The sequence below is a fragment of the Callorhinchus milii genome, unplaced genomic scaffold (genome assembly GCF_018977255.1).
Source record: "Callorhinchus milii isolate IMCB2004 unplaced genomic scaffold, IMCB_Cmil_1.0 Scaffold8, whole genome shotgun sequence".
Classification (NCBI taxonomy): domain Eukaryota; kingdom Metazoa; phylum Chordata; class Chondrichthyes; order Chimaeriformes; family Callorhinchidae; genus Callorhinchus; species Callorhinchus milii.
Genome location: NW_024704749.1, coordinates 13,129,330 through 13,245,070, shown reverse-complemented (window position 1 = coordinate 13,245,070; position 115,741 = coordinate 13,129,330). Strand labels below are relative to the sequence as shown.

Here is a 115,741-nt window from a genome sequence, read left to right as displayed (position 1 = left end):
GAGTGCGTTTTTGACTCATTGAGAAACTTACTTTTCTTGCAACCAGAATCCCCTCCGCCCGCCCGCCCGCCATTACACAAATGTTCTGAACAACAACAACTTGCATTTATACAGTGCCCTTCAGGCAGGGCAGTGTCTCAGAGCTTAACAATGGTGGAGCCTAACTCCAAGCCGGGAGAATGAGGAGTTGACTGTAAACACGGTCAAAGAGGAAGGTCTTCAGTCATGATCTAAAAGAGGGGCGAGAGGGGGCAAGGCAGAGGGATTGAGTGAGAGTGTTCCAAAGTGGCTGAAAGCGTGGCCGCCGATGGTGGAGCGGAGAGGACGAGGGACTAGGCCGGAACATTGATAAACAGGATCTTGTATTGATGCTGCGGTCGTTGGTTGGGACGTGATTTAACTGGACTCCTCTTGGCACTTGTACTAGTTGTTTGGACGTTACATAAAGCTGACATGTGGCAATGATTTGGCTGAGGTGAAGGTGCCGGCATGAAAGAAGCAGCTGCAGGCAATTCAAAGCAAGTGCTGCTGGGTTGCTGTTTCACTCGGGCTCTGCTACAGCTAAAGAGAGGCTGAGCGATGGGCCCGAGCATGCTGCAGAGAGGTGGGTTTAGGTTAACCCCTTCCTTCCCACGGCCCAATCCCCCACCTCAGTGCTGAGCCCATGGTCATGGAGGGGAGTAGGGGGAGGGGCGAGGAGGGCAATGAGTCGGGCAATTTATTTTAGCACGGATGCCAGCTCATCCATTCATGGGCCAAAGTTGGTCTTGGGTCCACAGGGCGCCCACCTTATAAATAAGGGGGCAACCTTGTTGAGAATATTACTATTGTGACTTGACTGCTTGTTACCTGCCGTTACTTCCTGAATCCACTTATTAAATTCTTTCTTTTTAAAAAAATATATTTTGCATTAAAAAATGCCGCCGTCTCCAACCAGGCTGGAAACATCAAAAGCACGAAGTGGAACGTGCGGGCGGGTGAAATATTCCATCTCTCTTTCTCTTTTTTTACGACTCTGATAATTGGACGCCCAGCCTCAAAGCAGACCTGCTCCCAGACGCCAATAAATTCTGGTTACGGCAGAACAGTCTGAGGAACTGCAGATGTGTGTGTCCTTGTGTTGAGAATCACCTGGGCTTTGCTTTGCCTCCGAATACAGGAACAGGAGGAGGCCATCCAACCCCTCAAGCCTGTTCTGCCATTCTATTAGATCATGGGTGATCTGTACATCAACTCCAATTATCTATATCCCTTGATATCCTGGACTCACAATAATCTATCCACCAGTCTTGAAAACTTGAATGGATCCAGCATCCACAGCTTTGTGGAAAAAATGCTTCCTGGTTTCACACCTAATTGGCCTAGCTCTAATGTAAAGATCAAGCCCCTTGTTCTGGATTCCCTGACTAGAGTTTCATCTGAACAGCGAGCGCTAAGTAGCGTAACCAGACAGCGAACCACTTCATCCATCATTGCTCTCTCTCTTTCTCTTCGAATGCACTTCCGCATCACAAAAGATCTGTTGGCTTCCGCCTGTGTCAGCACCTCGGGTACCATGCCTTCACGGAAGACAATAGATCACTTTATTAGATCTTCACGACTGAATCTTGAAGACGAATGAACCAGCGAATCGGAGAATCCTTGCTTCGAACAATAAATTTGACTGAGGCACGTCCACGATAGCAGAACAATAAAGATAGAGAGAGAGACACTGCTGTTTGCTCTTGTGCTGAGCGATAACAAGTCATCTTTAGCCCTCCGGTCGGTCCTCTTCTCAATCTCGCTCCCGCTCCTGGTGACGTATCTGAAGGTCAAATACTGAACCAAAGAGCAGGAGCTGAGTGTTAGTGTGGAAGGTTATATATGCGTTTGAGAATGTAAACTCAAAACCATAATTTCAGATACATTGAGGCAGCCAGACAAGAGGGCATGGGATCAGGGCTGCAAAGGGCCAATTTCAAGCAGACACCAGGAAGCAGACATTGTGCAGACAAAGCTGTGACTGTAGTAGCCTCTGAATCCCAATGTTCTCCAGGGGCTGTAACAATACTGCCCTTTAACGTGACTCTATTAACCCGAGATGAGATGTGTGTGAGCATACGCGGCACAGACAGTCCTGACCGCCCTCCACAGTGCACGCTGCTGAGATGATGTAGGCATGATAATTGACAATGGAGCTACACTATAACATGTACATCTATGGAAAACAGGTACCGGGAGACGGCAGAGGGAGAGGGGGATGGAGATGGAACAGGTTAGCGTAAGCACAGTCAAAGAAGTCTTCAGTCATGATCTAAAAGTGGGGAAAGAGGAGGGGCAAGGCACAGGGACTGAAGGACAGAGTTGCAAAGATTCGGAGCGAAGGGGCTGAAAGCGCGGCTTCCTTCTTGACACTCTGCTCGATGTGTGTGTGTCATATAACTGAACTTCTGCAAATTCCGATTCTGCCACATATCTGCTCCCACTCTCCAGTTCGAATGAAAGAGGGCTGCAGAGGGCTGTCTGCTGCTAGAGCACACAAACACTGTAAGGTCAACCAGGTACAAATTCCTGGCATTTAGCTCTTTCCCCCAGCGTTTGTTTAGTGTTGCATTATGTTACACAACGCCAGTCACACAGAAAAATGTCACAAGGTACAGCTGGCTGGCATGTTTCAGGCCAATGATTTGCTTGATCATTTCCCTGACGTCATTGTTTGTGTACAACACTGTGTAATCCTTGCCTTACTCCACGCCCCACATGTGGAAACATATCTTTGCAACCTATACAATACTCTCTCTACCACAGTCGAGGCTGTTGTGTTTATCCCATAAAATACAGTCACTACACTTTACAGAATATTCTGTGAAGCGCTTTGAGATGCCTCAATAATGTGATGAGGCACAATATCATGTGCAAGGATTATTATTATTAAACTTTCCCCCTCCCCCAATATACGCACACACTTACATAATGAAACAGGCTTAATTTACAGACTAATCATTTTAAGCAACAGTGAGCATAAAAGTATGTAGGTGACCTGAGCAAATCAACAACTTCCTGACTTAAGATCACAAGATCGGACTGGATGAAGAAGGCCCTTTGGACCATCTGATCTCATCCCTACAGCACACACCCCCTAACATTCCCCCATCACAGCTTCAAGCTTTGTAATGTCCTGGCCTCAACCACCCTTCCTGGCAATCCTCTTCCAGTGGTTGATTGGGGGACAATGGGGTGGCGTTCTGTGGGGAAAAGAGTCAACTTTCCCTGGAAACACTTTCAGCTTTTACACTTTGATTTACAGTATAAAAACGTTTATGCAAGAGTGAAAACTTCTATCAAAATTAATAAGCTTGGTGCTTGATACGAGTGAGTGCAAGATGAAATCAGATCAATTATATATATCCCGGGTCAAAACACTGGAGATGACAAGCATCAGATCTAGTGATGACTTTCATTAGAGGTCACCACTGGGTTAGAGCCAAGTAACTGCTGATAGCAACTTCACAGATTGTTGAATGATGGTATTAACGCTACATTCACCGATCAGGACATACCATGCCTGTGTTAGGGATGGTTCTGACAGTGTCCGATTGTTTCCTAGGCCTACACTGAACATTACAGTACTGTGTTAATTTCAAATTCCTGTTTCTTGTATACTGCTGTATGTAAATTCCCTGCCCGTACTCTCCGTTCCTCTGGCTCCGGTCTGCTCCACGTCCCCCGCCCCAACCGCCCTACCATCGGTGGTCGGGCCTTCAGCCTCTCAGCCCCGAGGCTCTGGAACTCCATCCCCCAGTGCCTTCGCCGCTTCCTCCCTTTCCTCCTTCAAGGCCGGTCTCAAAACCTTTCTCTTTGACCGTGCCTCCCCTCTCGACTCTCTTCCCCCTCCTCGCTCCCTCCCTTCCCTCCCCTCACCCTGACCATTTCCCCCCTCCTCGCTCCCTCCCTTCCCTCCCCTCACCCTGACCATTTCCCCCCTGCTCGGGTCATGACCCAAATGTGCAGCGCCTTGGGACGTCCTCCTGACGTGAAAGGCGCTTTATAAATGGAATCTTGTTGTTGTTGTTGTTGTTGTTGCTACTAAAGGTTGCCTACAAAATAAGCAGTCACTACACTTTACTGTAAACTCCTGTGAAGCGCTTTGAGACGTCCTCCTGACATGAAAGGCTCTGAAACAAATGCAAGGAAGAAGAATAAAGCCGCCACCACATCCTGTTGGGTGACTGATATGGGGCGCTGTTCCTCAATGGCATTTCAGATACCACTCCAACCTCGTCAGTTAAACACAGAATTAAATCATTTCTGGATTCAGCCTGGCAGGAAATTTGCTTTGAACAGTTGGAGTGCTAGGGATTTATCTAAATACAGATGAGAGAGCGATCGAGAGAGAGAGGACTGTGGTTATTAATCTTGTGTGAAGATTTCACACAGATATTCCCAGTCGCTGCCCTGGGCATTAGCAAGACAAAAGCCAGCAACATTGTCAGCTATACAGCACTGGCCAAACAGCAATGCAAAAAACACAACAGCCACAGCCCTCTATGACCTGCGGCAGCCTAGCTATATCATAAACACATTAAGATTCTCAGCACAAAAGGGCATTCGGCCTTCGCATCCGAGCTGCTGCTCGCTGGATTATTACTCTTTATTAATCCCAATTTCCAGCTCTCTCCCCAAATCCCTTATTAATAATCTTTGCATTTGGTTATAGCAGTCGTATTATGTCATTGAGACGTCTCAAAGCGTTTCACGCAACATACTGTAAAGAATTGATTGTGTATTTTTGTGGGTGAAATGCAGCAGCCAGTTGCGCACAGCAGTACCTCACACACAGCCATGGAGCGAGTGACCAATTTTATTTGGGGGATTATTGGCTGGGACACTGTGAGAGAGAAACTCCCTTCTCTTTTCCAATAGTGCCATGGGAACTCTAACATCCATCTGAACAGGCAGACGGGACCTCGGTTTAACATCTCATCAGGATGATCAGAGGCTGATGTAAACCTTTGTGACTGGCCGCAGAGTCTGGGGCAGGATGGCAATGACTTTCAATCACAAGTTGGATTTTGGGAGAAGTGAAAGGAAAGAGCTGTACACACGCTGTTTCTCCCTATTCCACCACCATCTGTGACCGCAATCTAGGATCCAGCATTGATAGCCAGTCGCAATAATGAATTCCACACCCCCAGTGACTCTTGAGTCTCTCCACCACTTCCCCTTTCAATAACAACCTCAAACAGAGCTAGGCACGGGGCAAGGGGCCATTGTATTTATAGAATGCTGAGCGTGCGTTCTGTGGCACTCCATGTGAATCCTGATTTATAAACCAATTATTACAAAGGATTAGATCATTTTACAGAAATTGCAGAAAGTGCTGTATCTATGTCAGCCGTCCTCTGACAGGGATGTGGTTCCAAGACCAAGTGCTCAGCGGAGCCATTTAGCTTGTTGGCCAGACACTAATGTTGGATTAATCGTGATACATTTGCTCCCGGTCAATTCTTCACAGCCCAAGTAGCAGATTCCCTCAGGTTAGAAGTCACCAATAAAAAAAAATTCAACTGGAAAGTCTTTGTTTTATTTACACAGCGCCTTTCACATTGAATACAGTCCGAGCATTTTAAGGTCGGGAAGTCAGACAGAGAGCAGTTGGAGGGAAAGTGACCATACGTGTGGTTGACAAGGTAGGTTTTATGGTAAATAATAATAATTCTTGCATTTTATATAGCACCTTATGTCGTTGAGACATCTCAAATCACTTCACAAGAATACTGCAAAGTGCAGTGACTATATTTTGTGGGCAAAACGCGGCAGCTAATTGCACACAGCAGTGTCCCACAAACGGTCATGGATTGAATGACCATCATTTTTTTTGATATTTAAAGGGAAAGAGAGGCATCTTGGCACTTTGTTACTTCTGGCTCCATCGACAGTGAGAAGAATTCACATTCACTCTCTCCTGTACATAAGAAACTCAAGGACGTTTAAATGAAACAAAAAAAACTTTATTTTTGATTCAGCCCCTTTCACGTGGGGAAGACATCTCAAAGCGCTTTAGGGGATTTTACTGAAAGGTGTAGTGAATAGTGACTATATTTTTAGGCAAAGGCCGTAGCAAATTTACGCACAATGTCCACACAAACAAAAGAAACAATTTTATCGGTGGGGGGTGGGGGGGGGGGGAGGGGAGTCTTAGCCAGAAAACTCTCTCAATGACCCTGAGATTGGATGAGTGGATATTCTGCAAGGATAAGATCAAATGGACCCAAGAGAAAATCTTGTGACTTCAGTGGGTTTTTATTACACACAGGATCTTACCAGCATCCCATATGATTTTGGGACTAAGCTATTGGTCAGTCGAACCTACAACAACTTCACTTATAATAGCACCTCTCATAAGAACATAAGAATTTGCTGTCAAAAGAAGACCAAGGTCCATCCAGTTCGCGTTCCACTATCCTGGCAGTCACTTGATATTTTGTGTCCCAAACTATACACTGTATCCCAAGATATTATTTCGTAACAGAAATCTGTTCTTGAAAGAATCAACACTTTCGACACAACAAGACCTTGCGTTTATATAAGGTCATTCACGTGGGGAAGTGCCTCTCACACAGGATAACAGAAACCAAAACCAGCTGATTCATCCAACTTCGAAAAAGATTCCTTTGACACGTCTGTGTCAGCACAGAACACTTCCAATTCCCAGGGGTGTGTGATAAGAAAGCAGAGCTCACCTCCACCCACTGATTTACATTACCATCCATATTGTTCTTATTTCTTGCTCACTTTGAGATAAAAATTACAAGATTGTGTTCGGCAATAGACAGTTTTATTTGGCTCTTGCTTCCTCTCTGCCTGAGGGTTCAGGTTTTCATTTTCACAAAAGATGATTTAAGCCAGTTTGTGTTGCTGAGATGTCAGGAGTCTAAACACAGTGATTGCACTGGGATCTCGAGCTCAAGATACCTTTGGAATCAGCTGTTCTTTCAACGCAGTTGCCGTCCAATAGCATTCCTTTAGGTAATGCTGTCAATTCTTTACCTTCAGTGCCTGGACAGAATGGACTCAAAACAAAACCTAATTGCCATTGAGCAGTGCCTGCAGGTGAACAGTTAGAGAACCCCCTTTAAATGGCACCATCCAACGTGAGAAGTCCAACAATCCCCCAGATTAAAAATACTGGTCGTTCATTTCATGGCTGTTTAAGGGACATTGTTGGAGGTGCCAACATGGAGGGGCTTCACCGAGCTCCTGGCACTGGCTGTTACAGCTGCTGCTGCCCTGTCACTGTTATTCATGTAAACCTTCCCATAGTGGTGTGCAACCGGCCAAATGTTTACATACAAATACACACAGTCTTGTGCAAATCTGTACACCTCTGTTACAGGATATTAATAGTCAAAATTAATGCTGTGCAGTAACTGGCTCACTCTCGCCTCCAAGACAGAATGTTGTTGGTTCAAGCTCCACTTCAGGACTTTGAGCTCACAGTCTAGGCTGAGGTTCCAGTGCAGTGCTGGGGTGGGGGGGGGCGAGAGGGAGTGCTGCATTGTCGGAGGTGCTGTCGTTCGGATGAGCCGTTAAACCGAGCTCCTGCCTGCGGCTGTTCAGGTGAATGATAGAAATCCTGCAGCACTATTCAGAAAGAGAAGGGAGTTTCTCTCTGATTGCCGATACAAAAGGTGCCATAGGGACGTAAACAGCTGTCGACTTTCTGAAAAATAAATCACTGAAGGCAAATGTGCCACAAACGACTGCGATCCACACACTGATGAAAGTCTCACTGACCACACTGATTACACTCTTGTTGTGCAGACAGAACCCAGGGCCAAACCCTCGAGTGTAAAATATTATGTTTCTAAGGACTATTTTTCTACTTTTAGCTTCTCGCTTTCTGCCAAATCCTTTGGCCGTAGATCAGAGGGAGCTCTCGGATGCAAAATATTGTGGCTGCGTTGTTTTAGTGTGTTTCTCTCCCCACTCCCCAAACCCCGAGAGACTCAGTAAACAGCACTAAGAAAACAAATCATGGCAGATGTGAGCGAGCCTTGCAATGCTACTGCTCCACACGCCAGGACACTATGGATACCTCATTTGCCAAACGCTACAGATAGACTTGAACTTTCTCAACTCGCTTCAGTTGCAAAAATAAATGGCACAGGCAGCCACACTCGTAGGCAAGGTCACGGTGTTGCCCTTTGGGTAGTTACAAACCCCCATAACAAGCTGCCGCCATGCATTGCCCTGCAGCATTACCATTGAACGTTTACCACCCCTGGTACTGGGGGCACTTCAGCCCATTACCCAGGGCCCAGCTTGCCTCAGTGACAGCAAGCAATCTCTCCTCTGAGACAACATTAGGTTCAAGCCCCCACCCCCAAGTCTGGGCTTTGAGCTCACAGTCCAGGCTGACACTCTATTGCAACATTGGGGGTGCGCTGCCATATCAGGAGGTTCTATCCTTTGGATGAGTTGTTAATCCGATGACCCGTCTTGCCTGTTTAGGTGGATGTCAAAGATTCCGTGGAGCTAATCAAAAAGACAAGGGAGTTTCTCTCTCTCTCTCCCAGTGTCCTGGCCAAATAAAGTTGATTGCTCATTCCACGATTGTTTGTGGAACACTGCTACGTGCAAACTGTCCACTGCATTTCATCCACAAAACACAGTCACTGCACTTCACAGTATATTGATTACAGAATTTGCCTATTGATTTCCATCCTATATCTCCATCATTCAGAACATCAGCATCAGCTGTCGAAAGATCTTTGAGATCTAACGAGAGCAATCTTTTGCCCATTGGCCTTTACAAAGGGAAATCCCATTGATCTTGACGGTTTAAGATGCTCTCACTCCGAGAGAGCTCTAGCCACCACCCTAACACAGAGACACAATGTGAGGTTACACTGGCTACAGAAATCAGCCACGTTACATTTCCAAGCTCTTCAAATTTAATTGCGACAATCTAAGGCCTGGAATTCCACACATTCTCAGTTAAAAATAAGATTCTTAAATCCACCCTCTCAATCGAAGTTGATTTTCCACATTTCTTGTTAACATTGTTTGATGCAGAGAGTATTTGTAAGACATATGTAGCAACCAACAAACTCACAGCGAAGCCTGACAGCAAAACTAAGAAGGGAAAATGTTGGTCATAATATTAAAACTAGTAGGCCATTTAGGAATGAAATCGGGAGGTATTTTTTCACACAAAGGATGTGGAATTCTGGAACTCTCTCCCCCCAAAAGGCTGTGGATGCTGGATCAACTTCAAGATCTTCTCACTCGTTTTCAAATTCCTTCATGCCCTTGCACCTCCTTACCTATCTGATTTGTTTACCCCCATTCCACTATCCGCTGCCTCCGCTCAGCCGGCTCCGGCCTCCTGTTTGTCCCTCGCCCCCTCTGCTCCACCATCGGTGGCCGTGCTTTCAGCTGTTACACCCCGAACTTCTAGAACTTCCTCCCTTAATCCCTCCGCCTTGCCCCGACCCTCTCAACTTTCAAATCCCGCCTAAAGACGTTCCTTTTTGATCGTGCTTAAAGTCACCCCCCACCTCTCTCTCCCCCTGGCTCAAGGTCAGATTCCACCACTGTCAAGCGCTCCAGGACGTTACTTTGCGTGAGTGGTGGTATATAATTGCTAATTGTTATTGTTTGTTGTGGATCCATTCAAATTTTCAAGACTAAGGTGGATAGATGTTTGTTAGGTCAGGGTATCAAGAGATATAGAGAAAGGTAATTGAAGTTGAGGTAAGATCAGCCATGATCTAATAGAATGGCAGAACAGGCTTGAGGTACTGAATGGTCTCCTCCTGTTCCTATGTTGGTCTTAAATGAGGTCACGTGATGGTTTCAGCACATTACCACAAGATTGTGCTGGATGAAGAAGATCCTTTGGCCCAACCGATCTTCTCCCTCTAGAACAGATCTTATTCCCCCATCACATGCTTCTTAATGGAGTCCCAGATTCCTGGCCTCTATCACCCTTCCTGGAAACCCTGTTCTTGACCAGATGACCATATGATCACACCAGTCTGGTTCTCTTGCACAAGCAGGTTTCAGTGTTTGAGGAAAGACCTTGAGGTTTATTGACATACGGTCCACGTGAGAGGCCGATATGTACATTATTTCATTTGAACCTAATTCCGGCCCCTTCACCTCACCAGCTGCGTGAACAGATGGCGATTCTGAGCTCTGGAGATTTAAGCAAAGAAGCTGTAAATCAATAACAGGGCAATTTGTCGACACTGCACTTAGAAAAACATACATTTTCCATTCAGTTAACCCCTCCACTGTAGCTTAATAACTATACAATACGCACATTTCCCTACCTTGCCAGCCTTGTCCCTACAGCATTGTGAGCTGTCTAGGTTACTTACCCTCTTCACATACTGCATGTCTTTGCCCAGTTAGCTGGCTTGCCAGTACATTTTTCTACCATTAAAAGGTGTCTTTGCAAAAGACTCTTAAAGGGAATAAGTTCTACTTTGTTAATGCCCAGCTGCCCTAAGGATAACCGAGAACAAAACAACTCATAGTCCAGGTGTCAGCCCGGTTCAGACAATAGCATTCACAACTCTATGTGAGAAGATTGTGAGCTCAAGCCCAACGTTAGGACTTTGAACTCACAGTATGGCCCAGCGCTGCTGTCGTGCTGTTGAGACGTTGAGACCGAGCTCCCGCCTACCCGTTGGGTGTGAAATGTTGAGGCAAAATGATCTGTGAGGGAATTTGGGGGGCCTGAAGTGTGGCAAGTGGAAAAGGGCCTTCACTTGCCTCAGTGAGCAGAATAAAATAACAATCAAATAAGAAAAAAGGACCCAATCGGGACACAACTGGATTGGCATTAGCATTAAACATGATCTTATGCCTTGCAATGCGAATACTGTAGCATGTATCTTCGCTGCAAACAAAAGATTTGACTTTGTCCCATTGGAACCCCAGCCTGTGTCGCCAAGGTATTCCCCTTTATTAACACAAGACTGGATAAATATTGTGCGGGACCAAAGCCTTGTTAATTGGTATATTTGTCAGCAGGCACATAATTACACTCGGCACTGCCAGGCATTTTTACCTACCACCACTAACACAGAGAGTGGAATGCCACCCCACGCACTTATCTTCAGCCTGATGGAGATGCTCGTGTGAAAGATGGATTGACAGAGTTGGCAGGCGAACAGTTGGCGTTTGTCAGAAATAGAGCAAAGTGTCAAGCTGTGGATTTACTGGAGGTCACTGCACTCTGGATTATCTCTGCGATAGCAAAGTGTTGCCTGCAGTACACCCACCAGCTGTGGGGATCAGTTCAGAAGTGCAATCGGCCCATGTTTCGCAAAGACTTATCACTTGGCACATTAATTTTCACAAAATACAGTCACTCCACTTTACAGTATATTCTGTAATGCACTTTGAGACGTCTCAACGACCTGATGAGGTGCTATATCAAATGCAAGGATTATTATTATTATTATTATTCTGCCTCAGAAATTAAGATTGAGGCACAGTTAGTGCTGACATGTGGAATAAAAGACTATTTCCAGAGCAGTGGAAAACATGCTCTCCTTTCCTGTTGGTCACATTGAGAGGAATGAGCACAACACAACCTCCGACACCACTTTGTACTTGACTCATGCTGTACCCCTGACCTTCAACTACTTAAGAATCACCCGCAACCTTACAGCACAGAAACAGGTCAATCGTCCCAAACGGTGCATGCTGCTGTTTATACCCAAGAACCTCAGCCCCTCCTAATCCCCTCTCCTACACCCCTCCACTTCCTTTCTCCTTCAGGCTCGTATCGTTACCTTTTCAATGCGCTGATCTCTGTGTGAAGAAGTTCTTCCTAAACTCCCTAAACTAGCGATGATAAAGCATGGAACAAGATACAATGCAACACAAAATTGCAGTGATGTCCTCCCTACATGAAAGGCGCTTTACAAATGTAATTTTGTATTGCATTGTATCTCATTCCATGCTGTACCTCGTTCGGGATGTCCTGAGCAGTCAGGGATTAGGACAAGTGGAGGGGGGGAGGGGGGGTCAAGGGAGGGGAGGGGGTGATCAAGGGAGGATGGAGGTCAGGGAGGGTGGGCCTAGGAAGGTGGCCAATGGTACGGTCGATGAGGAAGGTCTTGAGGCGTGCCTTGAAGAGAGAGCGAGGCAAAGGGAAGGGAATGTGAAATGGAGTTGGGGGAAAAGATAGGCCAAAGAGAAAAACAGCAAATATGAGGTAAACACAAAAGGAAGAGGGGCTCTCTTGAGCTTTTAAAACTGATCCCTCACTCTGTTTCTTCCCATAAATGCAGTGAGCTTAAAGCATAATGTGAGCGCAGTTGCAGATGGAACAATCCTATGAATAGTTGAGGCTTAAGTTGCTGCGAGAGTATGTGTCACACATTGCCAGCTCGCTCCAATAACACAGCGCTGAGGAACAGCACTACTAACATTGTCAGACATCTGTTGACTCATTTATTGCTGTACTCTCTGGAACTGATCGTGTTCTTGAACCACTGGATAATGAGGAATCTTGGCTCGTTCACAATGAAAACCATACACTGGAAATCCAACTCTTTCTTCTCCGTACGCTGCACGCTTTCATCTGTCCAGAGACATGAAGCCTCACGGCTTGGCAATAGCCACAACAGCCTGCTCACAACACAGAGCTGTGTTTATACCTTTTCAGCTATTTCCCCCACACACTGAATTAACCCTGAATGAACCTTTAACCCACTTCTTTTACCTGCCTCACTCGGCTCAGCTAACACAGGCCGGCTGTGCAGCCTCCTGACCTCCATGGCAACTTTGGTGGCTGAGCCTTCAGTTACTAAGAACCCAACTCTCCCCTGCCATGCCTCCGCCCTGGCCCCTCTTTACATAAAATATATGCTGCAGTTCACATTTTTACAGCACCTTTCACATCAGGAAAGGTACCCGAGCTGGGAGTGGAACCCGAAGTGGGTGGGAAGGGGGTAATGTGACCGAAAGGGTGGTCAAAGAGGTAATCCCTGAACGAGGTGGAGGGAGAGTGCGAAGTGAAGCAAACCTCTGATCTCCCTTTCCCCCCTCGCTCAGTGTCCGAGCACTGGGCCTATGAAGCGTCCGAGACATGAAATGGTGCTGTGTAAACACAAGCTGTTATCGAATTAGGATAGCAACGTCAATGAAAGAACTGCAAAACGGATGGTACGAGACTGATTCTGAAGATGATTGAATTATCTATGAGTCTGACATGAGCTGAGAGAGGGGTTCACAGTCAGGATTACACGTCTGTCCCTTGAGCCTGAAGAGCAATATAAGTGAATGCTATATATAGTTCATGTGGATTACAGTAGCCAGAAATCTCAGCCTTGGGAATACCGAAGCTCCCCCTCAGTATGTACATGGCCTGTTAACAGCTAAAGTCTTCAACAGCTTCACAGGATTCTTTGGTTCTGTCACCCTTATTGCTGCCTGTCCCTGTAAGCGTGCAAGTGATCACATGCAGGCTAGCGTAGGCATCAGCCTGGCTGCTCCGTGGGTGGTGCTCCCACCTATGGGGCAGAAAGTTGTGGGTTCAAACCCCACTTGAGGACTTTGAGCCCCGAGTCTAGGCGGATGTTTGGAGCTGAGGTCAGAAAGGATCATCACACAGAGGGTTGTCAAGCTGTGGAACGCTCTGCCCCACAGAGTTGTAGAGGTGGATTCAATATTTGTTTTGGTCTGACACATGTGGAAACCAATCACCATTGCTTAAGAGTATCCAAACCCAACTGAGATTTCCATGCATACCACCTGCAGATGGCAATCCCAGAAACAGATTGTTTTACCGTGGGAATGTTTGCTCTGTTTACATGAGCTCCCTTGTTGCTTGGTTCCTAACATCAAATAGATCCCATTGTGTTGGTGGGTGGGAACACAAGAAAAAGAGGAGGCCATTCAGCCCACTGAGCCTGCTCTGCCAGTTTAAATTGGATCACGGCAGATCTTTCAATCCCCGCCTTTTCTCAATCTCCACAGAACAGGTGAAGATGAGTCAGCCTTGAACCACACATCTGAACGACAATTTTAACTCAATGCACTGATGAAGAGAAACTAGCTTAAAGAGAAAGGCACCTGGGCCTAGAATTCGGCTTTAACAGTTTTTAAAAGAAACTTAAATTTAAAAAAAGCTTCAAAATTAAGGCTATATTTAAATTCGACTCGTTCTGGATGCTCTGAAATGTTATGTTCTTTTGAGTAAATCTCACCTCGAGTGGAGTCTGTGGCTCTCACAAGAATGAATAAGAAGGTGTTTTTAGGGGTGGGAGAGCTGTTAGTCTAACATCAGACAGTATAATAATCCTTGCATTTGATTTAGCGCCTTATCACATCTTCTAGACGTCTCAAAGAGCTTCACAGAATATACTGTAAAGTGAATTGACTGTATATTTTGTGGGCGAACAGCATTTTGGCCAAATGTTACAATTGTGTTTTTCACTTTAGCAGCCAGTGACAATTTTTATCCCTATCGTGGAGTTGAAGCAAAAATGTAAATTGGAACATTACAGGGTTTCTGGAATATGTAACAGGTTAAGATATTGAAATTTGCCCAGCCGAACTGATATGCAAATGTTTGTGAAGTCACGCAAGGTTTTCTTCAGGAAGATTGCCGCGATGTGTTGCCCTTCGGCAAATGTTCCCAGAGTCACTGGGAAAGTAATTAGAACATGCACTGTCATGATACTAAACAGTGAATACTGTGAAATGCTTTGAGGTACCGTCCCAACATGAAATGTGCTGTAGCAAATGTTAGATGATTACTGTAATGGAACAGGCAACCCTGGCTTATTCTAATTGTTAACCAGAGATTCCTGCTGGGATGTCTGCACTTGCGGAATCAAGCGAGGAGGACAGACATGTGCAGCATAGAGAAGGTTACTCGGTCCATCACGCCTCTGCTGGCTCTGTGAGATCTGTCACTGGCCAACACAACCCTTTGTTGGCATTCACCTGGTTTGGAAGTAACATATCACCATTAAACGCCCGTTGGCAAATGTTCTCAAGAGTTACTGGGAAACTAGAATAACAGAAAATGCACAGCCACTGTACTTTACAGCGAATACTGTGAGGTGCAAAGCAGTTAAGGTTTGAAATAAGGTAACAAAAAGATATTTTTGCAAAGTTGCAAAGATATTTGAGGACGAGATTCACCAGCCTGCTTGCCAGTACTTGTGGGCAAGCTGCATTTCAAAGCTTTCTCTTGCCGTTTCTCCCTTTTCTCCTGGTGGTGGGGAAGGGCTTGATGTGATGAGAGATTTGGGGTCATTGACCTCTTTGAAGAAGTAACTTCACAGTTCTCACCAGCTGGAATGGGTGTCCGCATACATCCACCCAATCGTCTTTGATGAGTGGGATGCTGCAGATGATGGATCCTTCTAAATATATCTGTGTCTGGCTTTGCCTGGTCTCGGGGGGCGGGGGCACTAAACAGCATGGAAAGGGACTTCCCTCCCCACCCAGGACAGCCTTCCTTCCTTCCCTCCGATAACCAGCCAAAGCTGGAAAAAGTGACCCTGTGGGAAAGGCAAACTGCACGTGGCTGGGGTGAAACGAGACTGTGGTGTTGTCGGTTACACCCGGCCCTCTTCCCTGCTGTGTTGTGGCTTTTTTATATAAAACAGTCTTTCCGAGAAGTCTTTGCAATGCACTGCGACCATTTCAGCCCATTGCATAAGTTGGTTTGATTGTTGGTTTTGGGACATACCCCAACAGGTATGTATGTGGTTGATGAACAGTTGCAGAAAACAAAAGCTATTGTTCTTTTTTTATTTAGGACCTTCAACCCACCCTCTTAGATGGGTTACAAAATTATTATATTGCGTGGAGGGCTTCCTTTCTCATCCCCCAGCCCCCAATCCCTGAAAATCAGGGATGCAAATATTATGCATTTATTCCCACAGGAATTGTCCACTCACAGTGCACAGAGGGATCTTCATTTGCCAACTCTATCTCCAGCATCTCATCAGAGTCTATTTCAGGAAAAGTAGGAAATGTTGTTACAGTTCTTTGAAAGGAAATCTGTTTCCGCGCTTTAAAATGAATGCACATTCGTGTTGTTTTTCCATTCTGAAGATATGAAATTAATCCATGCTGATGGTGGGGGGTTTGGGGGTAGAAGAGACGGGGAAATTATATTTAATTACCAAGGATGAACGTTTTGGTGTGTAAATGCTTGCTGGATTGATGTGCTACTTTTTGGGGTTAATTTACATTCAATATCCGAGCGGCAAGTGAACATTCATTAACCTGGTTCATCAAACAAATACACAAGTGAAAAGATGCCTTGCGCAAAAAAATCTAAAAATCGCAGTACTGCATGAAAAGCCTCCGTGAATCTCAGGATTGGGGGCGGGGGGGGGGGGGGGGGGGCGAGTCAGTGAAGAAAAGGCAACGGAATTTTTGAAGATGAAATCATTGGAGGCTATCTATCTCAACGAATGACACAGAAATCAATCTGACCGGCATGACTATCAGGAGAATTGGCTGCCGCGTTTCACTCACAAAATACACAGTCACTTCACTTTACAATATATTTCGTAAAGCGCTTTGAGACACCACAACGATATGATAAGGCGCTATGTATTAATTTAATATAATATATCAATATATTAATAGTGGAAGGTAATATCTGCCTCACGCTCTAACCCAACACACGCTGAAGTATCCAGCAAGAAGCTTTGGTGAGAATGTCACCCAACACTGGGATTCAAGCATGAGAAGTACACCTTAAATGTTACCTGCAGTTAACAGAGATAGAACATTACAAAAGATCTGCAAGGTGTCCTCTGGGATTATAGCTCCAATACAGCTCAGACTGATCGGATGAAAGTGTCCTTTGTCTGACAGGTATGTTGACCAAGTTGCTATCAGACAGCTGTGTAAGGCATTTTATCATAACATTACTGCGTAGAAGGAGGTCATTTGGCCCATTAAGTCTATGACCCTGCCAGCTCTTCCACTGGAATTATGCAATGCCAATTCCCATACACAATCCTCGAAATTGACAGGCACAGGCCATTACGAAAGTCGGAAATGTTCTATTTCCCAAAACTAGTAGGCAGATAAGATGAATCACGTTAAAAGAAATCCAAATACTACCCAGAGAATTAATATGACCTCCCTTCTGCACCAGACAGTATTAGGGGTATGGCAGCCCAGGGATTATATTCTGTTGTTTGGAGAATCAGATAAGAGGAATTCTGAGTCTCGTTGCCAACATCACAGTTTCTTTAGTTACTGTAAACGTCCTGCAGTAAAGACACAATCATTTCTTCTAGGATTTAGTAAACATAATATAAATTTACAACACACTGGGTCATTTTTTAAAACTCATTCAATTTGCTTGTAAATCATGCCACTGTAAATGGCAGAGGAATGCAGCATCAATAGGATCAGGAAATATAATAATCCTTGAATTTGATATAAAGCCTTATCATGTCAATTGGACAGCTCAAAGTGCTTTGAGCTCAAAGTCCAGACGTGGGACTTAAACCCACAACCTTCTGACTCAGATGCATGAGTGCTTCCAACTGGAGTAATTGGAGTTTAGGCTCAGATCAGACATGATCTTATAGAATGGATATAGAACAGACTCGAGGGGCTGAATGACCTACTACTGTTCCTATCTGAGCCAGGCTGATACATGCAGAGCTCCCTCTGGCAATGAGGTCCGGAACAGAATGGTAGGTGGGAAAAATTCCACTCGGGTCTAGATTTACAATATTTATGTAGCATTTCAGAGCATTCAGAATTGAGCAACGGTGGAATTCAGCTTTAACTTTGAGGTCATTTTTGTGTAATTCTTAAAAGAAAAAAAAGCTTCAAAATTAAGACCATATATAAGAACCTGCCAAATTTTGGATGATCTGAAATGTTACATAAGCAGAGTAAATCTAGACCCGGATGAAATTTTCATCCATTGCTCTCTGGGGAAATAATGTAATGTCTTTCTTCTTACTTTTTTAAAAAAAAACACTTTTGCTTTTTAAAATATCTAACATATAAAACTGTATGCCTTCCCCAAGGTCGTTAGAAAGGCATGGGTTGCACTGAATTCATGCCAATTCCTGAGTAAATGGTACTTGTTCAAATCTGGAGACCAGATATATTGCGTTACCCCCAAACAGAAACATCTTCTTACCATTTTAGACTTTTAAAGAACATGTTTATACTCAGCATACTTCTGCAGTATATGTGCCTGATGTCATCTCAGGTGACCATCTTACAGATCGAAGCAGAGTCCTGACAATGAAGAATGGTGTGTGTGGGGTGGGGGGTATCAGAGGTTTGCCTCTATGGGGGGGCGGGTGGGGGAGGTATCAGAGGTGTACCTCTGTGGAGAGGTGGGGGAGGTATCAGAGATGTGCCTCTGTGCCAAAGTATGACATGGCATTGTGGATATCAAAAGAAATGCATGATATTGCAGATGTAAACAAAGGCAGAGGAATCTACGCACACAACAGAAGCCTGACACTGAGTTAGGTAAAAGACAGCAATTGTATGACTCACAAGAACAGAACGACACAAGAAGCAGAAAGCTTCAATGGATTTAGGAGGAAACTCGCAGCACCCAATAATTAGTAGTGAACTTAAGAGTTTTTCCACCATTCTGCACAATCGTCAATCTTAAAAGAAAATCATCTCACAGGCTAAGACTTTGTGGAATTTTGGGGTGTTATTGGTGTCAATAATCCCTCCTCTTAAAACATACATTCTGTTGCACCTGTGTACAGTAATTCAAAACATCAGAGCAGTTTAAGGACAGTCTGGTAACAGTCTCTGTACAAACTTCAGTCGCAGGTTAGTACCCACTCAACACGGACACTTGGGCTCAGCTTTGCCAGCATTGGGCTGACTGCTGTTGGGGAACAACAACAAGTTACATCACGTCAGGACATTCCAAAGGCGCTGACCAGAGATGCCCAACACCTTGCACTATACCTCACACTACACCCACTTCACACTACAACACAACAAAATTACATTTGTATAGTTCCTTTCATGTTGGGAAGGACGTCCCAAGGCGCTGGACAGTCAGCGTTTCAGACCCAAGCTGAAGGTCGGGATTGGGGAGGGTGGAGGGCAGGGGGGAAAGCAGTGTGATCGAAAGCACAGTCGAAGAGGAGGGTCTTGAAGGAGGCAAGGAAGGGGCGAGGTGGAGGGACTGCGGATGGAGTTCCAGAGGGTGGGGGCAGAGTGGCATAAGGCCCGCCTGCCAACATTGGGACAAGAGTACTGTACATAGGACTCTCCTGGTCAACAATCCCCTGATTAAAAAATAAATTGGTCATTCACTTGATGTGTGTTTGTTGTCCTGGGGTTCAACACTGTGAGCAAATCGTCTGCCGCATTCACCTACAAATACACAGTCTCTACAGTGAACAGTAAAACCCTGTGGCACTCTATGATGTGTTTTAACGACATGATGAGGCGCTGTACTAAATGCAAGAAAAATATCAAATGAAAAATGCAAGCGAGAGTGACAGCTAAAGAAGGAGTGAATAAGAGAACGGAGTCTGTGGGAACCAAACCAAATAATTCATGCGCTTTACTCTTGTCAGTTCCCATTGTTGTGAGCAGATCGCCTGCGGTGTGAGAGTGAGGGAGAGAGTGAGTGGTGAGTGAGAGAGTGACTGAGAGAGTGAGTGCCTGAGCTGGAGATCTAAATGTACAGTATCGACAGTGCCATTCATGTTACTCTATCCTATCGATTGCGTGTTTACGGTTACATTACGAGGACACAGTGTAGGTTTACAAACGAATTAAATTAAAATGATCAGCTGTTTCAGACGAGACGCCTGTGACCAAAGCCAAGTCTCAGGGCCATCACTGCGGAGTCGGGGTTTGTTGAGTGGCTTTTACACCGCCTCAATGTCACCGATCTTCAGATAATCCCCAAACCTGATGTCCAGACATCAAACAGTCACCAGCACCTGGTGGGAGACACAGAGAGCTCCCACCCTCACCTCACCGTCAGCCTAACCTCACCCTCACCTCACCCTCAGCCTCCCCTCACCCACCCCTCACCCACAGCCTCCCCTCACCCTCAGCCTCCCCTCACCCTCCCCTCACCCTCCCTCACCCACAGCCTCCCCTCACCCTCAGCCTCCCCTCACCCTCCCCTCACCCTCCCCTCACCCACAGCCTCCCCTCACCCTCAGCCTCCCCTCACCCTCAGCCTCCCCTCCCCTCACCTGCTACTCCTGCCCTTCGCGGGCCCACAGGGCGGAGTGTCCCGGTAGTGGCGGCTGCGGTTCCGGGCGTAGAGGCGAGTGGCTGTGCGGCTGTCGTGACCGAGACGCTGGCGCTGGCGCTGGCGTGTGTAGTGACTGTGAGCCCCGGCCCCGGCCCCAGCAAAGCCCAGCCCAGTGTCATCGCCACCAGCGGCAACATGTCCGCTCCGACTGTCGCCCTTTGTACCGATTCTCGGGGAGTGGCGGCAGCTCAGCGCTGCCCTGTGTTACAGGTGCCGCCCCCCCCCCGCAGCCGCATCCCGGGCTCTGAGCCGCTCCGCACCGCTCCCGCACTGCCGACTCGCTCCGCCTCCGCTCCGCTCTCACACTGAACCGGGAACCCGCACGCGATCAGCGCCGCCCCCCCCGCCCCGAGCCTCTGCCTATCACAGTCTCCCCCCCCCCCAGCCCTGAGCCCTGAGCCAACCCCCTGATTGCCGCCCCCCCGACAGTCTGTCACCCCAAACAGCCCGTGGCTGCTGTGACCCCCCCAGTCCTGGGCAGGTTTCACAGTTTGATTGGGATATGATATAAAAACAGTCAGTGGCTGTTGTCGGGTTTGTTGTGAACCCTTTGTTTTTCGTTAAAGAAAACAGATCTATGTTTTACTTTTGGTTTGAACCCCATATTGTGTATATATATATTTATACATAAAACACACGTCAAATCTCCAAATGTTCCCGTCAGTTCCGCTGAATCCCGACACCCACTCGGTTTGCCGGAGATTTCACTTCCATCAGATCTCAACCAAAAAAGCTTCACAATTAAAAAAAGCCATGAAGGTAATTGTGCGGAAGTGAGTGAGTGAGTGAGGGAGGGAGGGAGTGTGTGTGTGAGAGAGTGTGTGTGTGAGAGAGTGAGTGTGAGGGAATGAGTGTGTGAGAGTGTGTGTGAGTGAGTGTGTGAGTGTGTGTGTGAGAGTGTGAGTGTGTGTATGAGTGAGGGAGTGTGTGTGAGAGAGTGTGTGTGTGTGTGAGTGAGTGTGTGAGAGTGTGAGTGTGTGTGTGAGTGTGTGTATGAGTGAGTGAGTGTGTGTGAGTGAGTGTGTGAGAGTGTGAGGTGTGTGTGTGAGGTGTGTGTGTGTGAGTGAGTGTGTGTGAGTGTGTGAGAGTGTGTGTGTGAGTGAGTGAGTGTATATAATGTGGGGATTGGGTGTTGTTCGGCTCTGGGCTTTGGGGTTTGATTATCCCAAAGAGGATGTGTTGTGTTTGTGAATCACATTTCGGTGACTGTCGTTTTCCACAAATCACAACGCGCGACATCTCTCTGCGGCCACAGACATGAGATCATGTGGAACAAGTGCATATCCCCCCCCCCCCCACACACACACATCCTCCCCCAAACACCCCCCAACACACACATCCTCCCCCTAAAGCCCCCAAAGCCCCCCCACACATCCTACCCCACCCCCCAAACACCCCCCACCCCCCAAACACCCCCCCCCCCACACACACATCCCCCCCAACACACATCCTCCCCCAACCCCAACCCCCCCAAAGACCCCCCCACACATCCTACCCCCACCCCCCAAACACCCCCCCACCCCCCAAACAACCCCCACCCCCCCCAAACACCCCCCCACCCCCCAAACACCCCCCCCACACACACACACAGCCTCCCCCCAACCCCCCCCAAACACCCCCCAACCCCCACCCCCCCCGCAAACACTCCCCCCCCCCACACACACACATATCCTCCCCCCAAACCCCTCCCAACCCGTGTTTGCCGGTGTCCATTTACATCGCAATTACAGATCAAACGAAATTGGAGAGAATATTCTGTATAAAAATGTGTGTGTGTGTGGGGGGGGGTATTGGGGGAGGATGTGTGGGGGGGGGTGTTGGGGGGATGTACGTGTTGGGGGAGGATGTGTGTGTGTGGGGGGGGGGGGGTGGGGAGTGGTGGGGAGTGGGGGGGGGTGTGGGGGGGGGTTGTGGGGGGGGGTGTGGGGGGGGTGGGGAGTGGGGGGGGTGTGTGTGTGGGGGGGGGGGGGGGGGGGAGTGGGGGTGTGTGTGGGGGGTGGGGAGGGGGGGTATGTGGGGAGTGGGGGTGTGTGTGTGGGGGGGTTGTGGGGGGGGGGGGGTGTGTGTGGGGGGGGGGGTGTGTGTGGGGGGGGGGGTGGGGTGTGTGTGGGGGGGGGAGTGGGGGTGTGTGTGTGGGGGGGGGGAGTGGGGGGGGGTGTGTGTGGGGGGGGGGAGTGGGGGGGGTGTGGGGGGGGGGGTGGGGTGTGTGTGTGGGGGGGGGGAGTGGGGTGGTGTGTGTGGGGGGGGGGAGTGGGGTGTGTGTGTGTGGGGGGGGGAGTGGGGGGTGTGTGTGTGGGGAGGGGGGGGGGGGGGGGGGGGGTGGGGTGTGTGTGGGGGGGGGGTGGGGGGGTGTGTGTGTGGGGGGGGGGAGTGGGGGTGTGTGTGTGTGGGGAGGGGGGGAGTGGGGGGGGGTGTGTGGGGGGGGGAGTGGGGTGTGTGTGTGGGGGGGGGGAGTGGGGGTGTGTGTGTGTGGGGAGGGGGGGAGTGGGGGGGTGTGTGTGGGGAGGGGGAGGGGGGTGGGGTGTGTGTGGGGGGGGGGGAGTGGGGGTGTGTGTGTGTGTGTGGGGGGGGGGGGGGGGGGGAGTCATTTGGGAACAATGACTGAACTTCTGACGTGAATAAGACAAATCGTAATAAATAGGAGCGCATTCAGCCGCCTCTGCCCTCCATCCCTTTGCCCACATTGTTGGTCTTTAAATTTAAATGTCTACATAATTTAAGCAACATTTTGGTGAACGAGTTGAGCTACAAAAATAAATGTATTAAATCTTGGATTGCTGCTGTCTGGGTATGTAAAATTTTAATATTTTTCAAGCATTAAAATTAATAGTGCTCCAGCCCGCTCTCATGGACATCAGATGTTAGTTTTTATTATTATTATTGTTTATTGTTTTATCAATTGTGAAGACAATGTCGCTGAGATAGAAGTGAAATCCTGCCGCACTGTATCGCCCCCTGCATGAAACTCATCTCATGGGCAGCACAGTATGTGAAATGATGCTACTGCATATATCCACTTTGGGTACCTGATCCTTTCAGATAACTGTGTAAAGCTGTATTCCAAATTATGACTAAATTTAAGAATTCTCCACATTTCTGTGTATTCTTATATTTTGAAACCAAATATTCTCACACAGGCTAAGGTGAGGAGAGCTTAAATTATGGTTCAGACATAACCATTCCTTAACAAAAATATATTGCTTTCCTATTCTGACATTTGCACTTTAGTCAGGAAATTTTCAAGCAAACAAACCTCAGATCATTAAGTGAGACACTGTGAATAGGAGATCATTATATTCAATTTTTAAAAATTGAGGTTTGGATATGCAAAGCAAAATTATTTTGATCTTGCCATTATTAAATGGCGATCAAATACTTTTTTCATCATGATCAAAATATCATTTCGCATTTACTACTTTCCTTTCATGGCATGAAAAGGACTAAACCCAAGAAATATTAGGTTACTATTCTCAACTGCCCGCGTACTCTGAAGATCAGCTCATGGAGTTTTCCTCTTTCAGTATCTATCTGCTTTTCATTGCACATTTTTCATGCATCAATTCATATTTTATATTCTCTTCTTAACATGCCCATCTGCTCCAGGACCTTTTACCTATGTGCTTTCAGTCTCACTTTCGAGAAAACTTGTCTTCTTCAACCACCAAGTGAACAATAAACTTTGCATTTGATATAGTTCCTTATCATATCGGCAAAATGTCTCCAAGTGTAGTACTTATAGGAGAATGGCACATTACTTGTTCTTATCAGAACCTTCTTAATGGTTTGATTAAGTGAACTATTTACAACAAACTTAACAATTGCCATTCATATATTTTTGTGTTTCACAGCATAGGTATCACAGTGATTAATGTAGAGACTTGCTAAAGAGGTGCTAAATGGTAATGTTTCAAAATAAATGTTATTTAGGTGTCTTTAATTGCTCTGTCATCCCAGTTTCCTCACAAGTGTCTTGTAAATACTCTATAATTTTAATAATAACAGGCAAATTGAGCAGACATTGAATGGATACTGAATAATGGATTGGATGGAATTAAAATGTATTATTAGTTGCATCAGATTGTAGTATTTTTCTATGTAATGCTAGAAGGATAATAATCCTTGGTTAAACTGAGGCCTTTTCAAGAGGATATTAATGCTTCCACAGCACTATTCAAAACGAGAAGGGATTTTCTCGCTATGTTCTCCCCAACAATCCCCCAGATAAAACTGATCATGCACTTCGTGGCTGTTTGTGGGACAAGGCTGTAGTGATGAAGAGTCAGATTGTAAAAGTCAATGTGCAATAAATCTAAAGAAAAATGACATGGCTCACAAAGAGTGAACAGCCAAATATCTCAGAGAAGGTAACCGATCACTTTCCTGATGAGACACTAATAGCCCATTTGCAAATCGAGAAAATGCCAGAAAGTGGGATGTTAAATGCCCTACTCTATATAATCATCCTCACAAGCAGCTAATTGGAAGACAAAAGAGAAATTGAGCATGTCCTGAGATATTAGCCTACCTCCATTCTACTGCTCTGATAATCTATGTAAGAAATTGCACTGCCGAGGAAAGTAATCTTGCAGAATCTGCCCTGGGCTGCATTCGGGTGAGAAATGCAATGTGTTAATTATCACCGGTGATTATTTTCAAATCACGTACTGCATTTTTCATTCCAGTTTGTTAATATATGTAACCCATGATGGTAAATAAATGAGTTTTGTTTAATAGTGTAGCGTGGGTTGTTTGAAGTCTCTTTGGTGAGTCAAAGGTCAATTAGTAACTATTATTAATGCCACTGGGTATTTTAACACCAATGTTGTGTGTGATATTACTTCAGTTGTTCGTATTGAGCAGTTTTTAAGAGCCAAAGTTATAAATTCACAGTAAAATAAATAACAAATCACTATTTAATATTTCCAACACTCTGGCTCATTCTGTGCAATTCATTTGAATCTGGGGGCAAATTTGAATTGTGAGGAAATATAAACTACTGTATATGTATTTCTCAAGCCAATCCTCCGTGCATCAGTGAAGTTATTTGATGTGATCACTATGATGCATTAATTGGGATGGATTACCAGAGAGTTCTTTAGAGAAGGACCTTAATAATAATAATAATAATAATAATCCTTGCATTTGATATAGCGCTTTTCACGTCGGGAGGACGTCCCAAAGCGCTTCACAGAACACACTGTAAAGTGAATTGACTGTATATTTGTGGGCGAACGCGGCAGCCAATTGCGCACAGCAATGTCCCACAAACAGTCGTAGATTGAAAAGTGACCAATTTAATTATTGTTTTTGGTTTTGGAGGGATTATTATTAGGCTCTGTGTGGAGTAAGGAAACTTGCCCAAGGTGAGGGTGACTTGGAACCATTTCTACTTTACTCTCAAAGTCCATGGAGCTTTAAATATGCTCCAATGGATCACTACCTTGTATCCTACTGCCAACTATTTACTGACCAGTGTTACAGCAGCTACATCACCAGTCTCCAAATCATGGTCCTACTCCAGAGAAAATGAAGCTGTAGAGCCTTCAATGAAGGTTATGCCATCAATTATAATGTGTGATTTATGCTAAATCATTACTTGTTTCCTGTGCACTAATCGTGGATGTGAAAAGGATGGTTTATTATGTGTATTGTATGTGCAGCACTTTCCGTAACAGCGCATCAGAACTCAAAGAAAATGTAACAGAAGAGCATTTGTTTTGGAGTTGATGCAGATCAGAATTCTTATCTTATTTCAGGGACACTCTCAGACTGACTCTCACTGAGAGGTGTATTTGGAAAGTCAAATGGGACAGAGAGATGTTCAATTATTAAAGTACTGTGACATTGTGAAGTGCGGGTTAACAGTCAACTTAAATAATGCAATGTTTGCCGAAGATGGTATTGCAGCTGAAGGCACATTAATGCTTAATTTGCTCTCTCTTTGTTGTCTCTGTTTTTGTTAATGTCCTGAAATACACATTATCAACATTGATAATGTGTCTCTCTCACTTCCTGGAAAATCACACACATCATAAGCTGAAGGGGAACCACAATGGGTTTCAACATAATACACTATATATATACAGTGCATTGATATGAATGAATTAAATTGACCCTAAATTATTCACCAGTGTATAATAATCATAACCTTTCCATTAGGGGGGGAGGGGGAGGGAGCTGCGTGCGCAGTTAATGGTCACCGGGCGGTGCGCGCCTTCAAACGGGAAATAAACCCTCTATAGCCCCGCCCTCTCCCGGGGCCTCAGCCAATCACACGCTCTCCTGGACTCAGCCAATCACACGCTCTCCTGGACTCAGCCAATCACACGCTGAAGCGCCGTTGGATTGAATGGTCGCGCGGCGGTTGGTCTCAGGTTATTGATCAGTGACACCGACACCGGAGCAGTTATTGATCCCAAAGGGCCACTGTTCTGAACTGCTCAGTGACCTATAGTGAGGAGCAGTTCTTACTGTTGATCCTTTGAACACAGAAAAGGGGAAACAATTAAACTAAAGCTGTTTGAACAATTAATTGACGTGTTAATTAATGCTACAAACGCCTTTTCTTTTACAGAACGTTTCCTGTAAAGTCGAACACGATTCACTTTGTCTATGAATAGTTCTTTTGGGATTTGCAGTCAAGTAAACCGCTTGAGAAATGTGCCTTTGATTTTGTCTTCCAAGATATTCGGTTGAGGTCATTTGTGCCTCGAAGCTCTGTTCCAGTCACTCCTTCGCCCTTGTCCGACACTGACAGCCAGTTTCAAGGTTTGTGTGACTTGTAATGGATTCTCTCCAGTGACTGACGCCTATGATCTTTGTTTATGTTGTGCTGTGATCTTGCACAATGTTTAGCAATGTGCAGCCTGTTCCAAAGCCATCAATAATGCTTCAGACCAGGACAGGCTCCATCGTTCCTCTACAGTTTGAATTCTGCTTCAAAGATGTGCACTGTCAAACCAGAAAGGGAATCAAGTTCAAGTTAGAACCGTATTCAGGAATGCTCCAATAATTAGCATTGGGATGAGCCATGCCCTTTATTTAGGTGTCAGTGTGGCTCAGTTGTCAGCCACTCTTGCATCTGAGTTAGAAGATTGTGGATTCAAGGTCCATGTTGGGACGTTGGACTCGCAGTCGAGGCTGACACTCCAATAGAATCCTGGGCTATGCTGGATGGTAGGTGCCATACACAGCAAATGAGATGTTGAACCAAGGGTTCAGTTCTGACGAAGGGTCGTGGACCCGAAACGTTGACTCACTTTCCTTTCTCCAAAGACTCTGCCTGACCTGCTGAGGGTTCCCAGCGATTTCTGTTTTTGTTTCAGATTTCCAGCATCTGCAGTATTTTGTGTTTTGTACTGTCTTCCTTTTCTTAACTTTGAATAAGGCTGTCTCTATACTATTGACAGCATGGACATCAGATTGGATATGTTCATACTATGGCAGGAGAAGAAAGAGAGAAGCTGGGAAGCAACAAATTGATCCAGGACTTTGGAAAGAAAGGGAAGGTTGGAGATAGGATAGTAGTTTGAGAAGAGAGATGGGTCGAGGGAAGGTTTTTTGATGTTGGAGGTAAAGAAGGCTGTTTTTAAAGCGGTGGGAATGGTGCCAGGAGACAGAGAGGCTCACGATGTCTGTAGGTAGGTGGGGAAGAGTGAAGATCACTACCTCTTGATCGTGCCACAAGATCTAATCTCATGGTTCATTCCTGCTCTTTTGCTATGTGACCAGAGCAAAGATCAAAGTTACTGAATTGTAATATTCAGCTGTAAATCCAAAGCACGTTTTCTCAACTGTGACACAATTTTATGACCAATGTAAATACAGGAAAAACAGTTGGCTAAAGATCCTTTTTAAAACACTTAGTGATCCTTCGAGATATTTTGCATGTATTAGGATCTTTTAGAATTTTTTGCTGATAACAATATCGGTTGCTATTTGGGCCACATGGTGTCACTCTAATACACAATTTCATTACACTATCCATTGAAGTGGAACTTTTATCTTTTCATTTTGTCTTTATGGCAAACCAAGAAATATTTTGCCGGAGGGAATGTTGGAGCCTGATATATCATACACAGCTTCTGGTCAGTGGTTTTGGTAGTAATTTGAATTGTTTATTCAAACAAGATCTCTTCAGTGATTAACAAAACAAACTAACTTTGAATCTATTCCAAGGAATCCACAATGCGACCCATCACTCAATACGAGTGACCTTTGTAAACGAAGCATAAAATAACCATGATAATATTTTGAAAATCAGCTTAATTTGTCTTCAGAGTTAGAATGCATGTTGTAGTGGAGAGGAAACTTACTGGTATGTGGGCAGGGATTAGGGCTAAGTGGGTCAGAAGGGTTAGGAAATGACTGAGTGATCTGTTCAGTTCCTCTCAGGTTTTGAACAATTCATGGGAATTTAAATCATTTAAAATCTAAACTATGTGTAAAGCTTCAAATCTGTCAATTGCAGGTGTCAGTGAAATACAATTTGACATCTTTTTAAAATCTGTTTAAGATTCTCACTGAATCACAGCATTTCAGACTAGATTGTTCATCTAACTGCCTTTTATTAAAAACTGCCATGTGAAGTGCCTTGAGGCGTCTCAACAACGTGGTGTATCAAAGGCAAGGATTATTATTAAAAATACAAGTATAACAGATTCTGTATATTCTAACCCTCCCTGTATACAGGAAACTTTCATGAGTTTGCGAGTAAAACTGTCAGTTGGTTTCTGCTGAGCTGATGTGGTAAGGGTTGAGTGTTTATTGAATGTCATTGCACACAGAAATGTGCTCTCTAAAATACTGGATTCATTGATTATCAAAAGTTAACAGCTTTTTTTGTCAACTTGTAAAGATGACTTCATTCCATTGTCAGTCAGTATTGGGTGGTGTCAGTAACCCTGTGAGAGCTGCTCTGCTCAGATACTGGAGTTGAGAAATGATGACTTTAATGTTATAAACATGGAATGGTCAAGCTGCTGTTTCTTATGATCCTCGAATGACTCTGGTTACCGAGAGGGTTACGAGGGTTATTTGAATGTGTGGAATGTTAAGAGAAGGTTTCCAGAGGAAGTCGTGTGTCTCGTCCTCCCGAGAAACTTTTCTCATTGAAGGTAAAGTCTCTGTGTCTGTGTCCTGGGCTCCAAGTGATTGGCCTCCTCACTGCAGAGGCTGGAGCTCAGCAATGTGAGTGTGAAAAGCTGCTCAGAGTCTCTGTTATTGGGGTTTTGAACTATAAAGAAACTCGCAAAATGGTCGAGAGGATCATGTTCTGAGCCGGACCCAAAGAATCTGGTCCATCCAAGTCTTTAGCTCGTTAAACTCTGTAAGGCTATACATCTTTTAAACTACAACATTGAAGGTGTTTGTGCTGAAGGGGGAACTTTACAGTAGAGTAAGTAATATCTTTGCTTAACTACTGTACACTGAATAACTTTCACCAGAATGATTGCTGTAGGGCGATTGCAGTTTAATATAGCAGTGAGACACTTTTAGTTATGTAGTTTACTAAGTTGCATTTTGTAGGAAATGTTTGAATTTTCGAACTTGCTTTCTTTCACATTAACTTTAACACTTTAACATGTGCGGGAGAAGTTCACATTGTGGACCATGACAGGATTAACATGGATTGAATGTATTGTATCCCATGCCTCGGGAGGGATTTTCAATAACTTTGAACATTATATTGGGAACACAGAAAGTACTGTGTTTCTCCTTCCCCTCGTTTCCTTACTGCTGTGTTTTATAATTCTGTATCCACTGCAAATAGTAGTTAAGAATTGCAGACAGAATGTAAATGCCGGGCTTCATATTAACCCAGCTATAATTACAGGACTTGATAAGGTTCAGTAAGTACAATACGTTTTCTCAGCAGACATTAACATCCTGACTTGGGTTTCCTGCAACTCATTTAGCCTGAGGTTAGCACATTTGTTAGATTGCAGAACGATTTTAATAAGATAGGTGGTGAATCAATCGCCGGATTGAGTTAAAGTATTATGTAAATAGTGTCCTGCACAACACTAGGGAGTTGCTAAAATAAAGTGTAATGTGATGTAAAAGCTTCGTTTTGGATGATATGTAAAGGTAATGGGGAAGCAATATTGAAGGTCTGTCTGGTCTAGTATGATTATTATGTTATGAATATACATGATAATCCTTGCATTTGATATAGTGTCTTATCATCGGGAAGTCTCAAAGCTCTTCAGGTGATTTTGATAATAATAATAATAATAATAATCCTTGCATTTGATATAGCGCTTTTCACGTCGGGAGGATGTCCCAAAGCGCTTCACAGAACACACTGTAAAGTGAATTGACTGTATATTTGTGGGCGAATTTGATAATAATAATAAAATAATAATCCTTGCATTTGATATAGCGCTTTTCACGTCGGGAGGATGTCCCAAAGCGCTTCACAGAACACACTGTAAAGTGAATTGACTGTATATTTGTGGGCGAATTTGATGGTATTTGTAGGGGAATATGGCACACAGACATGTCACGAGACGGCCAATGTTATTGGGGAGGGAGCTTGTTGGTCAGGGCACCAAGAGAAGCTGCCTTCTCTTTTTGAACATTGCCATATATATATACAGATTCTCTTGTCTTTGAAGTTATAAGTTTAATTAACATTGAACTTCCAGTTATAATTGGTCAGAGCATGAAATGTTCATTCGATTCATCTGCATTTCACTTTTCCTTTGTGACCTTCAGAATCTTTCTTTTCCCTTTATTTTATTCTGAGTCTTTCCTGTTTGGCTCCTCCCCACTCGTTAATCAACAGGGAGTGAATAGACACTTTTCAGGTGATCCCCTTGGCTTCCAAAATTAATTATTCATAAGTGTACATGAGAGTGTTGGATTACTAATGAACTGGACTGAAACGTTGGGCACATAAGGAAATTGGAGTACTTAAAATACATTTTGATTTTACCATTTGGTTTCCTTTTAACTTTTGCCTTTCTAAAGTTTGAAAAACTTGATATGAATTCTCTCCATTTAAAATACAGTATTTAAGTTCAGAAAATATATTTATTTACCCAAAGCACCTTTAGACAATTCGAAAATCTGCTTCATTTCAGGCACTCTCAACACCTGCTGACATTTCCAGGGAATAAAGTTAGAGAAATACTTGTTGGCTTGATTATTACTTATGAATTCCTTGCGTTGGGAGTTTTGCTCTCCTCCCCCTCTCGTCATCTTGCAATCTCTAATTGTGCTATAAACACGTTAGAAAATGAGTCAATTGGACACATCTTAATCCATGGGAGGGCAGAGTCTCTCATGTTCTGCCTGAACAGTGTGAAGATTTACAAAGTACCTTTTCTGCCCGTGTAATGGTGCATTGTTTGCAACAGATTGTGGTGAAAGTGGCGGATGAGTTCCTGTGATTGATTACCAGTCTGGTCTCACTGACAGCACCTGCCTGGAATAGCGTTTGCCTTATATAGAGTGAAAGAACATCTCCCTCCCAATCCCAGGAGACTCAGTGCCAATACGATTTAAACAATGTTTGTACCGAAACAGAGTCTTATTGTGTAAATGTATAAAATGCAATGCTTTTGCTGCCAGTACAACCCGGCTGGAATTTTACACAGAAACCTTATAGCTGGTCGAGTTTAAATCAAGTTCCTCAGATAAAAGGCCTGTGAGCTAAGTAAACGGCTGCTGCACAATACTCTGCTAATTATATTTAACAGTACATGTTTTATTAAATTGGGTAATTCTAGAAAAGGGTGTATTATACGGTGATAGCACGACAGAATATTTAAACCTGAAAAACAGACTCAAAACGTGATGCTGAAAGGTTGGCTTTAAATGCAAATGTTCGTGTCCGGAGTAAACTCTTATTCAGATCTGTATGAAGCTGTGTTCTCTTACATTAGGATAGGACAAGGTTTAAAGGTGAATTAAAAACACCAAGGTGTATACCATGGATTTTGAAAACTTATTTTAATGAATCTAAAAGGTGAGAAATGAAAGCTGTTCATTCTTGTCATATTACATAGAATTACCTTGACTGTACAGCACGGAAATGGGTCATTTGTTATGGGTTTACCTATATATTTTCACTGATTTAAACATTTCCAGGCAATGGAAAGGAATAGTTTTACGTATTTCTTACTCATAATGATTTTGTTTTACAGAAGATGGAATATAGACTGAGAAGGGCTGAGGCCGAGCGTGAGAATAAACCTCAAGCAGCAACAGTTCAAACATCATTGAGGGCAATGAGGTCCTGCAACCCAAAGAACAAGAGGAGGATTAGCTATGCCGGTGTGAAGGGAAAAGGTACAGACATGTTTTAAGACTTGACAGATTTAAAAATGGCAATAATTAATAATAATAATCCTTGCATTTGATTTAGCACTTTTCACGTCAGAAGGACATCCCAAAGCGCTTCACAGAATATACTGTAAAGTGAATTGACTGTATATTTGTGAGCGAACGCGGCAGCCAATTGGGCACAGCAATGTCCCACAAACAGTCGTAAATTAAAAATGACCAATTTATTATTGTTTTTGATTTTGGAGGGATTATTATTCGGTGTGTGGAGTAAGGAAACTTACCAAAGGTTTCGCCCTGCCTGGACTTTATGAACAGTTTATACCTTGTGATCCTATCCATGTTCTCTGAGATGCTCCCCCGCCTGAAGGGCACTTTATAAATCCAAATGGATGTTGTTATTCTTTTCAGGGAAGCCATGGCTTTTTAATCACTTAATGTATTTTGTAGGTAAACGCAACAGCTAATTTGTACACAGCAAGTTACACATACACCCGTGAAATGAATGACATATTTTTATGGTTGACACTGGGAGACACTCCCTTCTCTTTTCACATGCCCCTGCATGATCTGTAATGTCCACCTGATCAGGCAGACCATTTAACGTCTCACCTGGAGAACACACCTCCCGCAGTGGCCACGTGGTATTGGAATCAACTCCACCTCCTTGCCCCACTTATCACAGACATCATCAACCTGTCCCTCTCCTCTGGCTCTGTTCCCATTCCCCTAAAAACTGCCACCATCACTCCCACTTTGAAAAAACCCTCCCTTGGTGCGTCGCAGCTATCAATCTCCGGCCCATCTCCAACCTCCCCTTCCTGTCCAAGGTCCTTGAAAGAGTTGTCGCCTCCCAGCTGCGCTCTTTCCTCTCCACCCATTCATTATTCGAACCCCTTCAGTCGGGTTTCCGTGCTGCCCATAGCACAGAAACTGCCCTGGTCAAGGTCACCAATGATATCCTGACCATCTGTGACCAGGGCTCCCTCTGCCTCCTCGTCCTACTCGACCTATCGGCAGCATTCGATACGGTCGACCACGCTATCCTACTCCACCGCTTGTCCTCCCACCTCAACCTTCAAGGCCCTGTCCTCGAGTGGTTTAGGTTATACCTCTCCCACCGTCTTCATTTTGTTTCCACAAATGGCTTTTCCTCCAGCCCCTGCACTGTCTCGTGCGGTGTCCCTCAGGGCTCCGTCCTCGGTCCCCTCCTCTTCACCCTCTATATGCTCCCCCTTGGTGACATCATCCGCAGACATGGGGTTAACTTCCACATGTATGTGGATGACACCCAACTCTACCTTTCCTCCTCTACCCTCAACTCCACAACCACCGATGTCCAGACAGCTGTCTGTCCGACATCGAGTCCTGGACAAGAGACAACTTTCTTCAGCTCAACGTGCGCAAAACTGAGGCCCTCCTGATTGGCTCACGTCAGCGCCTCCGCACCTCAGGCGCTGACAGCGTCAGCATCCAAGGCTGCACTCTCCACCTCTCAAAGCCATCAGGAACCTCGGTGTTCTATTCGACCCTGAGCTGTCCTTTCTCCCTCATACCCGCACCACAACTGGCACAGCCTTCCATCACCTCCAAAACATCGCCAGACTACGGCACTACCTCACACCTCACGCTGCTGAAACTCTGGTCCACGCCTTTACCACCTTTCTCTTTGACCGTGCCTTCAGCTCCCCTCTCGACTCTCTACCCCCTCCTCGCTCCCTCCCTTCCCTCCCCTCACCATTTCCCCCCCTCCTCGCTCCTTCCCTCCCCTCACCCTGACCATTTTCTCCCTGCTCGGGTCCTGACCCAACTGTCCAGCGCCTTGGGACGTCCTCCCGACGTGAAAGGCGCTCTATAAATGGAATCTTGTTGTTGTTGGAATGTCAGTCTATACCTTTAGCCCAAAGACCTGATCTGGTGAATATAATTGGTTCTGTGCATCAGCCAATCTTTTTATTGCTAAATTATTCTTAAACTTTTCAGTTCTTCAACTGAACTTTAATTTTGTTATGGAGACAAGTTAATGGAATACTGTATAATATTTTTTCAGATCATGGCTATTTATGTCAGTAATTGAGATAGATATGATGTAAGCTTGTTTAAGTTCCACTGGGGGTCAGCAAAGTTCTCCTGTAGTTTATATTGAGAAGGTTTTCTCAATAAACCTTCATAATAATGAGAAGGTCTGAAATAAAGCAGTTTTGCTCCTGGCACTATTACGTTATGGAGCAGGAGACTGGTTTCATACTTAGTTGTTTTGTTTACCTTACCCTCTCCAGCATCGGTAGGCAAGCTTTCAGCCATTCTGCCCCCACGCTGTGGAATACTATTCCGGAGTCTCTCTGCCCCCTGTTCCCCATTGTTAAAGCCTGCCTTAAACTCCATCTTTTCAACTGTCCTTTCAGTCATCTTCTTCCCCAACCTCCTCCTCAGCCCCTCTTCCACCCAACTTAGGTGCTCCTTTGTGAAGTGCCCTGAGACTTCCTCACAACATGAAAAGCACTATGTAAATGTAATTTGCATTGTATTGTGTGTCTTGCCTGACACAGTTTTGAAATATAGATTAACAATGTCTTTTTTAATAGCTTCCTATTTGAATCTAAAGAGAGCTTTCTACCACAATGAAAGAGCTGTTTGCAGGCTATGCTAATTATCAGGAGGGATGTCACCAGATGACTTTAGAGCAGGTGCACAAAATGAACAGTGGTTTGGATGGCTCGTCTATTTCCTCGTACAATTATGCAGTGATTTGGTTAGTTATTCTCAATTGGGAATTTTTAGCTAATTTCATTTTTAGCTTCCATCAATCAATGCCTGTTATTCAAGATGTAAAGCTGGTAAATTAAGCTGGGAGTACTTCAATATAGCTATTCATTTAATAGGTGTTTCTTTGTAAATATAATTAGCAGTTAAAACATCAGGGAAATGGACACATCAAATGTTTTTCAAAGAATTCCTTATTTTTATTTCATTTTTAAAAATCCATTGTGCTTATAATCATTTTCTGACATTGAATTTATTCATGTTATAAGAGTATTAGCTGTACATAATTAACAACAACATAATTACATTTGTAAAGTGCCTTTCACGTCGGGAGGACGTCCCAAAGCGCTGGACAGACAGAGTTTTGGACCTGAGCTGGGGGTCGGGGAGGGTGGAGGTCAGGGAGGGAAGCAGGGAGATCGAAAGCACAATAATTAAGACAACAATAATTAAAAAAAATAAAAACTTGCATTTTATAGAACATCTCATCCTGGCAAAACGTTGCAAAGTGCTTCACACTTTATCACCAAACATCCACTCGCTTTCCCACAGTGTAGTGACTGTGTCTGTGGGTGAACACAGCAGTCAATTTGCACGTAGCAATGATCCCACAAACTGCCGTGACATGAATGATTAAGTTTTGTTTAATCTGGAGGATTGTTGCCTGGGATGTTAGCGTGGGAAACCTTTTACTATCCAGGTGGAGTGAATGCAGAAACACTACCGAGTGACAGAACCCAGTTCTAACGCTGGTCGGGATTTTATTGAATCCCAATTAGTGTCCATAACAGAACTCCACTGCATATTGGACTTGATGGCATATCATGTAAATAATGGGTTATCTCGATCAATGTGGGCATTCCTACTTATTTCAAGTCAATATGTTGCCGGTCCTTATTGAATATAATTGCACTGACCTAGCTAAGCATTACACACTGTAAAATAAGGAAAATGAATCAAACTCTAGGCCTGTTTGCTACATTGAACAAAAACAACTTGCATTTATATAGCGACCTTCCAGTAGGATAATGTCTTGATAATGTCTATGGAAATTTGCCTTAGATGAAGCAAAGGGAATTGGGCTTCGATGAATGTCTGACTTCAAAAGATTTGATGTGTAAAGACTCGGATGCTGTAAAACTGAAGACCAGAATGTCTAATGACTGGTGTTCTATCATTTGGGATGCACTGCTGCTAATAATCCTCTAATTATGCTGAAAATGCGATCTCTAATATAATTCTGATGTCCCATTGGCACACAGTCCCAAAGGAGGGTTAAAAGCGGGAGTCCTCATGACAAACACATGCAGCTGATTGTCTTTCACATCCTTTCATGTTTGTTACAAATTGATTGCTCAGCATTGTGATTGCTATTTAATGACTGTTGTTATTTTGTCTTTGCTTTTCTCAATTTAATCACTTTTTGCCCATTTTGTTGATTTTTTTTACTGGCTGCCATTTTAAGCATAAAATACCCAGCTTCACAAAATTGTATATCTATTGGAATGATTTAATACAATTTTAGTAAGATTTTACTTTGCTGAAATGCATAATTTTAGCGATCAAGTTAAGTTTAATGAATATATTGCATGAAGCTTTGATAAAAGAAATTGTTTGCCTATAAAATTTACAGTCACTACACTTGGCACTATATCCTGTGAAACACATTCAGATGTCCTCCTGATGTGAAAGGCGCTATAGACAATGTAAGGATTATTCATTTTTGCTCTTTTTTGCTGTCAATAGTTAGGGAAAAGACAGGAGGAAATTGTAGGAAAGACTTGAGATGAATTGCAACGATTACTTCATATTACTTCTTTGTTTAGAGCAAAGGTCAAATTGAATTCCTAGCTCCTTAATAGTTAAAGTTGGCAAAGTGATGGTTTGTTCCGTGCTCGGTGTTGAGCTAAGCTGATCTCAGCTGGGCTAGCAGCAGGTTAACCACAGTGGGCCTTGGCTAGGAAAGTGAAAGAGCCAGGGATCCCAGCTCCTAATTACTATGCAGTCAACACTGTGGGAAAGCGAGTGGACATTTGGTGAGAAAGGTGCTCCGGGAAACTGTGCCCAGCAGGAGTCAGCAGTTACAGACGAGGGCAGACAAATTACTTCATTTGGTCTTGAAATGTGCCTGTTGTTTTGGGCAGTTCACTGTAGTTTGCATCATGGACATGAAGCTGTTTTAAAGATTGCTTTTGAAACCCTTTGATATTAAGCAATTAAAGTGGTACATTTTGTACTGTTTAATCCTCTGTGCTGTCTAATTCAGATACTCTTTAGACACAGTGATGGGTTTCTGCAATCTTCAGGCTGACCAGACAAGATTGAATCCTCTGTTTTGTAGACTTGGCTCACTATTTTTGCGATGTAAATGTAGAATTCTAACTGAGAAAGGTGACTGTATTGTGCCACGAAACCTAGCTCTTCCCTTTCTTACTCGGTTTCTTTTAAATATATTTTCTCACTGTTTTTTGTGTATATTTAATCTTTCAATCTAATGTGTTTATTTGATAAACATTTTGACAGTTGTCTCGCCTGGTATCCTCATGTGCCTTTTTCTTATCATTGTAATATAATTCAGTAATTGATCCCAGTATGCGGTTGGTTTATGCTGGTTTGGGAAGATTCTTGTTTGCTAAATAGTGCTAGTAGGAGTGTGTGGCTCAGGACAACTTTTGAAGAGATCAGTAAGATTGAGTGAGGAGAATAAACAGCAGAGTTTCTTCCATTTGTTATTTGCAAAATATATCACAAGTGAGGATTATTTTTGAAACCCAAGAGGGGAGGATTTCATCATGCAGTGAGTAGCTGGGAGTAATCCTACAGGGCAAAGTTTGCTAACAATAGCTAGGGTATGATTGAAAACCAGGCTTGGATTCATGTTTCCACCTGGTCCATTTTACACTTTATTAACTATTTCATGATCACAGAGCGTTTACAAAGGTAGCACTCTGAGCTACCCCACGGGAAAGGCGCTGTATAAATGCAAGTTGTTGTTGTAACAATATATTTTTATTTTTGACAATCATGTTAATGATACTGCTAAATCGTTATGATTAGTCATTTACTTCATGACTGTTTATGAGAAGTTGGTGTGCACAAATTGACCGTCATGTTCGCTTACAAAATACACAATCACTACACCTTACAGTGAAACCTTGTGAGTACTGTGAGGCATGCTTCTCTGACTTTGCTGGTTCAACTGATAGCATTTATTTACAAACCCACACACTCTCCTTGGCAATGCTTCAAACTGTTTTGATATTTGTGGCTGTATGTAAGTGAACAATGGGGGTGGGGGGAGAAATGGTTTAATTTAATTTGGAAATCTAATCTAATTGACCAATATTTGATGGTAATAATAAAAAAAAGTACTGGGAGTGCCTGGTGTGGCAATGCTGCGATTTTAGTGCATTAGTGTTGTAATGATATAGTCACAGCTCCTGAACTGCAACTTAATCCTTTCCCAAACAGAGCAGTGAGACATGCAGTTATCCTGTGTTGCCTGGCTAGGGTAATCACACAGACCGCAGAGCAGGAAGCGGGGAAATCATTACCAACATGTAAATTGCTGCCTTATCTGGGCGAGATCTGCTGCTCCATTTCAGGAGTTTGAAAATGCTTCTCTGTTGGCTACCAATCGCTGTGGCTTCTTCACAAGACCATTTCTGATTGTTTCAAACGCCAGTGAATAGGCTTTGGTCAGGTAGAGAACCTAATTCAAACAGCAGCTCAGCCAATCCCAGCCAAAGCTGCTCCCATCACTATGGTCACTGCAGTTTGCATTCAAAGCAAAGGCGGTTCTCAAGGTTTGTGGGTCGCCCAGCTGCTCAGGCATGGCTGAGATGGAGGTTTAACGGCTGCTTCAGTTGTTGGTTTGAAATAGTACAACTTCATGATTTATCTACAGTTTGGGATTTAACAATGGAGTACGGCAATGTCCACAGAGTTTCGTTTTGTAACAGACTTTCAAACGCACCAGATTCCTCCTTCTACCTCACAACCTTTGGTAAGGCACACATTAACCCTGAAATGTGTTTATTTGTTGTTGGTGTTGACGGGTAGTGTGCGTGCTTCAGCAAACGATTGAAGTGACAATCCCACACTCTCTCGGGTACCTTCAGGTCTGAGAAGACAGTCGGTTAATGACCCACTTTGTAACGTGCAGAGAAAGCACCTCAAAACAAACTGAATTCAATTTTAACAGCAACTTATGTATAAATGTGCACTGTAACTGCAGTGAACATTGCTGTGTGTCCTTGGAGTCAATGTACAACCGATTACGACTAATTAAAGTTTAACAAGAACCCGGCATCTCTCCTTCAGATTTAAATGTTTCATGATAAAGAGCTCATTATCTTATTGGATCTTTTTCATGATTGTAATGACACCAGCCACCAGAGGTTGGTGAACAGAGTAACACACACACATTAGAACATCCTGTCTATGAAGCTTAGTAGCACAGTGAGTAAGTAGCAGATATGAGCGGGACACACACATTGCTTTGTCATTCAGCGCTTGATGTAGTTCAGTATAAGTGGGTCACCAGCAACTAGCACCTGTAATCAGAGACCTCAAAGGTCAACTGAAACTGCCCAAAGTAATTGTATTGCAGTTGGCTATTGTACTTTTCCATTTGCCAGGACTTTTTAGGAATATTGTGATTCTATTGTGTGAGGAAATGGCAATGAAACCTCGTCATTCACAGGTGTATGTTTTTTTTGCTTCAAGATTTCCCCAATGGGTAAATATACCAATCTGCGCGGGACTGCACTATGGCAATGTGGAAGGTTCCAAATGTATTCCTGGCCTGGGCTGTTAGCTACTCTCTGGTGGAGTAACCGCAGAGCAAATCTTTGTACACACTTTTTAATGTTTGAGTGTTTCTGGCTCTTGATTATTATCCAGTGGCCCTGGTTGGAAGTGGGACATGTGTGATGTCGTTGAGATCAGAAAATGCTTGGCTTTGATGCCCCCTTTGATCAAATAACGTGCTAATCTCCACTCTGTTGGAGAACACAAGGTACACCTCGAGTGCTCGTATCTGTGAAATCATACTTCAGCTTTCAAGAGGGAACAAGAGAAAAATGAAAACATCTAAATTTGCTTTGAGCATCATCATTATAAGAACATAAGAAATAGGAGCAGGAGTAGGCCATTCAGCCCCTCGAGCCTGCCCTGCCATTTAATAAGATCATGCCTGACTTTCTAACCTAATTCCATTTACCCGCCCTATCCCCATATCCCTTAATCCCTTTAGTTTTTAAAAATCTATCGATCTCAGTCTTGAATATGTTTTGATGATTATTTTACACAGTGAGGTTGCAGCATTCATATTGTTGAAGTGCCACTGGAGGTTTAAGCAACAACAATTAGATATTCTTTGCATACATTGTGGGAATAAAGTGTAGTCATCATTAAGCATTCAGATAATATTTAGCAGTTGAATTACAGTTGCCCAGAATTTTGAAGGCTTAAAATAAGAAAGCAACCGACAACAACAACTCGGATTTATATAGTGCCCTCCACGCCGGATGATGTCTCATAGCGCTTCACAGTAACGGATCCCGGGGCCGAGCCAGGGGGAGGGGGCCGAGCCTAATTGTGGCCGAAGGCTTGGCTTTGATGCCACTTTGATCAAATAACTTGCTCTCCTTCACTCAAGATACACACGCTGAGGGCTAGTGTTTCCAAGCCGTGTAATGACTTATTAGAAAGATGACTTTATGCTGTGATTCAGACTTAGTGTTTAATTATGTATTTGTTCATCTAACAGGGCAGCTGAAACTATCGGTTCATCTTCCAGATGGTATTGCAGTTCACAGTAAGTTCCTGAATGTTAATGTTAATATTAACTCGGTTATTTCAAATAACAAACGCAGTTTCTTGTAAATGAAAGGGCAAGTTATGAATTATTTGTTGAAAAAAGTACATTTAAACAAAATTCACAGCCAACATTAAACCAGTGCCAAAGACTATTGTTATAGCAGTAATAAATAATGTAGTCTATATACTTGTTTATATTCTTCCAAAAATACAATTGTTATAAATAAAGCAGTTATTCATATTCTTTCATTCTGATACGAAATACAGGTTTTGAATATTGTAAATAGGGTCTAATGCTTTGCTTATCAATTTGGATTTGGGAGCTCAAATTAGGATTGTGTAATCTGTCTTTCCAAAATTAAATATTGTTGAAAGTGTTGTTTATTTCTATGATTCTTGACATAAGACACTTATGTTTTCTTTATGTGAAGTAGTTTGAGGTTTGCATTGATGGTTTGGTATTTTTTCCAGTAATGGAAGCAAAGGGACTTATGGGAAGAGAATACCGAACCTGTGATTCATATGTAAAGGTAAAATTGCTTTTGAACTTCATTCTTTTACTGTAAAAATACAGTTTTTCTAATAAAATGAGGCAAGCTTTATCTTAATAAAAGAAAGCAACAACTGAACTAAAAAATATTGCCTTTTTATGTAAGAGATGGGAGTCTATGGGGGTTTCAGTATAAATGCATGGCGGTGGAATATAAATATTAACACCAACTAGTTGGGCTGAATGGCCTATTTCCATGTAACCATATTTTGGTGTTCTTTTCTCATGAGACAAATCTAGAGTTGGTCAGTGTTTAATGACATATATTGAGTTCTGAATTAAAAAGGATTGTTTCAGTTTACAATTCCCTGTATTTATAGAATACAGTGGAGTCCTGTAGCTCAGTGGTTAGAGCACTCGCTTTGCAAGTGAGAGACCTGAGTTCAATTCCAGGCAGGGCGAAACCTTGGGCAAGTTTCCTTACTCCACACAGAGCCTAATAATAATCCCTCCAAAACAAAAACAATAATAAATTGGTCATTTTCAATCTACGACTGTTTGTGGGACATTGCTGTGCGCAATTGGCTGCCGCGTTTGCCCACAAATATACAGTCAATTCACTTTATAGTCTATTCTGTGAAGCGCTTTGGGACGTCCTCCCGACGTGAAAAGCGCTATATCAAATGCAAGGATTATTATTATTATTATTAGAAGCTTCACTATAGGATTCAGGGCAATGGTGCAGAATTGTTTTGGAAGATCACTATTGATAATTCTTACAAATGGTTAGTCCTGATTTCAAATAAATTAAAGTCTGAATTCAGTTGTGTTTTGATTTTTGTTTTTTTTAACATAAATTTAAAATCTGATTTTATGTATTTAATGAATTTAATGTATCCTCTTTTGTTCCACTTTTTATTTTAGGGTGTATTTATTATATATACATATCAGAATAAACTAAAAAACATACTTTTTTTGAAATTGCTGTAGTTTCTTTCTGGTTGTTGCATTTTATTAAATGCTGACAAGAAACCCTCCAGGATAAATTCCTTGAAGTACTTTGAAATGTCCTCCCATTGTGAAAGGCGTTGTATGTATGTATGTATGGATTATTATTATTATTAGTTACCTTTATTGAAGGTTGGTTGTATCTAGATTCAGAAACAAATTATTTTAGATTAAAATCCTCTTGTGTGCCGAATCTTAATCAAACGGTCGTGTTGTCAATCACAATGAAATTCAAGGGAGCTCTGAGTTATTCACCATTAGGCAATTGCCTCTGTGCATTAAAAAAAATCATGTAAAAATCCGGGCACATGGATCGAAACTCCGTCGCCTTTTTGAAGAAAAATCTCTAGTTCTTGCAAAACTAACATTGCCCTGATATAATTAAAATCCTGGCAATCCGCCATCTATTTTTTATATTAGATATGAGATATTACAGTTTGCTGTTTTTAGAGCCATTGGTTTAATTTATATGTACATGAACCCAGCCTCTGGGAGATGGGACTTCAATGTAGAATGTAGCTGTTTTGTTCTGTATTATACCCAATTTGAGAAATGTGTAGGAAAGGGTATTGATTTGGTTTGAGTGTCAGAATTTTCATTCAAGAACATAAACTACAGACTGAGAAATGCCTTTCGGTCTGCTCCTCTCTGAGACTGTCTTCCGTCTAGTCTATCATGGATTCTTTCCCACTTATTTAATCGTCTAAGGGAATTTCCTATAAAATTTCTCTGAGCCCAAAGATAGTAAGAGTGTGAAATCTTTATCTGTGTTTAAACTCCACATTATTGAACCATCGTCAGTGCTATCCACAGACGAGGCTTCTAAAGTCCCAGCTTCACAAGAACAATTCTGTTCCGAAAGGTATTGAACAATGTTAAGTGCAGTAACATTTCCGCTGACCTCAAAGTTCATATCACTGTGCATGAAGAGAATGAATATTCTGCATCTTTTGTTCAATTGTTACTTGGTCTTGATGTCTTGTGTTGCAGTTTAAAGGTTTCACTTGATGAAGGGTTTCCCTGTATCTGCAACACATTCCACCATTATCATTGCTTAGTTATAAATATTTTTGTTAACATTGCACTTCAGGGAGGAGCATTTAACCAACAATTCACACAGGGCACAAGTTGTGCGCATTGTACACCATACATTGTAATGTTGTGTTGGGCAGTGAGCTCTACAGAGGGGCCACCAGACTGTGTTGTGATCGGCTGCTCTGCCTTTTCCTGGTGAGATGTCATTAGCTGTAGATTGTTTGAATTGTGTGGAGGCAACAGCTGCTCTCGTTTTCCTTAGTAAAAAGTCACTATGCAATATTCAAACACACTTGATCATTTAAGCTGTTTTTGACAGTTATTTACCTGCTTGATAATCAAATGTAAAACTGTTATTTATTCTAAGCTGTCTGTGGTTCCCGACCTCAGTCGTAGAAGCAGACGAAAGACCAAGACTGTGCCAGACTGCAAAAATCCTGTCTTTCATGAATATTTCAATTTGTAAGTATTCTCCATACTGTTCATGGCATTTTATATGATGTGAGTTTTTTTTGCTGCCACTGCAAAGTAGCCTGAAATAAATAAATCAATTCAAGTGTTGCATTATTATTGTATAGGCAAGGTGCTAAATGTAATTATTAGGAAGCAGGTAAGATCTGAATCCTTGACTTAGTTATCTTTTATTCCCAGGAGAAATTGTTGTTTCTTAAGCATTATTCTACATATCTTCATATAAATAATAATAATAATAATCCTTGCATTTGATATAGCGCTTTTCACGTTGGGAGGACGTCCCAAAGCGCTTCACAGAACACACTGTAAAGTGAATTGACTGTATATTTGTGGGCGAACGCGGCAGCCAATTGCGCACAGCAATGTCCCACAAACAGTCGTAGATTGAATATGACCAATTTATTATTGTTTTTGGTTTTGGAGGATTATTATTAGGTTGTGTGTGGAGTAAGGAAACTTGCCCAAGTAATAATAATAATAATAATGAAATGTATGTTGTATTGTTTAACTGGGTGTCAGAATTTTAAAAAAAGCATAGTACATATTGTTCACTCAATTACGTTCTAAAATGCTAAGCTTACAGTTGATCACAGGAGCATTATATAATTACAGGAGGGTAGTCATGTTGGTGTCAAGCTTTGGAACCTTGGGACTTCTTGCTGAAATGCTCTTATCTAATTAAGCTCCTTTTGACTGACAACCAAACCTTCTGACCATTCCTAATACAGTACAGAGAAAAGAAGGGAGCGCAACTAATCCTAAGGGTTTGGGTTGTTGGGCCACAGACTGAGAAGATGCCCTTTGGCTCTTTTACTAGTCTAAATATCCTCTGCCACAGTCATTAAGATTAATACTGTTCCTGATATTTGAGTAGATTTATAGCCATAATAGTGAACCCACAAACAGGAGTTTATAATCCCGCTGATGATCTCAGAGTTAATATTTATTTGTGAAAAAAAGTTGGCTGAAACTTGCTGTCATTAAATCTATCATCTTCCCAGAGTGAGTAATATAATATTTAACAAACAATGATCTTATGTGTGTGTTTATCAGTACAGCCTATCAGATGGCAACATCAGTATGTAAACAGAATTGGTTACATGTTCACATGTGAAGTTGGAGGGTAACAAAATAAGATAGATAAGCTCATGTGAGTTTTGGCTTGCAATCCCATAATATCAGGGCTCCAATCTTTACAGTTTTTGAGACTTTGAGGATTAAAATTGATTCAGTTTTTAAAATTTCACAGTTGCTGTGTTTCAGCACCTCTACCAATGCAGAGCTTCACTGGAGCGTCAGCCTAGACTGCATGTAATCAAAGTCCCAATGAGACTTGAACCCACAATCTTCTGCAGCAAGCAAGCCGGCTGTACATATACACATTGAAGAAGTCGCAGTGCAACCACATTCTAAACAAATTCACGCTTGTTCTGACAAGGCTGCGCTGTAATGGGTGGTTTCTAAGTTTGTAACTTCATTGCTCACTAATGGCCATGGTTTGTTTACCAGTTGCAGTGAACGCTTACTCCTTGCTCCTGGAGTGAGTAGGTTTCAGAGCCATACAATTCTGTGTGTTGACTAATCACGTACTCCATGTCAAAGCTTGTCCTCTGCAAACTTCAGGGAAATGGGGCTGGGGTGTTAGACCTTGACAAGTTCATGTCTGACAGCACCACGAGAAGCTAGTGCCTAAGTCACATCTGTTTATGCCAAGAACACAAGAGCTTATGCAATTGCCTCAGAATTCAACTCAAAATACTACATAACATAGTGCTCCACATAGCCCTACCAGACAGTTTCGTCTGTGAAACATGCTGCCGGGCAGTCCCGTTGCTCAGTTAGCCCACTGGGAAGCTCAAATACAACAGTTACCATCATTCTCACACCAGTAGGATTGTTGGAATATTTTTCAAGGTATGCCAAATCTAATTTGTTCTATCATTGCAGTACAGTGTTCTTCGACTATTTCTGTTCTCTCAGGAGGAAATCTCAGACACATTTGTTCCTTACAGTTGCCATCTTGCTACCCCCGGATGTGCTTTTCTGTTTTGTTGAAATTGCTGTAGAGATTAAGAAATAAAAAAAACATGGCGAGACATGCCAAAGTCTCAAATAAAATATCTTGATTGGTTTCACTAGTTTTAAAATCATTCTTTGTAGCCCACTTCAAGAGACAGATGAGCAGAAAAGACTTCTCGTTACAGTTTGGAACAGAGACAGAATCTCAAGGTAAGACTGGTGAAAGAGCTGGATTGTCATTATATGAAGACATTTTTATGTTTTCTCTGACATCTCACATTAAACGGTGAGTAGGGGAATATTCCCTGGTGGAAAGTAATTTCAATACCTACCTTATAATAATGTAATATAATTCTTGCATTTGATATAGTGCCTTATCACATCATCTGTGAATTGTAGTGACTGTGTTTTTAGTAGGTGAACGCTGCAGCCAATTTTCTCACAGTAGAATCCCACAAACAACCATAAAGTGAGCGAGCAGGGTCTCTGTCTGTAGTAGTGCTGACAGGTTATCCACTAATTTAGCTCCATCCTGTGTGGAAGTGCCTGACCTCTGATCAGTGCCAGTCTGCAGCCGTGAGGCTAAGGTAGGCAGATTAGGTATCTAATCTACATCTTATAGCTGCGGCCGTTCACAGCCTTGCTCCCTCCTACCTCTCTGACCTACTATCCCCCTACCTACCTGCCCGTACTCTCCGTTCCTCTGGCTCCGGTCTGCTCCACACCCCCCGCCCCAACCGCCCTACCATCGGTGGCCGGGCCTTCAGCCTCTCAGCCCCTAGGCTCTGGAACTCTATCCCCCAGTGCCTTCGCCACTTCCTCCCTTTCCTCCTTCAAGGCCGGTCTCAAGACCTTTCTCTTTGACCTTCAGCCTTCAGCTCCCCTCTCGACTCTCTACCCCCTCCTCGCTCCCTCCCTTTCCTCCCCTCACCATTTCCCCCCTGCTCGGGTCCTGACCCAACTGTACAGCGCCTTGGGACGTCCTCCCGACATGAAAGGCGCTCTATAAATGGAATCTTGTTGTTGTTGTTGTTGATGTTTCAGAATGCTGTATTAGAAGCCACCACTGTACAGCACTCCAAGACATTATATAAATGCAAGTTATTGATGGATCTGGTTATTGTTATGTTTCCATAGAGTTCAGGTACTAATATCTGATCATTGAGGTATGTTTTAATGATTGTTTATTTACATTGTTTAGTATCTCTCAACAAGATTTCCTTAACTTACTTCCAGGCGCAGTGAGCTACTTGGATGTATGAGTTTTGGAGTTAGGTCATTGCTTGGATTGGACAAGGTACATATTTTAGTCAAATAATAGATGTATCGCTTTCTATTTTCTAACCGGGCTCTGAAATGTGATGTTACCCAACTTCTTTGTTAAACAATCACACTGAATGTAAGGTTTGTATGAATGACAAATAATTGGTTTATTTAGGAAAAAAGTAGCAAACTTGGTTTTCAAAAAAACTTCAACTGAATACGCAAACATTTGTGACAACAATAATAAGTGTTTCAATTCATACAGAACCTTTCACATCAGGAGGATGTCATAAAACTCTTCACCAGATTTATTGTAAATTTAGGGTGAGGGTTAGGGTTTAATTTAAACACGATTATAGTTTGGCAGCCAATTTGCACTTAGAAATGTACCACAAACAGCCATGATTGACCAATTTTATCTGGGGAATTGTTGGCCAGGACACCAGGAGAAATTCCCTTCTATTTTCAAATAGTGTCGTGGGATGTTTAACGGCACCTCAACAGGCACACAGGACCTCGGTTTAACATCTCATCCAAAAGGACAGCATTTCCGACAATGCAACACATCTACCAACATTGCAATAGAGTATCAGCCTAGAATGTGCAGTTCAAAGTCCCAACTTGGGGCTTGAATCCAGTGCCTTCTAACTTAGTGAATTATATTCAGCATAATTTGACTGATTGTCCTTTATTTTTTAAAGTTTCTGTTTGTTTACAATTCTGAAATAGAACAAACAGTAACGTTAATTACTATTTGAGTTATTTTTAAAACTGTTTCATAACCGACATAAAGATAAGAACATTGTACTTTTATCAGGAGAGCAGAAGGAATCAGAAGGATACTCTTCTCACTCAGCAAAGGAAGCCGGGGCTTTGTTTTTATAACCAACTCAATATTCACATCAATTAGCTGTATTCTACGTGGGAGACGGTGAAATTTGGTTAAGAAATCTGAAAATATCCCATTCCTTTTGGAGCTCCTCCACCGGCTGTGAGTAAAGACGCTGCAGGCAGTTGAGCTGTACTGACTGGAGTTTGCTCCCTGGTGCGTGGTTTTCACTGAGCCAGCGATGGCCTCCGGGTGCTGGGTTAGTGATATGTGTTCCCTTCCCTCACTGCTATCCACTGACCCTTGGTGGAGGTGTGTGTGTGTGGCTGCCAGGTGGGCACAGACTGGGCTAAACAGGCGAATGTGGTCCAGAAACAAAGCATGTGGAATGCACAGTGAGGTTTTACACCTGAATGATTGGGTTAATGGAGACTGCATTGCCCCCCCTCCCTCCCGGGTACTTATCCCAGTGAAAGGAGGAAGGTATTAAATGTCTTTCAGAGAGGTGGAGAGTGGGGTGGGAGGGGATCGGAGGAGATAGGAGAACAGGTTCGGGGAAAATATAAAAGCTGTTATTCAACATTTGCGGAGAAATTCAGTTCTTATGAAAATGAATTAATTTAAACACGATCAAAGTTACAAAATAGACGTCCAGACTGCGTTCTTGAAAATGCTACTAAATAACTGGAACTCCTTCCCCTGTTTTGTCTTTTAATTATATGTTTCAAGGCACAAAATACTTTACCATATATGGTAATAAAGTGAATCGTTAACAAAAAAGTGTTTTTAAGAAATGTCTTTTGGTTGGAGTTAAGCAATTGAAATCCTTTTAACCCTTAAGATACTGAGACAAAACCTATCCAAGCTATTTTCAGTATTTGGTTGAAAGAATCTGAAGACTATTACACATTTAGCTTTGAGACTGGATAGAGGATCAAGCCAATTTATCTTCTCTGCTTTCCAATGTTCCTAAATAGGAAGTGTTTCAAGTCCTTGTTTATTTATAACCAAGCTTTCAATTTCACAGTATGTCTAAATGTGGTGTAAAAATTATACTAAAGCAACAAGACTGTAGACATTGATTACAGATGCTTTGTAAATTGGGCGGCCTCTCTTTGGGAAGGCAGTGGCTCCTATGAACAGTCAGACTGGATCTGCTTTGATGCCTTGCCCAGATGGCCATTGTTCCTGTGTGAGCACAGACGGTGAGAGTCACTGTGAGGGGGATAGAGCCACAACTGACGCTGATCTTGTCCAAATCTGATATCCACCTGTGCACTTTCCAGCAGTGATTGTGAAAGAGTTATTGGGGGCTGGTTCCTGGCTGATAATCGCGTACCCTCTCGTAGCCCAGCGACATTGAAAGCAGCTATATTGCTGCCCTGACTGAGAGCAGAGCAGGATCCTTTACAGCTCAGTTTCACTCGAAGCAGTTGGTTTCCCAGTGAGCAGCGAGAGACATAATGGCTTTTCCAATCTGCAGACGTTCTGAATTCAGGGGAGAGGAGGGTGAATAAGAAAAGCCCCAGACTTTGTGATCTGAGATGTCATTATTTCATCTAAAGGTCAAGTGCTTATTTACGATAATATATTTAACCGAGCTTGAAAATAATAGCTGCCAATATACATCAACGCTGACATTTAAACCTATTAGTAATCAATCGGGTTAACAGCTACACTCCTACACTGGATTTTGTTTGTTGTTGGTTTCTGATCTATTCAGTCTTCTGTCATTATTTTGGTTAAAAAAAATCTATACTCCTGTTCTTTTTAACATTGTTCCAGCCTCGTAATACCATTGTCGCCTGGGTTACAAACAAATCCTGCAATAACCTTGATAGAAAACATTTCCTTTGCACTTAAGATGCACCATGTTTGGCACTGTACAAAATTAAGAGGTGTTTTGATACAAGAAAGCTAGAGAAACTGGTTTCACTGGTTGGTGAGTTGAATTGAGGCATCAGTTTAAGATCATTACCAAAAAATAAGGGAGGCGTTCATAATAATATTCCTAACATTTGATTTTAGTGCCTTTCACATCAGGGGAAAAGCTCAAAGCGTTTCACAGAGTATACTGTAATCCGTAGTGACTGTGTATCTCATAGGCGAACAAAACCGATAAGAATAAAAATGCCTTGTGTGTTTTTAATAACTACTATAATCAGTAATAGTTGTTTCAGAGCTTCTGAAAGGGATAAAGTAAGCCTCGTTATCCCAAGTAAGCCACAGTTACTATTCTCGTAGCTTTCCTCACATGAAGTTAGTTCTGTTTTGTGACCGGTCAGTATTCCCTTTGGGAAACATTCTAGGTCTGTGCACTTTTATTTTATTTTTTTTAAAAAAACTTGGCAGTGTGTGTACTCCCGGCGTAGAAAGCGTGGGAGTCTTAGAGGGAAAACAAACTGCAGGAAAAATGTTGATAATTATCAGAATGGGGAAATGCTGTTTCGCGAAACAATTGCTGAATAGTACATTACTAGACCAACAAGCTGTCAGAGAAAAGCAGCAACATTATTATTGTTGCACATGTCAAGATGTCACAACCCAATGTGATCGATCACTGCATCAAAGGATTTTTTACCAGAATTATTTTACATTGTAATTGATCCAGGTGCAACCATCACTGATCATTTCATATTGGAAATACAATCCCTTTGTTTTCTAATCCTGAAATGTCCTGAGCAACTTCATGAAATTACACACTGTTCCAGCACAGAAAGAGGCCTTGCAGCCCATCTAATCCAGGCCACATGAGACTCCTCACAAGCTAAAGGCCTCAATTTCCTTCTCCCTCGTGTATGTAATTCCAAGCAAAACTTCATTATCTCCACCAATTAAAGCATATTTTAAGAAATATATCTTCTAATATGTACACTGGAAAAATTGGGGAGTTTTTCGGTTTCGATAAGTTGCTAATTATGGTTGATTTACATCTAGGCTCGATTACTCCAGCTCCCTGCTTGTCGGCCTTCCCAACCCTTCCCTCCACAAGCTGCAGATCATCCAGGAATCTGCAGCTCCTGTCCTATCCCACACAAGGCTCCGTGACCCTATCACCCCCTCCCTAGCCCGGTTCCACTGGCTCCCCATTCCCCAGAGGATAGAGTTCAAAATTCTCACCCTCGCCTTCAAAGTCCTCCACTGCCTTACTAATTCCCTACCTCTGTGACCTTCTAACTCCATATCAACCTGTCCTCACCCTCTACTCAGAGGGCTCCTGCCTGCTCCACGTCCCGTGCCTGGCCCACCCCACCAACAGCGCTCGGACTTCAGCCTCTCTGCCCCCACCCTTTGGAACTCCATCTCACATTCCCTTTGTCTCGCTCCCTCTCTCGCCTCCTTCAAGGCGCGTCTCAAGACCCTCCCGCCCTCTACCTTCTGATCCCAACCCTCAGTTCGGGTCCAAATCCCTGACTGTCCAGTGCCTTGGGATGTCCTCCCAACGTGAAAGGGGCTGCATAAATATCATTTGTTATTTGTTCCAGGATATCAATGGTTGGTATTATCTACTTGGAGAAGATCTGGGCAGAACAAAGCATCTGAAGGTGGCCACGAGGCGTCTGAAACCAAATCAAGGTATTAAGTCCTGAGGCTTCAGTCAACAATGTTTATAGTCAGTCCTGGTTTGAAAATGCCGTCCTTTGGATGAGACATTAAACTAAGGTCACATCTGCCTGTTGGTGGATGTTGACGATCCCATGGTGTTATTCAAAAAGAAAAGGGAATTTCATGTGGTGTCTTGTCAACAATCCCCCAAATAAATTGTTTACTAACCTCATGACAGCTTGTGGGATGCTGCTGTCCGTAAATTAGCTGCTGGGTTCGCTTACAAAATACACGGTCATTACACTTCACAGTATATCCTGTGAATCACTTTAAGATGCCCTCCCAACATGAGAGACATTATATATGAAATGCAGAGATTATTATTATTTTCCAAACTGATCAGTGGATTCCTTTATTTAAATGTTTCAGGATCTCCCATGAAAAATTATGCAGCGAAAACCGAGGGCAAAGGCATTGAGGATATGGAGCAGCTGAAGGTGTGTTTGCCGCTCAAGAAATGTTCAAATCATTTTTATTCGTGTTTATTTTCAGTAATAAAGGTTAATGATGAAGTTTCCACAATATAAAAAAAAAACCAGATCCATATTCAAAATGTGACATTGTGTGTGTGTCTTCAGATTTGCAAGGATTGTTTTTATTTTACAAGCTGTCTGTAGTAAAAGTTTATTATATCATAATGCTTCTTACGTTCCTAGCTCTCGTGGGTAAGTAAAGGATCTGTCCTGTTTCTCCTGTTTTCATGATGGTGTGATCATATACACAATAGTTTTTAATAAGGAAGCCTGAGGGAGAAGGGGGCAGCAAGGAATGAGAGAGAGCATTAGGAGGGGTGAGGATCATGTGAAGTATAAGCACTGGCAAGGACTAGTTGGGCCGATGGCTTATTTCAGTGCTGTAATGTTCTGTGTTTTTAAAAAGTTTACAACTTTTTAACCAATTCCAAAATAATAAATAATCATTGCATTTGATATAGCACTGTTCACATCAGGAGGGCATCTCAAAGCGCTGCACAAAATAAAATACGATAGAGTATACAGCAGGCAAATGCCTATAGTTGCAGCAGAGTTTCGATATGAATCTATCATGAACTGATCTTGTCCTGGCAGAGAAAACAGACTGCACAACTGCCTGAATAGGAATGCAGAATTCTGAATTAAACATTTCTGTCCTTTGTTTGTAAGCAGCGAGTTTCACACTGTAAATTGTTGTTCTAAGTCAATGAGGAATTTCTCTTCCTGCAGAATGTTGCCCTCCCCTCAAATGGTCAATAAGCCAAGAAAATGTTTTGCTTGTGATTTACTCCTGAGACAAAGATGGGAAATAATAAAGTAAACATTTGGGGTTAAAATAGGAAGTTCTACTGAAGCATGTTTACCGTTTACAATCCCTGCTCTCTCTTGTGCAGTATGTTTTGGATCGGATTTTTCAAAATATTTATTGTTAAGTTGAAACTTTTATTGAAAGGGAGGAAAAAAACTCTAGGCCAATGATTGATTTACCTTGCGCACCGATCACAGAACTCGTTTTAAACCAACCTTTTTGCCATTGAATCCCACAAGATTATTTTGATTGTATTTTTAGTCGTGTGAGTTTTGTCTGCCGGAACCTGAATTTTACCAACCAGTCAATGTAAGATAAATGAGTCATAGACACTAAGAAGGAAATAGTGGGAACATGATTTGATTTTAGAAACATAAGTCCAATTTTCTGCCTTAATATATTTACTTATAAAAGTGATTTAAGTCTTTACTGCTAAAAGGAAAGTAACCAAGTACAAGTGACCCATTGGAGAATAGATAACTGTGAAAATCTCTGCTAAAATCTCCGTTGGTCAATGCCTGATGTCTGCCCTTTTTTTTGAAAATAATACAATAAAGTATTTCTCGGCAGCAAGCAAAAATGCTGCAAGGAACAGACATCAAGAATTCAGAGGGACCAAGGGAATATTAATCGGTTGGTCAAAACTAATCCAACATAAAAGTTGTTCTCTTGGTGCATGAATTTCAGGAAACCTCTGGCTTATCATCCTGAGGCATGCAGCATAGCCAGCGGTTTGGGAGGTGAAAGGTTGCTTCCTGCCATTCTTCTAATTCTGGGTTCCCATGGGAGGTTTTGCCAACTAGGCTACAGCTCACTCTGAAATGTTTGAGCCAGAAAGACACAGCTTCTGGAAATTGGTTCCGTATCTGGATATTGCACTCTGTGAAGCCATGCATGGTGTGTTCAGCCCTCTGAAACAGCCAAGTCTCCACGGTATCAAAAGGGTGCTCGGGAAACTTGGCTCTTCATAATCAGGAAAGAAAGAACCATTAGGATTCAGGAATGCTTCAAGCAATTGGAAAACAGGTACAGCATTCACATATCAATTTAACAAGATCCACAGTAGATTAATTCGTTTTCTTTTTATAACTGGTGTTTATACCTGTATTTACTTTACAGCAGTTCCTAGTTTCATGTACTGCGTTTGGTTTCGTGACTTTGACGTAGTGAAAGATGTGATTACGAGCTCCTATCATTTTAACTTTACGAGTGTGTAAACTATGTAACTCACGTTAAGTAGAAAGTTGATGTTTTAAAAAGGAATTGTGGCATGCATTTCTTGAAGCTCTAGTTAGTTTGTCCTACTCTGGTCTTATCATTTCTTGGTCAGTATTAAAACATGGAGTCCTGTAGGTTAATAGTTAGAGCACTCGTCTCGTAAGTGAGAGGACCTGAGTTTGATTACTGGGCAGGAAGATACGATGGGCAAGTTTCCTTACTCCACACACACGCCTGTTTACCAACAGTAAGTAGGAACCCGTTGTTAGTCGATTGGTGGATCGCTTTTCTGGGGTAATAATCCCTTAAAAGCAAATAATAATAATTTGGACACTCAATCCACGACTGTTTGTGGGACACTGCTGTGTGCAATTGGCTGCCGTGTTTTGCCCACAAATATACATTCAATACATTTTACAGTATATTCTGTGAAGCCCTTTCAGATGACTCAAAGATGTGATAAGGCGCTATATCAAATGCAAGGATTATTATTATTATTTAAATGCATATGGTACAAGCCACAGTTTGGCAATTGTATAATAGTTTAGAAAAGAATCAGTCAACTTCAAGTATTCAACAACTCTCAGAATCAAAGAGCACCTTCACAAAACTATTATTCAGTAAAAACTTGTTTTGTTCAGTAAAAAAAAACTATTGTTTTGTTCAGTAAAAAAAACTATTATTTTGTTCAGTAAAAAAAAACGTTGTTTTGTTCAGTAAAAAAAACCTATTGTTTTGTTCAGTAAAATCTAAACTGGAAGGAATTAACTCTCTTGCTCCTGGAAAACATGTTTAAGTATTGAAATCTCTCCTTGCCTCAAAAATTTGCCTTTTAAAAACAGCCTTGTTTTTGGTCATTGCTCTAAAATATTTATTTTTTCCTGCTCTGTGCACATAATTACATTTGTCACGTGCTTTGGGATATTGTGTTTCATGAATGGCACTATATAAATGCAAAGTGTGAGTTAAAGAACGGTAATATGGCTTTAATGCACAATCTAGCCTAGATAGAATGCTAACAGGATATATGTAGGTGTGTACATTTGATTGTAAGGTTGATAAAATGTGCATAATGTGTTGCTTCAATTAAAATATGTAGCACATCATTCCTTGAACGTTTAAGGGTTTTAAATTGCAAGGTTAACAACGTTTTACTTGATGGCTTTCAGGTGACAATCCCTCGAGGTAAAGATGGTTTTGGCTTCACTATTTGCTCGGATGCTCCCGTGCGTGTGCAAGCCGTTGATCCAGGCAAGATTTTTAACGCTCGTGTTAAACAGCAAAATGACAAATAACTTCTTTTTAGTTACTTGACTGGCTACTCTTAGGGATTTGGGTTAAATATTTATTAGCAATGTGAGTACAGTGGTACATTGCTCTGAGCTCATTTATAGTAGGTTTAAAATAATTTACAATGTTGTAAAGCCTTTTGATTTTTATTTCAGAGTAATCCATAAATAACATAAGTTTAAAAAAAATTGTTTCACCCACAAAGTACACAGTCACTCCACTTTACAATATATTCTGTGAAGCACTTTGCGATGCCTTAATGATGTGCTAAGGCGCTATAATCAAATATAAGATTATTATTAAATCAAAGCTGACATTTTTTTCCTAGAATTAACTATTTTACTTCTGGAACATGACTCAGATAATTGAGGCTCATTTAACAACAACAACTAGCATTTGTATGTGTGTGTGTGTATATATATATATATTATATATATTTTATAGGGCCCTTCAGGTATGATAACACGTGGAGTGCTTAAATAACCATCATAAGTACTTATGGGTTTCTTTTAAAATTGGTTATTGTCTATTGGCATCAAACTCCACTGTCCCAGAACTTTTCTGAACTCCTCAGATTTTCTAAACTTTCAGATGAAATAATCACCTTTTGTCCTAAATAATCCTTGACAAACTGTTCTTGTGTTTGCTGTTTCAGAGCATAACGAAAACATTCATGTAGATGGATCTGTGTGAAGAGATATCTGTTTAGTGTGAATAAATGTTCCACTCTTTATAATTTTAATTTGTTCCTTGTTAGGTGGGCCAGCAGATCTGGCAGGCCTGCAGTCACTGGACACAGTGCTACAGCTAAATGGGCAGCAGGTGGAACAGTGGAAGTGTGTGGAACTGGCTCACACAATAAGGTAGAATCTAGTGTAATAAAACAGTTTTAGTTCTGCCATTTGTCTAATAAATCATTCACATATTAGCAACAACAACAAGATTACATTTGTATGGCGCCTTTCACATCAGGAGCACGTCTCAAGGCGTTGGACAGTGTACAGCATTTCAGAATCAAAAGGATATTATTAACAAGACATCACTTGCCAGCAGTTTGATTTGAAATCTCATTGTCGATCAGGGCAGCCTTCCCCATGAGGGCTGATGCTCACGGCTCCTCTGTATCTCAGAGCCTCTCATCTTACAGAGAAGTGTTTTATTTCCTCCTGTATTAAACCATGGCTTATATTGCTGATGAACACAGCTGATGTTGCATGATTTGCTTTGCTAAAGTTTCTTGTAAAGGTTTTTTTAAAGATCAATAGAGCGTTTGATATTGAGAAAGTCTGCGACTGTTATGAAATGTTAACTTGTTCAGACCGAAAGTGTTGCCTTCAAAGCTGCTTTTCTTTTCTCTTTCACAGAAACTGCCACAGTGAGATTGTTGTTTTAATTTGGCGCCTTGGTCCTCAGTTGAAACCCGGCTTTGAGAATTTGATAAGACTTCCCTCACACCGATCAAATTACGAGCTCCAGACGCCACCGAACAAACGGGAGAAGAGCAGTGTCAGCTCAATGGGATCGGGGGATCACAGAGCGAGCCTCAGTATGGTGTATGATGGCACAGATGGAGTCATACTGAATAGCTGGGAGCGACGGCAGGAATTTGACAAGTGTTCCCAGAATGTGCCCTCGGTGTCCCATGTGGCCTCTGGTGGGGACAAGAACATCATCATCTTGTCACCAATCAAACACGGCAGTCAGGTACCATCCAACCACGTGGAGCAATTTGATTAATTCTCCGGGAGTGAATGGCAAGAAATATCGCAATGAAAATAGTGTTTTTTCAAAGTGATATTTCAAGCAGAATTTGGATAATTTGATTTTTTGACAGGCCAGTGCAGTGCCAGAGTCTGTACTGTTATAGGTGATGTTCTTTGAATGAGACAGTAAACCAAGGTCACAGCTGACTGTTTAGGTGGACATTTAAAGGATCCATTGGCACTTTTCAAAAAGAGAAAGGAATTTCTCCCAGTGACCTGGCCGACAATCCCCCAGATAAAATTGATCATTGATTTCATGGATGTTTCTGGGGTGTTGCTGCACGCAAATTTGCTGCCACATTTACCTACAAGTCCCCAGTCAATACACTTTGCAGTAAATCCTTTTAAAGCACTATTGGGATGTCTCAACGACATGATAAACCACTACAGGATTATAATTATTACAGATTTAAATAACTAACACTATGGGTTAATATGAGAATTTTGAATACAACGTAGTTGAATCACGTAATTAAATTTAATTCCTGATTAGATTAAATTTTTAATATTTTTCAGATTCTGAGGCAAATATCTCAAGACAACCACGTCATTTATGGTAAGTGTTCAGCATCAATTGCAACCAGTGATGAGAATGCAAATTAATCTGAAATTGCCCAATTTAAGGCACTTTAGGTTCACAATTCAGTTTAAGTCTCTTGAAAAATTGCCAAACACACCATTTCAGTAATTCAGTCATTCTCTATTGGAACTTCACAAATCATTCCACAGAAACCCCAGCTAGATGGACTAATGGGAGGAGGATCCAGTCCGGTGAAATGCTGACATTGTACAGACTACTTGTTAGTTAACAATATAAAACAGCAGGTGGCGAACTTTACCTTTTAAAGCGCTTAAAATGTGTTGTCTTATCCCGGCTGTTGTGTAAAAGCTCATTCTCAATAAAACGTTCTCTTTTCCATAGAGTTCTATGTTTATATTCCACACATCCTCACATTTAGTTGGTAGCTGTTATTGAGATGCTGTGACATGTTTAAATTGAGACAACTCAAATCATGTTACTGTATAAACATATATAAACATGCTGTGGCCTTGTTGTTTTCCTGCAGCAAATCTAGGACGAGAGCAGAGTGGACCAGAGAGAAAGCAGTCGCTTATAGGATCTTCTACAGATCTGCTGAAGTCAACCGTACAAGCAGTGAAAAATTATGGAAACTACCGAAACTGTACAATAGTGAGGTCCCATATTGCCCCTGCCAATTACGCAACATGCATGACTCTTCCTCCAAAAATTGTCGTCTTCCCTCTCTTTGTCCAGGTAATATCATTAATAATAATTATTATTATAGTACTAATAATACCATTCAATTCAGGCATTCATAGCGTAACATCACCTCCAAAATAATGAAGGGCCTCCTTAATAATAAAAGCCAAAAGCACTTCATTCTGTGGCATAAACTTCCCTTTGGCCTTTCAGTTACATTGAATGCTTCAATAGAAATGTTGCGACAGTAACTTAATCGCATTTCTGATGTTTTTGGGTGAGATTCTAATGCCCCTTGAGGCTATTTCTGTCTAAGGAATAATTGAGTTTAAAAAGACATGTATTTATTTTTGATGGCTGAATTTTACTGCATGGACTTAACCCTGGACAAGTGAAAGCAGCTCATCGAAACTGCGTAATAACTCAACAACAATCATTGTTGTCATTTTGAAAAAACATGACATAAAAGCCCATGTGAAGCCTATTTCATCAGTTTTTGGAAGTGTATATCGTGTTTTATATATAACATTAATGGACTGAGAGAGAATGGAAACATTTTCAACATTTCTGGACTTGCAATATCCCAATTGCAGTGGTTTTTCTCCAAATTTCATTATTTAATTGAAAACCATTTAAAACATTTAGAAGCAAAAAAATACCCTTGTTGTTTGCTGTATGAAGCAGTTACAGGAGAGAGCTAGGGGAGAGCTCTCAGCTTGATCATCCTCAGGGCCCAGTTAGTGCTAAGTGTCCTGACTCGGGCACTTCCTGAATGATCTCTGTGGAAGTCCAGATTGTAACTGCCATAGGAATGAATGGGGACTACACAAGGCATGTGGAGTCCTGTAGCTCAGTGGTTAGAGCACTCACCTCATGCGAGAGACCTGGGTTCAATTCCCGGCAGGGTGAAACCTTGGACAAGTTTTCTTACTCCACATGCCTGATAATAATCCCTCAAGAAAAAAAAACAATAATAATTTGGTCACTCAATCCACGGCTGTTTGTGGGACACTGCTGTGCGCAATTTGCTGCCGCATTTTGCCCACAAATATACGGTCAATTCACTTTACAGTATATTCTGTGAAGGGCTTTGAGACGTCGAGCAGACATGAAAAGTGCTGTATCAAATGCAAGGACTATTATTATTTATAAATCCAGGGACACTACATCATTACATGGGCAGAATGGCTCATCTCCACAAGTGAATACCTGGCTGTATTGATGATGATAGTAAATACCATTTTGATCTTTTTTTATAATGAAGTAAAGAGATCAGGGAATATTTAAACTATCCTCACGTCAGCCATTTCTTCTTTTATAGCTTGAGGTAAAACATATTTTTAAAGTTTTACTCCAGTGCTGGAGAAATGACTTTGTGGAATAAAAACAGAAGTTGCTGGGTAGACTCAGCAGGTCAGGCAGCATCTATGGAGAGGAAAGTGAGTTAATTTTTCAGGTAGAATGTCCTTGTGGCTTTACTGCTTTTGAAATGACGAGTCCACTTTATTCCTACAACTGAATGTGGTGTTTCATGTGAGAGTGGTGAGTAATCGTCAAGTACGATGCAATCGTATATAATAAAAGGAAGTTGAATATGATTAGCTGAAGAGCGGTCAAGTTTCAGCAGATTTTTCTAACTGTTATGCGACGTTTGATGTCAATGAGTCATCATAGAACAGGGACTGTGGTTTGAGCAGGTTTGAGCAAGGGGGGAATTTTCCAAATAGGGACCTCGTTTTTTTCTTTAAAACATATCCAACAGAAAAACACAAAACAACCCAATAAATTCCTCGCTGTGTTTAAGAGGAAATTAGATGCACACGTGAGTGAACAGAGGGGTGTAGGAGCTCGTGTGGAGATAAAGCACGATATTGACTTGCTTGTTGGACCAAGGGACCTGTTTCCATTCGAATCATTCTATGTAATATGTGTGTGTGATTCATTCAACAGTTTACTACTGTATTAACATTTTAATAACGTATTGTCAATGCAATTAACAAAATTGAAATAACCAATAAGAGTTCTAGCAATAGTAAATGATGGCATTAGAGCACGTATGTCAATATGCTTATAACTGTTTAAAGAGGAATTTATTAAGAATATTCTTCATGTCAGAGAGGCAGAAATAGTCACTAGACTTTTAGGAAATGCATTGGTGGACATTGCAGACACATGTGCAATCCTAATATGGTAGAAATCTTCTCATTTATTATATCAGACAGCAACAACAACAACTTGGACTTATATACTGCCCTCCACGCCGGACGGCGTCTCAGAGCGCTTTACAATTTAGGATCTTGGGACCGAGCCAGGGGGAGGGGAAGGAGCCAGAGGGATGGGGAGGGGGGGAAGGTGACCAAAGGCGCAGTTGAAAAGAAAGGTCTTCAGCAGAGACCTGAAAATGGGAAGGGAGGGGGCGAGGCGAAGCGAATGAGGAAGGCAGTTCTAGAGCCTCGGGGCAAAGTGGCTGAAGGCACGGCCGCTGAGGGTGGAGTGGAGGACTCGGGGGACAAGGAGGAGGCCAGACCCGGAGGAACGGAGGCAACGGGTACTGTGCTGAGGAGAGAGGAGGTCAGAGAGGTCGGGGTGTGCAGAGGAGTGCAGGGACTTGACAAAACCAAGGGGAGAAGTAGAAGGAGTTTCATTCTCGTGTAATGCCCGCAAATTTACTATTCTCCAGTTGTGTGATTGATCAGGTGCAACCTCTTCCTTCCCTGAACATTTATGTTAGGCAAGAGATACTTACAGCTTAGGACCAAGCACCTTGGACGTCCTCCCGATGTCCTCACTATATAATATTATTATATACAAATACAATTTGTTGTTGTTGCTTGTTAATTGTGTTTTGCATTCTTGGTATCAGGACTCTTAAGTCACACACTAAGCAGTGGCTGAGGCACCTAGATCACCGCATTCTAGTTTCAGCTATGTGAAGAGAATGTACAGTTGCTTGTCATTATCAATTCTCCTGAAGCCCTGAGTTTTTTTTTAAAAATGGGGTAAGAGAGAATGTGTCAACAAAAAATGTGCACAAAGTGGGTTCTCACTTTGCAGAGAGTCCTTTTTGGCGAGAACACAGCACGGGGCTGAAAGTGCAGAGTTATATTGGGAAGTCCGCCTCCGCTTTGTGAGGTTAGCTGCTTCTAGGCAAACAGCTATCTGACATCCTCTTTGATAAGCAAATCTCACCCACAGCTAAGAATTCTGTAGCTGAAGTCCGAGCAGAGGAAATCTTGTGTTACCTGATTGGTTTGTATTCGATTGCAGCAACTGACAAAGCGAGTGGATTTTTGTTCTCTATTTGGTGGAACCTCTTGCACTTGTGCTGCGGGTTGTATTGTGAAGACGTACATTTTCAAGATAACTAGAGTATAACTCGAACAAAGTTTATTTTATTGCCACTAATGTAGATTGCCAATATTGCTAGTAAGTGCTAACTTGAATTATTGTGCTAAATTAAAGTCCTGCCTATAAAATTCTCATAACTAATTTATGTCTTTTTTTAATGGCAGCCGCTTGATCTGTGCAATCCAGCACGAAGCTTGGTTCTTTCGGAGAATTTGCTTTTACACGAAGGAAAAAGTCGACCTCTCAAGGTAAGTGTTTTATGTTCTACTGTGAAGAAACAGAATGGAGTTGTTAAAAGCAGAAGTTGAAATGTTACTTCCATTTTTAAAAAAAATCTTTTCTGTGCTACTCAAATTGTACAGTGTTGAAATTGTGAAATTAGAGTAATTATGCATTCAAATAGAAACTTGCAAAGACAAGTTGCATAATTGGATTTATCTATCATAAAGAAAATGGAACTGGGGTGAAATTATTGATCAGTATAAGAAACTTTGCGAAGTTAGAAGATTTTTTTTGCTACAGCACAGAAAATAGACTAGGAACTAAAGTAGACATCAGGCATCAATTTTAAACAGATATAAATATCTGGTTAAGAATGAGGTATTCTAAAATTAGTCTACTTGATCCAATGCAGTGAATTATAATAGTTGCTTTGATACTAGCACCATGGGAACGCAATCTGGAACAACTGCATTTATATATCGCCTTTCATATCAGAACGTTGGGACGTCTCCCAACATGAAATGTAATTTGTTGTTGATGAGTTTTAGTTGTTTGCCCACGATTAAGTAAACTTTGGGAGTGAGATATATACTTTCATAGTGCTTTGTGTTTAGGTCAGTCAACTGTCTTTAGAAATAAAATAAATTTGGATTGAAAGGATGAGGCAAATTCTACACAGTCTGTGGAATAAACGGATTAGATCAACCAGATTGTCAATTTTTCTCTTTGGTGCTATTTGCTTACAGGTCTGTGATCCTTTACACCAGTAGTGACCAACCTTTATGGCTGGCCGAAAAAAAACCTTTCTTGATTGAATATTTCTTGATTTATAGCATAAATCAAGAAATATTCAATCAACAAAAACTGAAATCACACACTCGATCAGACCCAGACTTGTCTAGCCTCATGCGAATGTTCGAGGCCACTTCCGGCCCACGAGCCACAGGTTGTCCACCATTGCTTTAGACAATAGTTTCCTCATGTATAGCTATTAATTGCCATCAATCTTTGTGCAAGATACCAAAAGATGGCTGAAACAATCTATTTCTTTAATTTTGCCATCCTTGATATTTTCTGTTCATTGTAAGAGGTTTGTAGAACTTGTAAAGCTTTAGCATACCAGAAGACAAAAAGACGAAGATACAAAATCTCCGGGAAAAGAAAACAAATTTATAGGTCAAATCTGATCCTCAGTTGCTGAGTGGGGGGGGAAACGAGTTATCATTTGGATGGAACCAAAACCCACACATTCTTTAATCCTAGACACATCCCCGTATCCTCTCGATTAGATTTTGTTTAAAAAAAGTATATAATAGCAGCTTACCCAGTGGATATAGTAGAAAACATACTAAAAAGGGGGAAAAAGCAAACCATTTTCATAATCCTTGTTTTACAGCCGCCAAAATGTTTGATTGTAAATTTTACAGCAAACGCTGTCCATCTCTCTGTCGGCGTCGATTCCGGCTGCAGCAGGAGATTCTCAATGAACCTGAAGTTTAAGAAGCCCAAATTCCTTTAAAACTTAAAAAAATGTTCTTGCATTGTGAATATCATACAAGGGGCAATTTAGCACAATTTGCAAGGCATACAGAATGGTCGGAAATTCTTTGTGTATATGAAATTAATTCAGTAAAAAAAACAGTAAACTGAACTTTGCCGCTGTAAAATGCTCCAACTCATCTGTTCTCTTGAGGAAGAAGCAGGAAATGCTGGTGAAATTCACTTCCAAGCTCTTTCTGTGGAGAGGTCAAACAAAGAATATTATTTAGCTAAACTGTTCCAGCCACTACAGAACATAGAGGTGCTGTGGTTTGTGAGCCTTTCAACTAAAAGGTTATATAGTGGGTGTAACCCACGTAAACTAAATGTCACAACTTAAACCACGTTAGTTCTGAAATACTCTGTATAGTGCGACCCTGTTAACACCGGTTTGTTTTAGCGCAATTCAGTTATAGTTTCATGGTGGGCTCCAGTCACTGCGCGCACATTCAGGTGGCCGGCTAGATTAGCCACTAACATGGCAGATTTCCAGATCATTAAGTTGCCGTTGACATTGTTTTCTGATTTGTGCATGCAGCACACACAGGGGAGCGAACCGACTGTTGCAAGGGTATGCAGTGAGCACACAGAGACAAAAACATTACTCCTTCTGCTTTTAAAATCTAGCACACAGCAAACTAATGTTCTGAATTTAATGCTGAGCAGCACATCCATTTCACCCCAACTCCAGAAGATTGATTTGTGTATACCCTTGTGTCTTCTACAGGTTTGCATTTTCATCTACACCGACTTGATACTTTTGACCAAGGAGGACGAAAGGGGTCAGTGCAGTGTTCTGCAAAATCCTTTTTTCCTGCAGTGCACAGAGATAGAGCAAAGTAAGTGGAACAGGCGTTGCTGTGATAATCGCCTATGGGATACTTCAATCAGATCCCAGGATTTTCTGGCTCATGTAGAGAGATAATAAAACATCCCTTATGCAACAGACCTTATCTCCAGATCCCATCACTGAGTTTTTGTTCACATGGTCCATTGACGCAAATAGTAACAAGCTTAACAGTCATCAATGAAAACCACCATTTGATTGGATGTAATTCTATGCCCTTTTGCTGATGCTTCGTGAAGAAAAGGGACAAAGTTCTCCATTATCTGGCCTGGCCTATTTTGCAAGTGTTCTTTAAAGTGAAATGAAGCTTTCTGAACTGCCAAAAACTGACCAAAATAGATTTCAGTCTCTCAGGCAATTTTTCTATTCTTGGCTTCACATAGGTTTGATGTGTCCATTCATGCAGTGCCTGCTGATCTATTTGCTTAGTCTGAGTATGTATACATCACCAGTTAGGTAGGTCTTGATGCTACCTCCGGATTATTCAGACATTGAAAGGGTTTAAATGTAATTAGATCACAACTTGTACTTCATTCAAGCCAGAGTCATTTAGCAAGCTTTTCCTCACCAGTCGTCCCAGGAACCTGTCCTCGAAAGGGCTTAAATTGGGACTTGTTACCAATGGGGTAACAATTTCCTGCCTTGCAGCGTCTCACTTTAGGTTTTTGAGATGTTCTATCGCCACTTTGCTGATGTCATCGAGTTTTCTACTAAACTATGCAGAATCTTACGTGATATTTGGGAAACTATTCAATTATTGATGCTTCTCTCAGTTATCAGTTATTTCCACTCTGTTACTTTGAGACGGTCTTGAGCAAACGTTTTGTGTCCAATTCCCCCTTGTGTAACATGAAATTCTGCTCTGATGAATCTTGAATGAGGACTTGTAAACACATCTTAGCGAAACTACAGACCTCTGTCATGTCTCATTGTAGGGGTATTCTGCAAACGCTGTCTGATCACATGCTGGCTCCTTTTCCTCACTGGACAGTCTGATAGATTAATGTTGCCATTTAAAAATTTGTGTGCATTGTTTGTCAACTAATCTCAGCAATTTCATCTCTTGGAGACGAAAGCAAAAATATTTTTTTGAACAAGGTTCTCTCCTACATACATCCTGTGGTTACTTTCCGATTTGCAACAACTGCCTATTGTGTATTGAGGTTCTGACGTGGTGCAGCGCTGGCACAAGCCATGCAAGAAATGTTTGCAGAAAAAAACCCTTTACATGTGAGACCACAAGATGCAAGTCTACCCCAGACTCAGTGTCTGGATTATTGTCTTGTTTCTCCTTTTCGAACTTGCAGTTTCAATCAACGCTGCATTGCACATAAACAGCATCTACTCAATGTCCTTATTATTATATCATCAGTTTCCCTCCACAGATTCGTGCACTTTCTGACCTCCTGATGAATTCATGGCTTGATAAAAATTCTGACACATTGTTCCTGTGCTCTTGTTAAATTCTGTTTGAACTTTATAGACAACTGGCTGTGGGGTAACAGTTTCCTGCTTTGCAGCGTCCCACTTTATGTTTTTGGGATGTTTTAGTTGAAGCAGTTCTATGTGGTCCTGTGGGTACATTGCTAGCCATCCCCAGCCACTGCCGTGCCGATCAGCACCGACTCCCTGCCTGCCCTTTGGTGTGAATGGACCGGCTTCATGCGTTCGGTCACTGATATCACTGAGGGGCCTCTAACACAGGGATATTTTCCTGGTGATCAGTTCAGTGCTGATTATTTTACATTACAAAACTTCACTCAGGGACGTATGTTGCTCAGACCTCTAATCCCTTTGTGAAACAGCTTAAATAGGAATAATTTGCTTGTATTTGTTTGTAAACTTCTTAGAAAAAGCTGAAAAATAGACAGAAATGCCCATTATTTTTATCTATGTTAAAATCGTTTTCCAGTTTGCCTCTGCTAACAGTTTGCTAAGATTCAATACCTTATAAATCAGAATTAAACCTTGATGCTAGAAGTAGCTTTAGATTTTCTGATCTTTGACTTAGTTCTATACTGTTCCTTCAAAATTACTGGCCCCTAATAAGTGGGGAAGTGCGTTGGCTGTTCTGTGCATTTCATGTTTGCGTCGTATTTTTAGAAAATACTGATTGGAATCGTGACAAATTGTTTTTACAGGTGCTTGGGGGGATCTCCACTTTTCTATCACATCTCGCGGTGAGGTATGTATCTGCTCGTCAGGAATATAAAACGTTTGCTTTCAAAAGTTTTTTTACTGTTGTAACTTGTTACGTGTTCTTTCCAAAACGTTGATAGTTTAGGTTTAGGGGAATATTTCTGACCTTCAATAAATAATAATAATAATGATCCTTGCATTTGATGTAGCGTGTTTCACGTCTTCTAGACGCCCCAAAGTGCTTCACAGAACATACTGTAAAGTGAATTGACTGTATATATGTGGGCGAAACGCTATATATGTATATACATAAATATAGCTCTAGAAAGGAATTTATTTTCCTAATACATCATTTTACATCCACTATTTGAGATGTTGCTTTTAAATATTAAATAATAGATAGCATGCCCTACACAAGGCTGCCCTGTGGTAATTGGTATTCAAAATAGCAAAGTGTTAACAGCTTTCTATATTAAAAACTGGAGTGTAAGATATTAGATGACTGGTCAGTTTTGTTGTATAACTAACTATTGATTAAATTGTGTTGGCAAGTGAGTGCATTTGTTATTCTGTTCAGTTGTTCTATTTAGCTTTGTTTTGCTAAAGAAAAATTATTGCTGATTAGGTCATTTCTAGATTGCGAAACAAATAATGGGCACTTCTGGCTATTTTTCTGTGTGTGCGGGGGGGCTGTGTGTGCGGGGGGGGCTGTGTGTGCGGGGGGGGCTGTGTGTGTGGGGGGGCTGTGTGTGGGGGGGGCTGTGTGTGCGGGGGGGGGCTGTGTGTGCGGGGGGGGGCTGTGTGCGCGGGGGGGGGCTGTGTGCGCGGGGGGGGCTGTGTGCGCGGGGGGGGGCTGTGTGCGCGGGGGGGGGCTGTGTGCGCGGGGGGGGCTGTGTGCGCGGGGGGGCTGTGTGCGCGGGGGGGCTGTGTGCGCGGGGGGGGGCTGTGTGCGCGGGGGGGGCTGTGTGCGCGGGGGGGGGGCTGTGTGCGCGGGGGGGGCTGTGTGCGCGGGGGGGGCTGTGTGCGCGGGGGGGGGCTGTGTGCGCGGGGGGGGGCTGTGTGCGCGGGGGGGGGCTGTGTGCGCGGGGGGGGGCTGTGTGGGGGGGGGGGGTGGGGGGGGCTGTGTGTGTGGGGGGGGGGCTGTGTGGGGGGGCTGTGTGCGCGGGGGGGGGCTGTGTGCGGGGGGGGGGCTGTGTGTGCGGGGGGGGGCTGTGTGCGGGGGGGGGGCTGTGTGTGTGCGGGGGGGGGGGCTGTGTGTGTGGGGGGAGTTGGGTGTGTGTGGGGGGGCTGTGTGTGTGTGGGGGTGGGGACGGAGGTTGTGTGAATGGGTGGCTGGGGGTTAATGAAGGACATCCAGTCCTTGGTAGAGAGCCGAGTTACTCCATTGTAATACATCCAACACAAGGTCATCTTTCTTTACCAGAACAAACAGCTCTTATTTTAAAAGAAAAATATTTATTGCTAAGACAGATAGGTATACTTTATTTCAGCTCAGCATCTCCCAAAAGGAGTCTGCCCAACCTCAGTCAATGTGCCAGCTTCCCACCTCAGTTATTGCAATATTATTATTGTATTATTATTATTGTTGTAGTTTTACTGTAGTATTATTATTGTTGTAATATTGTGTAGCTTTAGCAGTTATGAAGACAAAGCAGTTGTTTTCTTTCACAGTCCAGTTAAACATAACCCACAGAAGACCCTAAGGTCCCAACAGAACATTGTATTTGAGTAATTTGGCTTCTGGCAAGAAATGCTTTTAAGTCGAAGTACCGGTAAGGATCATTCTGTTCTCTTATTTCATCAGAAATCACACAGCACTTTGAGTTTGGAAGCTTTCTCAGCAGAACAAAAGAGGAAAGTGTACCAGTGCTTAATGGAGCACGTTATCAAACAGAAGCAAGAGCAAAAAGCAACAGTGTCTGAAGCTGTGAGCAAGGTGAGCGGCTTGTGCCAGAGAATTATTGTATTGTTCAGTCAAAGATCTGATTTTTCAGTAGAATTTCTGACTAGGAACTGAAAAGTTTTGTGAAAATATTGCTTCCCCTATAAAATACACAATCTTTACAGTAAATTCTGTGAAATGCTTTGAGACATCCTCCTGACATGAAAGACTTGTAAGGATTATTACCATCAAACTGACATTGATTCTGCCTTTATACCCAAGTTGATTTGCTAAGATAACTGCAGCAAACAATCCCAAGGTTTGCAGTTAAGCATTAAAGTAACACAGCATCACTTGTGTCAAATCGTGCATTGTGCAAGTGCCTGTGTATTGGTAATGACTGCAAGTTTCAGAGGAAATCAATGTGTCTAACATGCAGCAAGTGAACCTAACCCCATACACAAGGCTAGTTACGGGTGGACGTGTCAGGACAGCGTCCCAGAGCTCACAACTGGTGACCATGACTACCAGCTGCCAACAGCGAGAGCAACATGATCAGAAGTGGGTCACATGCCCAACTGCAGATTAACATTTCCAGGTTGGATGACCAGGATGGGTTGCTGTGAAGGTAATAAACAAAGCAAGGTTGTTGGATTCCTAAAACAAGAGCCTAGAACATTTTTGGAAGTTATCTGTGAACAGGCTTCCATGGCATTTTGAGACTTCTTCTCGACATGAAAGATGCTATATAATAAATGTAAATTGTATTGTACAGGCTTTTATCTCTGAAACCTGATTTTAATACCAAGCCATATTGGGATCTGAAAATCCTGTCATTGGCGTGACTGAAAGTATTCTCCATCCCATGAGGCACATTCTATACCTGGAGATAGAGTCCCCTGTGAGACATCTTTTTATCTAACTGTCCCACATAGTTCACCCCTCTTAACACTGCAATCAGACTCCAATCACACCTAGGAAGTAAAATGTGGAAGAATATTAGTATTAGTAGCAATAGCTGTTTGAAAGTACTTGTTTGATTTAATCATCTAAATCCCTTTCTGGCAGTTTTCCTTCTTGGATGAGAGTTGACAACACTTGTGTAAAAATTCATGATATAATTATACCAATCTTGATGACGCAGCCAATGAAGGCTTACTTTAAAGACAATCAGCTCAAAGGGACAGTGCAAACTCTCTTGTAACATTAAATTTTACTTTCTACACACTAGACATTTGTTGTAAGTTGTTCTGCCTGGAGTCCAAATACAATGCATGTTCCATTTGTAGCATATTAATGTTAACTAGCGTTCAGAGCTCTCCTATATTACATAGACCATGAACATAGAGGCACTGAGAGCAACTTCAAGTTCAACTAGTTATCCCAACGTCAGTCTTGTGCAAAAGGATAACGGTTCTACACTGCCACCAGCCGTAAAGTAGGTACAGAAATGCCTTCCAATAGATGTCAACCCAAAGCTGTTTACTCGGTAAGTCTTCAGCATAATGGAGAGACCTTTGAAGAGCAGTTGATGACAGACCAGTACATCATGGGTCTAGATGTCTGGTCAAACATTTTCTAACAATGGATAACAATTGTTTAATTCAGAATCTTGTGTAAGGAAGCAGCTTGGACAACCAGTAGGCCAACTCCACCTCTGTGATGAAGAGAGCCCTCTCTCTCTCTCTGCTGACTCTCTCTCTATCTCTCTTTCTGCAGCTTTTTTCACTTTATACCACAAATCCACCTCGCAGTTTCCATGATTCATGATCCTAATGTTATTGTTTACCGTTTGTTGCCAATTGTGATCTCACCCAAATTGTTCATCCCTTTAAAATCAAGCTTTGGCATATTTTGCATCACTGTCTAAGGAACCATACACTTGATCTGCCAACTGGACGTCAGACAATTAGTATCTTTAACCATCTAATCATTTTGATTACTTTTGACTGCATTTTTATCTGAAGTACGTTACAGAACAGGTCACAAATTACTTTTCATATAAGCTGTTTCTGTGTGGTTTGTAACAGCCCAGAAAGAAAACTTCTGAAACTTTAGTTAGAATTAAATTGTTAAATACTACATAGTAAGTTGCATATCGCTGCACTTTGTTCACTGAAAGATATGATCCATAAATGGAATGCCAGTTCAATGTGGCCCTTCCCAGCACTGTATTTGCAATGTTAGCCTAGACTGTGAGCTTAAAGTCCTGAAGTGGGGCTTGACCCCACAATCTTCTGACTCGGAGATAAGAGCGCCCCTGACTTTGCCCGGCTGACACCAAGCAGGACACAAAACATTGGCGGAGCAATTGGCTCCTGATTTAAAATTCTTGTCAAGTGAACGGTTGTTTTCTTCATTTGGAGATCTCTGTTGGGAAGCTGTCAGGAAGCTCGGTTGGTTAGTTTTGAAGGGGAGCGCTGACAGCTCTGCCTTTGCTGCACTAGGAATAATTCAGGGCAGTGGTAGAAAAGGATCCCGACAGAGCAAGCCATCACAATTGCTATTAAAATAATGGCAACAATCGCGGCAATACAATAAAACGTAATATAGAAATCTAAATGTAGAGACTTAATGCTGACTACATCCTCAGTAACCAAATTATTAACTCTAAGTCATCACTTTGTGGAACGGAATCATCGCATATGAAAATGTTTGAGCAATATTCAGCTGTGCAGAAATGTTTTTCTTATATTGTGTATTTACTTATTTTATTTAATCATGATGATTTTTCTCCGAGAAGCCGTTTTCAGGTTTATATATCCTGTGCTCCGGTAGTAAATAATAATTTATTCTAATTTATAATAAATGATAATAATCCCCCCAAATAATAATAATTTGGTCACTCAATCCATGACTTTATTTGGGACACTGCTGGGCACAATTGGCTGCCGCATTTCGCTCACAAACTACACAGTCACTACACTTTATTCTGTGAAGCGTTTTGAGATGTCTCAACAACATGATAAAGCGCTATATCAAAATAATAATAATCCTTGCATTTGATATAGCGCTTTTCACGTCTTCTAGACGTCCCAAAGCGCTTCACAGAATATACTGTAAAGTGAATTGACTGTATATTTGTGGACGAACGCGGCAGCCAATTGCGCACAGCAATGTCCCACAAACAGTCGTAGATTGAAAATGACCAATTTATTATTGTTTTGTTTTTTTGGAGGGATTATTATTAGGCTCTGTGTGGAGTAAGGAAACTTGCCCAAGGTTTCGCCCTGACCTGCCGGGGATTGTACTCAGGTCTCTCGCTTGCAAAGTGAGTGCTCTAACCACTGAGCTACAGGACTCATGTAATGTAAAATGTAAGTATTATTATCATAGTATTAGCTGTATATTTAAGCACCTGCCACTCTTTGAGCAGGAAGATATCCTGCGTCTTAAAAAGAAAATAATTTATCCTTACTGATGAAGCTACTAGCCTGCAGCAATATAATGTCTCCTGCAGTCACAGGCAGACATGTCTGTTGGAAGCTGTATGTGGTGCCACAAGGGGACTGCTGGAGAAGAATGGCAAAAGTGGCAAAAACAGTAAGTCGACAGGAACAGAATATTGAATTAAGTTAGACAGCGTAGTTGTAAAAACGTGGAACAATTTGGAATCTTTTAGAAAAAGCTTCCATTTTACTTAACCTGTAAGAAAGCCATGACTCATTCATAGCAGTTTCAGTGACTGATAACTTCAGCTCAAGGTCATGTAGAAAGTACAAGAAGTGAAGGTTAGGCCTGAGGGATTTATTCTCTATTCCTTCTCCATCTGCCTTTTGAGGTCATTCAGCATCGCTTGCAGAATACAAAACTTTGTTTTATTGTAATGGAACAGTTCCTGTGATAGCTTTGTTATTCATGATAGTGTTTTGACCAATTGGTGCGTGGCAACGAAAAGTATGTTTTCAGAAAGTTTTCACACCTGGCGAAGTTTAACCTCGCTGGCAAACCCGATTCTTACATATGACTTGTGATCAGTCGCCTTAGGCAATCTTTGTTACGAGGAAATTGATTGAGAAATATCTTAACCTAATTGCTTCATACTGCTTTACTTCTCCCATACGCGTATGTGTCTGAGGAACCCTTGTGGTCCAGTACAATATATGGATTAAAATTGAAAGTCACAGCTATTAAGGAGAGGAACTTAAAGGCCTCTAATATAAATCTGTAGTCGTCATTCTCCAGGCAAAGACAGTAAAAACAGACAACAGCAAAATGTTCAGAGGGAAATTTCTCCTGTAGTAATTATATACGTTATTTTAAAATGCATACATGTTTTATACATCTAAATGCTGAACGCAAAATTGAGAAGACAATTCTTCAGTTAAAACTGGGTGTTTCTCAAAATGGAAGGAGGTGTGCAACGGTGTCCCCCAGGGATCGGTATTGGGACCACTGCTCTTTCTAATATATATTAATGATCTGGACCTGGGCATAGAGAGCACTATTTCCAAGTTTGCAGATGATACCAAGTTAGGTCGGGTAGTAAATAGTGAGGAGGACTGTAACCAACTGCAGGCAGACATACACAGAATGGTGGAATGGGCTGACATGTGGCAGATGGATTTGAATGTGGATAAGTGTGAGGTGATACACTTAGGGAGGAAAAATGATAGGAGGCAATATAGGTTTGGTAGCTCAATCTTAAGGGGGTGAACGTACAGAGAGATCGGGGTGTTCAAGTAAGCGAATCATTAAAGGTAGCGGGGCAGGTAGATAAGGCAGTAAAAAAGGCATTTAGTGTACTGAACTGTATTAGTAGGGGCATAGAGTATAAGAGTAGGGGTTATGGTTAATCTGTACAAAACACTGGTTAGGCCTCAGCTGGAGTACTGTTTCCAGTTCTGGGCACCTTACTTCAGGAAGGATATTAAGGCACTGGAAAGGGTGCAGAGGAGATTCACGAGAATGATACCAGGAATGGGGAAGCTTAGCTATGAGGACAGGCTGGAGAAGTTAGGACTTTTCCTATTAGAGAAGAGAAGGCTACGCAGGGACCTGATAGAGGTCTTCAAGATCATGAAAGGTTTCGACAGGCGAGATAGGGAAAAGCTGTTTCCGCTGGTAGGTGTGTCTGTGACCTGTGGTCACAGTCTTAAGATATCTACCAAAAGAAGCAGAGAGGAGGTTAGAAGAAATGTTTTCACTCAGCGAGTTGTTGGAATTTGGAATGATCCGCCCGAAAGGGCAGTGAAGTCCGATTCGATAACAGCTTTTAAGAGAAAACTGGATAGGTATCTGGGGAGGACGGGTTTGAGGGGTTATGGGGAGAAAGCTGGTGATTGGGGTTAGTGAAAGTGACTTGCTCTGTCAAAGAGCCGGCACAGACTCAATGGGGCGAATGGCCTCCTTCTGTGCTGTAACATTCTATGAAAAACAGTCTTTTCTTGCCCCCTTTTCTCTGAATAAAAAAACCAGAACAAACATGCGAAAGTACTGTCCAACTGCTTGGGGAAAAGGCTGAATTGGTATAAACAACAGCAACAAACAACCAAATTGAAATAGTGTCAGATGTTGGTCATTCTGTCCTGAAGTTGAGTACATATATATTGAAATCCTAAGTAGTACAGAAAAGCATTGACTTAAATATTTAAAGAGGAGATCAATTTAAGAGGACACTGTAGAAACTACATTGCGAAATGCAGGAATTACCAGCAATGCCCAGGTTTAGATATTAATAGCAAAAATAACTGGGGTCTGTAATGTGCTCTTGGTGAATTTGAATAATTCTACAAATAATTTCAATATAATATTTGATCTTTGCAAAATCACTTTATATTTAATCGCCTTTGTGTAAAAAAAATTGTTTCCCAATTAACTAGCATTTTTCTTTTGATCACAAATAAATACTGTCTGATAAAAGGTTTACTTTTCAGAATGCTGTGTAACTCTTGGGAAAGCTACAGGATTTAACACTCCCAACTTTCAGCAATTAAAACAAACATGACCTGTTGTCTTGTTCCCCATGTAAAATTCATCTTCAACACCTTCTCTCCTGCCTCGCTCTGTTTACTGCAGCGGACTTCTGTGGTTATTTGCGAGTGGGGGAGGGGGGTTGGTGAGGTTCATAACACCACCTTTGTCCTATTGTCATCAGAAAATATCTTGTGCAGTGTTCTGTTTTTTTCCCCACACACCACCCTATTCTACAGTGCACAGTGTGATGCAGTCCTTTCTGTTCTGTCCTCGCCTGCACTGCATTGCAGTCGTCTCACACAGTGTGTGTAGCAAAAGACCGAAATAACATTTTGCTGTGAGAAGTATATGTGTGTGTTTATGGATAATTTCATAACCTGAACCCATTTAAGTTGTACTTTTCTATTTCTCTTTCATTTCTTATTGCTATTTATGAAGGTTTGGGTCTGACTCATAATTGTGCAGGGCAACAGAAAATCATGTTTTTCAACTTTTCTTGATTTGTATTCACTCTACATTACTTTCTATTCAGATTTCTTGACATTGGAAAAAGCTGGTTATGTTTGATAATCTTTTTGCACTTTTAGATTTTTTAAATGGAAAAATCATTGTTAAAATGATTGTAAAAATCGGAGTGCATAAGGTGCTCTGAAGGACAGAAAGCTGAGGGCAGCAGTGAAGGGATGCTGTTTGGACAAACCAAGTATAATCGGTAGTGTAGGTTTACTAATCTAATTTAAACTGAGCGTCAAAGCTATAGTTCACTTTGCAGTGAGCTCCACTCCCAGTTGCACTGTTTTAGTTCAAAGCTCAATCTCAACTCGTTTAACCTGTTTTTTCTCAGTGGGTCAGTTTTGTTAATTCTTCCTCGAATCTCTAGAGGGAGCACTGTGCAAATTGGACCATTTCATTGCGATTCGGTGAAAATGTATCAGGTCCAACCCCTCACTCAGTCCCCAATTCACAATATAATAATAATAAGATAGTGCGGAGAAAGAAAGCTGACTGCTGAGTGGGGCAGGAGAGAGAAATACACAGCCGTGTGAAGATTAAAAGAATACATCAACTCCTTAATCATAATTTCACTTCTTTGGCTTTTATCACCAATTTCCTTGGGAGTGAGATTGCAGGAAGGATGAGTATTAGTCTGATGTAGCATAATGAAGAGATGCAAAAAAGCACCTCAGGACTGAACATAAATATTAGCTGTTCACATTGACCTGCTTGTTGATAAGGGACTGAAGGCCTGACAGACTGCAGCAGCGGTGCCTTGATGCTGATTGCAAGATGCGTTATCGGGACAGAAGATGCCAGAGCATATTTCTCCTCCCTTCAGTTCCTTTTATAGTTGCCTAAGTGCACTTGGTGCCTGCGAGAGAGATGTTGGCTTTTACGAAAGGGGTGAGTGCATTGGTACAGGACACCTTGTGAAGGACATAATTCTTGTTCCAGTCTGCGTTCATTCTGAAAGGCACTAGTGTGTCTCTCCTGATGCCTGTTGCGAAGGTAGACACTATTTTATTTCCATTATTTTCTGAAACCGCAGTTGAGTTGGACGTCTGTGTATTTTATGTATTTAATAACCACTTCAGTCACTGGTTATTTAATGGATTTGATGATTATTGCTATTTATGCGAGTTTAATTTAAAGAGAGCATTTACCTGCTGCCAGTCTTAACAGTTTGACTCGTTTTATACAGGCTGGGTTTAGTTTCTGAAAGCATTTCTCCCTTTACAATATTGGCAGTATATTGGCTCTGTGTTCTCGTTAGGACAGTTTGGTTTGCATTAGTCTTCAGATTTTCTCTGAGCAAACGGCACAAAAAATAATGTATGTAAGAATTTTATTCCATGCTTCGGTCGGCTTGCTGTGCTTTTTTAAAAATATGTTGCCCTACAGTGGAGAAAGAAAAAAATAAGTTTAAGGAGTGTTTTATAAGAAAGTTTACAAGTTCGGATTGCACGCTTCACTGACATTTAATGAGTCCAACCCAGTTCTCTGAATTGTTTTAGGTTTCAATTTGAACCCTGGATGTTATGCAAAGAATGAGATGGTTAGCAAATTCTTAGAGTTCCCTAGTTACAGTTTATCTTTTGGATGCGTCACAAATTTAGAATGTGAAATGTCTGTCGTTCTGCTAAGGTGTAAGCCCTTCACTCAAATACTCCAAGATATTAACAAATAAAACACAAGTTATTGAATATTTTTGTCCTTCAAATGAATAAACTTCTAAAAATGCAGGTCATATTGCTATAATTTACTGTGTAATCCTTTCTGCTGAATCACCAAAGCCATCTTGTAAAGCAAGTTAAAAAGTTGTGGAATGTGGTGGAACAAGAAATATCCGAAGATATTGATCACGGTATTGAAAAATAGTGTACCACTTGATTGAAAATGCCTTACACGTTTATAAATGGGTCTTTTTCCTTGCTAGTGGTTTAACCCAATGGGAAGTTAAATCATTCAGCTGCGCGGGGGTACATGTATTGATGAATTGAGTTACTAAGACGGAACGTACAATCATTATGCCCGTGAGATAAGAAATATTTTCAGAGTTAGTGAGAATGGGAAATGTTATAATGATTGTCATAAGCACATTTTATAAGCCAAAGCATTCAAGAATTGTTAAAACAACGTCAAAGAATTGAAGATGACATAGCGCACTCAACAACAAGATTACATTTGTATAGCGCCTTTCACGTCGGGAGGACGTCCCAAGGCGCTGGTAAAACAAGTGGAGGAACATCATGTGCCGAAGGTTATTTACAGCTTTGTATTTATAGTGTGCTTAATGTGGAATTCCATTGTTGGTCTGTAATATATTAGTGCAAAATACAGTAAAGGTGAATCTAATAATATTTTATGGAAAACAGCTAATGCTATACTGCTATCCAGATTTAAGGAAGAGACTAGGAGTGTAGCGTTGCCTAAGCTAAGAATGTTGATCACTCAAGGTCACTGCTGCAACGTGAGGGACAAGAGTTTACAGCTCTGAATATCCAGTCAATATTTCTAATGAACTTAGACTGAAATGCTGAATCGGATTAGTTGCCGTGCTGTCACGCTTGATAAAATAATTTTCACTAACTGGCAACAGCAGACAATTTTTAGTGAATTATATTGATAAGCAAAAGCATTCAGCATGTGATGCCAGTAAATATAGAACACAGACTGTTGCCATCAACAACAACAACAACAAGATTCCATTTATAGAGCGCTTTTTACGTCGGGAGGACGTCCCAAGGCGCTGGAAAAACAAGTGGAGGAACATCATGTGACAAAGGTTATTTACAGCTTTGTATCAAGTCCTTGTTGATGCTGCTGTGGTTGCAAGGCCAGAGTTAGCACTTTCAGTAGGTTTGTCAAAATAACATGGGGAATATAACCGTACAACCTTCGGAATATGCTAGATCCATGAATGAGACGTTTGTAGGACACTGCCATGCACAATTGGCTGTCGCGTTTCGCCCACAAAATGCTCAGTCAATTAACTTCACAATATATTCTGTGAAGCACTTTGAGACATCTCAACGATTCAAAATTCAAGGATTATTATTATTATCATGAGTACCTCAAAACAGCAAAGTCTATGTGATAAGTGATTTTTATCCTCTTTTCCCCTTAACTCCTGATCCTACTCAGCTTTCCCACCCCAGCTGAGGTGCTCCTACATGAAGTGATTTGAGATGGCCTCCTGACTCCTAATATGAAAGATGCTGCATAAACGTAAATTGTTGTGGTAGATCTGATAAATCACCAATATTGGAATGTGAATAAGACCAGGGAAGAGCATACAACAAGAAAAGACCATTTGACCCTTCAACCCTTTCCTTCCAGCATTAATCCACATTTACCCTGTTATTGACACTGCCAGCCACTCCACTGTCTGGCTTAATAAATGAAAGATGAATTGATAGTGTGTTAACAGCAGTTACATATTTCAGCACAAAGCACTTTGGGGATTAGTTGTATAACCATATGGTGGCCTATTCTGTTCTCCGGCCTTTAAAAAAGCACTATTTATATCTATTTTGAATTTAATTAAAACCTTGCACTTGTGTAGCTTTAAAAAAAGGTCATCTGGTTATCATAAAGGAAACTTCGATGAAGAAGACCTTTAGGCTATTTGATCGTGTCCTTTCAGAACACTAGCATTACAGTTGCTTTTTAGCACAATATCAAGCCATTTCTCATTATTGAATCCATTGTTTGGGACTAACCATCCTTCTTGATAACCAATTTCAGTTGTTGATTACCCTCTGGACAACGAAATACTTCTTGCATACCCCTGACCTCCTGTCCAGCTTCCATGGGAAATCTGACCGGGTTGTGCTGGGTTTACCTGTTGTGCATCTTATATACTTCACAAGGTTCCTTCTGCGCCTTCTCTGTTTGAGGTTTGAGAGCCCGAGCTAACCCCTCTCACCAATGGAACATCAGCCTCTTTGCTCTCCTCCTTGGTTTAGCTACAACCACTGATCTAGTCACCAAAATATTTTACACAGAATTTAAAAAAGGAAGGTTTGCTAACACGTGGTCACAAGAGAGATTTGGATAAAGAAGGCCCTTCAGACCGTTTTATCTCATCGTTTCAAAACCCAACCGTTTCCGCATCACAGCAGTTTCATAAACTGTGGATTGTTTTCGGTCTCATTTTCAGGCAGTCGAAGACTAATTTTTCAAGGGTCCATTGGTTAGGTATAATGTTGAGGTGGAGAGAGAGAGAAACGGCTTAAGCTGAAGCGATTTTTAGTTTTAAATTATTAATTTACTTTTAGAGTAATATGAAACTACCAAAATTGAGTTCTGAAATTTGAGTTGCTTTAATATTGTGTTACGATTTCTTTCAGCATCATGATGATGCATGAGCTAAAAATGTGCCTTTTTATACCACTGTTGGGAGGGGGAACAGGACCTGCATTGTGCAGTCGGGGGCCGAAGGGAACGCTGACACCAGCTGCCATAGTTAAGGGTTTGTTTAATTCACGTGACCCTGATCTCCTTCTCAATGTCATAACCCCTTCACTGAGACAACATACAGAAGCCAGAAAGATTGCGGTATGAATCAGTATTTCAGCTTTCATAAAAGTTTTGATTATGATTTTAGTTCTGCATTTTATGATTGTTTTTGCTTTCTAGAATATAATGAAACCGCTGTTTATCTTTTTTTTTTAAAAAGCTGCACGTTTGTGAACAAACTGGCGTTTTCATTACACTCGATTAACTTGTTTCCCATCTATCAGAGTCTAACATCATGAGACCAACGATCTGTCTGAAAGCTCTCGTAAGGGTTGTTATTTCACTACAAACCTCTGCATCTTTGACACAATAATTATACCGCTGACTAACAGGGACTGTTCTTGTGTTGTGTTGTGGATGGGTCTATATGTTCCATTGGAATCAGACTTGAAATTAATAAGTAAATCCCACTCAGGAATAAGTCCTGATCTGAAATTCACAATATAAATATTGGTAAATGGTAAACATTCTTGGTTTGTGAGTCATTCTTTTTACTGAGGATTTGATCGCTCAGATGAAGAGTTTCTTTTAAATTGCTTCTGTTTTTCTGCTGTGTGTTGGTAAGAGAACAGGAACAGTCAGTGATCTTAGCATTGCTCACTTCCTGTTTTGTTTCCAAACTCTGAGAGGTGGAAATAGATGGAATGCTAATTTCATAGATTTCCATGACCAAAGAGGGTTTCAGGCCAGCCTTCCTTGAAAGTCAGTTTGTGAAGAGCAGCTACTGAGTTGTCAGTGCTAATGGATTCATAGGAACTAACGGATCAGGTGGTTTATCCCTGACATTGAGATTGGCAAGAGAAGAGGAAAAGTAACGCACTGTTGTAAGTTGCTTCATCTGAAGCTTTATTGACTTCCACAGCTCAGTGTTGCTGGTTACATGTGAAATGAATTAAACAGAGTTGCTTTCAAGAAAGATTAAATGTAAACTACTACTTTTGGGAGCAGTTAAAAAAGCTGGTGAAGGGTGTGCAGAAGGAAAGGATTTGTATGAAGTGATATTTTATTATGTATTCCTTCATCTTTAAAGTTTAAAGTACTTGATGAACATATGAGGGGGAAGGGAATAGAGGAACATAGGTGATGGAAATTGGTTTGGAGAGTCGTATGGAGTATAAATGCTGACTTGTTGGCCCGAATGGCCTGTTTCCGTGCTGTAACTATATTCTGCACGACAGACCAGGATTTGCGGTGGTAGTTAGCACGAGAATACTCCATTCAGTATCTAACCTTTGTTTAGTCTTGGGCTGGTTATGACCTCATCGTTCCAGAATTCCAACGCTTCCCGTTATAGCTTCAAATTGGTTCTGAAATCAGTCCGGTGTCCGGGCATCAACCACCTTTTTTCTTGTAACTGGTGCCAGCTGTGATTATCCTCTGTAAAGAAATATGTAAAGAACTAAAGAAATGTGTACCCTGCCAGTTATCACAGTGGATGCCAACTATTTCTGTTTTAAGCTCTGCGCAAACATGAGTATTTTTCCTTTTTGTGACTGAATCAGATTTTTAGATGGAAAGATTATCAAAAACCTGGAGTTCCATATTCAGATCATTCATTTGAACTCGATTAATTTTTATTTTGGCTTCAGCAAATAGTTCTTTAGCTTCAGGGCAGAGAAATATGCAATTGCTCTGTTGAGAAATTGGTGTAAAAAGAAGTCCAAACCACTTGAGATTTATAGTAACTGCCAATGTTTAGCCACATAGCCAATCACAACGTGAACGACATAGCCAATCATGTTTGTTTCATATCATGGCTAAAACACATTAACTTTTAAAGCTATTGCAACTCTTGCAGGCATTCCTCCCTTTTCCCCAGCTAAGCATTTAAACTCTGACGGAGACATTGTTGGAGAAGGGAACCATTCTAAATCCTTGACTGTATTGCATAAGGCAATACTCTGTCCATAATCATTGCCAAAATTCCCGATTAAGGATTGCAGACCCTGAATATATTTTGTTGGCTTTGCACCTTTTTGGACAGAAGTGTCCAAAAAATTGATTTTATTCTTCCAGCCAGATTTTCCCAAACCCTGTATATGCAGTATGAAAATATTGTTACAGCAAATATCCAAACAGGAAATTGACAGAAAACAGCACAGCAGTTATGTGTTCGGAAGCTTTATTGAGGCAAGAACATATTTCCAGATAAGAGAGCTCAACAAATGGCAGACTTTATCAAGCTCAAAGGGTTTCAATGTTAACAAGAACCAAAAGTTAAAGAATTGTTAAAAGTTCTGCTGACGGATCATTGGATTTTTAACGTAGAATGAGACCAGCCATCAGTCAGCACTGCTGCTGAGCTCCTCAAACTGCACAGGAAGCCAGCAAGCACTTCACAAGGTCTCCAGGGATGGTGGGAGACAATGATGATGATAATAATAATAATAATAATAATAATAAATGTGCTAAGTGCAGGAAGCTGCCCATTAACAGTCTGAACCAGAAGTATGCTGCACATCCCATGTTTCACCTTCTTACATTCAGCCATCTGAGGCTGGCTGGCTAGCGAGATCTGCTCTGGCTGTTCCTAGTTTTAAAATCTGCATAGATTAACCTCAGAGCTGCCTCTCCAGTCCTCCAGCTGTGCTGTGAATAATGATTCAACTTGGATTTGGGTCTCGCTTCTTTGAAGGAGGGAAAGCAAAAGAGACCAAGTTGATGCGATCAAGTGAGATCTGTAGGATAACAACATTCCGAAAAAACAAATCTAGTGGTCAAGAAGCAACCTCATTGTGTGGAATGAATTGCTTTCAAGGAACGTGAAAGATTATTGCAAAGGTAGATATTTAACATTGTTATCACTGGGGAAGCTTTGGTGCAGGGAGTCTAGTTGCTGTACATACACTGTGTGCTGGCCTCACCGTTGGAAGTGAAGGATTTTCCATTCAGTATATTTAACCTGCGACTCTTTTCGCTTAACAGATGCTTGACCCAAAGTCAGATGACCCGTCCGAAATGCCATCTGAGGAAAAGGCTGCCATCTGTGATCTCCAGCCAACTGATGGAGCAGCTGCTGAAAATGACAAGACTCCAGAGGAACAGACAGACCCTGATGAGCAAAGAGAGAGTCATGAAGAACTGAATGATGTCAAATCTCAGAACTTTCGAGTACCGTTCATCATACCAGAGGTCAGACTGGACAAGAGCTTTAGCCAAAGTGCTGAGGCTTTGCCCAATTTTCACATTGACGCTGCAGATGAGGATGAAGAGGAAGATGATGAAGATGAGGACGATGACAGTGACGATAGTTATGTGGATAGAAATGACTCGAAGCGTCGCAGTATGATTGAAACATCAGCTTGTGAGAAACATTGCACTCTGACCGTCCAGAACTCACTGAGACGCCGCACACACAGTGAGGGCAGCCTCCTGCAGGAGCCCAAGACACAGTGCTTCACATCTGACAATGCTCTCAACTGCTCGGGCTGTGATGGACAGAACATGAAGAGCGACTGGGCTCCACCTTCTCCGAAGACCCTCAAAAAAGAGATTGCGAACGTCAGAAATGGTGGTTCCATGCATCAGTTATGCCTCATCTTCTCTGGCCACAAGGTGAGTGCTCCAAACTTTTCTTTCTTTTGATTTTATGAAATTGCTTTTAACAACTGATTGAACATATTTGCATGTACACTTGGAAAGCTAAGAAACCGTAATCTATCAGTGACACCATGATATAGATATTTAGTGATATTGCAGTCAAACCCAATGGTTCGCAGTCTAAAAGATTGCCTTCACATTAGGGAGTTCCTCCCAGGGTCCTCGTCGACAATCCCCCAAATGAAATCAGTAACTGCAGGGTTTGCCTACAAAATACACAGGAACTACCCTATACAGTAAAATCCTGTGAAGCCTTTTGAGACATCTTCCTGATATGAACGGTGTTGTATCATTAATATTATGTATTATGAAACATAATACTTTGCCTTCAAATTTCATTGAACCTGCAGTCCTGATAATTCTTAGAGCCATTCTGGAGTATTTTTCACTTTTATGATGAAACCCAACAGTGTAATTATTAGAAAGCAACACAAAAATGATTGTTTTTGATAGATGGTGGCATTAAAACGATTTCAACACACATGAAACAGCCTGAGGCAAGATAATAATAAAACCACTCAGAATATTCTCCAGCTCTATATCACAGTACAATCTTGTGCAGAATATTGACCACCAGATGAATTGCATTGAAGGGTCTGCTGGAACGTGTGCAGTGCAATAACATTGATAAATGAATACAGCGATGTTTGAATTCCTTATCGATTTGCTGTTGTGTTCTCTTATGTGCCAGACATCAGCTGTGCCTGTGTGTGTGTGGTGTGTGTGTGTGTGGGACTCGCAATTTCTCTCATCTGCAGGTTTTGTTCGACCCTGAGCTGTCCTTTCTCCCTCACATCCGCACCACAACTGGCACCGCCTTCCATCACCTCCGGAATATCGCCAGATTACGGCACTACCTCACCCCTCACGCCGCTGAAACCCTGGTTCACGCCTTTGTCACCTCAAGGCTGGACTATGGGAACTCTCTCCTCGCCGGCCTTCCCGCCACCTCCCTCCACAAGCTGCAGGTCATTCAGAACTCTGCAGCTCGTGTACTGTCCCGCACCAGGCTTCGCGATCACATCACTCCCACCCTCGCTCGCCTCCACTGGCTCCCCATCCCCCAGAGGATTGATTTCAAGATCCTCATCCTCACCTACAAGGCCATTCACGGCCTTGCTCCCTCCTACCTCTCCAACCTACTATCCCCTACCTACCTGCCCGTACCCTCCGTTCCTCTGGCTCCGGTCTGCTCCACGTCCCCCGCCCCAACCGCCCTACTATCGGTGGTCGGGCCTTCAGCCTCTCAGCCCCCAGGCTCTGGAACTCCATCCCCCAGTGCCTTCGCCTTGCTTCCTCCCTTTCCTCCTTCAAGGCCGGTCTCAAAACCTTTCTCTTTGACCGTGCCTTCAGCTCCCCTCTCGACTCTCTTCCTCCTCCTCGCTCTCTCCCTTCCCTCCCCTCACCCTGACCATTTCCCCCCTCCTCTCTCCCTCCCTTCCCTCTCCACACCCTGACCATGTCCCCCCTGCTCGGGTCATGACCCAACTGTGCAGCGCCTTGGGACGTCCTCCTGACGTGAAAGGCGCTCTATAAATGGAATCTTGTTGTTGTTGTTGTTGTTGTAGTTAGTTGGTACTACTCTTGCCTAGGCCAGTTGAACTTCAACAGTCTAGACTAATGCTTCAATGCAATGCTTGGGGAGAGCTGCATTGTTGGAGATGACATCCTTTGGATAAGACATTAAATCGAGGTCCTGTCTTACCTGTTCAGATGGATGTTAAAGATCCCATGGCACTATTGAACAAGAACAATTTTACATTTATACAATGCTTTTCACACCAGGAGGATATCTCACAGAATCAAATAGCACCTCGAGTTGGAGGTATTCGAAAAGAGAGGAGAGTTTCAACAATCTCCAAATGATCATATTAGTCATTCATTTCTTTGCTGTGTTCCCATTTGGCTGACTTCTCGTGGAGTCCTCGGTGGTTAGAGCACTCGCTTTGCAAGCGAGAAACCTGAGTTCAATTCCAGGCAGAGGGCGAAACCTTGAGCAAGTTTCCTTACTCCACACCCAATAATAATCCCTCCAAAACTAAAAACAATAATTAAATTGGTCATTTTCAATCTACGACTGTTTGTGCGACATTGCTGTGCGCAATTGGCTGCCACGTTCGCCCACAAATATACAGTTAATTCACTTTACAGTGTGTTCTGTGAAGCGCTTTGGGATGTCCTCCCGACGTGAAAAGCGCTATATCAAATGCAAGGATTATTATTCTTATTCTTTGCTTACACGTAGTGTCACTGCACTTTATAGTAATTCCTATGAAGTGCTTTGACACATGTGGAAACCCATTATCGTGTGTAATATTATGCAAACCAGACTGAGAGTTCTACGCAATCCGCAAGCTAACTCCACATAGACATTCCCGTGTGTGGAATGGAACCCTTATGCTTTCTCTGAAAGTACACAGTCCGTTTACCTAAACCCTGACAGTATTAGGCAATGGTTAGCAAGAATCGAGGCTTAGGAATGAATAATTCCTGGGAGTTTGACACTTTATATACTTCATATACTTTCACTTTATACTAGAATAGATCACTTTCCTTTTCTACACTTTAAAAATAATGAAGTACCGTATTACATATTTAATATCAGATAGATGCTGGAAAGTGCCTGATTTGAAAGGCGCTCTATATAAATACAATTTGTTGTTGAAAAATCTGGTAGCAAATTTGATGTTCCCTGGATCCAGACTTTAAACTTTATCTGTATATCTAGTTGTACCAGTACATTTGTAAAGAAACATGATACTGATTAGCTTAAGTGACAATACTACGAAATCTACAGATATATGATTCAAGACTTTTTCTGGCAAGTCTCAATACTTAGCCGTCATCTGATATGCCAATGTGTAGAATTTCTTGTAAAGTTTGCGTATAAAATAAATGCTGTTTCCAGTAAAATACTTTTAAGTACTTGGTTTTGTACCAGACAAATAGGAGTATGAGCAGTCTTAAACGCAATGTTTTCTCAACTAGAAAAATCTTTTGTTACAATAGTTTGTAATTGTTAAAGAAAATGATATCTGTTGCTGAGGCCATAGCAAACAATGAAACTCACAACTGTTTAGTACGATGGTCTATAGGTTTGAGGGTTAATTGTGATCATCAGAGTAATTAGAATACTAATGGCTATTGACTTTGTCATCCGCATTGTTACATCTCTTATTGACATTGTTGTGGATGTTCTGCAGGCCCCAGAGTTGTACAATAACTCTGAGCACTAATTAATTGGATGCTATAATAACAGGACTAGTGCCCTGATTATGAGGAGTGATAAAAAATTTGAACTGGATTAGAGAGGACAAAAGCATCACAATCATTTGAAAGTGTTTGACTGCACAAGGGTTTTGCCAGTGTTATCATCCTTTTGCTTTTCCAGAAGGACTCTAGAACCAATAAATAATATAATAATCATTGGATTGACTGAACACCTTATTACATAAATATCTCAAAGCGCTTCAGAGTTTTCTGTAAAGTGTAGTGACTGTTTGTAGGAGAACACAGTAGCCAATTTGCGCACAGCAATATTCCACAAACGGCCATCAAGCGAATGTTGGTACCAGAATCTTTAACTTGTACAGCCAGGCACTTGGGCTCTTTTGGACTGTGTATTGTCTACATACTCTCTGTTTTTGGGGCAGAAAATTTGGAAGGTGTTCAGGTGACCCAACCTTTTTTAAATTCAAATGCTTTTTTTATAGAAGCGGATTTAGTTGTGGATTGCAGCACAATGTAATGTGTTTGTTATGGGTGTGGCCTCATTAACACAGCATCATTTATCAAATGCTCATTGTTTTTACACTCAGCTGCTTCTATGAATAACATTAGAATACATTGGAATAAACAGCACAGAAACAGGCCATTTGGCCCAACTGGTCTATGCCGGTGTTTATGCTCCACATAAGCCTCTTCCTGCCCTTCCTCAACTAAGCGTATCAACAGAACCTTCTATTCCTTTCTCCCTCATGTACCTATCTAGCTTTCCCTTAAATACATGTATATATTTGCATAACTCCTTGTTGGCAAGTTCCACATTCCCACTACTCTCTGTGTGAAGAAATTTCTTCTAACTTCCCTATTTGATCTATTGGTGACTATTTTATATTGATGGCCCCTGGTTTTGGTCTCCCTCACAGGTGGAAACATTTTCCCTATGTCGGCCCTATCAAAACCTTTCATCATTTTAAAGACCTCTATCAGGTCACCCCTTACACTCCTCTTTTCAAGAGAAAAGAATCCAAGTATGTTCAGCCTTTCCTGATAGGTATAACCTCTCAGTTCTGGGATCATCCTCGTGAATCTCCTTTGCACCCTTTCCAGTGCCTCTACATCCCTTCTATAATGTGGGGACCAGAACTGCACACAGTATTCTAAGGTTCTAGAGAAGTTTACCATAACTTCTCTGCTTTTAATTTCTATCCCTCTAGAAATGAACCCCAATGCCTGGTTTGCCTTCTTTATGGCCTTATTAACCTGTGTTGCTACTTTTAGTGAATTGTGTATGTGTACCCCTAGATCCCTTTGCTCCTCTACCCCATTTAGGTTTTTATTTTCCAGGATGTATGTGACTTCCTTATTCCTACTACCAATATGTACCACCTCACACTTTTCTACATTGAAATGTATTTGCCATTTAAATGCCCATTCAGCAAGTTTATTAATGACATAACATAACATGTAGGAGCAGGAGTAGGCCATTCGGCCCTTCAAGCCCACCCCGACATTCAATCATGGCTGATCTTCTAATCTAACTCCAGCTAATAACCTGACCCTGCCTTACGCTGTCGCGGTCTGTGAGCTTATCTTGTTCATTCCTTAGTGGCCCTGTTTCTATTTTGATTTTTCTTTTATTAGAGGGAGTTCCCCCTTGTTGGGTTGCTTACATACTGGGTAAGAAAGGAGTCCTATACACATTGAAGGAACTCCATTCCCTTATTCACTTTACCTACCTTTTCTGGCCAATTTATTTGGGGGCAATTGAAATCCCCCACGATTATTATTCGATGGCTTTTACTCATTTCCCTAATTTGCTTGCATATTGCTTCCTCTACGTCCCTTCAACTATTAGGTGATCTGTAGAGCACCCCTATTTGTGTGATTGATCCCTTCTTATCTTTTATCTCTATCCACACAGATTCTGTTTCTATCTTACTGTTGGCTGTGACCCTTTTTTTTACCGCCATGATGTTATCCCTAACGAGTAGAACTACTACACCGCCCTTTTTACCATCTCTATCCTTTCTAAATACAATATACCCTGCAATGTTTAATTACCAGTCCTGTTCTTTCTGTAGCCATGTTTCAGTAATCCCAATTATATCTGGTTCCTCACTACAAGTTATTGCCTCCAGTTCTCCTGTTTTATTTTGGATGCTGTGCATATTGCTGTACAGACAGTTTCATTCATTATTATTAATTGTTCCTCTCATTTTATTTTTGAAAGTCTTTTCATACTTCTGTTCTATAATTGTACTAATTCTCCTTATTCCTTACTTATATTCTCCTTATTTCTTACTTTTGTCTGGCTTGAGTCATTTCCTTCTGATCCCTCCCCCCGTTTATTAGTTTAAAGCCTTTGCCACAGCGCTATTTACACTTTCCGCTAGGTCTTTGGTACCCTTCCTTCAGGTGGAGCCTGTCCCATTTGTACAGCTCCTTCCTGTCCCAGTATTGGTGCCAGCGTCCCCATGAAGTGGAACCTTTTTCCCCACACCAAACCTTTAGCCACATGTTAACTTTCCTAATCTGTTTCTCCCTATTCCAATTTGCACGTGGCTCAAGTAATAATCCAGAAATTATTACCCTCGAGGTCCTGTCTTTCAATTTAGCTCCTAACTCCTGAAACTCCCTCTGCAGGACCTCCTCCCTGTTTTTCCCTATGTCGTTTGTCCGAACATGGACCACGACAACTGGATCTGCCCCCTCCCTTCCAAATTGCTCTTCAGCTGCTTCGAGATATCCCTTACCCTGGCACCAGGTAGGCAACACACCCTTCAGGACTCTCGCTATTGGCTACAGAGGATGCTACCTATTCCCCTAAGAATTGAATCCCCTATCATAACTACATTTCTATTCTGCTCTTCCCCGCTTCGGACAGCCTTGTGCCCCACTGTGCCTCGGTCTGCATTCTGTCTGTCCTCCCCACAGTCATCCTCCTTGTGCTCACAGGAATCGAGTACCTCATACCTGTTGGACCATTCTCTGTGGGACCATCAGTTTTAATCTTGAACGCAAGTCTACTCGTTTATAAAATCTTCTTTGCTGACCCCTTGTGGTTGCATAAAAAGTTGCTTAAATGTCCAATAGATCATCACTGTTACTGCACTTAAAGTAGATATATTGTCATTTTAGTGTTTTTAAGGTGAAAACATTGAGGAGCCAATTCAGAGATGACTAACGTGGTAACAGACACTGAGTTTGCTGCGATATTTACAGTTCTGTTTCAGCACGCTTTCAAAATGTGGGTTGATCACATCTTAGAGCTACTCAGAATTATTGTTAAAATCCTAATGGACTTGGAGTGCCGAGGACCTGGCCAATCACTTACACTGTCACATTGGAGTCTCACCAACCACAGAAGCCTCGAGAGCATTCCCGAAGAGGAGCTGGTGTGAGCTCAATTTAAAGCAGCTTCTTTTACAAAGCAGAACTGTTGGTTAGTAAGAGACTGGAATATGAAACGGAAGATAGGTTACAACTGGTGAGGAAATGAAACTGTGCCAGCAAATATCCATGCCAGTGAGAATATCACTTAACATCCAATTTGCTGGGCACCGAGTGTTGGAGCAAACAAAGTGTTTGTTGTCAGAGAATCAATTGTTAGCTCGGCTCAAGTATGAAAAATCATGCAAGCAAATCTAGACAATGATAAGTAATAATAATAACAACCGAGGAAATGTAGCTAGACAGTCATAACCCTAGTAGAATTTCAGCAGCAAATGAACCTGTAAAATAACTGTTTAAAGGAACCAGAAATATTTGGTCCTTGACACCTAAAAGCGCATGGAATCTGCTCTTAACAAACCAAACCACAAGTTGTATGTGGCATTTCAGCAACTTCCTATCAGCACTGCAGAATGGAAGGCAAAATAAAACCGTAAAGTCAGACTTCCCTTCAGTTTATGTCCCAGGAGGGGATCGGATTTCTGCTCCATTACAAAAAGTTAACAGCCGCTGGTTTCTAGGATATGTTTTAATGCAAAAAGCAGGTACTTTATGTTGATAGATACCAACTTCTACTTGCCTTCAGTTGCCAGTCACAAATGTACATGAAGTCCTGTTACCTCCCCACATAAGATTAATGTGCGCTCTCGGTTTGCTTTCCTATTTAACTAAGTTTCCTGTTTTCTACCACGTTTCTTTTGTCCCTTTTTACATCAGTTGTGTTTCTTGTTTCTATATATTTTACTATCAAATTATTGATTTATTTTGTCTTATACTAGACTTATCTGTTTGCAATTTCTCACCGATTTACTGCAGCCCTCACCTTGCTCGACTGACTTGCAGGATCAATACTATCTTGCCTGCGTCCTCCTCCTCTTACATTAATCTATTACTCCTTTCTCCCTCCCTCTATTCCACCATCAGTCAAAACATTCAGTAGCTATGCCTCTGCTGTTTGGAACACTCTCCAAATAATAATAATACTTGCTTTTGATATAGCGCCTTATTAAGACATCGTGGCATCTCAAAGCTCTTTGACATTTATTGTAAAGTGTAGTGACTGTTTTTCGTAGGCAAGCGATCAATTTATGCAAGAAGTGTCCCACAAACAGCCAAGAACTGAATGAACAAGATCCCTTTGCCTTCTCCCTCTCAGCCTGCCTTCAAAACACTCTCTCTTTGATCATGTATTTGGACAAAGCCTTTAAATTCTCCTTCCTCTCTCCCTATCATCTCTGTGAAACACTTTGAGACATTAATCTGAAAGAAAAGGCAGTGTATAAGTGCATGTCACTGCTTTAGGAGTGAAGAATCTGAATGGCTGAGGGATTAATATGTGGTAAAAGCCCATTTTGATTCTACTTTGACCAAACTAACCCATTTGGCCCATTAACTAATGAACATGTCAGTGTTCATTATGTTTGACACCCAGCAAAGATGTTTGCCAGTTCATCTCTAAATACCGAAAATGAGGTAATCTACTGAATTGTTGGGAGACATTAAATCCTGTGATTGTAATGTACTGAGACTGACAAAACAATGCTTGGAGATGAGGGGAAGATGAGACTGTTGATTGCATTTGCTGTGACATCTGTTTCCATTTCAAGTACTTTATTAAAGAGAAATGGCCAATTGGGTTTGTTATATTAACAGAGCATTTATGTTGCTATAACGAAACTCTTATTATGGTGCACTGCAAATTGTAAAGTTAAACATTAACATCAGCGGGACACGGTATACACATAATCCAAACCATGATTTAGAGTAGCCCCATAACTCAATATTGACCTGAAACTGATGCATCATATTTGAAAGAATAATAAATCTATAACATCACTTGTTTCACACAGCCCCAGCGACAGACATGCAGCTGATGTCAAAACAGCCAAGAAAAAGACTTTAGCTCGTACCCAGCAAATTAACATTAAGTCCACTTGCCTTGTTTCTTTGGGAAAGTTGGTTTAAAATCTGTCAAATCTCCTTGAAGGTTCTAGGTAATACAATGCAATTTAGATTTGTACAGCATCTCTCACAATGGGAGGATGTCTCCAAGCGATTGACACTGCGTGTTGGACGCTCACCCAAGCTGGGGGTGGGAGCAGAAACTCAATATAGTTTTGGTCAGTGTTCTTGTGTTGCTCAGACACTGGAGGTTTGATGGATGCAGTCAGTATGAGCCCATGAGGCTGTGTTATTACGTTTGCTCATTCAGCGGCAACCTGCCAAACATCAGCAAACAGAGTAATATCCTTGTCTGATGGCACTTCCTGTCATCCTGCCACATTGCGAAGCTTCCTCATGCAGAGTTAGTGTGATTGACAACAAATGGCTTAGGATACGACTCGGGCCTCATTAAAGCACTTAGCTAATGGCTTTAAGTGGATTCCCATTTTGATTGATTGCATTATTTGTGCCTTCAGAACTGTTTTTTAAGAATATTTTTCACACAGCGAGTTGTTGGGATCTGGAATGCATTGCCTGGAAGGTTGGTGGAAGCTGATTCGATAACAGCTTTTAAGAGAGAAGTAGATAATTACTTGGGGAGGAAATGTTTGCAGGGCTATGGGGAGTGAGGTTGCATTGGAAGCTCTTTTCAAAGAGCCAACACAGACACAATAGGCCGAATGGCCTCCTTCTGTGCTGTATAATTCTATGATTCTATGAAATCTGATTTGCAAAAACAAATGCCATCATGTTCATCAATTTATTACAGATTTTTTTAAAAAAGGCGATTGTTTGGTGTTATGCAAGTATCCTAGTTCATTACCTTGTCAATCAGGCACAAGTCAAAGTATCACAAGTCTGCCTTCCCTATGACAGAAGGAACAGTTAGTGATGTATATACTGTACGTTCGTGACCGATCTTTCTGATTCCATCCTTCAACTTCTGGAACTCCCTCCCTCTATCTCACTGTGTGTCCCACCCCCGCCCCCCACCCAACCCCCTCCTTATCTGTTCTTCATGTCCTGCTTTAAAACCCATCTCTTCAACCACGTTGATGGTCACCTATCTCTTTCTATCCCTCCCTCCCTGCCACTCTAAAGCTACAAGACCTTATTTTATCTGAAGCGCTCTGTAGAAATATAAGTTGCTGTTAGAGGACAGATCTGGGTGAAGGAGGAAAGGTCTGCGAATCTCAGGAGATGGGAGAAAGCAACCAAACAAATGAATGTATTAACCACCTGACTCGGTAGTTTGGATCAGATTACATTGAAATTTGTTAGACTGAACTGACCTAGTAAATTGGTTTTGTTGTGTCTATTGGAGCAATCGCTTCAGTTTTTCATTTCACTGAATTTCTGTTTCATATTGGTGTTTATAGCAATGCAAACATTCAGGGTTTCCTTTTCTCACTCTGACCTCTGTGTCTGTCCTGGACATCACTGGGTAAACTGTTAACAACATTCTGCGCAGTGTCTACCACACAACCTGCTACTGCAGACAACTGAACAAACACATTCACAAAACAACCACTTGACTATGAGTCAAAAACTCATTGTGAGAATCAATTTGTCTTTGAAGGATAAATTGGAATTGCATTATTTATTTCTGGTTCAGTAAACCATCAGTTTGAGCTGTAACAATGCAGGATTATCAGGTACAAATGGTTTGGTGGATGAAATACAGCGCTCTCTTTCCTATTGAAATCTTGTCCCCAACAGTGAGGTGAGTTATTTCACCACGTATTAGAACACACAGTTCCTATTATCAGGATCTTTGTGCTTCACTCATCTACCATCCCTGAATTGACCTGTACCTCTCCTGTAGAAGAATGCTCTATCCCTATTAATATTAATACCAAGAATCCTGTAATGTAGAAGTTAGAGCATTCACTTCACAAGCGAGAGGACCTGGGTTTGATTCCCGGGCAGGGCCAAACCTTAGGCAAGTTTCCTTACTCCACACGTCTCTGTTTACCAGAAATAAGTAGAAACCCGGTTGTTAGTCGATTGGTGGATCCCTTTCTGGGAGTAATAATTCCTTCAAAAAAAGCTAACAATAACTTGGTCACTCAATCCATGACTGTTGGTGGGACGCTGCTGTGCACAATTGGCTGCTGCATTTCGCCCACAAAATATACAGTCAATTCACTTTACGGTATATTCTGTGAAGCGCTTTAAGACGTCTCTACGTTGTGATAATGCACTATATCAAATGCAAGGATTATTATATTATTATTAATGTATGTGTAGCGCCTCCAAAGCCATGGTTAAAATCGTAAGAAATAGCAGATAAAGGCAATGAATAGGGCAGGAACTTAAGGATATAAATGGGGAATGATTCTTTCCTCTCCCCTCACAATGTACTTACATTTCAGAGTACAGATTGTTCTGTCCATGATCACCTTACTCGCCTGCTTAAGTAGATGCTTCAATGATTTAAAGTACATCTAACTTCCCAGAAGAGGAACTTTTAATAACTGTCATAGCTCTGGGACTCTAAGCCACGTGAGGGCGTGGAATAAATACAAGTTGTTGTTGTTGTTGTTAAAAGTACAAGTGGGTAAATGGCTTCAAAATTCAGATTGTATTTAAGAATTTGGCAAATTCTAGATGCTCTGAAAAAAGGTAAAACTGGACCCAGGTGGAAATTCTCCCCGTGCCTGCACTTATTCTGAAGCACTTTGGGATGTTTTAACGTTCGATTCTATAAAATTGTCCACTTTGTTTTACTGAGTCTGAACTTCCTGCAGTATTTAATTGCTTTCCCGAGAATGGAAAATGACGAGAATGGGAAATGACAATGGAAATCGGGCTCTTTTCCAACTAAGGTCAATTCATGCAGTCCAGGGGACCGGACCAGCTTTTATTCTGAGCGACCGATTCTTTTTCACCAAATCTAAGTGCACTTTAATTGTTAAAATCATTTGGTTAATTTAATCCCTAGTAAAATTGTTCAATCACTTTCTGGCTGTTTGTGGGAATATTTCTGTACACAAATTGGCTGCCACACTCACCACAGAATAGACGCATGTTGCTATAAAATCTTGTGAAACACTTTGAGACATCTTCCCGATGTGAGAGATGCTGTATCAAATGCAAGGATTATTATAATAAATGTAGATAATTAATAAGGTTTTTTTTGCAAAATGCTCCAACAACTGACTTAGATTTATCATTCCTAAAAATAATTTCCCTGCCATTCAGACACAAACGGAGTAGACGGCGTAAAGCTACAGCCGTGGATTCCTAAACGTGAAGCTATTGGGCAGTATTGAGGCCGTCCGCCCACTGTGTGCAGCAAGTTGATGCCGGTGCTTGGGGAGCGTAACCTGATCCCTGACTGTTAGTTACAGTGTTCAACGTTAAGTAGGACTGGGAGAGTGGCAACGGTGAACATAGAGGTGGAAAAAGAGCACAGGCTGATTGGCAAAACCAAATAATCTGAGTCCTCGCAAAGGATCACTTGACGAGCAGTTACCCCCTGAGAGGCATCATATTTCTCAACTTGGGTGAAATCGAGAATCTGTGGACAAGTACTAAAGTTTGCCTGTTTGCTGAGGTCTCTACACAATCTCTGCTGTATTACTGTCCAGACTCCAATGTTGCCAATTAACATTGTAGAGATTTATATGATCAAAAACCAAGATGAAAAATAAACAACAGTGAAACTGGAATGTATTGAGCGAGAGAGAAAGATTTGTAATCTGATTCCATGATGCAGACGGTTTTTTTACTTTTGCCCCAGCAGCTATCTGGGGCAGACGCTGAATGTGGCTATGACCAAACTGACGATGGCTTCAAGAAAAAGAGCAAGAATATGTAAGTTTGTTTTCACTTCTCTCCCCTGCCCTGACTGAGTGCCCACATTTGCATTCTGCATTATCTCATTTGTTTGTTTGTTTGAGAACTTTGCGTTTTTGGTATTAGTTTTAAAATTCCTGGTGAAGAAATCAGAGGACAATTTTAACAGCGGGTTACGTATTATTTTTTGTCTTTGGTTTAACCAAATGCTCTGGATCAACTGAAAGTTGCAAAATGTTTAACCCTGGCTCTATTCTGTAGGGGTTTAAGGCAACTGGCATGTCATTGTTTTTAAATAGGAGAAATATATTTTTCATGGACAAGGATAATGTTCAGTACCACATGTCCATTTGACTTTAAAATGTGTGTCACACAGCGCAAGAGCATCAAGTCATGAAACCTTTAATAATAATAATCCTTGCATTTGATATAGCACCTTATCACGTCTTTGAGACGTCTCAAAGCGCTTCACAGAATATGCTGTAAAGTGAATTGACTGTATATTTGTGGGCGAAACACGGCAGCCAATTGCGCACAGCAGCGTCCCACAAACAGTCGTGGATTGAACATGACCAATTTATTATTGTTTTTGTTTTTGGAGGGATTATTATTAGGTGTGTGGAGTAAGGAAACTTGCCCAAGGTTTTTCCCAAAGAAACCTTTGTCTTGAAGCCCGAAGTATATATGTGTATGTATGTGTTTTATGTGCATACACTCGTATTCCTGTTAAAAGACTGACTGAACATGAGCTCAATTAGAAGGAAGGTTCAGAGCAGGGCTGAGAGGCAAGAAATCTGAGCTTTGAGGCCTGGCATATTAACTAGCGTGGAGTCCAGGCAGGAGGCAAAGCCCACAGCTGTTTCTAGTCAGTATAATAGGAGGAAGGGGCCCTGACAGATCTGTGCAAGTCACTCGATACAGCACAAACACAGAAAATAAAAATCTTTTCTGGAAGGATGACTGTCCTTTTTTAAAAAAAATGCACAACTGAGGCAGAAGGAAAAGATATGCTTTGATTTAATTGAGATGAATTGAAACCTTAATTAACTTTTCCCAGAATGAGCATCTGAAAAATGCCAGAGTCAGGCAGACACATTTTGTATGTTGGCAGTTACCAGGGATCAGGTTACGCACCCCAAGCTCTTTTCTGTTACGTCTTTGCCATTTCAATTTTTTTTGCAGTGTAGCTTTTTCAACCCCTAAACAAACCAAAATTTATATTTAGAATAATTCTTGGATTTGACACAGCGCCTTATCACGTCGTCGAGACATCTCAAAGCACTTCACAGAATATAAACAGAGGCGTATGGAGTAAGGAAACTTGCCCCACGTTTCACGCTGCCGGGAATACAACCCAGGTCTCTCACTTGCGAGGCGAGCGCTCTAACCACTGAGCCACAGGACTCTATTAGTATTTATTTATTATCAAATTGAAAAGTGGCCGGAACAAAACCTAAAAGTTATCATTTTCTATACCACGAACCTAAGTGGTAACGTTCTCAGGCAGACAAACTTATTGATGCACTCTTAAAAGTCTAGAATTGACTGTAATAGTTTTGCATTGGATTCTGCAGCTTTCTGTGAAATTCCTGTGTGCTGCAGTACCTGTAGCCGCCACTAGATGGAACCAAGAGAACAGCAACAAAGTCTTTGAGTAGACATTCAGAATGAGATCAGCACAAAAAAAGTCACATTTTGCTCATATTCTCATCAATTTAAAGAAAAAAAATTAATAATAAAATCTTGAAGCAAAGCCCCGAGTTTAAATGAAGTGGAGGTTCATGATGATAACTCTTTTATGTCACACACTTTTAATGGTGAAAATAGCTGCAGTTTTTCCTCTGGGTTCTTCGTATCAGATACTGAAGTCTGATTGGGCATTGAGTTGGCCTTCAGCCAACGCACACATCTATTTAATCTGCCTTCCTAGGAGAGCTGTCACTATAAAGATCCGTCTCAATACACTGCAGATGTGCAATACTTACAGATAGACTTAACCAAATGCTTCACACAATGGTTGACTTTTCGGAAAAATATCTAGAGAGGTAGGAAGTCGGTGAATGTTTGCAAAAAGTTATTTTCTAATTTTCTACTTATATGTGGCAGTTGTCATCCTTTCCTAACAGATGTTTGTCTTCTATTAGTATGTTGATGCATTTAAAGTATTTCTGATGGTACAAATGCATGGGGGTAATGTGATTTGTAATGGTGCAATTCTTAAATGTAGAGGATTCATATTTCATTGGCCCAAAGATGATATATTTGTTGGAAGTCTATAGGTATTGTATGATTGCTTAAGAATTTACATCCAGCAAATCCTTGTAACGGGGTGGGGGTGGGAGGGAACAAATAACACATTTGTTACAACAGAAATTTGCATTTGTTAACATTACAACAACGCAGATTAAACTGCCCTAGAACTTCTTTTTAATATACTTTGCACCTAGGTTTTCACCTGCAGAAAGACGGATAACAAGCTATTGGTTTTAATAGGGAATATACTTAATATACTTAAACACAGTGGAACAGTTGGAGGATTGTGTTTAAGTAATGCTGCGTAATGCACATCCTGGAGCGTATTGTGTTAATGTTTTTTATTAATTACACTGTCATTCCATTTAAGTGAATGCTTAGCAGAAATTACTTACAATACATTTGCCATCATTGCTTTTGGTTCTTATTTACTCTCTGCACAAATATCTACATTTATATGTTCTACAACAACAAATTGCATTTATATAATATAGCACCTTTCACGTCAGAAGGTCGTCCCAAGGTGTTCCATTTTGTGCCAGCTCCTTTCCACGGATCAACAAATCTTTTTCTAGGAACGTAACCCTATCTCACTCGATATAGTTACTGAGAATGACCGCAAGAGAGGTAGCAGGCAATTTGTCAAACCTACAGTTGAAATGTCAGTTGTATCACTTGCTGTGCTACAAGACGAGAGAACTAGTGTTCTTGTCTAACAAAAACAAGTGGTAGATGTAATGAATTCTCAAAATTGTCCTAAAATGACAATCTTAGTTACAATCAGAGTTAGGGCATTTGGTTAAGACCTTTCTAAGCTTTGAATATGTGGATTGGAAGCACTCTCAGGGGAGGGATGTACCCAAGATTTTACTGAGGCTAAACTAACTACATACATTAGGAGCTTCGCAGATGTCTGATTCCCAAGAAATGCTATTCATAAAACCTTCTCTAATTCAAACTTTAAACGTCAAAAAGAAATTGAGGGGGAAAAAAACGCAGGCAAGATAAACGTTGAACTGCTAACTGTGAGAATCACTTTTACATTGCACTGTCAACGAACACACCCATCACTTTCCTTTATGTGGCATGTTTAATATCAGCCGCTGTGTGGAGTGACAGACACCCTGTCAGCAGCACAAATGAAAACTCACAAGACTAGTGGTCAGGCTGCATCATCCATTTCAGAGGGACTAAGACTTTCCAGCTACAGCAAAGAGAAATCTGCATGGAGTTCAGTTGGAAAGTGGGCACAGTTGCAATTTGCAATGTAAATTAATTTGGCAAAAATCGGTTTTGAACCAGACTTTGAGACAATTTTACACATTGTTCTTGAAAACAGAACGTAAAAATCCTTTATTCCAACTGGTGATTTTTTTAAAAAAAACCTCTAAAAATAATAATAATAAGGAAATAAATAAGAGACATTTCTACAATGAGCATACTGCCGTTTAAATTTTCCAAAATATTTCATAGAATGATAGAATGTTACAGCATCAAAATTGGCCATTCAATCTACGCTGGTGTTTTTATTTTACGTGAAACATTCTAATTGAACAATCTTACATTTATATTGGGAGGACATCTCAAAGCTCTTGCTTCACAGAATCCCAGTTTCCTGCTCATTCCTTATACTTTATAATCTTTTTCAAGCATCTACCCCAAGCCCTTTATGAGTAATGTATGGACTGTCATAAACCACTATTGAGGCGGAGGATTTCACATTCCATCCTCTGATAAAGAATTTTTTCTCTAATCTTCCCTTTAAATTCTTCCCGGAGTTCCCTAAGTATGTGCCTTTCCATTACTGACTCGCCAACTTGTGGAAACTTGCCTAACTGTAATTCTGTTAGTTATTCCCTTGCGGTCTGTCATCTCACTATTTACAACCTGTTTCTTTGCCCTGAAAAAACAACTTTGTTTTGTTCCTATGGTGACCAGTCACTGGCAGCATGTTTCCTGTGTTAGTCCTTCAGTCATCTTTACTTTACCTCCTTATTCACCAGAGTTGTTGTGGGAGCTGACACAACTCGAGTCAAACATTTGCTCCTTTCAAAAGTGTGGGCAGTCACTCCCACTTCCTGCCTGCAAATACCACAAATCCAACCCAACTTGAGTACAGAACTGGAATTGATGCTACAAATTGCACAGTTCAGCTATCAGCTCCTCTGCTGGCAGTTGGGAGGGTTAAAAATAGCAGATTTTTAGGGGATCACAAGGCTATAGAGACAAAGTCGACCTTATTGCTAAGATTCAGGAAGTTGGGCAGCGTTCTTCTGTGACATTTTTGTGAAGAAATCATGATTCAATAAACAGGAGCTGTGTCAAGATCCAGTCACAACAAGCTGAGCCTGAAAGATGCCATTTTTCAGAGATTTGTCGAAGCCACAGCCACATGAATTTCATTCAGAATTTTTTTTGAGTTTCCTTCATCACACAAGCCATGGGGGAGGCTTGCATCGACGGCACACGATGAAGGAGTAAGTGGGGGACGAAGTCTCTGTGGCTTTATTTAGCGAGTGAGTCACGGGCAACTCGATGTGCTTCAAGCTAAGGTTTCCAGTGTTTCTGTGCTAAGCAATCTCCAGAGACTGCCTGGTGCGAGAATTCCATTGTGTGGGAGTGAAATATTTAAACCTTTCCTATCAGCAGGATGTGTAAATGTTGTTATAAGAAAGAAGAGGAACAGGCAGAGAATAGTCACTGTTAATTGAAGGTTTTCTGACCGTCTGCTGAGCAGAGACTTTTCAAATAGACTTTAGTGTTGCTTAAATTACTCACCGGCTTTTTTTCCTTTAACATACAGAGCCAAAGACATGAAAAACCGCTTGGGATTTCTACGTCGACGGAATGATTCTGGGCCGGGGAGTAATGCTGCCAAGTTGGACAAAGTCATTAAAACTGTCCGGTAAGCGAATGTCTTTTTTAGAATTCTGAAATACAGACAAAACTTTTGTCCAACAAACAATAAACTGCAATTATTTGATTTTTTTAAAAAACGTTTTCAAGCCCAAATTGACCAAGTGAAGTCTGAAAGACGGAACTTCTCCCTGATAACTAGACTTTGCTGGTATTGCTGGGCACCTGAGGCTGCATCATTGCGAACATGACACGTGAGAGGGAAAGGTAACAATTACTAGCCTGTTAGTCACTCTGCTTGCAGCTATTTTAAGACAACAAAGCTGAATTAATTCAGTTTAATGATAAAGGATTTCCTGTAAGCTATACAAAGTCTTATATTTAATCCCTGTATTTGATACAGCAAAACCCTCACACTGTCAAGACGTCTCAAAATGCTTCACAGGATTTTATTGTAAAGTGTATTTGTAGGCAAACACGGAGGCTAATTTGCATGCACTTGTGTCCCGCAAGCAACCATGAAGTGATTGACCGATTATATCTGGGGGATTGTTGACCAAGAAAGAGAAACTACCTTCTCTTTTTGAATAATATCTACCTGAACAGGCAGATCTTAAAGTCTTCTCTATCTGAAGCGCACCCACAGACTGGAGTATCAGCTTAGACTGTTGGCTCAAAGTCCTGATGTGGGGTTTGAACCCACAACCTTCTAACTCAGAGGCGAGAGTGCTAGCGACTGAGCAGTGCTGACATGATTACTGATGCCTATCTTGATCTCATTTGTTTGAGCATATTGGCTGGATGCTGAATGTCTACAGCTACACACACAGTACACAAAGCTAACACTGTGGCCCACCTTGGAAAATACGGTTCTGTATATGACAGCATCTTGTTAGAGGTTTTGGAAACACGCCTAGGAACGCCAGCACCAGCCTGCAAAGCTGCACAAGAGATATATTTATCTATTAGCTGTCTATCAGGTGCCAGCTGGACAGTACTGCAGTCAGACCCCATGATGCATAACATTTGGAATATAGAAGTAAAAATAAGCTAAGGTTGAAGTAAACCAATGGGAGTAAAAGTCGTGAGCAAGTAGCCGCCGAGGGTTTGCTGGGCACCCTGACCTGCTCACTGTCTTTCTCTGTGGCTACCCCGTTTGCCTGCAAAATACAGTCACTACACGTTACAACGGATCCTCTAACACACATTGAAAAATCCTCCTTATTATTCCACCCATTGGGGCTTTAGGATTCCATGTCAATTAACGAAGGACTTTGCTGTGGAGTTTAATGACCAACTGGCTTTAATGGCCCACTGTTTACACCTACAGGCCTTCACCTGAAGAAGCCTTGAAATGGGGAGAGTCTTTAGACAAGCTGCTAACCCACAAATGTAAGTACCTCTCGCTTTGTGTTTTTTAGCGACTTCACATTTTCCACAAAAAGAGGTTGGATTCACTGTGGGCGGTTAACCCTTTGAGTGCCCTTCTCTAAAACGTAAATGTATGGACATTTTGCGAAGCACAATAATAGCAAATGGACATTTTTTAATGCACTGCTCAATGGTCCAAAATGGAGCCGGGCAATTTCTTTATTGATTTGAAATTGACTTGCCTTTTTGGTACAGAAAAGCAAAGAATTAAACTGATACTAACCTTCTTCAGCAGTTTAACTTGCACAGAATCTATAGCAAAGAAACAAGCCATTTGGCTTAATTGGTCCATGCTGGTGTTTCTATCTCACATGAGTCTTCAACAAATCTATCCCCCTCCTCCAACCTCCCCTTACCCCTCCCCTCTCACGCCCCCACCCCGAGCCTCCGCTTCCCCCCCATATTCCCTTCTCTGTCATGTACACATCAAGTTTCGTCTTAAACACAGTAATGATTCAACCACAGTTTGTGGCAGTTCCCCATTCTCACTGTCCTCTATGTAAAGAAGTTCCTCCACAGTACTGCAGTCACTTGACTTGCTGAGTTACTCTACTGGAACAAAGAATTGGGTTAATTATTTTGTGCAAATGCTCTTGCAATGCAAAGAAAACTATGGATGCCTTGTTAATCACAAAAGGCAGCTGATAAATAAAATGATGTGTTAGTGTAGAACGGCAGAATAGCTTCGCTATTTTTGAACTACCGCCTTTTCTGCTCTCTCATTGACCTTGAGGCGAGGATCTCAGGAATTTGCTTTGACACAACATTTAGGTTGCGCATTGTTGTATCCATCATATATAAAACGATCAAAACAGCTTTACTTCAACTTCAATTTTTAAAAGGAACAATATCGAATCTCTTAACAAATACAAAATCAGTGCTTGAAGTGCCAAAGTGTGTGAACCTGCCTTCAAAAGGACATTAAAATAGTTCAGGGGTCCAGAGAAGAACAACCAGGACATCTCTGAGACCAAGCTCGAGATTCTGTAGTGAACATATTAGAGAGAAGACTTATAGGGACAACAACAATATGCATTTATATAGCGACCTCCATGCTGGGTGCTGAGATATGAACCAAGTCTAACGTGAGGGGACGGAACAGCAAAAAGAATTTAAAAAGAAACGTTTGCCAACATCAGGGAAAAGGTAATTGAGGGGAATTGGAGGCAAGTGTGGAGTGTAAAAATCCAGCACGGACTAGTTGGGCCTATTTCCATTTCCTATTGTTCTATATAACGGTACATTATAACAAGACACTTGGGCGCTGAGAGCTTAAATAGAGTCAATATATTTCAAATCAAAGAGTAAAGTTTATAAGAATCCTTTCCCCAAAGAGTGCTGATTTGCAATGTGCATACTTTCTGGAGTTTGTGCTTATTTGGGGGTCGAGGGAATATCTATAAAGTAGTTTTCCCCAGCTGCGAAGTCAGTGGTTTTGCATGATCTGTGGATGCTTAATGAGCAGATCACCTTTCCTCTTTCCATGCTTCCTTATTGCACAGCTGTAGCTTCCCTCTTTACCAATAATGTAGCGTTGAATTGTGTTTTCGAGACTTTAGCTGAGAAAAACAGTTAATTAAGCAGTAAGTGAGCATTAATAAACCTGTAATCTACAGACTTAAGTCTATTTTCCCTCCTTATGATAATGAGATCCTGTTTTATAGATCAAGATTCACATTTGATGTTTAAGGTCTTGAGCTTTGGTGAAAATCTGCATTGTATTCATGTTTCTCCTCTTTGTTCCACAGACGGCTTAGCAGCTTTCAGAGCTTTTCTGCGGACGGAATTCAGCGACGAGAATCTGGAGTTCTGGTTAGCGTGTGAGGAGTACAAAAAGGTCAAATCACAATCCAAAATGATCTCAAAGGCCAAGAAAATATTCGCAGAATACATTGCTATTCAGTCCTGCAAAGAGGTAAGCCAATCTTAGAAATGCTCATATCCAAATACATCTTTCATTCAACGTGAAATTAAATTAAAATTAACAATTGCTGCGTGATTGGCTGCTGTGTTTGCCCAAAAAATACAGTCACTACACTTCACAGTATATTCTCTGAAGCGCTTTGAGAGGTCTCAAAGACATGATAAGACTCTATGTCAAATGCAAGTATTATTATTATGTGTTTTACCCGTCCTTCAGATAAGACGTTAAACCAGAGTCCCATCAGTGCCTGCTCAGGTGGACGTTAAAGATCGCACAGCACTATTCAGAAAGAGAAGGGAGTTTTCATTGGTGTCCTGGCTAACAACCAGATTAAATTGCTCATTCACTTCCTGGCTGTTTGTGGAACATCACTGCACAAATTGGCTGCTGCATTCACTTACTAAATACACATATACTACAGTAATTGTAGATGTCCTATTGAAGTGATAAAGTGCTACATCAAATGCAAGGATTATTGATTATAAAACTTTACAAAGGCAAAATATATAATATTACTTTTTGTTTGTTTTTAGGTTAATTTAGACTCACACACAAGGGAACACACCAAAGATAATCTTCAGAAAGTGTCACGCTCCTGCTTTGATTTAGCTCAGAAGAGGATATTTGGTTTGATGGAAAAGGACTCTTATCCACGATTTCTTAGATCAGAATTGTATTTGGATTTGATAAACCAGAAGAAACCAAACGCATCCTAGATCTGCAAAGCAGAGCGTTAAAGACAGAGAGAGACTGAACTCTGTGTTTACATCGATGGAAGCAAAGGTTTTTCATTGCTGTTTGGCTCAGACATATCAAAACCCACATTGGTGACTGGAGTAAAACATTGAAGCCATCACTGAGACAAGGCCACCTTTTGAGAAACACAGTCAGGTACTGTTTTATTGCAGTTTCTCGCTTTGAGTCCCCCAACTCCCATCTGCTATTGGTACGATCTTATTTTAAGACACCTTTTATGTACTTGTTAAGTGACAACAGCATGAAGATTTGCAAAACCATAGCAGAAAATCAGTTGAATTTTGTCTTCCCACCCGCCCTGCCATAATGCCGACCTTTCATGTTTCTGGAGTAGTGAATTCCTCCACAGCAGCAGAAAAGAGCTCCTTGTTGTGGGGCTCAGTAATGAACAGCCTCACTGACAATAGAAGATGTTTGTAAAGGACCAAATCACCATGAACTTTGGGCTCTCAAGAACGTCCGAGTTTTGCACCATCTCCAAAGACTTGAGCTTGCGCAGCTCTGGCTCCATGGTGCGGGAGCAGAGACTTGTGATGTCGTCTGTACATTTGTACATAGAAGAATTGACTTTGAAGAGGTATCCTAGTGATTTATTTCATTGCACTTTCCTTTTCCAAACCTGTATTCTTCTGGGGTAGTTGTGTCTTGCTTGGGGCTATAGCACCAAAAACAATCTATTGGTAGAGTTATAATATACAAGGGAATGTTCATCTATTTATTCTGCAGTCAGATGCTTGATGCATTTCTACTAGATAAAGTTCCGATTTTCCTCTCTTACTTTGTTGGAGTGCAATATTTCCTCGACTTTCATTGACTCACGAGGTGATGGGTGTAATATTTGTACAAATTATGTGGAAATCGGGAAGTTAATTTACAATTAATGTTTAATTTCTCAGCAGCAGGCAGCTGGGGGTTGTTTCCAAATATATAGTTGGGTTTTTGGAAATCTGGAGTTTGATAATGATAATATGAGACAGCAGCGACGGTGCCAGTGCCACAGATGGTGGGAGGGAGACCTAGCATGAATGTCTCCCTTGACCTATTGCATTGCTTGTTAAAAGGAGTTTGAAAACCATATATTTTATTAATTCCCACTGTTTACAATGCACAGGATCTCCTAAAAGCAAGCAAAGGACTATTTTCATGTCGCAGTAAAGGGTAAATAAAGAATGGTTCTCAACAAGTATTTCGTCTCACTTTCCTTTTTTGTCCAATGGCTCGATTTGCATCTCTCCATCCTGTTCAGAAGCAATTCTTGAAGTATAGACGGTATTTATTATATTTAAAACACATACATGCAGCAAATCAATATATTCTATGCCGGCACTGACTACAGGGAGCTAGGCTCATGTGTTTGCCTACAAACTACAGAGTCACTACACTTCACAGTAATTCTTGTGAAGCCTTCGAGACATCTTCCTGATGTGATATCAAAGATAAGGATTATTATTATCATCACAATTTGAGTCCAAAGCTTTCATCAGGTATTTTTCCCGTAATGAAACCATAATCACAAAGAAAAAAACAAGTTGAGACTTTGAAAGACAGACAGGTAGAATCACTTGTGGCGCCAAAAGGTCTAAGTTACAAAATAACAGGATTGAGCCGGAGGCATTTAGGAGAGAAAAAAGAATTACTCACGAAATTGACACTTGCAAAGAGGATAAAAGGTCCAAGAGCAAATAGCAAGCCAAAGCCATAGGTTGATGCAAGCTCCAACAACTTACAACTTGCCAATCTGACCATCAACGTTTTACCTCGAGCTTGGATTCTCAAAAGTTAAGTCCCGATTGCTGATTGTCTGTCTGTCTGTAAACCAAACGCAAGGCTTTTCATTAGTGTTTTGAAACTAGTTTTCCTTTTGTTTGCAGACTATTCGGGGATAATAAACACCACTTTCTACATTAACTTTCATAGGAAGCAGATGTGCTGTGAAACCTTAATTGTTGGTATGCAGTAGAAAAGATTTTGTGGATCAATGGATCATGTTAAGACACGACTTTGGCAGCTCATCTCTTCTTTGTGCAGATTGTAGAGTGTTTACAAACTGACATTGCTGCACAGGTCAGGATCTCTCTCAAACACCAGGGAGTGCGTGGAGGAGAGGGGACATTTCTAATGTTGTGGACTGAGAATAGCACAGGTCACCTTCAGTACCATCCACTGGTTTTAATAGCTTTAGGACACACTGATCTCGCTGGGCTGATGAAGGTTTGCTAGACTTCCGATGTTGACTTACCTGTAAAAGTAGAGATGATAATTCTCACTAACATTTAAACTTTTTCGCACCAACAAGTTTGCACCAGTGATGCTCTGATGTGACTGTCAATGTGATTAGCCAGCGAAGCCATCAAATCACAAGATTGGTTTGAATGAAGAAGCCCCTGGGACCATCCTTCCAGAACACCCACCTGACCTTATCGATCTCCCGATCACAGCATTAAACCCAGTGACCAGGCCTCGAACCACCTTTCCTTGTGATTATACAACTACAACCACTTGCACCTATATAGCACCCTCCACGCATGGTAGTGTTTTGAAAGCGTGATCTCCGATGGTGGGGTGGAGGGTGTGAGGGACGAGCAGGAGGCACCAGTTGAGTGGAGGCGCCAGCTGGTGAATTGGGGAGTGAGGAAGTCGGAGAGGGAGGGAGTTGTGCAGGGGTTTGAAGAGAAGTGTGATATTAGGGTTTTGTTCCAGTTGTGGATGGGAAGAGAAAGGTCATCGAAACATCCCCCTACAGTAACTTGAGTGAAGATGGCACCAATTATTATCCCCCCCAATGGTTATAGCAGCTGCTAGTTCAAGTCTTGATAGAGATGTTACAAGCAAAAGGTTTTCTCACGTAAATATGACCTTCAGATTTTTTTCCCGAAAGCTTCTGCCTCAACCAACTCACCATTATGTGCAACCCACACAACTGTTCCATTATTCATCTGTTTATTATAAAAGTTGAAAACAGCTCCACCTCAGTAAGTGTCAGACCGGTTCTACTGCCGCCTCCCAGCAGTCACCCTCCTACTGACTAAACACCCAACACTTTCCATTCAAACAAAGCCCAAGTATCAGCTACAAAAAGTCACAAGTATGGCTGAAAATAAGCCATTCAAATGCACCTAAAATACAGTGTTTTATTTATTATAATTAGAATTAATTTTTGCCACAATATACAGTTAATCCACTTTACAATATATTCTGTGAAGCTCTTTGAAATGTCTCAACAACGTGATAAGGTGCTATATGAAATGCAAGTATTATTATAATGCTTCAAATACACCACATTATTATTGAGAGAGGTGTATAAAGATGTATAAAATTTTAAATGGGATTGAAGAAGTAAACCCAGATCATTATTTTTGGCTGCACTATGATAGCAGAACAGGAAAACACATGTTTAATAATAATAACAATCCTTGTATTTGATAGTAGTGCCTTATCACATTTTTGAAATGTCTCAAAGTGCTTCACACTTTATGCTGTAAAGTGTAGTGACTGTGAGTTTTGTGGTTGACAGTTAGAGATACAATGGGGTGTTGCAGGACAGACGTCAGCAAGATTGTCTCCACCTGGTGATAATTAACAACAGGGAACAGGTGGCCAAGAAGGCGGTTGAGGCTGGGACATTGGCAGCCATTTAAACAACACCTTGTTATTATGGAAAGAACATAGGGTGGGTCCCTGCATGGATGAGATCAGATGGGCCAAAAGGCTTCTCCACTCCAAGTGATCCGATTACTTGTACAAGTGCCAGGAAAAGGAGCAGTGTTGAGGGTACAGAGGAACCCAGCAGGTTTTCTCCAAGTGAGTGCATTGTGTATTGTGTGCGGAGAGGAAACACTGTGTGTACCCCATGATTGAACATTTGCCCGGCTCTGTGCAGCGCTGATAGTCTATGGGTCGAACCTGCTAAACTACAATGGAAACTATAACAACAATAACAAAATTATATTTGTATAGCGCCTTTCATGTTGGGAGGCCACCCCAAAGCGCTTCACAGGATTTACTGTGAAATGTGGTGACTGTGTTTGTGGGTGAATTCAGCATCCCAATTTGTGCATAGCAATGTCACACAAACAGCATGGTGTGAGCGACCAATTTTTTTTTTATTTGGGGGATTGTTGGCCAGGACACCGGGAGAGAGAAATTCCCTTCTCTTTTCAAACTGTGCAATGGGTTCCTTTAGTGACCACCTGAACAGGCAGACAGGGCCTCGGTATAACGTCTCATCTGAAAGACGGCACCTCCAACAATGCAGCGCTTTCCCCCCCCACACCCCAATACTGCATTGAAGTGTCAGCTTCGATGATGTGAGTTCAAGTTCTGATGTGGGGGCTTGAACCTACAACCTTCTGACTCAGGCTGACACTGAGACTGGCTGACAAACTAGGCTGTGCCTTTCTTGGTGATGTGCCCTCAGTGCTGAGTTTTGGATTATTATTTTGGTCACAAATAAAGCCTATGGGAAGAGTGACTTTTCAAAACTCTTTCACTTAAGAAAATTTTTTTTGTTAATTTGGGGGAGACTGAAGCTGCTTCTCAAACCCCTTCCCCCCCCCTGTTTGTGTCCTGACAGTCACCACCCGTCCTGGTGATCCTAATTCCAGCTGTTGATTCTCCTCCGCGTGAAGAAATACTTTCTAGTCTCTGTCTTAAAGTTACCCTTGGCCTGAACAAGTGACCCTGTCTTGCCTCATCTTGAATAGTTCCATGTTTCCTCTCTCGCTCTCTCTCCCTTTCACTGTCTAGCACACCCACTGAGACACGAGCTCTCAAAGGCTGAGAGGCTCATTGCTAATCCCTTTATCATCTTGTTCCACAAAGATTTGATCATCCGTGTTCATCCTTATCTTTGTAGCCTTAAAATCCCAATCCCAGTAAGCAGCTGTTTTCTGGGAATGAAACAAACCAGTTTGGGAATCGTCATGAGTCAAAACTTTCCCCAATCATTTCTCTCGTATTGTATTTGTGCAGGTTTACATGCAACAATGTGTGTGTTTACGATAACAAACTTTATGCCCAGGCTTTGAACTTTATCAATGTTAATTTTTTTATTGTCCGAGCGAATAGTGCCAGCCTCTTGCTCTGTTTAGTCGCTGAGTATCACAGAATCAAAGACATTTACAGCACCAAAGGAAGCCATTCAGCTCATTTAATGTATGAGTATTGGAGGGCAGGGGAGGGGGGGGGGCTTGATGGCGGAGAGGAAGAGCGAGGGACATGGGGTTTGCAGAGGTCACATTGTCTCAAGAACTACAGGAGACGAGATGGACCTGAGTCAGGTGGGATCCACACAACAGCAGCAGGTTATGTACCTCACAGTATAGAATAATAATAAGGAAGAGATGACCGAAACGCACAACCTTCTGACTCGGGCAAGAGTGCTACCGACTGGGCCAGCCTGACACACACACACACACACACACACACACATACACACACACAGCGACTGGGCCAGCCTGACACTTGCAAGGGCAAGTGGGGTGTGTTCTCTCCACTTAGAGGAAAAATGGGTGGAATCAGGGTGCAGCTCAAGGTGTGTTTGTATCAGGGAGTCACACAATGACTCACAGCTATTTTTGAATAATTTTGATCATGCTGAAACTCTTTACAATGTGAAAAAAAAGCAGGTGGAGTGTCATTTTATATTAGAACCAACATGAAATGAACATGAGGAATGGCAGAACCTTGAAACCTCAGTGATGTGTTGTTCTGGACAGGCTGGGGGGTTCTGCTGAAGCCTATTTTCGTGTGCCTTTCCTTTATCGTGTGACTCGAAGCAGAAAGTTATCAAGTTGTTTAAGAAAAACTTACATTGCAAAACTTACATTTGTCCATTAGATGAGACGTTAAACCAAGTCTGTCTGTTCAGGTAGATGTTAAAGATCACACGGCACTACGTCTCACAAAGAGCCAGTGATGTGCTTCAGAAGGTGGAACACACAAAATGAGGGGGAAAGAAATGTAAATATCCAATTTACACAAAAAAAACGCCCCTCTTTGATCCCAACCGAGCATCACTTGTGCTCCATAAGATTACAAATGGTTTTGGCTTTGTTGTGGTGTAAGGTAGGAATTTTTCTGGTTTCTGTAAAAACTATTATAAAGTGTGATTGTGAGAGCCTGGGAACAAGTCCATTGCAGTTCATAATGATGACTTCAGGAGTCATTACCGTCAGACCCTGCCACAGAATTGTTAGAACTCTTGTTGATAATAGTAATAATAATCCTTGCATTTCATACAGTGCCTTATTATGTCTTCAAGACATCGCAAAACGCATCACAGAATATACTGTAAAGTGAATTGACTGTATATTTTGTGGGTGAAACATGGCAACCAATTAGACAGCAGTATCCCACAAATATTTGTGGATTGAGTGACGGAATTATTATTTATTTTTAAGAGATTATTACCCCCGGAAAGCAATCCACCAATCGACTAACAACCAGGTTCCTATTTACTGCTGGTAAACAGAGGCGGGAATCAGGAATCAAACTTGTGTCCTCTCGCTTGTCAGATGAGTGCTCCAACCAATGAGCTACAGGACTCAATTGGGAAGCTGGTTCATTGTAAGAGCTGTGGAAAAGCAGCTTCCAAATGATGCCTGGGTTTGAGTTGAGGAGAATCTCTGTAAAGCAAGGAATCTGTATGCTGTCTATCTGTGACGATGTCTCGCTTCAGTTCAATAGATAAAACACAGTGAATAAAGAGGTCTCTTCGCAGTGGACAATAGGACAGGCAGCGAGCTCCTGCTTTGGGAGGAAGCAGATTAGGAAACAGATTTGTGTCTTGAAGTCACGTTCTACTTCCGTTCCCAGTTCTGGTAACAATGGAGCCACAGTGACCAGTGGCTGCTGTGGGCAGGTGTCAGTGAGTGGCTTTAGTTTGGTCAATAGCACAGGAAGGAAACATGACACAGTCCAAGTCAAAGGCAAATCTAGTGAATTCCTGAGTGATAATGATGCAATGTAATTTGAGAGAGCCAGCTGGTCAGCCAGACATATCTCCAGACTAATGCGTAAGGCAGTCTCCAGCCAGCTTCCACTTGCTGGTGCTATTTTTAGTAACTCAACATTGTGAAAGCTTTATTTCCTGATTTCTAATGTCATCACATCCCAGGTTCTGCCTGAGCTGCGCTGATCTGGGGAATGAATGCTCGTATCAAACGCAAGGATAATTTTTAAAAAATAATTAATAATACTTAGTATTTTGCCACAAAATACACAGTCAATCCACTTTACAATATATCCCGTGAAGCGCTTTGAGATGCCTCAATCACATAATAAGGTGCTATTTCAAATACAAGGATTATCATTATTATAACAAGCAAAACCCCTAAAAAATGCTTAAGATTCCACAACTAAAGGTAAAAAGTAATTTTGACTATGTTTCAGCCTGTACTATAAATTCAGCTGAGTGTAACTTATATGAATAATACTACTAAAATAATAATTATCTTTGACATGTTTCCCTGCGCATTATAATTAAAACTCGAGTGACAGGAACTGTTTCATTGACATTTTCACTTCTGCTTGGCTTGTGAAAATCCCGCGCAGAAATTCCCTTAACTAGTCCCAGAGCGGGAAGTTCTCTCCTCCCCCACCCTCCCCCCAACCACTTTAGGAAAATTGAGCCGTTACGAGCTGAGGAACCTGATGCTCAATCACAATGAGTGCTCGGCTAGTGCCTTATCTCCTGTCAGTGAAAGTTTATCCTCATAACAGCACTAACCCACCCTCTGCCGCACTGATCATGAGGATAATACCATTTCTGTTTATCCCCATATCATTTTATGTTTTGAAAAGAGATTTATTTGTGACCAACCCTCACACAGGGGCTGTAAGTGCACAAAATATCCACTGATTCACCTTTTTAAAAAAAATTAATCCTCGCATTTGATATAACGCTTTGGGACATCCTCCTGACGTGAAAGGTACTATACAAATTGTATTGTGTTGTACAACGCCTTTCCCTTTGGGAGGATATCTCTTGGATTCACTGTATGGTGAGCGCAGTTCCTTTTGTGGGCAAAAGCGGCAGCCAAATTGCGCACAGCAATGTCCCACAAACAGCCATGAACAATTTTATTTGGAGGATTGTCGGCCAGGATCCGGGGAGAGAGTAAAGCCGTGGCAGCTTTGACAATCCATGAAAAAGATATTAAAAAATAGGTTATTTTGACAGGTTTTCAAAATTTCTTCAAATTGAGGAAAAGTGAATTATTATTGTTTATTTGACTTGTTATTGACCTGCTCAAATGACCAACTTCACTTCCAGATCAGAAGGTCGCCCCCATTGATGTCACTTCCTGAGCAGGACTGAACAAGAGAGAAAAAGATAAATGGTGATGTTTTCTGCCAAAAGTTGAAAGAAATCTGAAACCTGTTCAGTGTGAATCACGTTGTGCTCTAGCCTGGAGGGACTCAGCCTTTAGCTGGAGGCGAGTGTAGGTTGGGTACTTTCCATTAATTCAAAGCCGCCAACAATATGGAAACTAAAACCTCGATAAGATCAAAAAGTCCCCAGATTTTTTTTTGGCTTGGTTCAAAAACACTTAAGAATGTTGTAGCTCAGTCGGGGAGTGCAACAGCAAAGCCTCCAGTCCAGGAATCAAAGTGGTTTAGAATGGCTCAAAAACAGAATGACAATCATTAACAAGAGATAATCCACTTCAATATAGAATACATTAAGTACAGTTTGAAAACCTCGATGTTTTTGGCTCAGGAATTTGTTGTGGAAAATGCACCGTATCACAGACTCAAAATAACCGTCCATTTGTCTGTTTAGATAAACACCTGAAATGTTATATTGTTTACCAGCCTCGTGCCCAGGAAGGATAGCAACAACTACAACAAATTACACTTGTGTACGTCACATCAGAAAGACAACCCAGGGTGCTAGATAGTCGATTTTTTTTATCCTGGTTTCTGTAAATACTTTGTATCTTTGTGGGAGAAGAAGTTCGTTAAGGGCTGCTCTGAATTTATTATCCACTGAATTTATATTCATGTTAAAATGCAACAGCTTCACACAAACGCCATTAACATCAGCAAAGGGGCCGGACCTTCACTGGGTATCAATCATCAGCTAAACACATCAGTTTCTTAGCAACATCACCAGATTGTCCTCAGCTGGAGATGTGTTTGTCCCAAATTAAGAATCGTATCTCAGACTGAATTTAAAAATTTTATTGCAATCTTGAAACTTTGACACCAAATTTGAGCATTTGAATACTCAGAACTGCTTGGCCAGAATATATTGTAAATTGTAGTGACTGTGTGTTCTGTGGGCATGAATCTGCATCTCTCATCTCGCAGCTGACAGAGGCCGACTGTGAGGTAAAACTATCCCGAGCATTCTACAAGAACGTGTTACAATGTGCACAGCCGGGGTCACTTATAGGTTTATTTTCTCATCCTGTCGACCTTTGCCTTTTGACCGTTCCTTTCCTGCCCCTGAATTTACCGGTAAATTTACCTGAAGAGCCGACTACTGTTCCTCTGATGCACATGTTTCTGTGTTAGCTCAGAGTCCAGACCAAGAGGGAAATGAAAGCATGGGACTGAAACTCCCAGGTATTTGTCACAAAGTGACCGGGCGTCTAGCTGAACAGGAGCACCATTTTGTGTGTGTTGGTGGGGATGGGTGGGTGATAACATTTGGAACCCTGCTTTTCTTCAAATAAAAATCTGTCGCTTTCTTTTTTTCCCTTTACACAGAACCTTTCCTAGGCGTTAAGGCAGATTTTGACCAAGGACTTAGCTGCCGTGAACAGATTATTTTCATAACTTTACGAGAGTTTCTGTTTGATATCTCAAAAAATAAACTCAAGTGAGTGAACAGAAGGAAATCAATCACAAAGATTCAAGTGTCAAACCTGTGCCTCTTTATCGTCTCTTGCGCAGAAACAGAAAATGAGTTAAAGACGTGAAAGGTTTCTGACAGTGTCTGAGCTGTTAAGAGCTCTCAGTGTCTGAGAGATTAAGGTTTGCAAGTCTGGGTTGGAATCTCCCCAATACTGTCCTGCCTAATAAGGTAACATTGCCAAAGCATTGATCGCTCACTCTGTGGCTGTTTGTGGGATGTTGCTGTGTGCAAACTGGCTGCCGCATTTGCCCACAAAATACACAGAATATACTTTATAGATATTCTGTGAAGTGTTTTGAGACTCAACTACGTGATAAGGCATTAGATCAAATGCAAGTATTATTGCAATATTGTTTCGGGTACAAGGCAGTGAATTTCTTATTTTCCAACTCAGTAACTAAGATTAACGTTTCCTGACGTAAAAAAAATTCTTAACCAAATCCAAAAGTTTGGAAGGTAAATGAGGCCATGCAAGAATATAACTTTACCATCTGCTAGTGACGCTTTGAGATTTTTATCCTGGGACGAATGCCAGCTCCTATAACTCACTAACTTTTATTCTCTCTCTCTCTATATATATAAATGTTAACAAGAGAGGGAAAAAAAGCAGTTTCTTTTTCCAAAACTGAAATCGATGCCAAGTAACAACTATTTTGAGAATTTTTTTTGCCCAATTTGAAATGCAATAAATATTCTCCAGATGGGATCTTCCAATTTTTTGGGGAGCATTATGTAAAATTTGGTCTTAATTTGGAAATGGTCCCTCTGCGAGTTTCTGTTTTAAAGGTATCTTTCTGTTGTGAATAGCGCTTATGAACTGCAAAGATTATTATTTACCTCTGTCAAACCACATTCATTGTGGTAAGCTTTCCAAAGAATAACTGTTTAAAGGCATTGATTTGAAGTTGTCAAAAAAGTCTCTTACAATTTTAGCAAAGTCGAGAAGTATTTGCAGTTCACGATGTCACTGGGACATTGGAATGAATGAGAGCTTTGTCGCTCACTACTTTTACCACGTGCGTAATTCTGCTCAGGAGCGGAGACCAAAGGGCAAGAGGAACCTTTGCTACCTCCATGAGGGATTTAGTC

At 41.6% G+C, this 115,741-nt stretch overlaps 1 protein-coding gene across 6 annotated transcripts; it reads left to right on the top strand.

Annotated features, from left to right (window-relative positions):
* Positions 1-31,741: 31,741 nt before the first annotated feature.
* On the top strand, positions 31,742-105,973 carry rgs3a (regulator of G protein signaling 3a). Of its 6 annotated transcripts, XM_042337306.1 has the most exons (24): positions 31,742-31,776; positions 32,413-32,557; positions 41,088-41,135; positions 41,609-41,667; positions 44,038-44,132; positions 46,305-46,373; positions 47,400-47,460; positions 51,741-51,831; positions 52,231-52,298; positions 55,530-55,611; positions 56,408-56,513; positions 57,015-57,354; positions 57,930-57,969; positions 58,481-58,689; positions 62,148-62,231; positions 64,472-64,583; positions 66,733-66,776; positions 68,535-68,666; positions 82,473-83,102; positions 95,512-95,585; positions 100,624-100,725; positions 102,007-102,068; positions 103,856-104,022; positions 104,565-105,973. In XM_042337306.1, the coding sequence occupies exons 2-24, from the start codon at positions 32,416-32,418 to the stop codon at positions 104,745-104,747; spliced, it is 3,000 nt and encodes a 999-aa protein (XP_042193240.1). In that variant the 5' UTR covers positions 31,742-31,776; positions 32,413-32,415; the 3' UTR covers positions 104,748-105,973. The 6 variants fall into 6 exon arrangements, with proteins under 6 accessions (XP_042193240.1, XP_042193241.1, XP_042193242.1 ...); XM_042337307.1 differs by lacking the exons at positions 31,742-31,776; positions 32,413-32,557; positions 41,088-41,135; ... (13 more) ...; positions 66,733-66,776; positions 68,535-68,666 and adding an exon at positions 75,422-75,929; XM_042337308.1 differs by lacking the exons at positions 31,742-31,776; positions 32,413-32,557; positions 41,088-41,135; ... (13 more) ...; positions 66,733-66,776; positions 68,535-68,666 and adding an exon at positions 75,950-76,034.
* Positions 105,974-115,741: the final 9,768 nt, after the last annotated feature.

Coding starts and splice junctions, on each gene's coding strand:
- rgs3a (XM_042337306.1), top strand. CDS start 32,416: ATGGAATATAGACTGAGAAGGGCTGAGGCCGAGCGTGAGAATAAACCT. Junction 32,558..41,087: donor TGCCGGTGTGAAGGGAAAAG/GTACAGACATGT, acceptor TTCATCTAACAG/GGCAGCTGAAACTATCGGTT. Junction 51,832..52,230: donor GCGTCTGAAACCAAATCAAG/GTATTAAGTCCT, acceptor TAAATGTTTCAG/GATCTCCCATGAAAAATTAT.